At 45.6% G+C, this 144,179-nt stretch overlaps 1 protein-coding gene across 4 annotated transcripts; it reads right to left on the bottom strand.

Annotated features, from left to right (window-relative positions):
• Nucleotides 1-37,961: 37,961 nt before the first annotated feature.
• On the bottom strand, nucleotides 37,962-137,522 carry LOC144773555 (ecto-ADP-ribosyltransferase 5-like). 4 transcript variants are annotated; one of them, XR_013600006.1, is made up of 6 exons: nucleotides 137,316-137,520; nucleotides 77,749-77,840; nucleotides 52,923-53,649; nucleotides 51,351-51,383; nucleotides 39,806-39,970; nucleotides 37,962-39,750 (listed from the first exon to the last, which is right to left on the bottom strand). XR_013600006.1 is itself a non-coding variant. In XM_078658652.1 (6 exons), the coding sequence occupies exons 3-6, from the start codon at nucleotides 77,809-77,811 to the stop codon at nucleotides 39,859-39,861; spliced, it is 939 nt and encodes a 312-aa protein (XP_078514778.1). In that variant the 5' UTR covers nucleotides 77,812-77,840; nucleotides 80,987-81,084; nucleotides 81,180-81,199; the 3' UTR covers nucleotides 37,962-39,858. The 4 variants fall into 4 exon arrangements, 3 of the variants coding, with proteins under 3 accessions (XP_078514778.1, XP_078514777.1, XP_078514779.1); XM_078658652.1 differs by lacking the exon at nucleotides 137,316-137,520 and adding exons at nucleotides 80,987-81,084; nucleotides 81,180-81,199 and having other exon boundaries at nucleotides 37,962-39,970; nucleotides 52,919-53,649; XM_078658651.1 differs by having other exon boundaries at nucleotides 37,962-39,970; nucleotides 52,919-53,649; nucleotides 137,316-137,522.
• Nucleotides 137,523-144,179: the final 6,657 nt, after the last annotated feature.

Here is a 144,179-nt window from a genome sequence, read left to right as displayed (position 1 = left end):
TCCACGGAACACATACGGATTCTGATGTTGCTGTTTTGTATTCATAAAACACAAAAGTGTCAGAGGGTCTAAAGAGGTCTATGTGTGGTTCATTAAACTAACAAAAGGTGAGTGTTAATTCATCTGTTGAATGTAAAGACACATTGATGGGTACCTGTGATCATTAACAGAATACCCATCAGTCACCACTCGGAACCGCCCTTCATCATTTGGGATTCCTGTTCACAGCTAGGCACATCACTGGTTAAGAAAAAAAGGTCAGTTGGTTTAACCTTTGCGAAAACCTGAGTGGTGGCCTACGTGGTTCTGAGTGTCACAAACTACCCAACAAGATGGAATGAGGGCGACTGATTTGCAGTGCTCGTGAATGAAAACGTGATGAGTGAGTGAAATTTAAAAATGGGTGAGGGAGCATGAGTTGAGACTAGCTTTATTCTGTTCTATGCTCACTCCACCATTGTTAAAAAGAGCAGCATAAGTAGATTAGCAAATATCTACCTCGGTGTATACAAGGTCAACATGTTTCAGCAATTCACAAGAGACAAAAGAGTCTGTTGCTTTCATCAGGACCAAAAAATAAAGAAATGCTACTGCAAAAGGGTATGAGTGAAAATAAAATTAGTAAAAGATCTCCGTGACTACATACTAATGGTACTGCAACATGAAAAAAGATCACCTGATTCTCTAGGTGTGTTCCTTACTTGCAGTCGTAATGTATGTCACTGTAAAGAGAAAAAACACAAACAGACGCAAGTGAAATGACCACATACATATAGACTTGGCAATATATAATTAATCCACATTTGTCTATAAACCAGATTTGACTATCAATCAATGGTTTTAGTGAAATACCTCATTGGATATGTATTTTTGAAAACATGAAATGCTTAGTTGGACAATTTTCATGTAGAAGTAAGTGCTCCATTTTACCCTGATAATAGAAGCACATGGCCTCACCCCGCCTGGCAACGGCTCAGGACTCGAGGGAAGCTAGTAAGCATCATGAGAAACAATTGGCAGGAGAATAACGTTTATGAATAAATACCACATGGTATTGTCATGGAACTGTGGAAAGGTAATATACCATCCAGTTGAATTCTAGGATTTAAATTCATGTTGAGCCGTTGCCAGGCGGGGTGAGGCCATGTGAAACCATTGATTGATAGTCAAATCTGGTTTATAGACAAATGTGGATTAATTACACATTGCCAAGTCTATATGTATGTGGTCATTTCACTTGCGTCTGTTTGTGTTTTTTCTCTTTACAGTGACATACATTACGACTGCAAGTAAGGAACACACCTAGAGAATCAGGTGATCTTTTTTCATGTTGCAGTACCATTAGTATGTAGTCACGGAGATCTTTTACTAATTTTATTTTCACTCATACCCTTTTGCAGTAGCATTTCTTTATGGTCCTGATGAAAGCAACAGACTCTTTTGTCTCTTGTGAATTGCTGAAACATGTTGACCTTGTATACACGAGGTAGATATTTGCTAATCTACTTATGCTGCTCTTTTTAACAATGGTGGAGTGAGCATAGAACAGAATAAAGCTAGTCTCAACTCATGCTCCCTCACCCATTTTTAAATTTCACTCACTCATCACGTTTTCATACACGAGCACTGCAAATCAGTCACCCTCATTCCATCTTGTTGGGTAGTTTGTGACACTCAGAACCACGCAGGCCACCACTCAGGTTTTCGCAAAGGTTAAACCAACTGACCTTTTTTTCTTAACCAGTGATGGACCTAGCTGTGAACAGGAATCCTGTTAATGATCACAGGTACCCATCAATGTGTCTTTACATTCAACAGATGAATTAACACTCACCTTTTGTTAGTTTAATGGACCACACATAGACCTCTTTAGACCCTCTGACACTTTTGTGTTTTATGCATTCAGCTAGGGAATGTGTCTTTGATTGGTCTGTAAACTCCCTTAGGCCCTTTCTCACCGTATTGTTGTTTTTGCTGTTTTGTATTGCCTTTTTATTCTTAACTGTCTCCAAATGAGAATTAGCAGGTCTTCTCTGGTCCCAGGGAAAGAGCTCTAACATGAAGTCTGATGACAGCAAACAGCACTGAATGCACACACCACTCAACGCATTACCTTGCACTTGAGCAGCACTTGCAATCTGTAGATAAGCAGGCCTGTTTTACAATTTGGGTGTAGGATCCTTTTGGGGACCAGATATTTGTTGGCAGAGCAGTCTCTTAACTAATTGAACACAGTCCCTGAAGACTTTATCAGCAATTAACAACTGGATCCATGTAGGGCACAGCTAGGAAGGTGTTCTTTCCTTTTTTGATGAGCAGGAGATCAAAAAATGAAATAGCTCGCTTTGCTGATTGACCTTATTTGGCACTACCCCATAACTAGGAGATTGATCTTCTGAAACTGTTTCTTTCTCTATCACAGTTCAGAAATGGAAACTTTCTTTCTCCGCCTCCAACATGACCAATGACCTAATATCACCTGTGCTCCTGTGACCACTTACCATAAGCAAACTGTTGGAGGCTTATGGTCTTATTCCATTTTGAAGGCAGCACCCACCCTCCTTGAAAAAGATCCTAATCTATGGTTTTGCTATCTTTCAGAGTTTATGAAATCGGTGTACAGGGCCAAAAGTTGTTGAACCATGAATATCAAAAAGATGCAGTGAAAACTTGCCTTAAAGACCTGCCTTGTCAGAAGAGAACTGAAGAAGCCAGCAAATCTACAAGCAAACAACGAAGTGCAGTTTTTTGTTTTGAACAGTCCTGGTCTGCTTTTACTATTCTATGGTAGCCTGAGCCCTTTGGGATCAGTTATGTGTTTCAGCTCAATAAAATTGCATTTAGAAGTCATTTTGAATCATTGTTATTTCAACCTGTGTTTTGTGTAGTCTTTTCCCACAGATCACAATATTAGAAAAAAGTCAGGTAATGTCTTATACACAAATGAAGGCAATCTCTACTGAATGAGAGAGTACCACAAGTTAAAATCTTTCTTTTGAATGCAAAGTGTGTTGTATTTTTGCTAATTCCTACTTCAGATTTTTTATATTTTACCTTCTTATTAGTTACTTAGAAGTCGTTGGACTGTTTAAACAAGGTGCATTTATTACATTCTAGTACAATTCCCTATTGTACAGGATGTTGCGTAGGTCAGGCACCTTAAAGTACTTGTTTAGCAACAGATTAGTTGATCTAAAGTACTTGACGGGCACTGGATTTGAGAAGATATAGAATGTACTCATGTCACAGAATCTGCAATGAATATTACAGCTCTCACTCAAAAATAAATAGTTCATTAGTTGCACACACCCATCTAAATGTTTCCTGCAATCATCCAGGAGCAATTCACACTCCCCTTTGCAATTGACATGAAGTCGTCCTACAGTGAACCACACCCCTAAATTTTTCATGAAATCATCCTGGAGCAATCCACGCTCGCTCTAAAGTTGTCATGGAGCCATCCTAGAGTAATTCACAGTCATCCACAAGTTGTCCTGGAAGCATCCTAGAGTAGTCCTCAGTCCTTGTGAAGTTGGCATGGAATCATCCTTTAGTAATTAACACTCATCCGGAAGTTGTCAGGTGGTATTCCCCGAGTAGGAAAAGATCATCACGCATATTCAATTGAAGTAATCAGGACACCATCCCAGAGTAGTTTTAGTGATGACTGGTCATCACATTTAAATATTTTGCCCTGTGGGCATACTTCAGGATGGCCTGGGATGACTTCCCCAGATAACTACAGGAATAGCCCTGCTGAAGTCATCAGATGACACCAGACTCACTCCAGGATGATCTTTCTTTTTGACATGGGTAATGAGATGCCCGACATGATTAGTTCTTTCTTTGTTTTTAGCTCTCTTTGTGAGTGCCTGAGTAAGGCATTCTCTCCCTTTTACAAGTTGTAATTTGAGTGCATGATGTAACTAAAAAGCAGAGAACGTAGTACGTGCTGTATCAGACAACAATCAGACCTCAAAATAGAATAAGTACAATTTTCAGAAAAAAACATAAAACAATGGATACAAGCGAAATGAAACAAAATAACTGGCGCTAACTCCTTGACATTTCATATTTCTTGAGAAAGTATTTTTGTGTCTGTCAAAGAACCCGGTCAATAAGGAAATTGTTGTAAGTGAAGACAGCAAAAATAATAATATTCCAGAATGGGGGTAGGAGGGGACGTGATTGCTCTCTCCGCTCCTGCTAAAAAGGCACGAATATCAGTCTCTCAGGTGACCCTTCGATGTCGCTTGGTTTCTGAGTGCGCAGCACCTGTTGTAAACAGTAAACACTGCATGTAGAGTGACGTAAAACTTTACCTTTCTTTTCCAAGTTGACGCCTCGCTTCAGGTCAGTCCTCACAGGCTCCTTTCCTTGTCCTGCGCCCCGTCCCCGACCCAGCAGCTGAGCATTAATGAGCCAGCGCCTTTAAATAGCTCCTCCGAATTCCAGTCTGCGCTGGCATGTGTCCACTCTCCCTCGGCTGTGTATGAGCGTGCCCTGCACACACTCCATAGGAACACCATTCACGTTATTAACTTAATTTGTGTTTTTAGAGTTTGTTGCCTTTCCGTAGTGCTGTACATAAGGGCAAAGGGAAAGTACCGTTCAGTAACAGAGTCAGTCGTGAGGGCATCTACGTCGCCATCGGATGTACATTCACTAGAACTCTGGAACAGCAATGCTGTGTTTGATGGCGTTTGGTGCTGTAAACATTTGACAATGTGATGTTTGTGTTGTGATGGTTTGTGAAGACAGTTTTCGTGATTGATTTTTGCGAAGCATGATGATGTTTCGTGATGTGACGTTTAGGGATCTTTGATCATATTTGCTGAGGGGATGGTTAGAGGTGTGATGTTTGGTGACGTCATTTTGGCAATGTTATGTTATTATGAAGGTCTGATGTGTTATGGAATGACAGGGTATGGTAAGGTACCTTATGGTGAGTTATGGTATGTCGTCGTATGGAATGGTATGTCATGGCGTGATACATTGGGACATGTTATGTTTTGTTACTGTAGTCTGTAGTAAATGTGTCGGACACACCACAGTATAGAGAGGCCACATTCCATATCTCAGCTGTAGCTGAACTCCCACACGGTCAGAAGTGAAGGATTCATAAAGGTAACCAGGTGCAATATGGGTAACCTTGGGTCACCTTTGGCAGGAGGCAATAGAAGCTTGCAGGGAAGTGATAGACAGCAACGTCCTCCAATCAAGAGCAAGAGCTGACCAACAGCCCACTCAATGTATATGGGGCCGATTCACAGAACTAACTTAAAACAAAATCCTAAACTTACTACTTTTGGTATTCACAGAAAGCATTTAGTAGTAGTAAAGTTAGTATTTTGTCTTAAGTCTGTCTTAAGTCAAACTTAAGACAAACTCCCAACTTTACTACTACTAAATGCCTTCTGTGAATACCAAAAGTAGTAAATTTAGGATTTTGTCTTAAGTTAGTTCTGTGAATCAGGCCCCTTGTGTCTGCAGGTCCGGCTTCTGGCCTGGGTCAGCTGGGCCCAGCCCTGGGCCGCCAGTCTTCTGAGGGGGGTAAGCAACTTCTGCCGATTCCCTGCTCCAATGCTGCAAGCTCTGTTTTTACCACCCCATAAGCCTCCGTTCTTGCCCTTCCATCTCCCTCTCACCCCCTGCTGCCACACACTATTAACCCCCACCCCTCCAACAAACAACTAGGCACCAGCATGAGGAGCTAATTTGTGAGTGAGGCAGGTGAATGAGGGAAGTGCTGAGATGTTGGCATTCAGAGGCCGGTCACAACTCTGATGTAGACAGCCAGGGACTCACCGCTGAACACAAAAGGGCTAATTTTATTCACAAGCAGCAAAGGTGCCAACTTTCTTTCTCCCCGAGGGTCCCATCCTGACAAAGTCTGACTGTGTATGTATTCAAAGTAATAGGTCTGGCCAATAAACATCTATAGTTGTCTGTAGCCAGGACCTAAAAAATTCAGGTTATAAGGTAAGTAGCTGAAACGTTTCTCCACAGCGAGGTTGCGGGCTGCATTTGCTGCCAAACACGCAACTGCGCATGCCTAAATAACGCATGCCTTAACCACGAGGTCTTTACGATGACTGCGTCTTTACTGCGCATGTCTTTACCACGCATGCCTTTACAAAAAATTTCATTGTAAAGGCATGCCCAAAGCTAGTTGTTAAGAACTTGGGGGTGAAACTTGATCAGAATTTGAGTTTAAAGGAACATGCTAACTTCGTCACAGGAGCTTGTTTTAGAACAATTGGCCAGTTAAGGCGAGTCTTCCCTCTGCTGCCTGACATCCATAGGAAGACTCTTGTGCAAACCCTGGTGATAAGCCGTTTGGACTACTGCAACGGCCTCCTCATATCAGCAAATGAGGAGGCGCTTAATCGTTTGCAGGTAGTCCAAAATACGGCCGCCAGATTGATTCTAAATGCTCCTGCAAGAACCCCGTCCAAACCTCTGCTAAGACATCTCCACTGGTTGCCAATACGACAACGTGTTAAATTTAAAATCTGCTGCTTAGTGCACAAATGCCTTTATGGGCAAGGCCCCAGATATCTGGCACAAAAACTTCAGATATACAAACCTGAACGCCTTTTACGCTCCAGCAATCAATGTCTACTGGAAATCCCCACCATAAAAAAAGTCAGACAAGGTGGACGTGCTCTTTCCTTTATAGGCCCTACCATCTGGAACAAGCTTCCATCCAACCTGAGACACAATGATAATCATCTGTGTTTCAGGAAAACATTAAAAACTCTTCTGTTTCAGGAAGCATAACCCACCCTGTGGTACCACACGTAGTCAACATTTCCTCAGTACCGATGCGAGCAAAGCGCGGAGATACCTCATAGGTCGATTCTGGCGCGATATAAGCAATTAAATAAATAAATAAATAAATGTTTGGTAAAGGTATATGCGTGGTAAAGATGCCACCCCTGCCCTGAGCCCTAAAATCCGGCCCTCCTGCATTCTAATCTACCCACCCCAGCCCTACTAACTACCTCTAATAAGGAGAACAAGGGTACCCCAATATGTGAACCGGTGGTGGTAAGCTGTTTTGGGAAACAATGGTTCTGGTGTGGCCTAAAGGTCCAAGCTGAAGTGACCCTGTGGGGGGCACTATGAATGAGAGTAGGAAGCTAATTCTTAAAAGGGAGCGATAAGTAATATAAAGAGGGACATGTAGGTCAGTATATGACAAATGTTTATTCCAAAACAATAGTATTCAGGTGCTCACACAATAAGTGACAATAAGCGTGACGTGAAAAGTGAGGGTGATATTAAAATAAAGGCATTGCATTGACAACAGTAATCAAAGCCCTTTTAGATGATTTTTACAGAGTAAAAGGAGTTCATGTTGTAGGGGGTCGACGGCGTTTCAACCTCAATTATTTGAGTTCATCTTCAGGACATAAATAGGTGAGCAAGCTGAAATGGGCTGGAATGCTGTTAATTAACATCCGGGGTTGCAAACGCCTGTGCAAGGCTGTGCTCCTCTGTAGTTAAGCGTGGGAGACTATAGTACGGAATCAATACTGGAAGAGCAGCTGGCTGCTGAATGGCATCGTTCAGTGGCGAATATTTATTTTAGGAGAATCCAGGGCACTTAATGACAACCTGGAGAGTAAAAACAGAACTTGCCCTGCTTCTGCTGAAGTCTGCGCTGAGTGCAGACTACAGCAGAAGCAGGACATGCTAATAACTACCAGAACCTCCCGCCCTGAGCCCTAAAATCCGGCCCTCAGGCCAAAAAATCGACCTTGACCACAGCAATCCCGGCCTGAGCCCTAAAACCGGCCTCCACCCCTAAAACCTACCCCACTGGCCTCAGCCCAACTTACCACACTGCATCCAGGTCCTTCCTGCAGTGATCCTTCTAGTTCCTCTCCACGCCCACTCAGACAGCTAGAACACGACTGTCTTAACCACGCATACGTGTGGTTAAGGCATGTGCGTGGTTAAGGCAAGCGCTGTTCAGCTTGCGGGGAAACAGCACGCGTACTAAAGTCCTTGTTGCTAAGGCCATTTCCTGCTAAATACTCACCCCAGTCAGACTGCTTCCTGGCTGGGATCACAGTGGTTTAAAAGCCTCCTCCTCATGCCTCTATAACATGTTTACAAACCCTTCTGATTTGGAAGCTTGGTGGCACCTCCCTCTGGGTGCCTGAGGCAACTCTGTTTCTGGTTTGACTTCACTGGAGGGGAAAAGTGTGTGTTGCAGGGGGAATTGTATAAGGCAGTGAACATGTCTTTCTCACATCAGTGGTTCACATTGGCCTTGGCACTTGTGAACAGTAAATGTTTATGTCATGCTCCTCTCTCACAGACAATGATAAAATAATCTTAACATTTTAACTTGATTGTTCCAAGTAATATAGACACTGCACACATGATGCACTGGTTGGTTTACTGGTTTCAGGACTGTTTTACTTTATCATCATTGCTTGGGCTTTGCCCATCCCACAGGACAGAGAAACAGGACTGGGCTGTATGGCGAACATTGAAATGTACTTGCCTTAGACAAAACGGCTGGAACCTGCATACAAGATTAAAGGTGCCCTCAATGTGCACAGTGCATCAGTCAAGAGAGTATCATATATGCCAAACTGTGACAATTCCTATAAAAAAACAGCCCTTCTTAATTTACCCAGATTGTTACTGATTACCAACCCCATGAAATTAACCACATCCTATCTTCTTTTCTCCTTGTCACCTCTCGCAAACCCTTTGCACTCACAGTACATTTCCGCCATGACTGTAACGGAGACTTGTAACGGGACGACCATACCGGTGGTACGAAGGATTCGGGACGTGCACTAAGAACAGACGACTGCTACACAGGTCGGTCGTCCCGTTACTACTTATTGTGGTTATTTACGCCACATGCCTATTGAGGATGCACGGCCGCGATTTTGGGTTGATTGTCGTAATAATTTCTATCAAGGGGTATTTATATCGTATTAGCACATAGAACCGCGAGCGGAGTACTTGCAAATACCTGGATTAATGGGAATCCTTCTTGTAATGACCCTTTGCAACTCTAACTGAACTACTCTGGTTGATATTCAAAATAGATATATGTATGCCAAGATTCTGGCCCAATAAGGTACTACCAACGATTTTTGAAACTTTTATCCTGACAACTCTTCACAACAAGTTTGTCTATGAGAACGAGGCACTATTTGGATCATTTAGTTTAGGACCATCTTTGGACCCATAAGTAACTATTGAGCCCTGACGGAGATCCAATGGAACGAAACGCGTTGGCTGAGGTTTTAAAAGATTGAAAAGAATAAAGTATATTTTGGGACAAATTTGAAGCTCTCTTGAATTTTCCTATTTGGTGCACCGTCCTTCTCTACAAAAGCTTTGGCATCTATTTTGCAGTGGAGCATTTGTGTGGCGAGCTCCGGACGTGTCTTGCACAACCTATGGACTTATACTTTTACTTTGAAATTGAGGTGCTCAACCGTGGTCAGCCACACAGTCTGTCTAAAAAATAGATTAAACTGACCCAGTCTGGCTTCAATGATAGGTCTGAATCAATGTTTGACACTGTCAATGCAGTAGATGGCACTATAGGTACTGTACTCCTCTAGTGACATTTAACTTACTGGCCCTGGGACATTTTGTACCATATTGTAGGGGCTTATGGGTAGGTTATATATGCCAATTAAGAGTATACTTCAATTTCATCATGTAGAAAGGAGGAGCTCAGGCACTTTACCACTGGTTGGAAGAGGTGAAGTGCACAGAGTACTCAAGCCAGCAAAAATACTGGGCACAGTAAAAGGCGAAACATCTGGGATAATCACACACAAAAGGCAGACTTCCTACACTGCCCAAACATCTCAGAAGCAAACTTAAAGGGACCCAATAAAATCTGAATTGTGCTCAACTCCAAAATGCTCGCGGTCACTGCTTTCTCCATCATGCTATGGTAACCTCCAGCCTTTTGTTCATTCTGTTTACGTTTCAAGTCAGCCCCATGAAATATCAACATTAATCCTTGGCCCATGTGGTGGTTTATTACTTGGCCCTTTAAGTGCATGCAAGAGCTGCTCATGCTAGGAAAGTTGTGGTCTCCATGTTGGTCAGTTGTAGACTGGAGACTGGGGGTCTGGCAGCATCGTTGGTGGTGTGTCATATTATGCTAATAAAGACATCCTGCAATTACATTGGCTCAGTGTCTTAACACTGGTGACAAGTGGATCTGTATTGGGAACCAGCACAACCATTAATTCCACTGATAGGTTGGATGAGATGGAGGTGGGTGCCAGGGTCCGGTCTGATCGGCAAAATTACAAGCAAAGGTTTGATGAAAAATATTCGGTGAAGAGCAAGAAGTGGAATGTTGGGGCTCAGGTCTTGGTAAAGAAACCAAAGTTGCATAACAAGGGGGTGACGGAGTATATGGGCCCTTTCACCATTGTTGCCATGAAGAAAAATGTTGTAAGAGTGCACACAGGAAGCAAGCGGAGCATGCCCAGGCTTCCAAGGTTCCCAAGCAGCAAACCACCCCCCAGTGGTCTGGTTGACAACTCTAGGGGTAGAAGTACTTTGGGGAGGGGTCATGCCATAAGGCATAGGAGAATTCCTATGCGGTTCAGAGATTTTGTAATGAATTTACTGTAACTATTTTTATATTGCATTACTGTTTCCTGTTTAATGTTTTTTCTTCTTCTTTCTTTCCTCGTCCTTTTCCCAACCTATATTTCATAGCATTAGTATTTGCATTTTGGGGGTTTTATTTTATAGTTGACATTTCAGTGTGTTCTTAACTGTTTTTTCTTTGTTATGTAAGGGGGAATGTGTTATGTTTTTTTAATTAACTTGGCCCTTTAAATGCATTCAAGGGCAGCTCATGCCTGGAACGTTGTGGTCTCCATGTCAGAGGGTTCCATGTTGGTCAGTTGTAGACTGGAGACTGATTGTCTGGCAGCATCGTTGGTGATGTGTCATCTTAACCGCATGCGCGCTAGCGGAATTCTGCTCGAGTGCTGAGATTTTTAAAAACGCATGTTTCATGACGAGCTGGGCTCGTCATGAGCGTGCGAGGAGGCTACCTCATGACGAGCCCAGCTCGTCATGAGCGTCGAAGGGGTTAAGCTAAAAAAGACATCCTGCAATACCATCAGTCTCTCAACAGCCCTCCAAATTCTCAGGCACTAAAGGCACCGACAAGCCACTAATCAAAATCTGAAACCGTGCAAAGCTGTTTTGCAAGGATTCTCCTTCTGTTCAGACACAAAGATGTAAAACTGTATCCATCAGTGCTGCTGCTGTGAAAACCTACTGCAAACATATGTTAAACACCTCAGACAAAGAGCATTACATGGAGAAGAGCAATGCATGGGCGTAGGAAGCGTGGGGGGCGCGGGGGATATATCCCCCCCAGATTTTGGAGTGGGGGGGACACGGGGGACATGGGTGGGGGAACGAGGCGACAAAAGATTTTCCCCTCTGCCTTCTGTTATTCACAGGGCCATTAGCATGTGTAAGTGCTACCTAACGACCCTGTACTTGACCTGCCTGGAGTCAAAGTCTTCAAAGAGGCCACCCGCCCTCTGCCCTTTGTCATGCTGCATGAAGGCTCTGCGGTCTGGGAAGGGCATAGAAGGAAAAAAAACTCTGTCTCTTTTCCGTCATGCCCAGGGAAGGCAAGGACAGTGCCAACTCCTGATCTGCCTCTGGCAGCTTCCCTCCGCCCCCCTCCCTCTCTTTATTCCTCCATCTCTTTCTGTCTCGGTCTCCCTCCTCCTTCAGTTCTGATTTCTATAGACAGCTCTTAAGTACTCTCTTGCTTCACCTTTTCCTTATTTGTTTCCCTGTGAAATGGATCCAAAAATGAGCAGACTACTTTGGCTCAGACAGAGAGAAAAAAATTATTCAATATCTAACGAAAGCGTCACATAGTGGTCAGTAGACAGGCCAGATTGTTATTTACACCCACACACATTATCGCCACTTTACAGAGTTTGCCAGTGAAAACGCTACTTTTTTTTTTTTCTTCTTTCTTTGAACAACATTGTTTTCCCAGGGTGGGTAAGTGCACCATTCCTAAAGGGACTGCAACACCTGGTTGATGGGTGGAGTGGAAATGTTTAATATGATCGTTTTCAACTATTTTAATTATTTTAGCTTATAAAATGTGTACTGCGGCTCTGTGTCCGAGGATGTGGTCCTTTTTAAACCAAACTGCTTACATTTTGAAAGGATTTAAGCAACGGACATTGAAATGGGTCCCTTCCTAATCATGTAGACCTGTTCTGAATTTTTCAAGCAAAATCACTTACTGATTTCTGAATAATGAGTTTAAAACTGTTAAGGTAACCATGTTGTTCCTGAATATATTTCACATGCTTTGCCTCTTCTTGCATTCCTTATGAGTGTTTACTTTTTCCAGGGTGATTCATTTTTTTCAGGCAGCATTTTACTGTTGTCTAGTGCATAATTTTGGATTTAGTCGCAGCACAATTGAGTTGTAGCTGAAGGCAGTGCAATTGTCTCTCAGTGGGGCAATATGGTGTTCAGTGTGGGGGAGGATGTGGCACTCTGGCCAGAGCTGCTGAATTTGGAACTGGCGCACCATTTTCAGCCTTCATGACCAGTCCACCAGACCGCACTCCTGACAGAACTGATTCTGATGCTACACCTTAGAAGGCCCAATAGGCCTTAGAAGCCCTGGTGTCTTAGCACCCGCAGGTGGACCCTAACGGTGGCAAGTGTGAGTTAACCTTGAAGGCCTGTCTACCACATTCCATACTGAAGCACACCCTAGATCGACAGTGACACTGAGGTCACAAGATCCTTGAGGCCAGTCCACCGCACCCATTGGTACCTCCATTGGCCTTTTTCAGCAGTAGTAGTGCAACTCACCAGGAAACGGCAATGAAGGATTTGCATGCACACCAAACTTAGGGGGTGTTTATAATGGAGGTGGGACCGCCATGTCACCCCGTCAGTGGTGGCCCCACCGCCATCGGTGACTGCATCACCACCAGCCATTTTACAATGGTGGGTGGTTCCCTGGCGGTCGGAAAGACCAATCGCCACGCACCCGACTGGCTCCTTGGGCCTTCCAGTGCGGCGGAGGGGCTCGTGGTTCCTTCAATGCTAGTGGTGCCTACCAGGCACCGCACTAGGGATTACGATACCTCTTACCCGCAAGCCTATCCATGGCGGTTCACCCGCCATGGAAAAGTTGGCGGAAAGGGACGTTGGGGGCTCATAGCAGGCCCCTTCCCCCAGGCATAGGACCAGGTGGCATCTAAGATGCCCCCCTACATATCACTGAACCATGTGGCAGGCACCGCATTGTGCCTGTCACGTAGTGCAGTGATAGATGTAACATGTCCGTTTTTACATTGCAGCGGATGATGCAGCCAGCAGCACCTGCTGCAATGTAAAAGATAGGCACTGCAAACGTCATGATGGCGGTCGCATTGTAATTACTATCGTGGGGCCGCCACCTTGAAGGCCAGCGGTTCCATTCCCCGATTTGATGGCGGATGGATTGAAGTCCGCCTGCCATCGTAATCAGCCCCTAATTTTGCAAACTTCATGGCCTCTGCTTCATTCACAAACACTTTTAACATGTGCAGCCTGCTTTCGCGCCACTGGAGTTATGCAGTAATGGAGGCCAAAAATATGTCGCAGTGTTGACTAAATTATGCAACAATAAAAAGGCTGCAGCGTAATGTGGTGCATTTTATGATACTTTATTATTTTGATATATTTATACATACTAACAGCCTCTGCAAAGCTTTTGCATCATTAGTACCTGTGTAACATACAAATGCAGCAGTGGGAAAGGTGACCAGTCAACCTTTGCAAAGGGCCCTACACTTCACAGCAGCATAAGTCACATTTCTTTTAGTAGTTTTTGATCCGTTTGAGCTAAAAAATTGTTTTGGGTAAAATCGTTAGATTATGCAGCAGATTATGTATTGTGTGGCAAATATGATACAGCCATAGTTAAGTGGAAAACATTTTTCCACTTAACTGAATTTTGTTCCAGCATTGTAGTTGATCAATTTGTAAGTACGCCAAACCCAAAAGTCGAGTTTGGACACAATTTGCATTTTAAAAGCAGTCCTACAACACAGGGCTACTTTTAAACTGACCTCTAGCTTCAGCAGTGCACACATGCAAACACAGAAAGGGCTGCTGGCCTCTAAACTGCCATGCCCTATTATATTCTAGGGACTTAAAGGTAGTTCTAATCCCCCTGCCCTATTATGTACTAAGGCCATATAGGAGAGGTCATAGGGGTACCCTAACCCATAGTGCACCCTAGGGTATGTAGGTGTTTTCACAGTATCTTTAAGTGTCTCTTTCAGAATAGCACTGGCCCTGTGCCTTTTCAGGCAGAGGCCAGGGTCAGTCAGTCAGGTACCACCAGTACCAGTCAGCAAAACTTTGGGGAGTGTACAGGGCACAGGATGACTTTGCAACACTAAAGAAGCACAAACTCAGAATTTAAAACATAACACCATGGTTGGGGGGTTCTCTTTATTAACCAGAATTGATTTCTACCCTAATCAATCAATTTTCCAACATTAGGATGAGGAAAGACTGGGGAAAAATCAAAACGTTCTAATCTATACCTTGAAGTTTTCATGCAGTTCTTTGATGACGGTTAATAGCTCACTGTTCAATGTTAGGATTTTAACTTATAAACTGCAAATACCAAAAGAATCTCTATTATGTTATGTTACATAAATTTATAGCGCGCACAACTACTCATGAGTATCCCGGCGCGGAGCCTGGCGGGGGAGGAGATGGAGTACTAGCAGGAGAATAGATGAGTTTTCAGTTTCCTCCTGAAAACAGCAGGGTCCTGGATAGTGCGTAAAGCAAGAGGAAGGGCGTTCCAGGCAGCCGCCGCCTTCACCGTAAAAGAACTGCCCCCTATTCTCTGAAGCTTAAAGCGAGGGGTCAGAGCATAGCAAAGGGACGAGGACCACAAAGGACGTGCAGGAACATAAAAAGAAAAGCGGCTCTGTAAATAGAGAGGACCACGATCATGCAAGGCACGGTGGGCCAAAATCAAGGATTTAAATTTGACTCGCTCCAATATGGGGAGCTAGTGAAGAGAGCATAGCTGTTGTCGGATACTGTTTCTAGCCGGAATGCCCAACAAAAGTCTGACTGCTGTATTTTGAACCACCTGCAGTTTTTTCAGCAGGTACCCAGGAACACCAGCATAGAGGGCATTCGCATAGTCAAACCTAGACAGGATCAGAGCACAGGCAACAGCTTTCCTCGCTGCTAGAGGGAGGAGTGGGCAAAATCTTCTGAGGGTTTTAAGCAAGCCGAAAACAACATCCAGCCAGCTTGTTGATGTGTGTCGAGAAGGAAAGACATTCATTAAACCAAACCCCCAAGTTTTTTGCTGCATTCCCCGATGAGGTGGGCGAAGGAAACTCAGGAGGCCAGAGCTGCACTCCGTTTTTTTCTACATTACATTTAAGCTGCGCCTCAGCCAGCCATTTAAAAATCGAGGACAGACAGTGTTGAACCGGTAATACCGTGTCCGCCTCTTTGTCCCAGGTAAAAAGCAGCTGGATATCATCTGCATATGCCATCACCTTAGCCCCCAACTCCTCTGCCAAATAGACCAGCGGGATCACATAGATGTTAAAAAGAAGGGGGCTAAGTGAGGAACCCTGTGGAACACCGGTTGTTACCGGTTGAGGGGAGGAGGAGGATGGTGGGATCCAGATCTGCTCGGCACGCCCATCCAGAAATGACCTAAACCAGTCCCACACGACGCCTGACAGACCAATCTTAGCCAGACATGAGAGAAAAGATCGTGTGGGACCATGTCGAAAGCCGCCGAGAGGTCAAGCAAAATTAATACTGCTCTCCCGCCGACAACAAAGCACTCCCGGATGGCTTCAGCCACCTCCACCAGCACAGTTTCTGTGCTGTAGGATGCCCTGAACCCTGATTGATCAGGGTGCAGAAGCAACTCCCTTTCCACAAAGCCTGTCAACAGCTTATTGACCACCTTCTCACACACCTTCGCCACAGCAAGGAGGAGAGAGATAGGTCGGTAATTTCCTAGGCAGAGGGTGTCCAGCAACGGCTTTTTTTAGAAAAGGAAGGATCTTGGCCTCCTTCCAAGCCCGCAGGACCACCCTTTTCTGAAGAGACAGATTGATAATGGTATTAACCTCAGTGTTGATAACCTCAACAACTGCCGCCCACTTCCTGTGAACAGCGCCAGGAGGCGCACAAAAGGAGACGGCTCCCGGAGCTGAGCGGGGGCCTTACCTGGATCTTGACCGGCTGCAGGAGGGGTCACGCTGCCACCAGTGACCAGACGCCGAGCTCACCGCGCCCCGCTGGGTCCCTGACGTTGTGGTCGCCCTCGGAGTGGACCACAACTCCCAGCTTGCCCGGGCCACTGCACCGCCCACTTCCTGTGAACAGCGCCAGGAGGTGCACAAAAGGAGACGGCTACCTACGCCTCGCGGACGCGCGCGGGCGGCGCCGGGCGGAGCCCGGGCAGAGGGCGGGCCGTCTGTGGCCGTCAGTTGTCAGCAGCGGTCGGGCGGGCAACCCCTCTAATATTGCCTTATCGCCACCCTGCTACTGGTGAGTCTACTTCTTAGTTTCCCATTATGGAATCTGCTGATATAGCTAATACACAGGAAGACTTTCCGTTCCCCCCTCCCACTTTTGAGTCTCTACTTGAAAATGCTTTGTCTTTGGTATCAAACGAGATAGCTGATACGGAAAGAAGAATGTCCATGAGCTGCACTAGTAATATCACACAGCCTTTATCACTATCATTGCCAAACAGCCCTGGTCTTCCATTATCACCAGCTGTTGTCATTACAAAACCGGCATTGACACCAATACTGCCCGTACCCCAGATGACTGAGACTGAAACTGTTTCCATTATTACAATTACCTCCCAGGATGATGATATTATCATGGGAACTATGGAATCAAGTAATAAACAGGGAGGGGAAAAACGCAAAAGAGGCACCGCCAAACCGAGTGCCAATAAAAGGAAACAACCTCTACCTAATAAGAATCAGCCCACGCCTCAGAGCATGTGGAATAAACCAAAACCTACTGGGGCACAAACAGTTCATGAGGTGGATAAAGATTTAATGGATGCGAATGATATCCCGACCACTATCGCTATTGACACAAGTGGGACTACTAATACGATATGGACCCAAACATCAATTATGGGAGATAATTATAACCTTTCTAAACAAAATGGGAATCTCATAGAAACGATAGTGGATACTATTTTTAATCGTTTACAGAAGCAAATGATCAATCAATTTAATAATGTTTTTAAAAGACTTGATAGATTAGATAACCTGGTAAAAAATGAAGAGGCGAAAAGAAAGGGGTCTGCCATTTTAGACCAAATCAGAATCGATCGTCTTTTAAAGGAATTTGAATCTGTGAGCAACACTATGTCACAAAAGAAACAGGAGGCCTCCACCTCAACAGGTGAGGGCACAAGCAACACCAGAATATTATTACCACCTTCTACTGTATTACCCACAATCCAACCCCGATCCCTCAATGGTGGGAAGAACTTGGCAAAATCTACTCTACCTCTTAAACCCATACCAACGCCTGCACCCAGAAAGACTGCCCCCGCCGTTATTACTAATAAAAATGATACCAATCGTAATCACGGCTTGACCCAACCCACAATAGCAACAAAATCCACCGCTGCTATTAATAATAAAAATACTGGGCAAGCAGAATCAAGCAGGCCTTCTAAACATCAAGGGCCTCCTTTACATTTACCACCGGATGCTTGTCCTTTTGTCCTTGTCCTTGCAGGAGTACCATCGCTGAGGGCGGAACAGGGTGAATCATGGGTGCAACTGCGAAATAAAAGCATAGACTGGTTATCCAAGCATAAAGGTGTTGGATATGACATCTCAAGTGAGATCTTATCGACTCGTAGGGTGTCATGGGTAGGGCCCTTATCTAAAGACAAGGAAGGTGACTGTATAGTTCTCAATTTCAAAAACCCTGGTACTGTGAGACATCTACTCAGTAGAAATGGCAATTGCTCTGCTATTCCTACTGTTGTAACCATGTTACCTCTGAGTTACTTTTACAGACAACCTCCAATGCAATTTCGACCACCCTTAATGCAATTTCAACCACCACCAATGCATTTTCAGCCGCCCCCCATGCAATGCCAGCCAGCTTCATTCCCATTTAGGATGTTTAATAGATTTGCACCTTTGTCGGATCTTGATATGTTGGATTGACCGTCTTTGCCTGATTCGGGTGAATCAACATTACCATCAAACACTGAATTGCATGAAGTATCACAAACATCATCATGGATTGTTGTGAGCCAAAAATCCCCGAACCACAGACTGTTGCGCCAGGGTTCAGATCTATCTCTTGTAAGCTGGAACATTGCGGGTCTCAATTCTAAACTGAAAATCAAAGAATGGTCAGAGTGGGTTAATAAGAACTGTGACATTGATGCTACAAGAGACTTGGTGCACCACTACACCCACACTGGAGGGATTCTGCTGCTATAACTTAATGGCTTCCCCCTCACCTATGGGTCGCGCCAGTGGAGGTCTATCTATCTGGACTAAAATTAAACCCGGAGTACAAACTAAATTGATTCCTACACCGGGTAAATGTTTTATGGCTATGAAGTACATTAACAGAATGAAATTATGTTTTATTAACTTTTATAATAATGATTTTGTTACCCGACCGAATGGAAATTTTATGTCATTGTTTAATTTTATTGATGAAATTATGGAAGGGCTGAAGTACGGGCCCTTTGATGGCATCTGCATTGGAGGAGACTTTAATGCCCACATGTACCGCAATAGCCCACTATGTAGAAATGGAGAGGAGTTAAAAAACCATCTAGCCTCCCATGATTTAATAAATGCTATGGAAATTGCTGGTACCAGCGCAAACAATATTTTAACGCCTACATACATAGGTCAGGGCTGTGTTTCCACGATAGATTATATATTTATCTGCCCGACAATAAGTGACATAATTTCAAAAGCAGAAGTCATCTGTTCCGCTTATAGTGACCACTACCCGCTTAGAATATTTCTACATAATCTGCAGAACACAAAAGCTGCTTTGAGAGTAGAGAGTGGGGCTCAAAACTTGGAGTTATCTACTGATAGATTAAGATTAATATGGAAAGGGGTGGATAATAAAGATATTTTAGCTAGAGTAATTCGAAAACACCCCACGATAGTAGAGACCTGTTTGTCGCTTACTAGTCTCGGCGACGATGTGGTTGTGTCCTTTGGTAATCTTTGTGGGGTTATTAAGAGAGAATCCTCTAAACCAGTTAGGCCCAATATTGACCTTGGCCCCCGTTGGTTTGACTCTTCTTGCTCTAAGGCCAATAGGGACCTGAGGGCTGCCTTAAAAACCAATCCAAGGGACGCTTCACTCGTGAGAGAATTAAGATCAAAATACAAAATTACGCTACGCATTAGATCTGAGGCCCTAGTGATTAATCATTGGGAATCTCTCACGCGTACTGCCACATTAAAGGACACGGCAGGTTTCTGGAGAGAAGTCAAGTCCCTTAGATCCTTTGGTCCCAATATCAAACCAATCAATTGTAATATAACTGGCGAGGCATGGGTAGAGCATTTTTCAACAATTTATGCTATATCAGCCATTTCTCTAGATACTACCACCCCATCTAATACTGCTGAACCATTGAACATTCTATTATCTGAGGTCGAGGATGCAATAAACGAGAGTGCTAGCAATAAAGCCCCCGGCCCGGATGGTCTCTCTATTGACCAGATTAAATCTGAAATCAACTTTTGGGCCCCTTTACTTTGCAATTTATTTAATAATTTGACTGACAGCTCTATTCCCGAGTCCTGGTCAAACAGTGTCATCGTACCAATATTTAAAAAAGGTGACAGGATGGACCCTGCCTGTTACCGTCTGATTTCACTGATTGATAATACACTAAAAGTCATCGGAAGGGTAATTTTTAAAAGGATAAGGAATTGGGCTGAGGACAACAACGTTTTACATTGCAGTCAATTGGGATTCAGAAGCCATGTGGATACAGTCGAACAATGTCTTAATTTGAATTTGATTATGACCAAATACATTATTGTTAAAAAGTCCCCGCTTTATTTGGGTTTCATGGATCTGAGTTCCGCTTTTGCTTTTGTTAATCGTTCTAGGTTGTGGTCACTTTTGCTTGAATATGGTTTGGATGACTCACTGGTATATTTTCTTTCTTATCTGCACAGGGATTTAAAGGCAAGAGTACGTATAAATAACGATGGTGATCTATCCAATGATATTTTTATTAGCAGAGGAGTTAGACAGGGCTGCGTACTCGCCCCACTGCTTTTTATTTTATATATTAATGGGTTGAGCAGCACATTGAGTAAGATTACTAAGGATGTACCAATTATAAAAGGTTCCCCCATTACTACATTACTCTATGCGGATGACGCAGTATTAATGGGGCGCACTCCGAATGCTCTACGTATTTTAATTACTGGGTTTGTTGCTTTTATGTCTGATCTGGGTTTAAATACCAATTTTAAAAAATCTTTTATTATGAACTGCGGACCTAAAAAATACAACATTACCTCAATTAAATCAGGTGACAACATTTTAAAATGCACCAGCACTTTTCCCTATTTAGGTTTATTATTTTCAAATACAAGCTCATGGCAGCCACATGCTGCCTATGCGAGAAATAAAATTGGCAAATCAATCAATTAAATTTTATCTCTCCGACAACCTAAACTGGCTGATGTCATTACCCCCCTGCTCAATATTTATCGTACCCAATGTCAACCAACGGGGACATATGGAGCAGAAGTGTGGGGTTACTGTAACAGCATGTCTCTTCAGCTGGAGGAAAATAGGTTTTGTAGGAGGGTGCTGGGGGGTGTTCCCAGTGCCCCCACACTTATTTGTCATAATGAACTCAGGTTGCCTTATATTACTGATTTTATTAGGTCGTGGCCCGCGCTCTTTTGGATAAAAATATGGTTAAACCCAGCGGCATCTTTAACACGTAGCATAATATCTGATTGTTCATCATGCGATAGATCCCAATGCATACCCTGGTTACAAGCTGTTAAAAATAGCCTGGTGAGCGTGGGACATGACGTTTTGTTTAGTTCTCCTAACACTATTGTTCCTGCTCATAAGAATAGTGTGAAACGGGCATTGCTTGACTTATATAAGGAAGAAAGAATGAGAGCCGAATTCTCCAAACCAGTTGTAAATAAATACCGGCCCCTTATTGATTCAGGCAATGAGGAATCAAACAAACTTTGCAGATATTTGTCAATTCCCATAGGAAGATGGAACCGGAGTCTTCTGTTCAGGTTTCGGGATGGAAGCATTGTTAATTTATTAAGCTTCCCCCTGGGTTTTAACAAAAACTTAGGAGAGATGAATTGCCCCTGCTCTGAAGGTGGGAAACAAAGTTTGCTGCATTTTTTCTTTTTCTGTGGCTATTATAAACTGTATATTCGCCAATATTTAATGCCGATTCTCCGTAAATATAATCTAAGGGACTTTAATCTGGCAATGAGATTTCTTCAAACACTGTCAACAGACGAAGTTATATACACTGTAAGCTGCTTCATAAAAGTCTGTGTGAGATCAAGGGCTAGTATGGAACATGCATAATGAACAACAGTATTGTGCTAGTAAATGTTCACCGCACTTTACTTACCTGAACGCACATTGCACTTTATTGTTTTTGGCACAAATTGGCCCAAAGTCTTACCCATATGTGTGTCTGTATATGTACGATTATTTTGGGAGTGGACTAATTGAAACCCATTTATATTAATAGGTCAAATGTTCCCCCTTACTATGTATTATGTGTCTTATGTATATATGCTGCTAAAACCCAAATGTAACTTGTTTCTATTTTTATATGTCTTTTAAATACTTTTAAATGTTTCACTCTGTATGTACTTTTATGGATGTATTTAATTCCGAATAAAGATCATTTGAATTGAATTGAACTGCTGCCAGTGTGCTTGCTGGGCAGGGGTCGGAAGGTAAGCCTGATTTCAGAACCTTCAAAATTTTATGACACCAATGGGTCCACTGTGCTGAATACGGACTAGGTGGGGACTAGACCAGCAGATGACATTCTAAAGGTATCTCCATAGTGCTATTGCGAGGAATAAATGCTGCTTGGATAGCCTGAATCTTATACCTAAAACAGCAGGAAAGGGTGTTGCACCAAGAAGGTGAAGATAGCGACACACTTGCTTGAGCCATCGGGGACGTGAAGCTCTGAACAGCAGTAACTCACTGACCTATTTACGTGATATGCATTTTGTGATATGCGTGGTACACGTTCTTTGCGAAGGCATATTACCCCACTGTGGCTACCTTACCAAGAATCAAAACATCCACCAGACAAACCTCTGATCTCTCTCAATAAAGAACATTAATCACCGAAGTTATCTTCACATTTTTATTGTTGCTTGAAAATTGCTGAGACCAGGAATGCAGCAGCAGGTATTTTTCAAACCATAATGCGCTTGCAAACACGACGCCCCCACCCTAAGTCAGCGACCTTTGTTTGCTTGGTGCATGAAGATGCAAGATTCATATACATGTTTTTTTTAACATTTGGTCTGATTACTATATGACTGTAAATAACAATAAAGCATACATGCAAACTGTAACATGCCTGCTTTTCTCAATATTTCACTTTGAAAGTATGCAATTGTATTTGTTTAACGGGCGGTGATTTGTATAGGCCCACTGGGCAGTCCACAAGGTTGTCCCTGTCCCCCCCAGAATTTTAGTGTCTCCTACGCCCCTGGAGCAATGCCTAATCCACAAAAAAAATCTGGAAAATGATCAGGGTGCACAGACTGTAACTTAAATGGCAACTTGATATTACACTTGACCCTTTCTGCCCCTTTTACACACTGCCTTTTCACCATCTCATAATAGCATCATGTACCTTATCATATTAAGCTAAAATATCTTCTTCTGGAATAAAAAAAAAAAATGATTGTCGGGGGGCGTGGTCAACCAACATGGCCGAGCGGACGTGAATCCGATCGGCTCCTTCCCAGGCCCTGCCGCACGCATGATATAAGGCACCTTACAAGGCAATACTAGCACGACCCGGTACAGCTGAGGATGTGGTGAAGATCGGGGGCTTTCTTGACAAAACGAGGACCTCCGGCGCAGAGGTGGAGAGGCTCCGATGAGCGGTGAGACGTGCCTGCGGAGGGGGAAAATGGCAGCCACCCAGGCGCCGAGCACAGCACTGCTAAGAGGCTGAACCCTTGAGCCCCCTTCCTCTGAGTTGTCCTGGGGAATCTGGCGATTCTGCCTGCTGCAGGGTTTCCCTCAACTAAGCAGCTTCCTTTCTGCCCCCTGGGAGGATTCAGATGATGGCGCAGGGCTGTCCTGGTCTGGAATCGGTGACATACAAAATGGCAGACTGCCGACAAGGAGCAGCTGTGACCTTCCGGAGGGAGAGGCCTTGAGTCTCCATATAGAGAGCTGCCCCTCCTGCCTTGGGGGAGGGGGGGGGGGGAGGATGAGCGACTCTACCCCTCTACTGCGGAGCAACAATCTCCGGGAGGTTTGTTATGGTGAAAGCGGAGGAGGCACTGGGGCTAGGACCCTAAGTGGAATAATGCTGGCTGTTCAAAGCCTGACCGTAACATGGCCCGAGCGAACTGGACGTTCTAGGCACTTGGAGGGGAGAGTGGCCCCTGGGATGGCAGAGTGCAGCAGGTAGGTCCCCGCACCCTGGTACTGGGTGTGCACTGGTTCTACATGAGAGGGAGTGGCCGAGCGGTGACCAGGTAGTGAGTACCCCTATGCGACCCAAAAAGACCCCCAACAACAAGGTCTCCTACTATTTTGCGTCTGCTGGAGCAGGGCCCATAAAGGAAGAGGCGAGGTTGTGACCAGCAGCCATGGCGCTGACTAGGGAAGACCTCTTGTCTTCCCTCCGAAAGTTCAAACAGAAGCTACGAACAGACATTAAAGCAGACATGGAGGCCTCCTTTGAATCTTTCTGCACTGAGATGAGAGAGAAACTGGTATCGGCACAGGCGGATGTCGATTCAGTGGGTACCCGTACCCTAGATCTCGAAGCGAAGCAACAGGAGATGACCAATAAGATTAAGTCCCTGGTAGACGAAGCTGCTGAACTGCGTGGGCAGCTGCGGGCTACGCTACTCAAGTGCAAGGACTTGGAAAATCGCTCCCGCCGCGACAACATATGGGTCAGAGGTCTGGCAGAGAACTGTGACGGTCCGGATCTGGAGGCATTCATGGTGGGCCTCTTCTCCGCGGCTCTAGGGGAGGACAGTCCAGAGGTCCGGTTGGAGAGAGTTCAGAGTCGGACCGTGACTGCCGGGGGAGAACCGATGCCCACGAGACATCCTGGCGAAGTTCAGCTCATTTAAGATCAAAGTAATGATCCTACAGAAGGCAAGGGCTAACGACATGATCACTTTCCAAAATGTCACATGCACCCTTTATCAAGACATAGCTCAAGCCACCCTCCTGCGATGCCAGCAGTTCCGCCTGATCACCGAGCATTTACAGCCTCATCAGACCCGGACGGAGGGAATCACCCTGATCGGCCCAGTGGCAAAGAGTGGGCAGGAGAAATACGAAAACGCCGGACTGACTCCTTTGACCAGTCAGTCCGAGAGGATCTGTACTTCATCCCAGTGGGCGTGCAATTGATTGGCGGGCCCTGGGACCGGATTGGTCATGAAGCTGATGGGGCTCTGCCCCCCTTCTCCTCCCTAGGGGGCAACACACCGTAGTGATGGATGGATCGGAGGACTTGCACTTTCCGCCCCTGAGAAATGCCCAGTTGTCTAGGCGCTACGTGACGCTTTAAACTCAGTGCTTGGAACAAGCACCGTGTGAGAACACTACCTGCTGTGAGAGACCATGGGGACTGATTTATCTCCGCTGTGGTAAGGGGGTTCCAGTTGGAGGGTGGTAGTGGCGAAAGATTTGCATTGTCCGGGACGCCCAGGATGACACTGGAGCTATTTGATAAACATAGCTATTATAGGGGTTTCAATCCAAATGCGAATGGGTATTTAGTTGTAAATTTCACGCAACATATACCTTGATTTCTGCTAAAATAAGGGCTGAGGGAACGGAAATGATGAAGATCCTCAAGTGTATCTTGGTACTGGGATTTCCTTCTTGGAGGGGGATTTTACACACTTGTATTAAGTATTTGTTCTGGTTCATTAATTTAGTTCGATGTCATGGTGCCTTTTTCTCTATTGTTTATGGGCTGGGAGGGCTGAGGAGGAGGGGGGTGTCCACAGTGGTTTTTAGGCAGAGCCCCTCGCCGGGGCGGTCAACACTTCTTTCTAGATGACAACGGCGGTTAGAACTATCACTTGGAATGCTCGTGGTTTGAATTCCCCTAACAAGCACCAGCGCTTTTGGTAGCGCCTGCTACATCACAATGTCCAAGTGGCTGCTCTTCAAGAGACACACCTCAAAAAGTCTGAGGAACACCAGCTGCGCCATAAAGCCTATCCCCTCATATTTAGATCGTCACATTCCTCGAAACAAAATGAGTTTGCGCTGTTGTTCCATTTAGGGGTCCCCTTCCAAGCTCAGGACACAAAAAGACAAAAGCTGGAGGTTCCTCATGGTTCGGGGGACCTTAGAGGCCGCCAACGGACGTTCACAGTCCTTTATGCACCTAACACGGGCCAACAGGATTTCATTCTCTCCTTCTTTATGACTTTGGAGAATTTTACACGGGGGACATTCTGCTCTTGGGAGACTTTAACCTAGTCTGGGATCAGGGTATGGACACAACACACTCACAGAGAGCAACAGGAAGAACTTTTGGCAAGGCGCTTTGGTCACATCTTCCGCTCATGGGGTTGGTGGATGTATGGAGGGATGCTAATCCCACGGACGTGATTACTTGTTCTTCTCTCACTCCCACAGATCTTACTCCTGCATTGACCACATTTTTATGAGCCAATCCCTGCTCCCGTCGGTGCTGCAAACTCAGTTTCACCCAATTTGCCTATCGGATCACACCTCCCTAGAGATGACGCTCACTTGGCCGAACCCGCACCCAAAACATGCACAATGGTATTTCCCCAATTTCCTCTGTAGAGATAGACTCCCATGTGGTGACCTCAGGACAGCCATTAAGAAAGTCCTCGATGACCAGGATTGGTCCTCCCCACACTCAAAACTAGTAATGCACTGCTGTAATGTATGCCTTAAATGTCAATTTTTGTAATTAATTAATGATTGCCAACTGATCACTTACTCTGCTTTTGTTCAATAAAATATTTTAAAAAAGAAAGTCCTCGAGCACAATGACCCTGAGGCTACTTCCGATGCAATTACCTGAGACACCCTCAAAGCTGTGGTCCGGGGTAAGTGCATTGAGTTGGTCACTACATTAAGATCCCAGCAACGCGAGGAACGTCTCCAGTTAGAACAAAACTTAGTGTCTGCAGAGCAGACCCATAAAGACAGCACCTCTGTTCAGACATTGCGGAAAGTCATGGCCCTGGAGGGGAAACTACAAGCTATTTACACTAATAGAGTGGAAAAAACCATCTTGCGCCTCCAAACCAGGGGATATGAGGGCGGTAACAAAGTGGGGTCCTTGTTGGCCCATCAACCAAGGGGCAAACAGGAAAGGGAGTATATCAAACTCATTTTAGATGAGGAGGGCGTTTGCCACAAGACACAGGAGGGGAAGGTGCAGGCCTTTGAGACATTTTACAGAACTCTTTATACTTCAGAACTCCCAAGAGTGCTGGACCAAACGGGATATTTGGATTCCCTGGACATCCCTCAAGTTGGGACAAGATCCAACGAAGAATTGGTGAAACCCATGACTGCTGAGCAAGTACAGAAGGCGATTGACTCCCTTAAACTCCAGAAAGCGTCAGGGCCGGATGGCTTCACAGCCCATTTCTATCGTACCTTCGCACCGAAGCTCTTGCCCTTCTTAACTACTCGATTTAATGTCATAGCCTCTACGCAACGAGTCACTCCCTCCATGGGTGAAGCAATAGTAGCAGTGATCCCTAAACCTGGTAAGGACCCCACAGCTTGATCTTCTTACCGCCCGATAGCTCTCCTGAACCTCGACGCAAAATTTTACTCTAAAATCCTAACCACTCGTCTCAAATCAGTACTTCCCGGTCTTGTAGATCCATACCATTTATTAAGGGATGACAGACCCATGATAATATGAGACGCATCACCTATATCATTGAAAAAGCCCGCGAAGAAAAACATTCCAGCAGCGCTTCTCTCGCTAGAAACGGAGAAAGCATTTGATTGCGTGGAATGGCCTTTTTTATTCGGAGTGCTCCAGCACCTCTGCTTCAACGAGACCTTATAGGGATGATTCGCTCTAATTATCACTCTTCCAGCTCTCGGGTCCTTGTTAATGGAGTTGCTTCTTCCCCCTTTGGCCTGGCTCGCGGGACGAGACAGGGATGCCCTTTATCTCCCCTCCTATTCGCCTTGAGCATAGAACCCCTAGCCCATAGGATTAGAGGGAACACAGAGATTCTGGGGATACGTTTTGGCACGGACGACCGTAAGATTTTGCTATTTGCCTATGACGTGCTTCTGCCAGTCTCGGATCTTATTGTCTCTCTACCGGCTATCCACGACGAGCTGGTGAAGTTTGAACAGGTGGCGGGCTTTAAGATTCATTTGGCCAAATTCTTCTTACTGAATCTAACAGTATCACCTATTTAGGTGTTAAGCTCACCCCTCGTATACGAGATCTCTATAAGGCTATCCTCCACCCCCTTCTTCACCAAATGAAGATTGAACTGGGTAAAAGGAGTGTGGCGTACATCACCTGGCTGGGCATGATTAATGCCATCAAGATGAATGTTCTCCCTCGCTTGCTTTACCTCCCTCAAGGGTTGCCTAATCCAGTAGAGGGTGGTATTTTTAGGGAGCTACGACATATGCTTATCAAATGTATTTGACAGGGACAGAGGGCACGCCTGCCCTATAATTTGCTCACACGACCTCGCAAAGAGGGCTGCTTGGCGTTACCGGACTTTCAGTCCTATTATCGAGCGGCACAACTGCAGGTAATCACAGAATGGTCGATGCGGACTTCGGAGAAGCATTGGCTTCGTATAGACCGGCAGATAAGAGGGCGCACCATCTGGGATCTTTTATGGAAACCAACGCAGGACAGACCACCTAACGCTAACATTAGCACGCCTACATTCACCACCCTAAAGGTTTGGGATATCCTCACTAAGAGACTGCATCTTACGACCTTCCCCTCTCCCTACACGCCTATACATTTTAATGCTGTGTTCCCCCCTGCGCTACAAGAGGGTCCCTTTGAGGCCTGGAGGGAGGCGGTCACATGATCTCTCACCTGTTTGACAGAGGTGAATTCGTCACCTTTCACCAATGCAAGAAACAATTCGCATTGACTGTCAAGGAAGAATACCACTACTTGCAGTTGAAGCACTGGGTGCAGCAACCCCTGGTGTGGCTGGCCGCTACCAGGATGCTGCTTCCTATCGAGAAGTTTGCTCAATCTGAGTCCACCTCCAAAGGATGTATTTCCTTTTTATATGCCCTTATACAAGTGGTGAGCCCTAGATCGAATTCACGTTTTAAACGCTTTTGGGACAAGCTTTTGGTTACTCTCCCCCCCCCCCCCTTAGAAGATAAGCATTAGGAACATTTAGGAAGGGATATAGTGAAATTCAACCGCTCAATGTACCTCAGGCGAGGCTCACTATAAAATGATGTATGATTGGTACCTATACCTCAGAACTTTCATATGATTTTTCCCAATTCGTCGGACAGGTGCTGGAGGGGATGTGGTATGTTAGGCGACTTCCGACATATATGGTGGGACTGGCCCTCCATACAGACTTTCTGGAAGGGGATTTTGTCCCAAATTAAGCTTATCCTAGGCTATCCTATTCCAGCTCTTTGGAACATGTTTTGTTGGGGGTAAGAGACCCACACTTGAAACACCAAACACAGTGACAACTCTGTTATGTGGCTTTGTCTGAGGGCAGCCAAGATGGCAGTTGCCGCTGCATGGAAAAAACAAGAGGCTCCATCCTTAACCCAATGGCATGCGAGAGTGTGGTGAGCTTTGGCGTTGGAGCTTTGGCTGATATAGTAGATGACACCAGAAAAGTCTTCGACTTTATTTGGTCTCCGCTAGTGGGCTATTTATTGGAGGGGCTCCCGTTGATGGCCTACGCCCCAGGGCTTCGGGACCTCAACCTGTTCCATATCTAATCACTCTACAGCTACGTGGGCTCCGAGCAGAGTGATGGACACCTGAGCAGAGGCCCCAGTAACCAAATCCACACGATCACCTTATTTTAATTTGCACCATGGCATCACAGTTATGTTCGTTTTTAGGTATGTTTAAGTTTCCTTTCTATGTCACTCTCTTGGGAGGGTAGATTGATGCTCAGAAGCATTGGCCTGAAAGCAACATTGTATGTATTCGCCACAGACCTAGTGGAAAAGCTGTAACCTTCATTTGCAAACTGTAACTCTGGGCTGAATTTTCTTATGACTAACTTTGCCTATGGAATGCTTTGTGTCTCACTCTCAGAGAAAAATTTCAAGTAACAGATTTTGAAAAAAAATATATATAAATGATAGAGCAACTGAACTTCACCCGCCTTCTCATGTACTACTTCTAAAGGAGAAAAAAATCATCTCTTTCATCTTGTTTGCTTTCAATTTCTTCCTGACACTTTGCTACCTTGGATTTCAAATTCTTCACCCATCACCCCTCCCTAGAACTCCTGTATCCAAAAGTGACACCTCTTGAAATCTCTAGCCCAAAACCTCAGCTCCTCTCCCAGCCAGATAAAATGCTATTGACCGTTCAGTCTTTCACAGTAACAGGCCCATCAACCTTTTCCCAAGCCCATTGGAACCATCTGTAGTTTTAATATTGCTATTCTTGGCTGTTTTCTTCCCATTATCACCTACACCACATGCCACTTCTTCAGACCCTACTCCCTTATTCACTGACCCCTGATTTCTACTGAGCCTACTCCTTCATCTACACCCACAGGCCATTCCTACTTTACCTTACCCCCAAATACAGGGCCCCCTGTAAATCTTCAATGGGACCTGCGGGGCACCTATGGTGCCTCCTGCAACATCCCAGCACCGTGTGGCAGGCATCACATAGTGCCTGTCATTCGGTGCTGGGATGTTTGCAAACCTCCATTCCAAAATGGAAGCTTGTGCGGTGGGCCTATTCTGCCCGCCGCACAAGCTTGTATTGTAGAATAGATGTTTTGGACCGCCCTATGGGCTTTCGCATCCAAATCAGGCGGACGGAACCGCCGACCTAAGGTCAGGCAGTTCCAGCCCGATACGGTGCCACCTGTCATCATAATTAAGCCTTCAGTTGTGTTTTGCCACCTTCCATTTTTGCAACACACACCCACGTATATCAATTTCCTTCTTTGCTGGTTTCAGTCTCCTCCACACGACCTCCTACGTTTCGCCCACCTCCCCCTTCCTCCACATCCTCCTCTTCCTCCTCAGATACCCCAGCTCTACCAGGCATCAATCACCAGTAATGTGTTCTTGTACCCTTTGCTAGTTCTGAGCAACTCCCTATTGCCTACACCGACATCAGATAGAACCGTATGCCTAGTTACGATTGTAGTTGTCAGGAGGGTCACCAGAGCTTCTCTTCAGGCTGAAGGTATACACCCACTCTGGACTCCACCCAGTAGCAGCTGGCACGCAATAATGGTCTGGGGGTAGGGTGGGAGTGACGTGGGAGCGCGACATCGTATAAAATAGGAAGAAATAAAACTCTCCTCTTTCGCAGTCTGTGCTTTTCCTCTGCTTCTGTGGGAGTCCTGGATCCAGGAAGCACCCAGGCTTCCCAAAGCCAATCACAGCTCTGCATTGCAGAGCTGTTATTGTCTCACCTAAGCCAATCACAACGCTGCAATGCAGCGTTGATCGGTCTGAACCCCGCAGATCGGTGCTCCAATGGGAACTGGGGGCCTTTGCTGTTCCCCACCAGGCTGTGTAATGCAGCCTGGTGGGGAACATACAAAGTGCGCATGACTGTTTGGCCAGGCCAAGATGGCTGGCCAAACAGTCCTGCACACTTGGAGTGTGCAACCACTCCTCCCCCTGTGTCTCCAGTCCCGTACTGCCCTATCCCAGACCCAAACCTGAGGAAATGAAACAATAATAACAATGTTATTTTTCCTGCTCAAAGAGCAGTGGGGCAACGCTCCTCCGCCTTAGCGGAGGCGCCACCACAGACTCTACCAGAGCCTGGAATGTTTCACTGACCCCTTCGGCCAGCATTGTAGGCATCCTCACCTTCTGACCACCTGAACATGTAGGTATGTGAATTGCGATCTTTACTGGCTGTCATGATCTTCCTCCTGTACCCAAACCCCTTTTGCGCACTGATGACTCAGCAAGTGCACCTTCCTGCTTACCCTTGACCCCACACATCCAGCAGTTTGCACTGCCATGCTGTCCTTGGGGGGGAAAAAATGATGTCTTCCCCATTTATCTACCCTCTGCGACATAGCTCATCATGTGCTCTCCACATTTCCAGTACATTCAACGCCATCTCCATTTTCCCTTTGACAGCTGGTTCTCCTTCTCCTGCCCCCTCCCTCTGGAGCTGCCCTTCTGTGATCTTGCCTTAGATTGCTCTCTGGTGCCACCTACTGGACCTGACGAGTCACTGAGTCAGAAACTGCTCTGGCCCCCTGGGACCGGTCTACGGCCCATCCTCTGCCAGCGATGGCCATTGACCGCTCCCCATCCCCCATGCTGATCCTGTTCATGATCCTCAACTCTACCCTCTACCGGCTTGTGTTTCCACTACACAATCCTGCCTAAACTCCACTGCAGCCATGTTCATCACCCCAACCCTCTCATGGCTGTCAGATGTGGGGCATCTTCTCCACTGCGGTGCCATCTTTTGTCATTACCACTGCTCCCTGCTCCCTTGCACCAGTCACTAGTACTGAAACTGCCCCAATCCACCTGGTCCCAGCTGGCCTAAATCCCCCACATGTTTTTTGCATGACAGCAGCAGCCATTACTGCCATTAGCATACCCTTCACTTAACACCTGATAGGCTTAGCCCTATACTACACCAAGAGCACAAAGAGGTCCTCTCTCCTCACATCATGGAGCACCGAGCACTTTCAATGCTCCCCTAGCCTGCCTCTTAGCTATCGCAGCCACTAGTCACCGCTAAACCACACTCAGAGGCACTCTCATCTACAGACCCCCAGGACCCCGTGCACAATTCAGCGAAGACATCGCAGACTTCATCAGCCCACACGCCCTCCCCTCCGCCGACTACATCCTCCTAGGGAATCTCAACTTCCACCTGGAGAACAACAACGACAACAACACCACCACCCTACTGGACAACCTCGCTAACCTCGGACTCAAGCAACTGGTGAACACCCCCACCCACTACGCCGGACACACTCTGGACCCAATCTTCTCCTCCAGCAAGCACATCTCATTCAGCCACTCCACCGGACTCCACTGGACTGACCACAGCTGCGTCCACTTCAGCTTCAGAAAGAACACAACTCACCACCTCCCGCAACAGGTTCCCCGCAGGAACTGGAACAAGATCACCACTGACCAGCTCACCGCATCACTGAACCAGAACCCGCCCGCCAGATCAACAGACCCCAACCAAGCAGCCCACAACCTCGCACAATGGATCACCAACTGCGCCGACGACCTCGCACCCCTGAAAACCCATCCCAGCAGGCCCGAAAGCAAGAAAGCCCAGTGGTCAACGACAACCTCAAGAACTCCAAGAAGAACTGCCGCACCCTCGAGAAAGCCTGGTGAAAGAACCCGACCACAGACAACATGACCGCCCTCAAGCACGCCACCCGCAAACACCACCAGCTGATCCACACCACCAAGAAGACAGCATTCAAGGAACGATTAGACAACAACGCGCATGACAGCAAGGAACTCTTCAGCATGGTCAAAGAGCTCTCCAACCCCAGCGCCGGAAACAACGACATCACTCCCTCACAAGACCTCTGCGAATCACTCGCCGCGTTCTTCCACAACAAGATCGCAGACATACACAACAGCTTCGGCGAACAGACCACGCACCCAACCACAGAACCAACGCACCCCACCACCATCCTCCGCGACTGGACCCCAGTCAACACCGAAGACACCATCCGGACGATAAACACCATCCACTCCGGATCACCAACCGACCCATGCCCGCACCACGTCTTCAACAAGGCCGACTCCGTCATCGTACCCCAACTCCGGGACATCATCAACTGCTCCTTCGACACCGCCACCTTCCCGGAGAGCAATAAGCACGCCGAACTCAGCGCCCTACTGAAGAAACCATCGGCAGACCCCACCGACCTCAAGAACTACTGCCCCATCTCGCTGCTCCCGTTCCCTGCCAAAGTCATCGAGAAGACCGTCAGACAGCTGGCCGCCTTCCTCGAGACAAACGGATCCCTCGACCACTCACAGTCCGGCTTCTGAGCCAATCACAGCACCGAGACCACCCTCATCCCAGCCACTGACGATATCCGAACCCTGCTCGACAACGGGGAAACAGCGGCCCTCATCCTCCTGGACCTCTCTGCAGCGTTCGATACTGTCTGCCACCGCACCCTAGTACAACGCCTCAGCAACGTTGGAATCCAAGAGAAGGCACTGGAGTGGATCATCTCGTTCCTCGCCGGAAGAACCCAGAGAGTCCGCCTCCCCCCGTTCAGATCTGAGGCCACCGAAGTCATCTGCGGCGTACCACAAGGCTCATCACTCAGCCCCACCCTCTTCAACGTGTACATGAGCCCCTCGCAGCCATCGCATGGCAACACAGCCTCAACATCATCTCCTACGCCGACGACACCCAGCTGATCCTCTCCCTCACCAACGACCCCGCCACCGCCAGAACAAACCTACACGAAGGGATGAAAGAAGTAGCCGAGTGGATGAAGAACAGCCGCTTGAAACTGAACTCAGACAAGATGGAAGTCCTCATTCTTGGATCATCACCATCTGCCTGGGACGACTCCTGGTGGCCCCCGGCCTTAGGCAGCGCACCCAAACCAATGCACCACGCACGCAACCTGGGCTTCATCCTGGACTCCTCCCAGTCGATGACCAGACAAGTCAACGCCGTCTCATCTTCATGCTTCAACATCCTACGCATGCTCCGAAAGATCTTCCGATGGATCCCCACCGAAACCAGGAAGACGGTCACCCAGGCACTTGTCACCAGCAGACTAGACTACGGAAACACCCTCTACACCGGAACCACAGCCAAACTGCAGAAAAGACTCCAATGCATCCAGAACACCTCCGCACGACTCATCCAGGACATCCCCTGCCACAGCCACATCTCCGGACACCTGAAAGACCTGCACTGGCTCCCCGTCAGCAAAAGAATCACGTTCCGAATCCTCACCCACGCACACAAAGCCCTCCACGACCTGGGCCCCAGGTACCTCAACAGCCGCCTGACCTTCTACACTCCCACCCGCCAACTACGTTCGACCAACCACGCCCTCGCCGCCGTTCCACGCATCCAGAGAGCCACCATGGGAGGAAGATCTTCTCCTACCTGGCAGCCAAGACCTGGAATTCCCTCCCCACCCACCTCCGTCTTACCCAAGACCACCTCTCCTTCAGGAAGCAACTCAAGACCTGGCTGTTCGAGCAGTAGCGGACCCCCCCCCCTAGCGCCTTGAGACCCTCCGGGTGAGTAGCGCGCTATACAAATTTCTTGATTGATTGAACCTCCTGTCACTACTCCCTGCCACCAATCACTGACCCTCCTTCAGTAACACCATTGTCACTTTACCTGCTCCTGCAAGGTCTGAACAAGAACTACTGTACAACCTCAGGGGGCCCAGGAAGAAAACCCTAAGGTTCCACCTCTACCCTGAACCTAACCTATCCTTATCTCCTACTTCAGGATGGAGGTGCCAAGTCTTCCAAACCACCACAAGGCCCCACCTCAGAGACCTTGTCTCCCCCAACCTCGCACCCCTTTCACACAAGGCATCACCGCTGCCAGCCTGTGACATGCACACTTTAATATCTACCTGACCAAGATGGAAGACTGCAAAGCTTGATCAAATAGGCAAAGTTACTACAAAAAGTTTCCATCATGCAAAGAATTTCAGAAATTAATGCATGAAACACTTCCAGGTGCACCCGAATTCATATACATAATTACAACTAGCCTCCGACATGAAAGAAACACGGTTTTAATGTTCTATCTGGAACCAAATACAACACCGAAAACTGATTAAAACTAACTTGCGGCTCATCATTGGGATGTCAATAAATACATCAGTGTTTTTACCCGCAGAGAGGGAGTGATTTAGTTCTTATAATACACAGTGCCAGTAATCCCTCACCCTATTCAATGTTTGCCGTCATGCCCCTTTCGATGCAAAAAATGCCGCAAGAGCAGATATCAAATTGGAGTGCTTTATCTGCCCTGTTAAAATAAAAATAAATTCTACATCGTCTGAAAATTTTGACAGCAAATGTGTATAACCTGCAGGTCGCCTTTATACCGTGCTTTAACCCGTGTTGTAAAGAGACCGAAGGTTCCTACTGAAGAACGTATTCTGATTGGCTGATGACTATGACCTGTCAGAGCAATAAAGCTCACATGAAGGGTCATGTTGAAGTGGACCCTGATATTATGCTCAGATATTCTTTTGATATTCTCCGTGCTAAAGGAGTGGCACTATGAACAGTGCTGGAATAAATTATTACAAACACTGGTGGTGTAATTTTCTTCTGGCAGACGAGTAGTGATGATAACCCTACATTGTAATAAGAAAACTAGACATTGGTTTTAATTGGGTATTTCAGGTTTCCCCTCTCTTTTACTGTAACATTGCTCCTTCCTAGACTCCATCTCCTTTATAATACGTGGTACATGGGCTAAAAATGAACATCAGCAACAGCGAAGACTGGTGCAACACTATGTAAAACTTGCAAACATTGCTCATCTGCCAGCTTTCTGCAGAGTTCAGGCTGTGCGCCAAAGAGTCTTTCTTCAATGTCACCAGAATGGACATAGAGGTTTATTGGGGGACTGGGATACCCGCTTTGGCATCTCTTTCACTGTTGCATGGAATCCAATATCATTTCAGAATCTTTAGCTCACAATGCGTGAAGACACTCACGGACATGGCGAATAGATTGAGAGGCGTCTTTATTAATTTCCAAAAGGCAAGAAAGATCTGGGAGCAGGAGACATAACAATGCTCAATGGCAAAAAGTTACACGTAGAGCTAAAGCTGGTCTTAAAATGCTTCTATATAAAGCGAGGGAGCAGTGGCAAGTGGTCTGTGATGACAACGAACAATGAATGGTCAGATCAAGATTTGTGTATGTTTGACTGTCATAGTTGTGCAGCCCAAACCCCTTCAAAAGGTAGAGGGCAGGGTTGAAGGCGGAGATACAATGGGAGAGTAACTATGGGTGATGGGTTCTCATAGGAGAATTAGACTATGTGCTGTGTCTCAATGTAGTGCTCTTTTCCGCCCCGTTTGATATTCCTAGCTGCCTTCTCCTGCTCCGCACCTTGTCATTTGGACCTGCATCCAACCAAGTGCCGTTATGGTCTTCCTGACCCTATGATGTTTATGACTGATGTGATGTTTTAATTACGCCTGTACTATTTGATTACCTTGTAACCTGATGTGCACGATTTTCAATAAAGGTCTTTGAAAAATCAAATAAAAAAAAATGAAGTGCTCTTTAAAAAGGTGGGTGTTCAGTAATTGCAGTATTTTACAGGTCTGGACTCAGGAAGGCAGGAAGAGAAATTGTTATTTTATTTACTTTACTTTATTTACAAGTTGCAGGTTATATATATCTTACACTATACGGTACTCCATATACCCCCACCTCTGCCAACTCACACAAACCCCCAGATACGAGTGGGTATCACACGGTGGGAGACATGAAATAGAAGCCCCCGGAACAGAATGTGTTTCCAGCTCCTGTGTGGAGGGTGCACACAGCTGATGTCCATCAGAGGGTTTGCAGCCTCCCCAGGATATTAGCATCAACCTCAGAAGCTTATGTTTGTTTTTTTGTGGTGGAGAGGCGGAAGAGAGGATCACGTCTCCACCTAGTCACCATCAACCCACGCTTGAGAATCCCTCCGTTTGCTGGTGAGAGTAATGCATTCATGAGTCTGCTGCCTCCTCCGACCTCTCCCCTCATGTAATGATATTTTTTTCAAAGTTGGTAGGTGTGAGGCCCATGAGAAAAATATTTATGTAACAGTTTTCCAAATCACTTCTGCACCAATTGGGTATTAGCAAGTTTTACATAAAATAAAGTATAAACAGCAATCCAAAACCTAATTCAAGTCATAATGATAGATTAAGAAAAATCATAATTTGGAATCAATTGAAATGGATGTGAAAAAGATGGGTCTTCCAAGAGAGAGATCAAGTTCAATTTGTCATCAGACAATGTGTGATTTACCATTGTTGACTTTTTAAGTCTGTGTTTCCAGGTGTAGTGAATTCTTACTACTGAGTTCTTGTTATCTGCCTAAGGTGGTTAGCGAGTTGGCTAGATATAATGGTTTGCTTGAAATGATAGGTTTGTATGTGATGTAGCAGATTTTGTCTTTGATATTTGGCTGAATGGGAAGCCAATGTAGCGCTCACAGATTTGTTTGTGGAAAATAATGATTTTCAAATGAAGTGTATTACTGCTTTGAGTTATCACAGCTTTGAGGTTACCAATGGACATCAACTTCCGGAGGCTGGACCTCAGAGCAAACAAATAACACACAGTACACCTACACATAACATCAATCATCACATACTGAGAGGCCTCTCACTAGCCATAACTTTCACAAACTACATATCACACAAAGGAATCCTTCAATGTGTTTTATTGCATAGAAGTTTAAGTCATATTTTATTAGAAAACACACACCTATATATGTATCACAATCCTCAATATATACATTAAACAGTAACAAAATGTAAAAAAATGAACGTTGATTCAGATTTAAAAAACTTCTTATCAGCCTTTTTCTCAAAACTAAGAAATTATAAGTACAGCTCATGTGGTCCCTTTCTTGAGGGCTGCATCATTGCAAAGTTCCTAAGCATATGAGTCCATAAGTGCTTGTTTTTTTTTTTACATCAGGGAATTCCAAACAATGGGATTACCTTCCTCAAAGTAATAGTACGTGCCAACATGTTTCGACCTTTGCAGTATGGGATAGGACTTGTAATTGAGATCTTTCTCAGGGTGGTATCCAGCTTTCACACTTGGACACTAAATGAAAACAAAGCAGAAATCAATATTGATAATCCATTCCTTTGGTGTGATAAATAGGAATCAGGAGCCAGGGCATCACCAGATTAAAGTTGAAAAATGTAAGAAGGAAATAGTCTAAAGATGATGACAAATATTCCTTTAACATCACAATGACTAACCATCCTTCAATGGAAAACGGAATTGAAGACCCATCTCTTGGGAGGGTACTACCTCCCCACACAGTAGTAACTCAGATGTAACCTACTTTATGTAAGAAATCAGGAAATGTATGCTTGGGCTGCAATCCGATGTTCATTGATCCATTGCTTTCCAGCTAGTTCATGCTATATTAGTAGCAAAATATACACACATTGATACATATATAAACAATAACCATTCAGTGCATGTGCAGGCATCTGGGCAGTGGCTGACCACCCCTTCCTGTTCTTATGTATTACTGTACATGGATCTGTTCTGTATTCACAAGGGAATAAGTGCTTAGGGGCACCGTGAAGCACTTCACCTCCATACTGACTTTGGAGCTTCAGGATACTTTTGGCTTACTCTGGGTAATATCAGTGCTTGAGATCTCCAAGTTCGTAAAGTTCTACACCTCCTTGAGAGGTGAGGTTCCCAGATTACTAAACCCCAAAGCCATCCAACCATGCTTGGCTCTGACCCTAGGTGGGCATGGTACCTGGCTTGCCACTGCTGTGTAGCAAAAACCAGACCTTGACCTTCATTCAGACCAACTAGGTGAAGTCTCAAAGTACCACAGTCCCCTACATCAGTTTCTGGCAACAAACAGCATCTACACAACAAGTATGTGAGATGGGTTTACACTATGTGGCCACCCATTTCAGATCATCATCACATGCTGGAAAATGGCACCCAGAAATATCACAATTGTACCTCCGGGAGATGAGTAGCACAACCTGCACCTCATTAGTGGCACCTCCAAGCAACTCCATTCTATTTATGCCTCAGTTTTGGTGCATATTTGAAGTATTGTCGCTTATAGCAAATTCCTATGCAGTATTAGTAATTTCTTGTTTAACACCATGTTTGTTTCAATTGATAAAACACATGAAACATTAACTAAAGAAAGAATCCTAAGGGATTCAGCTGATTCTCTACTGCTGGGATCAGGTGCATTAGAGATGAAGTGCATGCTGTCTGATTAAAAAAGAATGCAGTAAAACCACCAGTACCAGTCTCCAGCTTTCTGAACTTTTACACTAGAGTGAATGCCTCCCTACCTGGAACAATCCTATGATGCTCTGACTATAAAATATGCATGATTTGTAGATCTGTTTATATCATTAACCCCATGCGCGCGGCGCGTTTTTCCGCTGTGCGCTGCGAATTGCGAAATCCCGCGGTTCATGACGAGCTCAGCTCGTCATGAGCGTACGAGCGGTGTACCTCATGACGAGCTGAGCTCGTCATCAGCGTGGAAGGGGTTAATGCCCAGCCAATAATCATGGTCCATGCTAAAGAGCCATACTATCTACAAGCAGTCACAGGTTGACAAAGAGCCACAGAACAGCAGCGCTGATCACAAATTCTCGAAAGAGGCGAACATGTCGGGTGCTGGAGATCGCTGCAATGCTTGAAGCTGTGGATACACAATGACAAACAAATGCTGTGAGTAGATGTACAACACAAAGTATGGAACATGCAGTCACATGCACAGGATATCTTTAAAACAGAGCTCTTATTAATTGGTGAAACATATGATAGAAGATTGGCAGCTGTCAACAAGGGGAGTTTGAAGCGTCACAATAGAGAATAGGGACAAAGACTGAGTTGAGTATGATGTTATTCAAAATACTCAGGTGCAATTGGAGCTCCAATGTGGACCGCTATCTATCAACAAATATATGATGTTGGTGATTCCCATGCACAGTTATTATCAACAACAGTTTGATAAATGTCAGGTGTCACATTTGTAATGGTGACAACTTGTATAGGAGAAGGCTAGAATCCCAGAGTTCGGTAACCAAAATAACTGTGAGATAATTTTGATGTGTGCCTCCTCAGGGTTCATTCTCCTCTCCCCAACATATACACAAACAGGCACATGCATCAAAGCCTTTTGCGATCGCAAACGGTGTGATTCGCAAAACTCGTCCGTTTACGATCGCAAAATTAGCTTTTACGATGCATCAAAGGTCAAGGCCCTCCCAATTTGAGAATTCGCAATTAATTGTGAGTTCTCAAATTGCAATTGCATTTAAGGAATCACATTTTGCGATTCCTTAAATGCAATGCATGAAAGTAAAAAAATCAGTGATTTCGCTATTTGGGGGAGCAAATTACCATGAAGTTGAACTTCATGGTAATTTGCAAAAACTTTGAAAAATGCACTTTTGTGCATTTTTCAGTTTCATGTTGCACACACACGTGCCCTTAGGGCATATGTGTGCGCAACATATGTGCACGGATCAATTTCAGGGGTGCAACAGAGTGTCCTTTTGACACCCTGGCACCCTTGAAATTGCATTCTCAATTTGCGATTCTCTAATTGAGATTCTCAAATTGAGAATGTTTTCCCATTCATTCCTATGGGGAGGTATTCCTTAATTGTGACTCGCAATTTGCGATTCGCAATTAAGGATTGTTTAGAAATCGCCATTTTTTAAGTGATTTCTACATGCATAGGCTTTTGCGATTCCTTAAAAATCGCAATTAAGGAATTGCAAAAGCCAACAATGATGCATGTGCCTGAAAGTGTCTTAACCGACTCCCTCAGCCTAAGAACATTACACTTTACAAATGATTGCATAAATGGTAACCAGGAAATAATCAGGCGCACAACTAGAGTCAGGGTAATCTAGAGCAAAATATAGTGTAGTGAGTGCTCCAAGGGAAATGGGTAGGTTACCACTCTATCCAAAATGACCCAAAAAAGGGGAATTATGGAGTCTACAAGTTATAATAACAAGTTATTCCCTGAGCTCTACAGCAATGTAAATTACAAGAACAAAGTTAAACTTTCAATTTGTACACATAGGTGCAGAAGTAAGTAAATAATCTCAGTATTCAACATAAAAGCTGATGCATACAAGGTAGTCGTTGTAGTACACAAGTTCATATGTCCAGTAAGTTGAGTCAATCCAAAATGTTTAAATGTAAATATTCCAAACTTGTCGTAGCCATTGCAGTACCAAGCTTCTGTCTATACCAAGTGTTCTCAAACAAAAAAATGTTGTTCTCCAGAACTATTTGTGTCATCTCCATGATCATGTTAGTGTGATCATAATATTCCACTGGTCTCTTATTCAGAAAAGTCTTCATTGCTTTCATCCCCATTTCATGGTCAATATTTGAATAAAGTGAAACCACATCTAAGGTTGCAAGTATCATATCAGGTTCCCAACTAACGTCATTCATCAAGTTAAGAACATGCTTAGTATCCTCAACTTGTTATTATAACTTGTAGACTCAATAATTCCCCTTTCTTGGGTCATTTTGGATAGAGTGGTAACCTACCCATTTCCCTTGGAGCACTCCCTACACTATATTTCGCTCTAGATTACCCTGACTCTAGTTGTGCGCCTGATTATTTTCTGGTTACCATTTATGCAATAATTAGTATTTCAGGAACTGGGCAGCCACTAAGGGGGTTTTAATTATGAACAGAGATCAAGAAGCGCAAGAGTTGTTCAAGAACTTGAGTTCAGGTTCTTCTATCAGTGCAGCAGTAACAACAACAACCAAAACTACAAATGAAGGATTACGAGCAAAATTTATTAGATTGGAGAGACTTAAAAGATTCGAAATGAACAAATGGTGGGATGCAGTTACATTAAAGCAGTACCTTACTTTGAACCGAATTCCCTGTGGTCTTAGATCACAAATTGTACCTACATACGAGGACTTGGAACCTGACCTTCTTGTATTATGGGAAAAGGAACTGACTAGTAGCTCCAATAATTTGATTAAGATTTTGATCGATAACGCAGAGAGGAAGATAGCTAAATTACTTGTCGAGATACAGAAATGTGAGGAAGAAATAAAAGAACTGAATTTACTTGCGGCAACAGTCAAAAATTACACGTTACTTGATGATATTTTAACTAACTTACAAGCAGATATTAAACGCAGAAAAGCGAGGAAACTTAAACGGGAGGAGTATGACTACAAGACAGGTCGTAAATTCACATTTGCTCGCAAATTTGACTATCTTTTCAATAAGGAGCAGACCTCCAAAAAGACCAGGACTCCGTCAAATGCAGAACAATCATCCTCTAATAAATGAGGAGTCATCTGACTCAACCAGTGGCACGGTGCCAGATAATTCTTTATTTCAGGATGTCAGAATCGGGAAACAGGTGGCAGATTCAGAGATACAGGAGGGGAAAGACTAGGAGAGGGACAAGAGGGAAAGGAAGAAGAAAAAACGAAATAAGGAATGAGACTTCGCTCATGGAAAAAGTAGCAAAGGAGTCTAATGAGATTGAGATCATCAACCTTTCAACTTTTGAATTGACGGAGAACATGATTACTGTATTAAAGAAAGGTTTGGGATTTTGCCCGTCTACAGGTACTGACTGGTATACTGCCAAAATAGATGTTTATACATTTTTCAAGATTATTGAAATTAAAAAAAATGTTCTCAACAAAATATTGTGAAAAAGAGTTCAGTTACTAGTAATTTACTAAGTAACCTGACTATACAAGACGTGCAAGATACCAAACTGCTCCTTTCTCTTACTGAAAGTGAGGAGGATCCTGTTACGATGAGTACATTACTAGAGAATCTAGAGATCAGACAGAGCTTTGATATTAGCAGTGGACTTAAAACCAAGTCCAAATGGACACCACAATTATCTTCTGGGAACATGGTTGATGCCTTTTTTAAGGCAGTTAACCTGGATATAGACAGACTTATTGAGAAGAATAGGAGGGGTTCCAATAGATCTTATCCGAGTAACTTAAGGAAGAATGAAAGGTTGGCTCTCAAATCCTTAACATCTAACCCTGATTTGATAATACATATGGCAGACAAGGGAGGCAACATCGTCCTAATGAATAGACAAGACTATAATGATGACATTTTATCCCAACTCAGAGATGCTAAATATTATACACAAGTAACATCGAGTCCATTACACCAAGTTACAGAGATGATTAACTCTAAACTTAAGAACTGGTATGATTGCTTCTAGTTGGACTATGATGAATATATGTATTTACGTGTGGATCATCCAAGAGCCCCATGTTTATATAGTTTGCCAAAAATACACAAAAATCGTCTTAGACCACCTGGTAGACCCATTATTTCGGGCATTGGTGGGCCTACAGAGAAAATGTCTCAATTTATAGATTTATTTATTAGGCCCTATGTTGAGAATCTCCCCTCACATATTGAGGATACCAAGCATGTTCTTAACTTGATGAATGACGTTAGTTGGGAACCTGATATGATACTTGCAACCTTAGATGTGGTTTCACTTTATTCAAATATTGACCATGAAATGGGGATGAAAGCAATGAAGACTTTTCTGAATAAGAGACCAGTGGAATATTATGATCACACTAACATGATTATGGAGATGACACAAATAGTTCTGGAGAACAACATTTTTTTGTTTGAGAACACTTGGTATAGACAGAAGCTTGGTACTGCAATGGCTACGACAAGTTTGGAATATTTACATTAAAACATTTTGGATTGACTCAACTTACTGGACATATGAACTTGTGTACTACAACGACTACCCTGTATGCATCAGCTTTTATTTTGAATACTGAGATTATCTACTTACTTCTGCACCTATGTGTACAAATTGAAAGTTTAACTTTGTTCTTGTAATTTACATTGTTGTAGAGCTCAGGGAATAACTTGTTATTATACTTTACAACTATGCAACAGGAAAGACTCTCAGAGAAATTCCCAGATAGAGAAGGGGAGACACTGGTTGTTCTGCTAGATACAACGAACTTAACATATTATAGAGCATGTATAGTATATATATTTCAAAGAAATTTGGACAAGGCTGTTCCTAGGGAAGGGAAAGGTAGTGTGCAGGTCACAGTGAGGAGGAAGTGTGGTGGTTAGCAGATATAAACATACCACTGGGTATCCATTTTGTTGGAATTAGTTGCCTCACACACCTTTGCAGGTGTCATGCTTCATCATCGGCAGTGCTCCTCGTTGGGTAGGCGGTGAAACACCCAACGGGCACACCTCAAAGAGGGGCTCTTTAACGGAGATCTTTTGGTCCAACTGCCTATGGGTGAAGTGCGGGTGTGGGGCCAGGAGGTTGTAGACAGTAATGTGAATTAAAATGGAGCTGAGGGTACCTGAGACTACTTTATTCTGGTGGTCCCTGGCTCCAACTAAAAACGAAGCTAGTCTGGGTTAACTGGAAATTAATGTTTCCTTGCTCTAGACTAGATTGGAAAGTGTTAGAAATCGGTAGACATGTTTCTCGCATTAGTGCATTGACAGGCGATTCTTCAGGACCTCTGTGGAAAAGTCTACAAACAGGAATTCTATGTCAGAATTAAAAATTCATTACCAAGTAGGGGGGGGCGTGGTGCCTCTGTTGTACTGTTCCTTGCCTGAGATGGGGAACAAAAAGGGGCTGATTAAGGGCAGCATTAGTAGCTTATCCTCAACACTCGTGACCAGGTGTACACACAGTGACATGCTAGATTGTTGATTTAAACTAGCCTGCGTGCAGCTCATGTTTGAACCGGGTGACATGCTTATGTGTGGTCCAATGCTTGTATTTAGAGCACGCAGTGAAGTAAAAAGTGAATATACAACGAGTAAAAACAGTGTAGCAACATTCTGGTAATTATCAATGGCTTGGGAGTCACACTCACCTAAAGGTCAAGAACTAATTACAACATCAATGCCCGGCGGGTCATACATCAAGGATGAGGCCTCTGTATATAATGCTAGGCATTTGGGATAAAAAACACAGACAAAACAGGGTATGCATGGTAAGACAAAGTCTTAAACAATCTGTTGGATGTCCTAGTCCTCACTAGGGTATGGTGGTTGCATAGGATAATAGGGGATCATGAGTCCCCTGAGGTTAGCCTACCACCTGCCTTACAAGTCTACGTCCTCATCGTGGGGGTATAATTATGACCACACAGAGTATGTACTTGAAGGGTAAACGTGTAGCGCATGGGCGGGTGTGTCGATGGAGGCCATCGCAGCAATGGTACACACGGACCCATGTGGTGTAAAAATCAAGTGTCCTGTTGGGTCTAACCCGATTACCAAAGGGCCACTTAACTTACTTAATGGCAGTGTTCAAAGACGTGCTAATGGTGACCGACTCGAGTTTATCTTATGAACTTAAATTAAAATCGTGAACCTTCCAACCACCCGCTGTTTAAGCCCCTCGCCCTATCTATGTTGCCGTGCAAGTAAAAAGCGTTAAATGCGAGGCAAGACGGGAGTGTGCTGGGGAGGAGGCGCGGGTAGTCTTACCCGTGGATATCGGGCACGAAGGGCGCCGTGTCAATCCGCGTCTGGTGGGGATTAACCTCACCTCATCTCTCCCGTGTAATGGCAGTTCTCCTACCCCTCTCTGCCAGGATTGGGTAGATGTGTGTGTTCGCCATACATAATGGTGTTGGCCACCATTATGTATGGCGTGATGCGCGGCTCAATCGGGGAGGAACAGTGCCATGGTTAGTCACGTGGGGTTAGGTTGGAAAACGTGGCGGCCATATTAGTGTGGTACGGATGTTCTATCGAGTGTAGGTTGTATGGATATGCGACATTAAGTAATGTTATATATCCAGATGATGGATGTGGAGGGCTTGTTTAAATTTAAGTTCAAAATGAATGGGAACCCTTATATATTAAATACCACGCAGTGTTGGACAGGCATCGCCAAAATACAGAGATGTTGGTATTGGTGTTGATATAAATGGCATGTGGAAACACCAGTAATATGACCCCGTCAGTATAGTATGATGATTATGTTCGAGGGGTATAGGATGTAAGGGTGTATAGTATAGCCATCAGGAGAGCCATTTCAGGGACCACAGAATTCACTTACATCAGGTGCATCACTCCAACCATGTTAAAGTTGTGTTTTACTCGATTTACCCTTGAAGAGAGCACCTTGACTCCCCTTCTAAATCCCAAAAGCCTCTCTTGTACTCCCAGGTGCAAGGCAAGTAAGTATATGAAGCATGATCAGCCTGTGGACCTAGCGACTAACTTTCAACCGTGCTTCAACTGTGATATTCTCACCTCCCAAGGTTTCCTGTTGCATACTAGGGACAATGGTTCGCCCATTTACAACTTCACCCACTTGCTGTATTATCAGGAGCCTACAGGGAGAAGACTTATTTGACCGGGTACTACCAACAGCTTGGGCTTACTGGGTGTAGAGAAAGGTTATATGTGATTTCACAGAAAAATGATTTCATGGAATACCTTTACTAAGGAACTATTTAATGGAAATTTTCAGAATGAAAGTCAATTACCTTTTGGTAGCAATTAGTTCACAGTATGTCTTTGTGGTCGAACTTTTTGAATGTATATTTTATAAGTGTAAATGCAAAGGTTGCAGGTCTTACTTTCACAGACAGCTTTGTAGGTGAAATTTATTTCATTGCTTTACTTTAGGGACATCAATCCATATTTATCTCTTTTATATAGTTAAACACTTTACCACCCCAGCCGCTACCCATAATTGAACCTTAAAAACCCTTACCAGCCCTAAACCCCGCACATCTTACTTACTTACTTATGCCTACTACACCTTCTGGGGTACAGGCTATTAACCAGAACTGTCCAGGCATCTCTGTTCAGGAGCTTTCTTTCAGTCTGATTCCAGGTGTAACCCATTTCCTTGAAGTCAGATTCGAGGCCGTGACTCCAGGTGTTTTGTGGCCTTCCTCTTTTCTTTTCCTTTCAGGGTTCAAGATGAGGACTTTCCTGGGGTAAACAGTGTTTACAACAAATCTTTTACCCCGCAGGGAATCACAACGCGGTTACAACGACCGCATTGTGATTCCGCATACCATTACTCCACAAGTGGGATCAACGACTTGCGGCAGGGAGGGGGGAGATGTTGGATTTAAAATCCAACACCTTCCCTAGTGTCCAATTTCCAGCGCCCCCCCTCGCAAGTCGTTGTTACGACTTGCGGAGTAATGGTATGCGGAATCACACAGCGGTCGTTGTAACAACCACGTTGTGATTCACTGCAGGGTAAAAGAAGGCGGGATTTAAAGGTATATTCCTTTCCTGGTTATGTTTGATACAGGTTTGCGGAGTGTGTGACCGCCCATCCATGTACCCTAAAAATTTTAAACATCCTTTACACTCCACCCCTCCCTTAAACCTAAACGCAACTCACACACCTAACACCACTCATCCTGAACCCTAAAAAGCCCTTACCGCCCCGACACTACCACATCTCTCAACCCTAAAAACACCTTTCTATGCCCAAACTCAAGGTATTCCTGGCCCTAGTGTTGTGTAGGAATCTAGGACCCTAGTGTAATTTTCCCGATTCACGCCCATATATAGGTATAACTTACCCGATCCTTATAGAGGCATAGAAATCATTACCATATTTAGACTAAGCCTATGCAGCCCAAATACGGCATGGCTACTTCCACTAAGCTCCGAGAATCAACAACGATTTCTTAGAAAAACCCGCCTTCAGCAGCTAGGGACTTCCCCTTGCCTGAATACTAATTTATCTAGGAAATCATGGAGTTTTCAAAGAACTGAGTCTTTTATGACGTTATTATGTCCAATCATACGTCAAACTCTGCACCTTCAAGGTATAAATATGCCTACATTTGCCCAGACAAACACAGGGTGGTTTGGAGCAGATTGACTAACTACTTGCCCAACGCCCTGCAGCAGCAAGTGCCGAAGGAAGCCGACCCTCCAGCTGGCGCACTGAGAGACGCTGTCTTTTCTCCTGCTGAGAAATCCAGCTCCAGTGTTTCCAGGCTACCCTTGCGGGTTGCTGGGAAATCGAGTCCTGAGAGAGAGATACAAGACCTCCTTCATTCTAAAACCAAGGTACGGAGCTGATTAGACCCTTAAGACCCTTAAGAGAATTCTTGGAATAGATTCTTGGCAAAGAATACTAAACTTAAGCTACACCTCACTTACTTCTTCCCTTGTACTAGACTTAGGTTAGGTACACCGGGGTAGGCGTATTTTAGAAGCACCAGTTGAGTACTTTTAGTCATTATTTTATCACTATACTAGCAGCCCGTCCCGACGTTGTCCGGGTATGAAATAGAATGTGTTTAATGTGTGTATTTGGCAAGGGCAATTTATTTTAAAATCTCGCGGTAGACAACATTTTTTGTTTCATTAGAATAGGGACGGAGAAGGCCCAGCTGCAGCCCTTGTTGATGTTAGCAGGCGCGTGTAATTGGTGTAGTGATCCGCCGCCTGAGCCCGGCTACAGCCCTGGTTGATGTTAGCAGGCGCATGTAATGTCGTTGAATGAGAGAGTTATCAGCCGCGGGTAAATCCATTTAATGAGAGAGTTGAGTGACAGCGAGTAGGAGAGGCTGCAGTAATTGTCCCTGCAGACACGCTCATTTGCTTGTTCCCCCGCTTGAGGCCCAGATGCAGGCCTGTTTGATGTTAGCAGGCGCGTGTTCCCCCGCTTGAGGCCCAGCTGCAGCCCTGGTTGATGTTATCAGGCGCGTGTAATTAGTGTACTGATCTGCCGCCTGAGCCCAGCTAGAGCCCTGGTTGATGGTAGCAGGCACGTGTAATTTCGCTGAATGAGAGAGTTCAGTAACAGCGCACAGGAGAGGCTGCAGTAACGTTACTTACCAGGCCTCCAGGTGAACGTGTTTGTCACGCCCCCAGCACACGGCCACAGCAGAAGATCTTCTGATTAATGTATGACCCACATGGCATGAAGGGCAGAACGTAGCACATGCCCCCAGCGTTTCTCACGCCCCCAGCGTGTCCCTTGATGCGGCGCAATTGCGTTCACATGGCATGAAGGCCGGACACACGCCGCCAGCATGTCATGCCCCCAGCGTGCCCCTTGATGCTGCGCAGCAACGTAATTGGCGCTTGTATGTACTACTCACATGGTATGAAGGGCGGACACACGCCCCCAGCTTTGCCACGCCCCCAGCGTTAGCCATGCCCCCAGCCCACGCCCACAGCACAACGCAGACACGCCCACAAGGGACTACTTTGTTGGCACGGTTCTTTTACCTTTCAAATGTATAGAGGAGTTGGCCTAACGGCTAAGGCGCTCGACCTCGGACCTGGGGATCTGGGTTCGAGTCTTGATAACGACGCCAAACATCCTGTGATTCTGGGCAAATCACTTAATCTCCCCGTGCCTAACAAAAATGAATGTGTGTCCTCATGTAACGTAACTGGTGCTATGTAAAGCGCTCTGATACCTGATTCAGTTCGGGTCAAGTTCGTGCTATATAAAACTCTGCAAAAACATTTTTTAAAAATAAATAAATATGGTGGCCGTCTGCATAGCCTATGTCCTTCTGCTGCAACTGCCCTTTCCAACGCTGTATTGGGTGTTGTGATTGGTGCTGTGGTTACTGAGATTACCCGCCTCAAAGGTTTGGGCTCTCTCTTCATAATATTAGTATGGATGTATTTTATGTATTTTATGTATTTTATGGCTTAGAAACCATATCATGCTTTTACAGTACTACTTCATAATACTTATCGTATTATATGCCTTGTACTTTATAACCAGTATTACAATTGTAGCAGTACATTTCTTATGCTCGAGAAAGAAGACTATTCAATAAATACATTTTATTGAAAACGCCCGTCTCTCTATTTTCTCAGCACTGCTGGTGAAACGAAGCATGCACGATTGACTGAGTAAAATAGCTATCTATTGTTTCCGCGATTGATTTCTTATTCTTGGGAAACAAAGTTGCCATGTTTATGCGGTTGTCAGAAACTAATCCCTTCTTGTGAATTCGAGAAAGATTCTTGTGACCTCTGAGCTAGCTGGCACTCACAATTAAGTCTAATAGATTCGGTAGAGACCTAGTCGACCTCAGTCCTACGTCTATACTACAGGATATATTATTACAATGCGCAGAACCTATTGGGAATATAGGAACTACACTACACCCCTCATCACCCTAAACATTACCCATCCCTGAACTCTCCCACAGTAGTCCTAAACCCCACCTAAGTTTGATGTCATTTTGGAATTTTCTTAAAATTATCTTCCCTTTAAAATGTTTCCTGTAATTCTCAATTTTTTTTGTATTTCCTTAAAATTACCTTTCCTTAAAATTGGGTTCCAATGTAGTTTCTCAGTTTTGTTTTCCATTAATTCACAAACCTTAGTCAAGAAAGCCAAAGTGCCAGGGTTGTCAGAATAATCAGCCTACCAGAGACTTGCACTACAGGATGTTTAACCAACAACTCTATCACTAGAATGTTCTAATTTCAGACATGCCAAGTCGGCACTCAAAATCTGGATCCGATTCTATCTTTGTGGGCAACCCATTCTAGCCCCACTGAAGGATTGCAAAAATACAGACACATACACACCACACACAGTCACACACATAGAGAGGTCCTTACATGCATCATGTTTATTTTGAGTGTTATGAATTATAGAGATTTATTTCACATTTCTTTTATTTTAAAAAACAAGCATGTTCCTTTAAGTGTGTACTCTTTTGGTTGTAAGTCACTTTTGTTTCTATGAAGCGCAGATTTCTGTAGGGGTTTTCATTGGGACTATTGTGACATCGCAACAGTGAGTAACTACATTTTAAAAGTGCATTGTTGAGAGTGACCATGAATAGGACAACCCACTTAACAGAATTAATCCAAAAATAGATTGAAAGTTTATGCATGACAACTCTGCCTTAATAAATGCAACCTTGTGACAAATAAGAAAATTTGCAAGTATATTTGTCACTGTCTTCTCCATTGCATGCAGTGTCAAGTGACACTGTATCTGCTTCAATATCTCATGTCATGAACTAGAAGTAAACAAAAGTAAAGTAATTCTTACCAGAGCTGTAGATGCAAGTTTGGGATTTTTCCCCTAGAAAGAGAAAGCAAGTATGTTTATTAGATAAATATGGTTCTTTTTTTATTTGATTGGCATTTGAATTTTTAATTCTGAAAGAGTGGTTTGGACGTATGTGGTCAAAATGTTATAAGAGCCGAAGCTCAAACTACCCCAAATAATTTGATTTCACCAAAGGGCGTAACACAGGCCCCCGCAGCCCACGCGGTGCGGGGGGGCCCTAGCTCCAAGGGGCCCCCTCGGCACTGAACTCTGGCCGGGAGAGCTCCTGATTGAGCCCGGAGGGGGCCCTCCTAAGTACCGTGCAGGGAGGACCCCTCACTTTTCGTTACGCCAGTGATTTCACCATAAGTTTGGATTTTAAATTGTGATTCCAGAGTCACCAGACCTGATGGGTTTATTTCTCCTCAATTGGAATTTACAGTAAAAAAAAGATAATGATAAGGTAATCACAATGTCATCCTATGGGAGAGAAAGGCTTTGCAGTAATTTGATAGTTTTTCACTACTAGGGCATGCAAAAATCAAAAGTATATGACTTGCTTTTTAAATACATTGCACGCTGCCTACCATAGGGGTGTCATATACATGAAAAAGTAAGATTTGGGCCTGGCCAAAGGTTTATATTGCCAGGTCAAAATGGTAGTTTTCATTGCACACACAGGCTCAAAAATGGCGGGCCTGTGACATGTTTAAAGTGTACTGAAGTCGGTGGCACAACCAGTGCTGCAGGCCCACTAGTAGCATTTCATTTACAGATCCTGGGCACAAGTAGGGCAATTTACTAGGGATTTAGAAGTACATTTAATAACTCTGTGCTTGATTTTCTTCCCACACAAGGAACAGAATCTTCTTTATTAATCTCTGAACAGGGGCGTACAATAGTTATATTATTAGTTAAATGTACCACAAATGACATCTGCTCTTGATTCTGTTGTTTGGGAGTCATTTCATTTAGGCCAAGCAAATGCCTTTGGGATCCTATACCCATTTCTTTAATAGTATGGCCTAAAAACCTCCAATTTCCTTTCAAATAGATTACTAGTCTCAAGGTTTAAAGTCGTCCTTTTGTCTTTTAACCATTTGCATGCTTAGTGCCATAGCCTTTTATATTAACTTATTTCTAGAGTGAATGCAAGAATACAATCTTAATACTTAACAAAATTTCCCAAATCCTCACAAAGACAAAACACGGCGTGGAGGAAAACCAAAGCAACTGAATATGATTCAAAAGACATCATACCGACTGGTACAATCCTTCTATTCTAATGAAAGTCGTGAGTACCCGTGACCCAAATCCATAGTTGAAAACATGGTGGCTCTACTCAAAATGCTCAACCAGAGCTTGTTGATATTAAGTAATTGATATGTAGCCACACGAATATTTGCATTAAGTTGAAAATCAGATCACAGATTTAGACATATGGATGTAGGCATGCATGGATGAAAAGACAGAAGTATTAACATGTACAGATGAACCCCACAAGCGCACCAAGGGCATCACACCACCACTAAGTCACTCAATTTCCAAAGGCAAATAGAGCCTAATACCTACTCCCAATGTATGCACAGTTGTGATAGTAACATCTCCTCTTTGTGCTTTCTAGGACAAACCGGTGTCCCTCTTTTGCAAAACTGGTCACGTTGAATACTTCATTGGTTGGGATCAATATTTCTTTCTCACTGGGATCATACGAGAATTCCTCAATGTTCACACCGTAGCAAGTCCTTATGTTGAGATAGGAATCTTGCCCGAAACGCTTTGCGGCTTCTGGGCTGACAGAGGAAGAGGTGAACTGCCCAAATCTCATGCCCTTATCAGATCCACTGGGAGGCACAAAGTATACACCCCTGATCCCCCTGTGCACCTCTCTGCAGCTTGTCTTTAAGAGCTGTAATCCTGTTGTCAGATAGAAATGCAGAGACTTGAAATGAAAGTTGCTCATGTAACTGTCTCGCGAGGTGACAGACTTTCTAACAGCCTCATTAAACCTGCTGGGAAGAGATTTATAACTGGATGGGTAGTTTTTGTCCGTATAGACTAGGATGGCAATTGCATGGTTATCTTGGAAGCCACGGGGCAGAGATGGGATATGTTTCTTTTTCTTCCTCTCTTTCCATTCTAGTGCAGCTTTATCCCATGCTCCTCCAAAGTCCTTATCCTTAGCTTTTTCTTCCTCTAGTAGTTTTGTAGAAATGATCTTTCTTTCCATTTCTTTAACACAGTTGATGTACTGATCATCGTAAGCCATTGGTGTCATGTCTAACATCTGTGATGCTCCCTGAAAAATAAGCATACAAGTCCTGTTAGTTTAAATAATGCTACAAATTAGATCAATAAGGCCTCTTTGTTCATCACACTGATGGGTCCTCATGAAGACAAATGCCTACAAGCATGTAAGGAGTTGTTGATAAATGAAGCTCCAAATAAGCTGATAAAGGTGCTAGGGTTTAATCAACTAAGGATGGATCTTGTTGACCATGATTTGTAAGGGCCTCAGATCATCCCAGTGTTTAAGGAAAGCCATGAAAACACTGTGCCTTTCATGGTAAAGGAAGTGGCTGCATTAATACCCTGAGGCACCATGGAGGGCAGGAATTAAAGTTCAAGTGAAAATTATTTTTTAAATTAGTCGGTCCCTTGATGGGTCAGAGGTGGTTTACATGTTAGTTAAACATACAGCAGGAGGCTACATCACTAGATAATCCAGCAGAACTTTGATGAATCAGATAGGTTTACAAGCATCAATGCCTACTAGAGTGCCGGGGTCTCCGTGTCAGGGGGAACAGCCATAACAACGCGGGGATTACCCCGCACTGCCATTACAACGCCGGGATTACAACGAAAGTCGTTACAACGACTTCCGCTGGAGGGCGCTGTTGGATAGGGAATAGTTTAATTTTCTATCCAACACCTTATCTACTGTCAACATGGGCTGGAGTTGGAATAGAAAATTAAATTATTCCACTATCCAGCGTCCTCCAGCAAAAGTCCTTGTAACGACTTTCGTTGTAATCCCCGCGTTGTAATGGCATGCGGGGTAAAAGCCCGCGTTGTATTACCATACAACCCCCTGTCAGATATATTGCATGGGTTAGCTGTAATGTTCGGGATACTGAGCACATTCATTCAAAAGGGAGTTGTAGTATTCCAACACAAATAAAAAACAAGACAGCTGCAAAGCAGAACATTAAAATCCGGTAAATATTGGTGCTCATCAAATAATAATTGGAGCACTCAATAAATCCATATTTGCATTGCTTTCACTTAAATCCAAAGGAAAGTGCAGGAAGAAGAGCAAGGGGGCAGGGCATGTAGGGAGGACACACCTTACCGTACGCAATTAAACAAAAACAATAGGTCAATAAACACTTGCAAATAAGACAAAGGTATAACAAAAGCTGGCAAAGATCATATCCTTCAAAAAACAATCATTCCATTACACATTTGTGGGATTTTTAATTTTCCATATAGCATAAATATAGCATCTGATTGTGCAGCATTATTGTGAGAGGTTCTTGTATTCATATTTTACATTACCTACTTAATTATCCCATCTTATCATTAATACCCAAGCAGAGGTAACAGTGATTTAGTGGCAGAAACCTGGTCAATGGAAAAAAGCCAATGACCATTCATGAGCCTTCTAAGGCATAAAAGTACAGCAAGTGATTTTGGTACAGAAATGAAACTGGGTTTGTGCTGCTGATTATAACCCAAAAGATCAGTACAATTCAAATGATTAAATATGTTCATTGTCTACTCACTTACTTACTGCATTGGGATTCCCTGCTTCAGAATCACAACATAAAACCTTAAGAATCCCATTTTATGGTTAAGGCAACAGTAACAGCCGCACATCCTACTCCTTTATGTTTTTCCTTGTCGACAGCTCTAAAATCCTTGGTAGAAACCTAATCATCAGACTCCAATCCCACTTGGTTGTCATTAGCATTATCTGTAACCTCCAAGTGGGCTTTTACAGGAGGCACCAGAACAACTAATTAATTGGTGAACTATGGTTACCAAACAGAATATAGTTAAAAGTATCAGTGTCTATATAACCTTCAAAGATATGTCAGATGCATCCGATACCATAAACATGGCAAACCCTGACAAGACTGGGTTTGGATTTACAGTTAGCTAAACTAAGTGTGGACATCTACTCAACCTGTTGTGAACAAAGCCGCCAGGTAAAGAAGAAGAGGAGCATTGGCGGATTCCTTTGATGCCATAAAGTGGGGAGGGGAATTAGAGATGCTCTACAGATGGGTTGTGCATACAAATATCCCCTAAAAATGTCAGGCATAAAGTGGAATATAGTGTTGTATAGTAGAGTGGTAAAGAGTTGAGTGGCGTCTTGTGGAGTAGAGTGGAGTGGCGTGTCATAGGATGGCATGTTGTACACTGTGTTAAAGTAGAGCGTTGTAGAGTTGAATGGAGTAATGTACTCTGTCATAAAGTACAGTGCAGTAAAGTAACATGTAGTGGCATAGAGGGAGTTGTGTAGTGTGTTGTACACTGGAGTAAAGTATCGTACAATGACACACAGTGGAGTAGAGTTTTGTAGTTGTAGAGTGTAGTAGAGTAGAGTGACAGAGTGGAGTGGGGTGCCATAAAGTGGAGTGTCATAGAGTTGGGGGTCATTCAGTAAAGGGTTGTAGAGTGGAGTACAGCTGAGTACAGTGTCGTAGAGTGGCATACAGTGTAGTAAAGTATTGTATACTGAAGTTGCATAGAGTGTAGTACACTTTTGTAGAGTGGAGAAGCACATAGGGAGTAAAGTGTCATAGAGTGGAGTGGCTTGTCGTACAGTAGAGTAGCTTGGCATGGAGTAGTGTGTACTGGCATACCATAGATTTGAGTAAAGTGTCAGAAATTGGAGTGGTGTGTCATACAGTGGAGTGGAGTGGCATGTCGTAGAGCGTTGGAAAGTGTACTAGAGTGGAGTGGCATAGAGTGGAGTAGAGTAGAGTGCTGTTGAGTGGAGAGGCATAGAGAACAGTGTCGTAGAGTACGGTATAGTGGAGTGGCAGAGAGTGTCAGAGTTGCACTGGATAGTGTGGCACGGAGTGGCATAGAGTGGAGTACTGCATGATAGAATCGAGTGGAGTAAAGTGGGGTAGAGTGGTGTGGAGGGAGTTACGTTGAGTGTTGCAGAGTGGAGTAGAGTGTCATAGAGGGGAGTGTAGGGGCATAGAGTGGAGTAGAGTGTCTTACAATGGCACTGAGGTTTGTAGAGTGGCGCAGAGTAGAGTTGGATAGAGTGAAGTGTCGTAGAGTGTTGTAGCATTGGGTAAGGTGTGGTACAGGTGAATTGAATGCAGTGGATTCAACTGGAGTGGCATAGCATAGAGTGGAGTAAAGAGTCATAGAGTGGAGTGGCATGTCGTAAAGTGGTGTGCAGTGGCGTGTCGTACTGTTGGAAAGTGGCGTAGAGTGAAATGTCAGAGTAGAGTAAAGTGTGGTAGAGGGGGTACAGTGGTGAGACAGAGAATGTTGTAGAGTCGATTGGCATAGAGTGGCATAGAGAGGAGTAGTAGAGTAGAGTGGAGCACAGTGAAGTAAATTGGGGTGGAGTGTTGTACAGTGGCACAGATTGGAGTAGAGTGTTGTACAGTGGAGTACCATAGAGTGGAGTAGAGTTTGGTATATTGGATGGGCGTAGAGTGTCTGACAGCAGAGTAGACTGGAATGGCACAGAGTGGAGTGGCATAGAGTGCAGTGTCGGACAGTGTTGTGTCGTAGAATGACTTATCAAAGACTATTGTGGTGTACAGTGTCATGGCGCAGAGTATTGTGGTATACAGTATAGGGATGTACGGTGTTGTGATACAGAGTTTCATGGTGTAGAGTGTTTTCCGCATGTAGTGTTCTGGCAAAGAGTGGAGTGGCATAGCATGGAGCAGCATAGAGTGGAATAGCCTACAGTGGAGTGGTATAGAGTGGAATGGCATAGAGTGGAGTGGCATAGAGTGGAGTGGTGTAGAGTGGAATAGCATAGAGTGGAATGGCGTAAAGGCTAGTGGCATAAAGTGGAGGCAAGATGGGTGTAGTAGCATTATGATGTTGGGCAGCTTCCCCCACCCCTCCCTCCCTCGTTTGTTCATTCGTTCCTTTTCTCTTCTTGGCTTCTTGCTTTCTTCCTTTTCTTTTTCTTGACTCTGATTTTCCTTGTTGTGTTAAACTTAGATGAGACTGCTGTGGCTGAATGGGTGTAATTGAGCGCCTGCTGAGGCTGGTGGTGGATGGGTGAATCCATAGCTCACCTTCTCCTGATAGCCCAGCTGCGACATCTTTAAACATAACAGACCCTTCTGCAGTAACGACCTATAATGTGAGCACACAGATAGGGAAAACACCCATCTCTAATCCTTTGGAAAAACTCCATCATAGGCTCAAACTGCTTTCATGGAACATTGCTAGGTTAAAAAGTAAACTGAACTGCCCCGAATGGGAAAAACTGATAGACTCTTGTGACATATGTATGTTCCAGGAAACCTGGGCTGTTGAGGATTTCAAACGACAAGGTTTTGCCTCCTTTTTTATTCCTGCTATCTCTAATGGCAAGGGAAGACCTTTGGGAGGACTTATAACATGGATTGGGAGTCACTTAGGGTGTGAAATGTCAATGGAGGGTCAGACAGGGCCTGATATTTTGAGTCTTTGTTTGACATTTAAAAAAGATTTTAAAACTAAACTACTTAATGTGTACTCGAGGCCTGTAAAGAGTGGTAAGGAGTCCTACACAATAGAACAGTTAGATGCTGTATTAGAGGGACAACCAGATGGCGGCTTGATTCTTGTATGTGGCGACCTAAATTGCCACTTTGAACTAATCAAAGACTTTGATGAATCATATGGACGGGAAGAGGAAGAGGTATGGGCAATTCCTGAGATTAGCACCACCCCGATCAAGGCATGGACCTCCTTGGCATTACAATTAAAAGCTCTGACCCTTAAACCCTCACTTCGAGCCTGTAACGGTCGATTTGGTTCAGATACTGCGGGGAATTGTACCTATAACAGGATAGGCCATGAGTCAATCCTGGACTATGTTCTGATTGAATGCCGGGGATGGTCCCTGGTTACAGATTTCAGCATACTCTCTTGGTATGATAGCGACCACAATGCTCTCTTAGTATCCCTAATGCTCCCGATAGATAGAGAACTTACCAATTTAGAGCCATCCACTAGGGAAGGTCTTTTTCTCTCAAATAATAAGAGAAAGGTAAAGTGGATACACATGGAGAAGTGTGAAAAAAATCTGATCTCACTTTATGAGAGTCTTATCCCTGAATTTGTGATGCTTTCTGAAGGTGCTGGTATAAGTTTTGAATCACTAAATAAAGTTGGGGCCGTAAATGATACCATCTATTGTAAGCTGAGGGAAGCATTTTGTAGACCTTGCACTAAAAGCGGTAAGAGTCAGAAAAAGGTGACTTGGTTTGATAAAAGCTGTAACAAGGCCAAGAAAGTTCTTATTGTGGCAATTAAAGATAGATGCCAAAATACCATTAAATTAGCAAGAGCTCAGTATAAAAAATGTATTGTTGACGCTAAGTTTACTTGGGGAATTGCACAATGGGACAAGATGAAAAGTGCCTTGGAAAGTAAGAATGTGAAGGCCTTTTGGAATTTAGTTGCAACGGGAAGTAGCGAAGGTCGGATACCCTTGGACTCAAATATTGCGGCAGAGAGTTGGGAGGCTCATTACCAGGCCCTTTATGCCCTGGAGCATCGTATTAGTACAAATGAGAGCACATTACCCACTAGTTCTTCCAGTATAGATACAGATTTTCCCTCGATCACTATGAATGAGGTTGAAAATTCAATTAATAGGATTATCCTAGGAAAAGCACCAGGTTTAGATCATGTCCCAGGAGAATTCTACAAGAAAGAGCCTAAAATGTGGGGTCCCGTTCTGTGGGTGATTTTTAATGCTAATTTACTTGGAATGGATCTACCAGCATATTGGCTAGGGGCAGAGGTCATCCCCATATATAAAAAAGTTCTCCATTACTCCCAGGTAACTACAGACCTGTTAGTCTGTTAGATGTGTCTCAAAAGGTCTTCGCTAGAATTATTCTAGATCGTGTTCAAACCTGGCTAGACGATAATGAAATCTTGTCCCATCTTCAGGCTGGGTTTAGAACCAAAACCTCTACAATAGACCAGGTATTTAGGCTCCAGCTCCTCTACTGGAAATCGGTGAAGTCAGAACGAGGGAGTCTAAATCTGGTCTTTGTTGACCTACGTAGTGCCTTTGACATGGTCCCCAGAGAAGCTCTATGGAGGGTGTTGTGGGAATTGGGGCTTCCCCGCTATCTTCTAGAAATAATAAAATGCCTCCATGAAGGAAACTATGCTAGAGTTAGATATGGGGAAAATGGGGACCTCACCACTCCGATTCCAGTAAATAGGGGAGTGAGACAGGGGTGCGTCTTAGCCCCTACACTCTTCTGCATATACATCAATGGATTGGTGCATGCCCTGGGCCAATGTAAGAACATCGATGCCCCAAGGTTGGCCCAGGGACATGTGCCGGCATTGATGTTTGCAGACGATATGCTACTTCTCTCCAAATCCCCTATGGGGCTACAAAGAATTTTGGATGGATTTTTAAATTTTTGCAAGGACCGGGGCTTGGAGATCAATGTCCAAAAAACTAAGTATATGGTCTTCAATCCCCATAGATGGGGACTACTCCTGAACTAGCCATATTTAAAAAAGAGTTAATCGAGATTCTTAGTTTACCTGGGAGTGTGAGTTATCCGTGGATAGCCTATATTAAACAGACTTTGTTCGCTTTAGGCTATGGTGATCTTTGGGAAAATCCGAGTACTACTTGTTTTAGAATCACACGTAAGAAACTGATTGGAAGATATTTGGATGTGCACCTGAGGAATTTGTACACAGGCCCCGGGGTTGGTACCAGAACATCTTCCTTTCTGGAGGTTAAATGCACATATGCCATTGAATCTGTGCTTGATGTGATACAACAAACTCTTGCTAGGAAACTCTTCCTGCAGTTTTGACATGGATGTCTCCCGCTCCATGCTGTGACAAATAAATGGACAAATGGTCTGGAAAAGGGTTGTCCTGCATGTACTGCCAAAGAAGAGACTGACATACATGTGCTGTTCTTCTGTGAGGGTTATCGTATAATAGGGCAGTATGAGCTAATTAATTTATGCAGGAATCTGGGCTCTCGTCGATGTATGGAAGTATACAGACTTTTAAAAACAAACACTGATTTTCCCATTGTTTATGCAATCTCTAGGTTTCTGTATCGCATGTGGTGTAGAAGGGAAAAACTTCTTAAATCGCAATGATCTCTTTTTTAACCTATGTAAATATTTTATTACTATTTTTATTCTGATTTACTGTGGATTTAAATGGAATTTGATATTATGTGGAATGCATTTTATCTTCAATTTGTCTCTTTTATGGCATTTCGCCGAAATAAAGATATTGTGACTGACTGATAGCTCACTGACGGTGTGGTGGGTGGGGCACCTCCTCATCCCGGCACAGAGATAACAGTGGAATAGTGCTGGTGTCGGTGAATGTGTGGATGAGTGAATGGTTTGTTAGGTGAATGTATACATGTTTATACTGTAAGTAGAAGTTTCTCTTGCGATTGGGTAGCGGGGTGACCGTTTGTTTTGATTCACTCCAGTACTTAGGGTGGGAGTTGTGGGTTGGGATATGATTGGGGAGGCACAGCTTGTTTTTTCTGTGTTTACCCGGTGGATGGGTGGGGATGTTTCTGATTATGATGTTTTGTTAAGATGGCAGCATTGGCAAGGTGTGTATGGTGGAATTTTGCAAGAACTTAGAAAAATAGATGATTTGTTTAAACTTTGTAACATGGAGTGTACAAGGGCTTAATTCATTTGTGAAGAGATATAGGGTACAAACTTATTTTCACAGGCATGGGACTCACATAGCCATGTTGCAGGAAATGTATTTGTCAGACTCAGAGACTTAAAGGCTGCATAAAAAGTGGGGTGGTCCGAAGTTCTCCACCATATATTCCACTTATGCTTGAGGGGTGGTAATCTGGATAGCCCCGCAGATTCCCTTTCAGGTCCTTTGTTGTATAGCAGATATAGTGGGACAATATGTCCTGGTGCACGGTGATAGATGGCACAGAAATATGCCTGCTGAATGTCTTCGTCCCAAATGTAGATGATAGTTATTTCTCCAGATCAAGATAAAAAGAACCATTGCCATATGTTGGGATTCCAATTTTGTGGGCAGGTGATTTTAATTGAGTGGTGGATGGCACCATTGGAAAGGCACTCCCCAAAAGCACACATGAAACTCAATATGTCGACTGCACTCCTGGAGGTCATGGATCGCCTAAGTTGTGTGGACCTGTGGCGCATGACACATCCAGATAAACAGGGCTACAGGTGTTATACACCAGCGCATTCAGTCTTTAGCCACTCGATTGTTTTTTGCTTACTGGCGATGCTGCTGCACTGGCCCTACAGATACACGTATTAGGGAGATACCTTTCAGACCACTCTCCTGTGTTTTTGGAATGGGTGACAAGGAGCGGCCTCTTTGGCACCTGCAAACTGAGGCCCTGAAAGATGACATCTTTTGAGAGGAACTCAGAGAGGTGACTTGCGGCTCTATTCGCACCAACTGGTTGTCCGCTGCTGGGGACAGAGTGGAACGCGTTGAAGGTGGTGATGTGTGGGGAATGCATGTCAAAGGTAGGCGGCATGCAGAAACGGTTAGAGAGGGACCTTACCGCGGTGGAGAGCACATTGGCCAAGCTACAAAATAAAGGTCCTGTTGTCGAGCCAGGCAGTGAGGCTTTGCTGTGTGCCCAGCGTAGAGAAGAATACATGTGTACTCACTTGGAAACACTGTATAGAGACATCAAGATGGTTGACAAATCGGAAATAGGGTGGTTCCTTGACAAAATAACACTACCATGCCTTGCAGATGACCTACGCGATGAGCTAGGGGGAGAGATTCGACTTGAAGACCTCTGGGAGAAAGTGCAGAGTATGGCGTGCTGTAGAGCCGTAGGTCCAGATGGCCTCCCAGTAGAGTACTTTCAGACGTTTGAAGATAGATTACTCCTTATGTTGTTAGAGACCCTGCATGAGGCCAAGCAAGTAGGGATTCTCTCTTCTTCCATGCGGAAGGCCCAGATAGTCATGCTCCCCAAACTCAGCAAGGATCCAACCCTGCCTGGCTCATAACGACCCGGTCCATGTTAGAGGTAGATGCTAAAATGCTGGCTAAAGGACTAGCAATGCGCCTAGGTAGGGTGGTTACGCAGCTCGTGCATGAAGATCAATGTGGGTTTATGCCTGGCCGGGGGACTCACCTTAATTTGTGCAGATTCTCTCATATATTGCACTCTATGGCCAACATGGATATGCAGGCAGCTGCAGTCACCTTGGATATCAAGAAAGCCTTTGATACCCTACGAGTGGGCGCTCTATGGGAGGTTTTGTCTAGAATTGGTCTCGGACCAGATTTGATCCCTTGGGTTCATCTACTGTATTGTCACTCAACTGCTAGAGTGTGCAGTGGCGGAGTGGTTTCTGCACTCATCACTATAGAGAGGGGTACGAGACAGGGATGCCCTTTGTCCCCGCTCCTTTTTGCACTGGCGATGGAGCCACTGGTGATCCAGCTGAGGCGGGACATGGGCCGTTGGGGCGTAGTTATAGGCCAGCGTACCTATGTCATATCATTGTATGTGGATGATGAACTGCTTTGTATTTGTCACCCAACAGTGGCAGTGCCTGCCCTCCTAGCTGTATTGTCAGAGTTTGGGATAGTGCCCGGCTTGGTTATCAATAGCCAGAAATCAGTTATGTTCCCCCTGTTGGCTCTTATTGGGAAAGAAATCACGGATCCCCCTGCCTCGGCATTTACATGGGAACATGATCATTTCTGTTATTTAGGTATCCAAGTTGTTCATACAGCTGAATCCCAATATGCCTTAAATGTGGGAGCAGTCCTCACAGGCCTAGAGGCATTAATATATTTCTAGAATCACCTCCCACCGTCTGTTATGGGGAACGTGGCCCTGGCGAAAATGGTCTTACTGTTGCGCTGCCTCTATGTGTTGCAGAACTCCTTCTGCCAAATCCCCAATGCCACATTTACCACCCTGAACAGCCTTTTGGTTTCCCTAGTGCAGGCTAGGAAATGCAGTAGTTTGGAGCTGGAAATATTAAAGCTGGATATGGACGAAGGGGGCCTAGGCCTTCCAGACCTTTGTCTTTAATCCTCTGCCGGACTACACCAATATGCGGAACAGTGGTGTGCTGAGGGGCCAAATACAGAGAAGAAACTATTGGCGGGCTGGAGCACAGAAGCAGACCTTGCAAGATACCTTATGATGGGCTCGCAGACCCCCAGGATTGTCCATGTGTGGTCCATCAGGTTGCCTTAGAATGCGAACGTGCGGTCACTCTTGTACTGCGAAGGGCCCCATATGCCCGGTCACTCCTCTCAAAATGGATTCACGGATTCGACCACATACAGACAGTGCTGGATCTGACTAGATGGTTTGATGGCGGCTGTGTAACAGCAGGTGACCTATATTTTAATGGAACTTTTCTCTCCTTTACAGACATGAGAGAATGTTATCATGTCCCGAGGGTCACTTTCTACAGTACGCTCAACTAACACACACCGTGTGAAATATGGACCACTTTCCCTGAGGAACTCGTGGAGTCCCACACCCTGATGATGATCATAGACCTGGGCTCCTTCATGGGATTGATCTCTTGGCTGTATAAAGCCCTGAAGGCGGACTGCAGGGTAGATGTATCGAGGATCCAGATTAGGTGGTTGGCGGACTTGCCAACACCTCTAACGGAAGAAGAGTGGAAAAGGGCGGTCAAGAAGATACAGGAAGTGGCCAGCAATGCTCGTTTTAAACTCACCCAGTTTTATTACCTGCACCGTACGCACCTGACCCTCGTCCGATTATCGCGAGCATCGACATGTCCTCAATGCTGAGCAGAGCCAGCTCATTTCACGCATTTGACTTAGGACTGTCCTCACCTCTGCCCTTACTGGATGCCGATCCTGGAATTGTTGCGAGACATGACAAGACTCCCAATCAAGATGTCGATCAAGCACTGCCTTTTAGGAGTTTTACCACCTTCCAAATCAAAGACCCATATGAAGTGCAAATTTGCTTCACTGGGATTGGTGAGGCGACATATCGCTATACACTGTAAACAGTCTGTAGCCCCACTTGTTTGGGAAAATGGAAGGTGGACATGTGTGAACTCCACCTGCGTTCTGTTTGCACAGATGAAAATGCTGATCGAGACTTGGAGACTTGGAGTGTTATGCTAGAGAGACTAGAGGTGACTGAACAGCCGAGTGGAGACACAGTAGACCTGCTTGAATCCTAGTTCAGAACCTGGCTATATGCAAATTAGTCTGTCCCTGGCCCAGTGCATCATGGGAACAGGGCAGACCAAACTACCAAGCCAATTCTTTACTGGAAAGGAAACAAGCTTCCGGGGACCGGTTTCTGGCACTACAGCCGTCTTCGGCCCGGCTTGCTTGAATCCTGATGGTGCAGTGAGCAAGGGACTCATGTCTGAGCATACCCTTCCACTCCTTTTCAAGCAAGCCGGGCCGAAGACGGCTGTAATGCCAGAAACTGGTCCCCGGAAGCTTGTTTCCTTTCCAGTAAAGAATTGGCTTGGTAGTTTGGTCTGCCCTGTTCCCATGATGCACTGGGCCAGGGTCAGACTAATTTGCATGTAGCCAGGTTCTGAACTGGGATGGTGCAGTGAGCTAAAAAACGGTGATGGATCAAGCCCTGATCCTTTGACTGGGTAGGAGTGTTCTGCTTAATTCAGATACTCTGTCCATCACCACCCCCTTTTGAATCGTTTTGGCCACCACAAGTGTGGAAGGGTATGCTCAGATGTGAGTCCCTTGCTCACTGAACCATCAGGATTCAAGCAAGCCGGGCCGAAGACGGCTGTAATGGCAGGAACCGGTCCCCGGAAGCTTGTTTCCTTTCCAGTAAAGAATTGGCTTGGTAGTTTGGTCTGCCCTGTTCCCATGATGCACTGGGCCAGGGGCAGACTAATTTGCATGTAGCCAGGTTCTGAACTGGGATGGTGCAGTGAGCTAAAAAACGGTGATGGATCAATCCCTGATCCTTTGACTGGGTAGGAGTGTTCTGCTTAATTCAGATACTCTGTCCATCACCACCCCCTTTTGAATCGTTTTGGCCACCACAAGTGTGGAAGGGTATGCTCAGATGTGAGTCCCTTGCTCACTGCACCATCAGGATTCAAGCAAGCTGGGCCGAAGACGGCTGTAATGCCAGAAACCGGTCCCCGGAAGCTTGTTTCCTTTCCAGTAAAGAATTGGCTTGGTAGTTTGGTCTGCCCTGTTCCCATGATGCACTGGGCCAGGGTCAGACTAATTTGCATGTATCCAGGTTCTGAACTGGGATGGTGCAGTGAGCTAAAAAACGGTGATGGATCAAGCCCTGATCCTTTGACTGGGTAGGAGTGTTCTGCTTAATTCAGATACTCTGTCCATCACCACCCCCTTTTGAATCGTTTTGGCCACCACAAGTGTGGAATGGTATGCTCAGATGTGAGTCCCTTGCTCACTGCACCATCAGGATTCAAGCAAGCCGGGCCGAAGACGGCTGTAATGCCAGAAACCGGTCCCCGGAAGCTTGTTTCCTTTCCAGTAAAGAATTGGCTTGGTAGTTTGGTCTGTCGTGTTCCCATGATGCACTGGGCCACGGTCAGACTAATTTGCATGTAGCCAGGTTCTGAACTGGAATGGTGCAGTGAGCTCAAAAACGGTGATGGATCAAGCCCTGATCCTTTGACTGGGTAGGAGTGCTCTGCTTAATTCAGATACTCTGTCCATCACCACCCCCTTTTGAACAGTAGACCTGCAGCGGATAGTGACCACTTCCCAGCAGGGGCAGTCATCGGAGACTCCCCCATTGTCTGATGATGGCCGTGGCTAATGGATGAGCAGATTGAATATCGGAGTGGGGGTGGGTACCCCAGGAGTAAAGCCTCATACTCTGGCTGCATTCCCATCTTGTGGGTTAGCAGTGGGATGAAGTTGGTGCACCCTTCGATTTCATGCCTAATCAATTGGGTTATGTAAGATCTATGTTGCCCGATAATGGATTTTGTAATAGAGACCCTTACGACATCCCCCCCTACTCAGAAACTAGTGGGGCCACACCTATCTGGAAGCGGACAGGGGGAACAGATGTTACTAATTGCACAAGTCCGTCTAAATGTTGAAATACTATTGTATCTTACCGCTACCACCAATGGCTTCCGAAGGTTCTGTATAATTCTGTTATTGTTTAAATAGTTAGTTGAGCCACGAGTCAACGCAATATGTCTGAGATACAGTAATGTCTACTTTGATAGTGACCAAGGACATATTCTGGGTTGTTATGGGCTAGATCATTCATGTCAATATGCGATCTGTAATATGTATTATAAATGATGTAGCGATCTGACACACTTTAAATGCAACACCTATGTAAATGCGCAGGAAGCCACGGCATGTACCACACATTTACTAACTTCCCCGGGCAAATGCCCAGGATACCTACTGTATATGTACTTGCGTAATTGTCCTTAAGATCAAATGCTAATAAAAAAATGGTAAAAAAAAACCAACAAAAAAAAACTGAGGGGGGCGTGGCCAGCAGCCGATGATGGTGGCTGCCTAGAGGGAGAGCTCCGCGGCTGAAGCGGCCTCCAACGAAATCCGACTAGCTATCCGAGACAATTATGTCCCAAGCGGGCAGGTACTGACGCCCAGGACCGGGCGGCAGAGGTACGGCCAAGCGGAAAGAAAATCCGTGAACGGGGAGCCGAGATATCACTGACCCCGAGCAGGCCCCGGAGGGGTTCCCGAGCCGGACACTGGCCTGGACGAAGAGCCGGCAGGAAGTGAGCCGGTCTGGGCGGAGGGCCACCGGAAGCGCCCGCCCGCGACACCTACGGAGAGGAAGAATCCCCGACATCTTGCAGAACTGTCCAGGCATCCAAAGCCCCGAGCGGGACCCCGGGGGCCCCCGCGCTGAGTGACGGAAGACGGATCAGGCGACCGGAGGAATCAGGCACGGACGTGCGGAGGGGAGGAACCTGAAACGGTGCCCGCCATCTTGAGGACCCGGCCGGGTCCCCATGCACAACAGATCTGGTGCTGACATCGCCGAGGGAAAGCAGGTACCGTCGCTACGCGACAACAAGCCACCCGAAACAGCGACCCACGGCTCCGGCATACTGCACGCACGAGAGGACACGAGGGCCATTATACACCTAAGCGTGACGCCCTCTCCCCGGCAGCTGCGACAGGGGGCAAAGACAAAGGCATACACACAGAACTGGCGCAGGCAGCGCTGAGGTCAAGTAGATACCGTCGTTACACAGCGGAGCACCGCCTGATACAGCGCTACACGGCTCACAGACCCCCCCCCCTGTGTAGGAGCGCAATACAATCACAAGCGGGCACAGGGGCCCTTTTGAGACACTAAGTGGAATACTACCCCCGGGCAGGGGCCGAGGTGACTGGGAGAGGGGTAAACACTGCAACAGCGGCAGGGGAAAAAGACTGTGGATTAACAAGACCGCTCTCGGCACAGCAGCTATTGAGGGGGCATCTCCGCGGCCCGCGACCAGTCGATACCACGAGATTGGGCAGAGTGCAGTCCAGCGGCCTCGCGTATAGCTGAACAGAGGGGCCCCACGCCGCCACGTAACAAGGCCGGAGGTGAGCCGGAGGTGCCATACCGGGGCCCTGAGGGTCACGACTGAGAGTGGACTGCGCGCTGTGTGAGTCCGGGAAACTGGTGTGACGAGGGGCTGCCCCGGAGGAGAGTTAGAGGCACGGATCCACGAACAAAATGGCTGGAAAGGGGCTGAAGAACAACACGACGCAGTCCCGCCTCGACCGATTCGCATACGAGAAGCCCACCACACCCCCGCCAGATGCCAGGACACAGGTGGGCAAGACAGTGGAGGCGACGGGGAGCAAGAAGGCTACCCTGGACGATGTCATGCGGGCCCTCACACAGGTGCAGGCCACAGTGGGGTCAATCTCAGCCGAAATCACGCTGATTCGGGCAGACTTCCACAAAATGACGGAGAAAGTGAACACGATGGAAATCGTGACAAAAGCCTTGATGGAAGATGTATCGGAGCTACAGACTAACATGGATCGTCTTTCGAAAGAGAATAGGGAGCTGAGAGAAAAGCTTGATGACCAGGAAGGACGCTCGAGACGGAACAACATCCGTATAATTGGTGTGCCAGAATCGGAAGACACGAGGTCAATGGACCTATATGTGGAGAACTTAATCAAACAGCACCTACAACCTAAGGGACTCTCAAATTTTTTCACAGTGGAGAGGGCGCACAGAGTTCCTGGAGGGCGCCGACAAACGGGTGCTAACCCCAGGCCGATTATAGCCCGACTCTTTAATTTTAGAGACCGAGATGCCATATTACAGGCGGCAAGAACCTCACCTCCCATTAAAATTCAAAACGCCACGCTAGCATTTTTTCCAGACTACACGGCGGAGGTCGCGAGGAGAAGGAGAACTTTTTTCGAGGTCAAAAAAGAACTAAGAGCCAGAGAGATCCCTTATTCAATGCTCTTCCCAGCAAAACTTCGGGTAGTAGCCGACAATAAGACTTGGTTTTTTGACACCCCGGAGGTGGCACAAGATTGGCTGGAGGGTTGGCGGACGACAGGCCTCCCCCGTCGCTCCAACAGACAAACCAAAAACCGTAATGGTGGATCACAGCAAGGCCTGCAATCAAATGGTGCCGAGGCGGAGCCACTCTCGCCACTGCAAGAAACTCAGGAGGAGGGCGATGACGAAGAACAGTGATCCCCGGATACTGTACATTTGAACTGTAATTGCCGCGGCCTGAGAATGCCGCCCTGGACACTGGGCTGAGGGCCTCCGCGGCCAAGGAGGGGGCCGCCGACCTCGGAGAATCCTTCACCCCAGCGAGCAAGTACTATGTTATGGGTTGGGTTCAAGCACTCTGCTGAGTTGGGGGGGCGGGCAGTTGTAAGTCCGTTGAGCAGGGGGGCAGGGAGGGGGGGAGTTGGGGGTAGGATGGGGTTATGGTTTTTAATTTCTATACGGGGTCAAAATTGCTACGAAGGGGCGCATGGGCACAGAATGCTAAGGTCTGGATGCTGCACGCAGAGTCACTACACGGACCTCCTGGTCCTCCTGGCGCATGATTTCTCAGTCCGCATACACGAACACGATGGGGGAGGGCACTGATGTAGGGCGGGAATCGCTGCTGAGCCTTATGTCCTGGAACGTGAGAGGTCTGGGAGACAAGATTAAGCGAGGGCTGGTTCTGCAAAGTATAAAAAGACTAAATCCCGACCTGGTCCTACTGCAAGAAACACACCTCACAGGCACGGCCACAAGGGCCCTGGACAGGAAGGGCTATAGCATGGTGGCCCACTCAGAGTTCACGAAGGGGTCCCGGGGCACCGGGATATTGATTCACCGCTCGTCCAGGTTTATACTCCAATCAGTTGCAATGGACACACAGGGCCGATTCGCAGCGGTACATGGACAATGGGAGGGAAAACCACTTAACATAGTATCAGTATACATCCCGCCGGCACTACACACTATAGCATTCACGGAACTAGGTAGATTCCTACTAGACCTTCCAGAGGGGGCCCTTGTGCTGGGCGGGGATTTTAATGCAGTGGCTCAAGACTCCCTAGATAGACACCCAACGCGTACACAAACACAGGCACACTCCAAATTGCAGGACTTCATGGAGGCACAGGGTTTAGTGGACATATGGAGGCGACTCCACCCAGTAGACCGGCAATACACATACTACTCGGCAGTTCACGACAGCCTGTCGTGGATTGATTATCTAATGACATTGGAAGGGAGTCCCCTCACATTCACTGACTCTCAGATTAGACCGAGAGGGGTCTCCGATCACTCCCCGCTAACACTGACTCTCTCCAGTCCGGAAAGAACCCGTAGGCGTATCTTCCCTATCTACCCGGGGTACCTCGGAGAGCCCGGCATCGCCAAGGCCTTAAAGAGAAGTACACGATCATATCTCGACGAAAATGTAGGTTCAGTGGAATCGCCTATGGTCCTCTGGGAGGCCTATAAGACGGTATTCCGCGGACAGGCGATCTCGGTGATAGCGCAGTACAAGCGCACACGGCGTCAGGAACTGATAGGTCTGGAGGGACAACTTGACAAGGCAACACGGGACCACGAAGGGAACCCGACTGGGGACACACAACACGCGCTCCGATTGGCCCAGCAGCGCCATACCGACTTTCTGCGCCACAGAGTAAGGGAACATATGTCAGCAACTGTGAGTAGGGTGTACGACATGGGCGACAAAGCAGGGAAGCTCCTGGCATGGTTGGAGAAAGCGCGGGGAGGTCAGAGGGCCATACTCCAGCTGAAAGACCCTAATGGGGAGTTGCATTCTAGCCCGGCAACAATAGTGGAACTCCTGGCAGACCACTTCCAACACGTGTACACCCCTGAGTATGAGGTCACGCGGGAGATGGCGGAGAGCTCGCTTATAGGAGTACCGATCCGCACTCTCACCCCCGACCAACGAGACGAGCTTGAATCCGACCTGACAGCGGAGGAAATACAGTTAGCCATAACAGCACTGCACCCGGGGAAAGCACTAGGCCCCAATGGTGTGCCGATAGAATGGTACAAACGTATGTCCGAAACGTTATCCATACCATTGCTTGATATGTTCCAGGAGTGTCGGGAAAAGGGTCGACTGCCCCCTGACCAACGCACGGCCACGATAGTCGCGATACCCAAGCCCGGCAAGCCCCCTGAGGACTGCGGATCGTACCGCCCGATCTCCCTCCTTAACGCCGAGAATAAAATCCTGGCGAAACTATTGGCCACCAGGCTCCTGCCTCACCTGACGCATTTGACACACCCGGACCAGTCGGGCTTCATGCCGCACCGGAGTACGGCGCTGAACCTGAGACGGCTGCACGGGGTACTGGCCAGAGCCCCGCGGTTAGAGGAACCAGCGGCGGTACTGTCACTAGATGCCAAAATGGCGTTTGACATGGTGGAGTGGCGCTATCTTTTTGCGGTCCTGGAACACATGGGTATTGGCCCGGTGTTCATATCATGGGTCAGACTACTGTATACCGAGCCCGTGGCGAGGGTAACCGCAAATGGACACGTATCTCGGGAGTTTTCGCTGGCGCGGGGCACGAGACAGGGGTGCCCACTCTCGCCGCTACTGTTCGCCCTCGTGCTAGAGCCCCTGGCCACAGTTATTAGAACCACCCACCTGCTGAAAGGCGTAAATTGGGGAGGCGGTTGGGAAGATAGAGTCTCACTATACGCCGACGACATGCTCGTCTACCTCATGGACCTCACGAACGGCATCCCGGTCCTACTGGCACTGTGCGAAACCCACGGTACAGCCTCAGGGTATAAACTTAACTGGTCCAAGTCCATAATCTTCATGGTGCAGGGCGACCTGCCAGCGTTGCCTGAAGATTGCCAATTGCTCATAGAACGCCTATCCTTTAAATACCTAGGGATATGGATCACGAAGGACCACTCAACCTTTGTTGACCTGAATCTCAAGCCCCAGCTGGACAGGCTAAAAGCGGATGTGCGTCACTGGAAAAATCTCCCCTTAACACTATTAGGTAGAGCAGCGCTCTTCAAGATGATGGCGCTGCCACGCTTCCTTTATATCCTGGAAAACACGCCGGCGATGGTCCCCGCATCGCTCTTCCGCCAAGTGGCGGCGCAATTATCCAGCCTCCTGTGGGGTGACAAACCGGCGAGGGTGGCGCAATTGAAATTAACCAGAGACTGGTACAGTGGGGGAATAGCCCTCCCTAACCTCGAATTGTACTACTGGGCAGCTCACCTCAAGGTGATCAACCAATGGGTCCACGCGGCACATGACGATCCGGCATATGAGGCGGATAGGCACCAGCTGGGCACATCCACCCTTCTGGCACCACTCTACGACAAAGGACTAGTGAGAAGGTTGGTGGGACCTACCAAACACACAGTAGCCATCTGGCACAAGGCGCAAAGACGGCTGGCGTGGGAGGGGGTGATCACTAACCGTACGCCACTGTGGGACGCCAAAGCCCTCGGCAGCCTGCGCAGCTCAAAAGGGTTTGACCAATGGGATACCATTGGGATCTCTACGGTGGGCGACCTATGGACAAGGGATGGAGTGCTCTCCTTTGCAACCCTGAGGGAGCAATATAACCTAGAAGTGACCGAAACATATAGGTACATACAGATTAGACACGCGCTCTTGTCGGTATTAGAGCCAGGGGTGACGCTTCCGGAATCGGCCCCGCTAGAGGACCGATTGCTTACGGACTACATGGAATCCAGTGCAACCTCCCTCACTTACCGCAAACTGATGAACAACTTACCGGATCCCCTTGAAAGGCTGAAGGGATACTGGGTGGATGAGGTAGGAGACCTGAGTGAGGAAGAATGGAACGCAGCCCTGGCGTCGCCCAGAGAGGCGGGCATCTCCACCCGATTCAGGCTGGTCCAACTCAAAGTACTGCATAGGGTCTACTACACACGCACTACACTATACAAAATACACAGAGCAGAACACCCGTATTGCCTGAGGGAATGTGGGGAGGAGGGTACACTGTTCCACACTATATGGACTTGCCCAATCATACAGGATTACTGGAGGCGTGTCACACGCACGATCGGTCAAGCCCTCCAGAACCCGTTCACGCCTGACCCCAGAATTTGTCTCCTGAATGTATGGGGCCCAACAGATTTAACAATGAATGCAAAGGGGTGGGTGGTCATTGGAGTAATGATGGCGAAGCGAGATATCGCGAAAAATTGGGGAGCACTAGAGGCACCGACACTAGCGCAGTGGTGCAGAAATATGGACATGCTCATGGTGACAGAGAGGGCAGTATATCAGCAGAGACATAATCCACGTAAATGGAATAGAATTTGGATACCATGGAACACATACAGGGGGGACATTTGTGAACCTTTGCCTGAAGAGGAGGAGGGGGATAGCTCAGGGGACGAGGAGGATCTGGTGCAATGAAGGGGGAGGAGGAGGACCCCGAGACACAGAATGACCCCGGGAACTGGGGGACAGGCCTAGAAGAGTGAATGGTGTTATTAGAGACTGGCTTTAGGGCTGATGAACGAATGTATACACACCAATGATGCAATAGCATACAATGCGAGCTCCATCAATGCAACCCGTGAAGTAGCAAGTTTTATGTTGGGGGGGGAAAAAATAAAAAGTTGCTCTGTTACTCGTAGACAGCTGAATGTTGACGCTGCTCTCCAGAATGATTGATGCCAAATGTATAACATGTGATAGCAACAACAAAAATAAAATGTTAAAAAAAAAAAAAAAAACTGAAAGTGGTACATTGCTGGGTAAATGTCTTGTGCATATTCTGCACTGCAGCTGTGTAAAGGACCACAGGGTAATGTCTCCAGTGACCTTGTGTTCATGTAATTTTGATAATGTGATTTTTCCTCAAGCGTCTTCATCCATAAATCTGTGATAACATGAATCCTCAACAAGATAAGACAAAGAGACTACAAAGAGGTGGATCTCCACCAAACAGGTGTACTTTCTCTTGACAAAATGAAGTAAGAGCTTCTTTATTTGGTGGAGATTTCCTCATATTCCTCTGCATCAATAACACTTCACCAAAATCAGCTGGAAACGCCCTCAGGGGCCTTTTGGTAAGCTGTCCATCAACGTGGGAAAAGTCGGGCAGACCTTTGCATACTACCAAAGAAAACGGGGAGGGGGGGGGGGGGCAAGGGGTGACCTATCCCCCGGGGCCCAGCCACTATTCAATGGGCCTATTTTGGCACCAGGAAGCCCATCCACGTCTCCCTGGGTGCCCTGGCCCAACCAGAGCATCCAATGTGCATGTGGCTTGAGACTCAAGGCCCCCATGGTCCCAGACAAGCCAGCTCCCTGCATTGCTCTTGCACACAGGGAAAAGCGGGAAATGCAGATAACTGTGTGTGAGAGCAATACTTTCATCTCCACTCAGCTTCCAGTGAGTGGGAGTGGTTTGACAGCTCCTGTTTGCTGGGAGTGGAGTGTTTGCTTTTGTTTGCTGGGAGCTGTCATTTTCTGCTTATAGCCTCGGTGAGGTCATTGTCCCCGGGGCCTGGAGGGATCTGAGCGGGCCCCTGCTTAAGATTGCAATAGCCCCGGGGAGGTGGTGTTCCCTGGGGTATTATTAAGTCCTTGCAGGGGTGCCCCATGCAACCCCGCATTTTTCACACAAACTCTGCGTCTCCTTCGGATCTGGCCCACCAAGGGCTACAATTATCTCGTGAGAGACCACCATTGCTTTTTAAAAAAAATCATGCCAATATTCACAAAGATTTGCAAATTTCACAGTGAAACAATGCTTTTTTGCCCAGTCAGGGTCACTGTGTGACCCCAGGACCAAAGCTAAGTGGTTATACCCTGTACCCTTTTCTTATTTGCATTTTGTTTTGGGACTTGGCAGAAAGCGAGTCCAAGAAGGCTGCCAACGAATATGCCTTGTTACCGCTAATGCTTTTTAACACATGCAATTATAATGCGGTCATTACAACGAACACGTTGTAACAACGCATGCCATTACTCCCCAAGTCGGAACAAAGACTTGCTCTAGGGGAGGCGCTGGATGTTGGAATAGTATAATTTACTATTCCAACTCCAGTCCATGCAAAAGTAGGAAAGGTGTTGGATTTTAAATCCAACACCTTCTGTCCCCTAGAGCAAGTCGTTGTTCCCACTTGCGAAGTAATGGCATGCGTTGTAACAATCCGTTCATTGTACAGACCACGTTGTAATGGCATGCGGTGTTCGGGATTCACGATAAATGATGCTTACGCTGCCAACACTTCCTGATTGAAGTGTTGGCAGCCAGTCAGAGCTCGGCAGATCTCTGCCTGAGCTTATCATTATCTGAGAAGGTTTCTCGATCGGAGACATGCAAATGTTATATGACTGAAACTTTCAGTATAAGTGTTTAACATTATAAAGATCCTATTACCATAGAAACAATTTTAATTTAAGGATTTTTAGAAATAGTGTACTTGTAGCTACTTTTTGAAATCGTGGTAGTGGGCCTTAATAGAAGATGAATTCTTTACAAATATGCTCATATATATTATATGTTTGATTTATTTCGTTACGCTTGAACTTAATTGGGAGTTTATTTTACATAAGAAATGCATTTGAATTACTTTTCCTTAGGCTTCATTATTTCATAGTCTGATGTAATGGACCTTTGATACGCTGCCTCGAATGTTGCTTTATTTGTTCCGTACATGCAACATTCTTTAAGCGACAAGAGACACTTTCAGTATTTCTCTGTGTATGTGAATTGATGGGAACCTGACCTTTGGATTATATCCATGAAGAGCAACAAAGTAAATAAGCTCTTTGTCAACAAACCTGTGAGAACAGAATGGACAATCGGTTCTCATGATGAGCAAGGCAAAGTATGCTGGAGTATCAATTTGTACCTGGAGAATGGAAGAATGGCACATGATGTTCAGACTATCGAATGATAACTACTGATGTCATAAAAAACACTATGGAGTATAAAAAGTGACTTTCGAAGGAGAAGGGAGGCTACTCCTTTACTTTCCATGCCTCCAGCTTGCCTGCCAGACTTTCTCTTCCATACCCCTTGATTTTTCCCCTTGCTGATGAACTTGCCTGCTGGATGATTTGTAGCTGTCTGGTGAGAGACCAGACTTGAAATTTCCTGATTTATGCTCCAATCCCTAGTTGACTTGAACTTGATCCCTTGTGAACCATCCTCCTGCCTTTGTTGGTGGCAGGAATTAATAATTCTAAACCATCCTCTTTATGTATTCTTTTATTTAGAAATAGACTTACTGTGACAAAATGTGTGGTTTTATACTACGTGCTGTTAGATTTATGACAGAGCTTCCTAAAATATTACTTATATGCATTGATTTTGTATCTTTAATACAATAACCAAATTATTTCAATTTGTCTGAGTCTTTTATTGTGACTTAATGTTCTCTCTACAGAAATTGTGCTTGCAATTATTTGATTTCTAAATACAAGATAGAGAAAGTCATAGATTATTTTCAGAAAATCAGATTCTTTTCCTCTTGTTTTGTGTAGCCACAGCAGAGCTACTGGTTTGTATGAGTCTTGTCAGAGTGAACTTCTTTTGGAGGTTGGGTCCGCCAGTTGCAATGCTCCATTTTTATAGCATGGTTTTGAGAGTAGTATATTTGAACCTGATCTCCAATTTGTGAGTTGGCTGCCAATTATTGGTGCTCACTGGGTGGCTGGCAGCGGGACATCCTGAATTCTCATCCCTCACTATGACGAAGAAAGATCCATTAGAGGGCCATCGCTTCTGTGGGTGAAGTATAGAATCTGACTACAGCTACTCATATGGGCTCACTGCTAGAAGAGAAAAACCCTGTTTATTGCTTCTGCTGCAACATATGTTCCAGTTGGAATTAAAGCCCCCTTAGTACATATTTTGGAAATATGACAAAGGTTCTGCTAGGTATTCAGTAAGCTATCTGATGAAGGTTTGTATGGGCTCTGTGACGATGGAATATGGTATTGAAATGAATCACACAGTCATAGGTGTGTTTCCGAGTAAGCAGCAGAGATTTAAAGAAAGTGTACTTGCGGTGGTTCACCTTTTAGCCAATTCATTTTTTTCTGGTGAATTAAGGCAATTCCATCCCCAGTGGTTTTTACCATGAGCTCTCTGATGATCTTGTTAACTGACGGGATTAGTAAATCAACACCAGCTTGGGAATGTGAACTAAGCCAGAAGTAAATAAAGCAAAGAATTTTAAGTAAAAGTCCATGATGGCATCTGCACTAAATGTGTTTGGCTGATCAACAATTAACAGGCCAGTACGTACTCAAGTGTGCCTGATGGATGTGGACTGCTGAGGACATATTGTGAGTTTTTGAGGAGGAGCTTCAAGCTTGAATGGTTCCTCTCTTCAAGAGGTAGGCATGAGTGACAGCAGGCCAATTTTGTGCTTAGTGGACATCTTCCCTATCCTAGAAGCCTGCTATGACACATTTATTCCCCTTGTTTTAATTAAAGATCATGCACTTAGCTTTTTTTTTGTAAGAATGAGGAAGGAGAGAGCAAGGAGGACCTGGGTTTGAGAATGGACACTTGGAAGCGAGAGAAGTTCACCAGGACTCCCTTGTGGACAATGTGGTGAATGATTGTGGCCAGATTTACATTTTGAATGATTAGTTTATTCACAAATAATCACTGTGTAAGAATAACAACACCTTACCACAGGATTTCTTAGATCGCTGAAAACATACAGGTAAGTGCAGGTGAGGATCAAATGTCTCATCTTCAGTGTAAATCCAGAACCAGCTTGCACTAAAAAGATAAACAAAACTTCTTTAGGAAGACAAAACATAATCCCCAGGTTTCGGTCTTATGCCTTTGATGGATAATTGTACACAAATGTGTATCTAATTATTTTGTTGTTGTGTATGGCGTCAGTCAGATGTTATTATCCAGAACACCTTACAAGAAACCTGACTTTTCACTGTACTGATTACGAAACAGTAAACCCCACTCTGATGGGGGTGGAGTGAAAGATGGTGCTGAGGCAAGAGATAGTGGTTGGAAGATAAGGGTGGTATTTGTACTGTGCAAATTAGGCACATTCTCTGGTCTGTGCTACTCTTACTTGGATGGACTTGGTCTCAAACTGAAGTTTACAATCATCAATTTCAACATTTCCATCACGGTGAAGCATGTCTTGCCCCAGAGCAAGGACAGAGAGGAGAATATTTGGGCACCATAAAGGTTTATTATAAATTAGTAAAGTTACAATCTCAAATCAGTAAATTCAATCAATAATCACCTGATTACAGAACAGTAGTAGATCAACAAGGCAAGTAGGCAAAACAATGTTCAGTATTTAAAATAGAAGTTAAATACATGAGGATTCAGCTACTCTTATGGACAATATTGTATGATAATTTACAGTTGCAACTATAGATGGGGGATTCATAAGCAATAGGCTTTAGAAGGCATAGAATTTGAAATAGAACCAAATGAGAGTTCCAGTCAAAAAAAGGAGAAATGCACTTGCTCTAGAAAGTAAGTCTCTGAGCAGAGATATAGGGAGCATTGGATCTCAAGAGAAGGAAAAGATACGTCTACCTGCAAAGGTGGATTGGGCAAGTGTTCTGACTAACTAACAAAGTTTGCATAGTTAAAACTTCAAATTAAGACAAACAGATACATTCTACAGGTTCCCACTGAGTATGAACTAATCAAAATCTGTGTTCTCTCTGTACTAAGCCTCCTTTCCATGGTTAACACAATGCCAGCTTTTAGGAAAATTATGGGGCCCCTGCCTAAAAGGATAAACCCTGGCAAGGAAAAAATCGTTTTTTGGAAAAAGGCAAAATTTGCACCGGGTTTTGTGCATATTTGTACACATCCTGTAGACGCATAATTATGTCTAATGTAATTTGACCGACACTATTATTTCTAATCAAATTTTGCTTTATTGAATACTTTTTTTCTTTGTTTTTTCTTTATATCTTATATTTTTTAGTGCAGATTATCAATTCTTATTTACATTTACAGAATACAAAATTCATTAGATACAACATTTTTGTCCATAGCTATATACAGAAAAATTTCCTTCAACGCGTTTCGGCATAGCCTTCCTCAGGAATTCTGTATATATTCAGTATCAATGATTGCTATAAAATAGAAAATAGTGTCACTTAATTAACTGCTGTTTCTGTACATCTTCAGCGTCAAATGGATTGTTTTTTGCTTTTACATCTCTACACACTGTACTTCATTATTGACCTCGACAATTAACAAACCAACAGGGTGCGGTTTGGTCATTAACTCTGAATGATATCGGTATGGGTATTTCTCATTACTTTTTCAAAATACATTCTATCTATATACAAATTTACACATTATATACACATTACATCGCCTATTTACAATCCAAAGTTACATTACATCACATATCCTACTATACTACTTAATTACAATTCATAAATAATCTATATACACATTATCAACAATAAAAAATATATAGAACTTTTAATGTTTGCAAAGAACCTTCTATTAGTACTAAGGCTTTTGTGAGTGACATCCTCACTAATTCATAATATATAGGCAGATCATTATTTTTAAGCCATCACTGTTTCAAAGATCCATAACATGAAGATAGCCTAGTACAGGACATGGAATAGAGACACAAGGCTTCCCAATTATAACCAATCCACAAACTACACAGTTGTATCTTTAATCTATGCATTTGGGTCCAAGTTTAGTTCAAAAATACTATGCATAGGATTATCTTTAATGGGTATGGGTTTATTAGACAAACAGATACATTCTACAGGTTCCCACTGAGTATGAACTAATCAAAATCTGTGTTCTCGCTGTACTAAGCCTCCTTTCCATGGTTAACACAATGCCAGCTACTTCCATCATTGTGGCCTTTGTGATATCTCACAAAGGAGTATCTACCTCCTTAGGACTTGGACCAAAGACAAAAAGTGGCAGCAGGAGACAGAGGGCTGCAGCAATAGTGGGACCCAGTACTAAAGCATCACCATCTGCAATGGATTATCTTTAATGGGTATGGGTTTATTAGTAATGGCCTCAAAGGGACTATTGACAAGTAGGTGTTCCTAATTATGTTTACGTGCATATGGTAGCACATTTACTCTAAAGTAGGTGAAGCAAAGGGCAGTTCAAAGCACTACCAAGCGTATGTTATTTCTTTAGAAGGCATAGAATTTGAAATAGAACCAAATGAGAGTTCAATCAAAAATGGAGAAATACACTTGCTCTAGAAAGTAAGTCTCTGAGCAGAGATATAGGGAGCATTGGATCTCAAGAGAAGGAAAATATATGTCTACCTGCAAAGGTGGATTGGGCAAGTGTTCTGACTAACTAACAAAGTTTGCATAGTTAAAACTTCAAATTAAGACAAACAGATACATTCTACAGGTTCCCACTGAGTATGAACTAATCAAAATCTGTGTTCTCGCTGTACTAAGCCTCCTTTCCATGGTTAACACAATGCCAGCTACTTCCATCATTGTGGCCTTTGTGATATCTCACAAAGGAGTATCTACCTCCTTAGGACTTGGACCAAAGACAAAAAGTGGCAGCAGGAGACAGAGGGCTGCAGCAATAGTGGGACCCAGTACTAAAGCATCACCATCTGCAATGGATTATCTTTAATGGGTATGGGTTTATTAGTAATGGCCTCAAAGGGACTATTGACAAGTAGGTGTTCCTAATTATGTTTACGTGCATATGGTAGCACAGAGACTGATTCCGAAGTAACCCACACCACCTACGTTGTACGGTTGTAACAGATAACTGTTCCTATTTCATGAGAGGATGTTTGTGTTAATGCCACCAACGCAAGATCTAATAGACCAGGTAGAGAGAGAGAGTCCCATTAGCAAATACAAATTCAACTAGCCATGGGTATAAATTTGTCCTATAAATCTCTCATTACATACCTATGATTTATGAATAAGAGGACAATTTCACAACGCAGGTGTCATCAAGCAAGGGCTGGACTATTAGTATTTCTGTTGGCCTTTAATCCTTGTTCAGGCTAAAAAACAGGATAAGTTACACTGTTACTTTTTACTAGTTACTCAGGGACTTAAATGTATTGATTTGTCTCTAAAATGGATTAGATGATAGTACCTGATAGTCTCTAAGATGAAAATAAGGTGTCCACGATTATTTCAATTTCAGAGCGTGTCACTGTTTTATTGTGAACTACACCTGTGAAAAATATAATAAACATCCGCTATAAGTTTAAAATTACCTATTTACCTACTAAATGTATATAGCATATAGAAAACTGTCTGACCTATAAATGGCTGAATACAAGCGATATAGGGCACTTCAGTGTATACAACACGCAAACTAGCTACCCACTGCATGTTTTTCACGCACTGCATACATTTACTCTAAAGTAGGTGAAGCAAAGGGCAGTTCAAAGCACTACCAAGCGTATGTTATTTCTTTAGAAGGCATAGAATTTGAAATAGAACCAAATGAGAGTTCAATCAAAAATGGAGAAATGCACTTACTCTAGAAAGTAAGTCTCTGAGCAGAGATATAGGGAGCATTGGATCTCAAGAGAAGGAAAATATATGTCTACCTGCAAAGGTGGATTGGGCAAGTGTTCTGACTAACTAACAAAGTTTGCATAGTTAAAACTTCAAATTAAGACAAACAGATACATTCTACAGGTTCCCACTGAGAAGGAACTAATCAAAATATGTGTTCTCGCTGTACTAAGCCTCCTTTCCATGGTTAACACAATGCCAGCTTCTTCAATCATTGTGGCCTTTGTGATATCTCACAAAGGAGTATCTACCTCCTTAGGACTTGGACCAAAGACAAAAAGTGGCAGCAGGAGACAGAGGGCTGCAGCAATAGTGGGACCCAGTACTAAAGCATCACCATCTGCAATGGAACCATTTTCATTTAAATCTACTCCACAGCCAGTGGCTCTGTCAGGGGTTTCAGCAATTGACACATCATATCCAAATCAAAACTTTTATTTTTTAGTATGCATAAATGAATCTTTTAATTTTTTTTAAACATTAATTATAATTATGATGATGATGTAAGCTAATAATTAGTTATTTTGCTATAAATTGAAATGACATTCCATGTACACTGCCAGATAAAGCACAACCAGTGTAATATGGGAAATGTAGTCCTTGTACATAGATTCTTATTTGCAAAATGACCAATGACTAATAAAGAAGACATCTATAGAGTTAGATTGAAAACTATCTTTGTTAGACCTGTGCAAAAGCACGATAGATTTAACCTATATCTTTTGACTGGGGGACAATGTTTGCATTGTCAGCATTCCGTCCATCATTTGTTTGTTGTAACACTTATCACCCTAAGTGGGATGGGTATGCCCAGCCATGGGTCCCTTGCTCACTGTGCCACTGGATTCAAGCTAGCCTGGCTAGAGAAGGGTGACATACCCTGAAACCGGTCCCAGGATGCTTGTTTCCGGTCCAGGGAGAACATGGCCTGGCAGTTCGGTCTGGACTATTCCCATGAGGCACAGGGTCATTTGCATATGGCTGGGTCCAAACTGCGGTGGCGTAGTGGGCAAAATAACTATGGATTTAACCCAGATCTTTTGACTGGGGGAGAATGTTTACATTGTCAGCATTCCGTCTATCATTTGGTTTCTGTAACACTTTTTGCCCTAAGTGGGATGGGTATGCCCAGATGTGGGTCCCTTGCTCACTGTCTGAGAATCTGTGATAAGTATATCACAAAGGACGCGTTAGTTTTACATGAAACACGAGGGTTTCTTCACCGTTAGTGAATCGTTTCAATGCCACAGGTATAGTTGCCATCAGAGATAGGCGTTTCAATATAGTCAAAAATTTCAATTCCAAATTTCAGCGATATATTTTTTATTTTGCATTCTTTGTCATTTGGTATGATCAATCCATTAGCATTTAATCCTTTTAAGCATTACATCATGCCCAATGCATTTCGGGTATAACCCTTCTTCGGGGGCCTGTATGAAATGAAAACATGCAGGACCTTAGCAGTCAGCGAAAACAAACCATGATATGTTCAAAACATAATATATTCAAAACATCATTCTGCTACACTAAGTCATTGCTGAGTTAAATTTGAAAGTATTGCAGTGGTTAAAATAAAATGAAACAAGCTCCGTTTAACCCTGTTCAGGCTATTGGTGTACACATCGTCGGATTCAAAGTCAAGCTTTCAACATAACGTTGATCAAGATCGCGGAGGTAATCTACATAAGCGGAATTACGTGAAACATTCGGCTTGCTAGATACAAATGCAAATAAAGTTCTCTACTGTGGCGTCTTGCGATATTTACTTACTGATGCAGTAGTGCGGGTGACTCGCGGTTAGCAACACGCCGGGTAGGAAAGGTTTTACAAATGGACCAATCAGCGGGGATATTATAACTAAGACTCGCGATCACGTGGTGTACGCGGTCGCGAGAGGTGTAGGTTTTACGCGCTTAAAAAACGTCCAAAGGACTGCAGGCGCTACGATATCAATAAACATTGCCGGAGAGGCAATGTGATGTTAAAATATTATCTATTGCATATGTGGATGAAAAGTTGGTCGTGAAGACCTGACGGTTATAAGTTACATGGATGGTGATTGGACAGTAGGTAGATCACGTGATCATAGTCTCGTAAACACGCCGGAATGACAACAAAACGATCAGGAATTTGTACAAATAAAACCTACTCAATGGGAGGTTCCTATACATAGTGTAAAAATATATACATGGTGTGAAAATATATGAATGGATAATATTCCATGTGGGTGAAAGTAAAAGAAATGTCTGCCAACAGCAGATGATGTTCAATTTTACCAATAAAACATGAATGAATATACAAAAACAATATATACATAGTATAAAGACTATTTGGTAGCAGTGCAAATATATCATGCTTATGTCATTACAATTAGTGGTGGGTTCATAGTGAATCGTTCTTGGACATTCTGGTAAAGAAATGGAGGACCGAATTTTCCTCAAAGATCAAGGTTGTGTCTGCAATTCATAGAAAACATGCTAGTTCAATTCTGTCATTGAGCCCCGATGGTTGAAGGGCATTGAGTTTTTTGATCCAACGGAATTCGGATTGTAGACGTTGTTTAACAGGGTCCATGTCGCAGCGTTGTGGTAATATCTCCAGTATGGTGAATTTAAGTTGCGCTATTTGGTGATTATTTTCCAGCCAATGTGTGGCTACCACTGATTTAGTGTTCTTTGTGCGAATGTTGCTTTTATGTTCTGATATTCTAACTTTTAGCTTCCTTTCTGTTTGTCCGATGTATATTTTTCCAATGGACATTTGATAGCATAGATGAGGTTTTTTGAATCGCAAGTGCCATTGTATTGGAGGTTGATGGGATAACCTTTCGTGGGATGTGTGAACTTATTGCCGGTCATGACGTTGTTGCAGTGTGTGCAGTTAAAACATTTCGACATACCTTTGAATGGAAGTTTTTCAGTTTTGCTGGATGTAAGTATTTCTTTCAGATTTCTTGATCTTTGATCTCTTGAACGCAAAGGTCAAACGTTCACTGTACATGTTGATTAGATCTGGTTCATCTTTTATAAGCTTCCAATGATGGTTAATTATTTTCTTGATTTTGTTGGCTGCCGTTGAATATTTTAATACACAAACAGTCTTGGTTTGATTTTCAGTTTGAACTGATGGTGTTAACAAGTTTTCTCTGGATAATTCTCTGGTTGTTGCCACTGAGTACAACAATTTTCAAACCTAAAAGCACCTTTTGTGCTCCATATACGCACAAGACCATCGAAATTTTTGAAAGATCAATCGTCTCTGACATACAGAAAATCAATTTCAATAAAAACACGAAAAATAACCTGTCTAAAGCAGAAATGAGCACAATCATGTCGGTATCTAGAGATCCAGAGTTAACCTTCCAGAGAGCTGACAAAGGAGGAGCATTGATAATTATGGACACTTCCTTTTACAAAGATAGTGTTAACCAACATGTAAATGACATCAACACATATATCTCTTTAGAAAAGGATCCAACAGAGGAATATCAAATGACACTCACACAAATCCTGGAGCGCGCCATTGAAATGAAATGGATTGATGAGAAAACAATGAAATTTTTGGAAACCAAACATCCACGTAGACCAAAACTTTACATGTTACCTAAAGTTCATAAGTGCATGGAAAAACCTCCCTTCAGACCCATCGTATCAGCCTGTGGGTCAATTTCAGACAGTATTGGAAAATACATTGATTGTTACTTACAGCCGATTGTACAAACAAGCAAGACATATATCAAGGACACTACAGCTTTCCTGAACATGCTCAGAATGATACAACTTCAAGCGAATGAAAAATATTGGCTATGTACTATTGACGTAGTGTCATTATACACTTCAATCCCTCATAATGAGGGCTTAGATGCATTTGAATGGAATCTTCTCCGTGATGAAGACTGTGAAGCTAACAAAGTGTTTCTCATTGAACTGATGCATTTTGCACTTTATCATAGCTACTTTGAATGGGACAACAAATACTACAACCAATGCAATGGAACCTCAATGGGTTTTGGGGGGGCCCCCTCATACGCCAATTTGTTTATGTCGAAATTTGAGCATGAGAACATCCTTGAGAATGAGAACTGGTCAAACAACCTAGTAATCTTCAAAAGATACATCGACGATTCATTCCTCATTTGGAAAGGTGAAAGAGAATTGTTACTTGATAATATCACCGCACTGAATCAGGTGAACCCAAGAATCAAGTTCACACACACTATAGACGGGGAGTCAATCTCATTTCTTGATGTACAAATCACTTTATGTAATCAACAAATACAAACTAAAGTCCATAAGAAAACCACTGATCGGAATTCCAGCTTATTGTTTCAAAGCTTCCATCCGGAAACATTAAAAAAACATTTGCCTACATCCCAATTTATTCGCCTGAAAAGAATAACCTCTGATGTGCAAGAGCTAGAACAAATTTGGAAAGAACAAGAAGAGCAGTATTTAACACGAGGATATCCAAAAGAGATTCTAGACATTTCGCAGAAAAAAGTGCAAAAATTATCCAGAGAAAACTTGTTAACACCATCAGTTCAAACTGAAAATCAAACCAAGACTGTTTGTGTATTAAAATATTCAACGGCAGCCAACAAAATCAAGAAAATAATTAACCATCATTGGAAGCTTATAAAAGATGAACCAGATCTAATCAACATGTACAGTGAACGTTTGACCTTTGCGTTCAAAAGATCAAGAAATCTGAAAGAAATACTTACATCCAGCAAAACTGAAAAACTTCCATTCAAAGGTATGTCGAAATGTTTTAACTGCACACACTGCAACAACGTCATGACCGGCAATAAGTTCACACATCCCACGAAAGGTTATCCCATCAACCTCCAATACAATGGCACGTGCGATTCAAAAAACCTCATCTATTCTATCAAATGTCCATGTGGAAAAATATACATCGGACAAACAGAAAGGAAGCTAAAAGTTAGAATATCAGAACATAAAAGCAACATTCGCACAAAGAACACTAAATCAGTGGTAGCCACACATTGGCTGGAAAATAATCACCAAATAGCGCAACTTAAATTCACCATACTGGAGATATTACCACAACGCTGCGACATGGACCCTGTTAAACAACGTCTACAATCCGAATTCCGTTGGATCAAAAAACTCAATGCCCTTCAACCATCGGGGCTCAATGACAGAATTGAACTAGCATGTTTTCTATGAATTGCAGACACAACCTTGATCTTTGAGGAAAATTCGGTCCTCCATTTCTTTACCAGAATGTCCAAGAACGATTCACTATGAACCCACCACTAATTGTAATGACATAAGCATGATATATTTGCACGGCTACCAAATAGTCTTTATACTATGTATATATTGTTTGTGTATATTCATTCATGTTTTATTGGTAAAATTGAACATCATTTGCTGTTGGCAGACATTTCTTTTACTTTCACCCACATGGAATATTATCCATTCATATATTTTCACACCATGTATATATTTTTACACTATGTATAGGAACCTCCCATTGAGTAGGTTTTATTTGTACAAATTCCTGATCGTTTTGTTGTCATTCCGGTGTGTTTACGAGACTATGATCACGTGATCTACCTACTGTCCAATCACCATCCATGTAACTTATAACCGTCAGGTCTTCACGACCAACTTTTCATCCACATATGCAATAGATAATATTTTAACATCACATTGCCTCTCCGGCAATGTTTATTGATATCGTAGCGCCTGCAGTCCTTTGGACGTTTTTTAAGCGCGTAAAACCTACACCTCTCGCGACCGCGTACACCACGTGATCGCGAGTCTTAGTTATAATATCCCCGCTGATTGGTCCATTTGTAAAACCTTTCCTACCCGGCGTGTTGCTAACCGCGAGTCACCCGCACTACTGCATCAGTAAGTAAATATCGCAAGACGCCACAGTAGAGAACTTTATTTGCATTTGTATCTAGCAAGCCGAATGTTTCACGTAATTCCGCTTATGTAGATTACCTCCGCGATCTTGATCAACGTTATGTTGAAAGCTTGACTTTGAATCCGACGATGTGTACACCAATAGCCTGAACAGGGTTAAACGGAGCTTGTTTCATTTTATTTTAACCACTGCAATACTTTCAAATTTAACTCAGCAATGACTTAGTGTAGCAGAATGATGTTTTGAATATATTATGTTTTGAACATATCATGGTTTGTTTTCGCTGACTGCTAAGGTCCTGCATGTTTTCATTTCATACAGGCCCCCGAAGAAGGGTTATACCCGAAATGCATTGGGCATGATGTAATGCTTAAAAGGATTAAATGCTAATGGATTGATCATACCAAATGACAAAGAATGCAAAATAAAAAATATATCGCTGAAATTTGGAATTGAAATTTTTGACTATATTGAAACGCCTATCTCTGATGGCAACTATACCTGTGGCATTGAAACGATTCACTAACGGTGAAGAAACCCTCGTGTTTCATGTAAAACTAACGCGTCCTTTGTGATATACTTATCACAGATTCTCAGATTACATAAGGCACTGACAGACACAGTGCGACAAGGATAGCGATACCTTGAACCTCAACAAAACAGTAAATTTGAAGTGACGCGCACGGAGATACATTCTTTAGTCCCTTGCTCACTGTGCCATTGGATTCAAGCTAGCTTGGCTGAAGAAGGGTGACATACCCTGAAACCGGTCCCAGGATGCTTGTTTCCAGTCCAGGGAGGACCTGGCCTGGCAGCTCGGTCTGGACTGCTCTCATGAGGCACAGGGTGAAGACTGATTTGCATATGGCTGGGTCCAAACTGGGGTGCTGTAGTGGGCAAAAGAACAATGGATTTAACCCAGATCTTTTGACTGGGGGAGAATGTTTGCATTGTCAGCATTCCGTCCATCATTTTTTTGCTGTTATCACTCAAATGGATAGTTGGCTGGCCTCCTGATTAGAGTCTCAGAGAAAGAATATGCTCCAACTATCTTGAACTCACACCTGAACCCAGCCTGACCCTCTAAGTGGTGCCTCTCCAGTCCTGGACTCTTGGAGGAGGTGCTAAAGGTACCCAGATAGCCCTAATCCAAAACTTGGGTGTTTGAAATGGAGGTCTCTAGTTGGAAGAGGTTTGCACCCTGTCCTAGTAGGGACCCTTATTCTAGTCAGGGTAAGAGAGTCACAAAGCTAAGATAACCCCTGCTCACCCCCTTGGTAGCTAGGCACAAGCAGTGAGGCTTATCTCAGAGGCAATGTGTAAAGCATTTGTAAATACACACACAGTGAGAACACTCCAAATGGAAACCACACCATTTAGAAACATAACCAATTTTTATCTGAATAAAATAAGACAAAAACAACAAAAATCCAACATGCACAAGTAAAGATATCACTTTTAAAAGTTAAAAGCTGTTCAGTTGATAGAAATGTATGGATGCATTACTTTTAGCACAAAGTACCTGGGATACATCAAAATCAAAGATAAAAACAGGCGCTGGGGAGGTGAGGCACCGAAAAAGCTAAGTGATGCGTCAGTTTCTAACTCCCAAGGGAGGTGATGCATCAGTTCCTTACTGTTAGGGGAGGTGATGCCTTGGTTCCTTACTGCAGTGCAGGGGAGGTGATGTGTCAGTGCCTTACTGTCAGGGGAGGTGATGCTTTGGTTCCTTACTGTGAGGGGAGTTGATGCATCGCTAACTGGACACGAGGCCTCGTTCCTTTCTATGAGACAATGTCGATGAAGAACTTGGCACCCAGGGACAATGCGTCAAAAAGCCAGGCACGCTGTGTTGATGTGGCAGAACAGGCGCTAAGTGAATTTCACAGCTGCAAAACGGGTGATGCGTCAATCTCTTCAGCCGCACATCAAGGCATGTGTCGGAGTCTGAACATGCGCCATGAACATCTGTGATGCAGTGCTCGGGACCCTCGTTGCAGTGATCTTTCAAATGCACTGCACTCGCTGCGTCGATTCTTTGGCCGCACAGCAGTGATGCGTTGATTTTTCAACCCCACCGCAGTGCTGCATTGAAAAATTGGATTATCTTGGTTCTTAGCAGCAAAGCCACCTCCAAGGGCAGAGGAAATGGAATTGGTACCACTTGGCAAGTCAGAAATCCCAACAGAGCAGTTCAGAGGTTGCAAATTAATTATTTGATGGCCCTGTGACTTCTTAACAGGATGCAAGTACACAAGCCCTTGGAGAACCTTGGAAGCAGGATAGAGAAAGCAAAGTCCAGTACTTTCACTGCCCAAGACAGAAGCAGCAAGCAGCAGGCCACCAAAACAAAGCAACCAGCAGAGTGTCAGTTCATCCTACAGCATCCATATATTCTTTTTGGCAGAATTTCTGGATGAGATTTAGTCCTGAAGTATTCTGAAGTTACGGTGTCACAGCTTCAGTATGTATACCAGTTTCTGCCTTTGAAGTAGGCAAACTTCAAAGGAAAGTCTCTAGTGCACAAGGCCCTGCTGTTCCCTGACCTGGCTCCAGATGCACTACAGGGGCTGGAGACAGCTTTGTGTGAGTGTCGAGAGTGAATGCACAAACAAATTAACTTTCAATCAACCCCAGAGATGGATTCCATAGGCAGGAAGAGTCACAGAATGGTAAAGCAAGAAAATGGCTACTTTCTAAAAGCTTGATAACAGTTGGGGTTGGGCCTATGTACCCGCCCAAACTAGACCACCAATTAAACTAGTAACAGAAGATTGTTTGGACATACTGTTCAATTAAATATATTTCAACAAAACCCCTTTCAACACATAAAGTGGGTTTGTTGTTTTTACTTCACCTTTGCTTTATACATTTCTTTGTAAAACATACATGAAAAACATCAAACTCGTGTCATAGAAAAGAGACATACATGTGACCATTCAACAAGACATCAATAATAAATACGATACAATTACCATTAGACAATTATGCAATAAAGAGACATTAACAACATAAATCACCAGTCCTAAATTTGGAAAGCCAAAAATAGAAGTACAGACTTGTTAGTACTTTACATTGCTGAAACCTGCTATAAACAGCTAGTCGACATTTACATTACAACAGGCTGAATGCCTTGTTTGCACACTGTATTATACAGTGAAATGATGATGGTTGCGGCTACTTGTGTGTGGTCGACGGATTTCGGAACCCTATTTTTCTTTGGGGGTTCTCCTCAGGACCAGTCAAAGTAAAAGTAGTCTCCACAGTGATTAACCCTAAAGTCCACCCGCATGTAATTGGGATAGGTCAAACACATTCTTGGCAGTAAGGATACTCCATCACCATTGCGACAGAATATTCTTACTGCCAAGAAATAATTCGGGTCCTAAGTGTTGATTATTTCCAATAATGATAACCCCAACATGATCTCTTAAGTGCAGCTCTGATGAGGGAGAAAAGGGCAGAGAAACATCCACCTTAATTTTCAGGTTTGATCATCACAGTGCGCTGAGCTGTCGGTGTCAAGATAATGTAACTCTTTCCAAAAACGTCTTCTGGCAGGACAAACAGCTGATCCAGGCTGTTATCAATGGAAAACTAAGACCCTTTATCATGCATGGAAAAAAGCAAGCCTTCACCTGAATTTTCACTCCCTAATGCTGCTGTCTTCCTTGTCCTTAATCTGACTGAGTAGATATTTTAAGTGGACAAGTCCATAGCCTACAGGGAAAGAGGACTCTTTTGTGAAAGTTTTTCTTTCTCACCAGAGGGGGAGAGCTTAAGTCGCTCTGATGTTTTGGAGGCCAGTGATAGACTGTATCGTGTATGAGGTGTTGGTTCACTGAAACCTCATGTTAGGTCTGAGGGTTTGGTGCTTATGCAGCACATGAAGAGTAAAATAACGTGTGGTCCTTCCACATAAGACACTTTTCTTCTAACTGTACAGATATAGCCTCAGATTCCTCTGCTTCAGCTTTTCCTACTTGCACAAGTCTCCAGATGCCTGTTGGTGTTTAGGTCCCACCTACGAAAAGGGCCTCACGCCTAGGGGTTGTCCCCCCTTCTTTAAAAATAACTAAAACACCCTGTGCACCTTCCACACTCTACTAATTCCTACCGCACTTCAAACAGTAAAGCAATTCACCCAACTCCTCCGCTAATGTGCCTTTTTTGCTGCACTATTTACTCAACCCAGTCACATCATTTTCTCCTTAATAGATTCATAATTAAAATGACATGTCAATTGTCAAGCACTAACCTCCTATTCTCCTATTCTAATCTATGGCAGTCTACAAAAGAAATTTACAAGGGCATTTGTTTTCGACCGACCACAGTCCTGGCAAGATGCAAACTGAATTTATATTTCCCTGAAGAAAATTACATGGCATCTGATATCACATTGGAGGTTCTGACTGTTGACCAAGGTATATCAGCTGTCAGAACTAAAACAGCGTGATGCAATAAAATCCAAGAGTAAATCTATTGTCATGTTATTTACATCAATACATGTATGCAGGCTAGATATTTGTCATGTTGATATTTGTTATGTTAGTTATGGTATTTTATTTGATATGTGTTATGTTGTTATATGTTAAGTTATGTTATGTTATTCATATTATTTGTTATGTTGTTATTTGTTACTTCTTATTCACAAGATGGTGCTTCTTCCAACTTTATGCCTGTAATTCAAGTCAGCAAGGAGCCATTGGTCAGAAGAAGGCCTTGCGATATTGGAAAATAACCTTTATAATGCACTGTCTGGCTGGCCAGGCAGTTCATTTTCCCCCCAGATTATGAAGACAGGCATGGCAGAAATGACAGAAAAAATCCCCGCTGCTTGCCCAAGGGGGGAAAGAGGCCAAATGGAAAGGTGAGTCTTGGAGCGACCAACCAATGAGCCCAGAATATATCATCACACTAAAATAAGGTCAGAAAAATGCTTTTCAAGTTCTCAGGATTTTTGCTATTTTCTTGTCCCAGCGCTGGTATCTCCAATATAATTGCAAGAAACACAGTTGATGGACAGAATGTAGAACAATGAAAAAAAAAAAAACCCGATGGATTTAGGCCCAGATCCTTGTACTGGGGTGAATGTTATGACATTGTTCTACATTCTGTCCATCAACTGTGTTTTTTGCAATTTTACCCCGAGTGGGCTGGGCATGCTCAGACGTGAGTCCCAGGCTCTCCACACCACTGGAGTCAAACTATCCAGGCTGATGAAGGCTGATAGCCAGAAACCGGTCCTTGGATGCTTGATTCCGGTCTGGGAAAGACATGGCTTGGTAGTTCGGACTGGACTGTTCCCATGAGGCACAGGGTCAGAGCTGATTTGCATATAGCCAGTGTCTAACCCAGGGTGGTGTGGAGTGCAAAAAAACGATGGATTTAGGCCCAGATCCTTGTACTGGGGTGAATGTATGACATTGATCTACATTCTGTCCATCAACTGTGTTTTTTGCAAACTCCAATACAATCACAGCTCCGGCAGAGAAAGAAAGGAGGCTGATTTGTATTGAATCAGTCCCCCATGCAAAAGATTCTCCCATCACTGCAGATCACTGACACGCTGTGTTTGCAGGTGGCAGGAAATTTCTGTCTGCTGCTTGAAACACCTACCAGTGGCCCCATTTTAGGTATAGCCTAGAGACAGCGTCAGCTATTCGTCAGTCTTATGTTTTCTAAACAAAACAAATACTGGCATAATATACATACGTAGAAGAACTTTTGGTCAGCGCTCCTTATCCATTAGTCTGTCCAGTTGCCATTCTCATTTTGTTTGCCTCTGCCAGAGTATGCAGCATAGGGCAACAGTTAATTCCACTTCATCCATTGTCTATCTTGTACTCTGAGTGTGGAATTTTGCCCGATCACTTGTGCAGAGCTGCCCGAGAAGAAGTGCAATTCAACTTCATTGTTTGTGTGCCCGGGATGTTGGGCTACTTCTTTTTTTCACATATTTCCTATATGTTTGACAAATTTCTCTTCACACTACATGAGTTTGCAAAACAACTGCACACTTATGAAGGCCTACACAATGAGCATACAATAATCTGCCTGTCAGGCCTACAAACTCAGCGTACAATAATCTGACTGTCAGGCCTACACAATGAGCGTACAATAATCTGACTGTCAGGCATACACACTGAGCAAAAAATAATCTCACTCTCTGCCTACATACTGTGTGTAAGTAAACTGACCCATTGGTTCTTAACTCTGGTTCCATAATGCCTACTCAGGGAGTGGAGACTAGTTAAACAAGCATTTGCAATGCAATAGGTCTCACATTCATGCGAGTTTGAGCTGTTGGCATTGTAAATGACAATGCCCTTTATTTGTGTTTTGGGTTTTAAAACATAAATAAAAGGCACTGTCATTTAAAATACTAATAGCTTAAACTCTCACAAATGTGAGACCTATTGCATTGCAATAAAGGGCCTTCTCGACAGATTGTTTTTTTTTTTTTTTTTTTTTTGGTTAAAAACTTTTATTGAGCAATCAAATAAAGGTTACAAGGATGGGCCTACAACCACACGGGCCGTCCGCTAAAATCAAGGCACAATGTAAAGATCATACGATCACTCCCGTGGTCAGGCACAAATCAGATACCAAATGTTACTCGAAGTATAGAACAGGACACAACAATTTTCTGTTATATACATACAAAAAACAATAAACCACAAAAAGGCGAATGCATACTAATCAAAGTCAGCCCAGAAGGCGGAGGGGAAACCCACTAATCAGGAACACGAAATCACAATCGATAGGACTCGGCAAGGTGGGGGGGGGCAGCGGGGAGGATAGGCAAATCATAGAACAGCATGAGAAATTTCGGGAACACCAGCCTAGGGAGATAGGGTAACATCGGGTACGTCAACCAAGGGAGGAGTACAAATATTCCCACGATATTCGTTCCACTGACCCCAAATCTTCGTCCACGCCCTGGGTCTGCCCCTAGCTATATAGACGGTCTTCTCGCGGAACATGGACCAGTCCATGTTGTCCTCCCACACCGAGACGTCGGGAGGTCTAGATGCGCCCCAGAGTTGCGCAATGTCCCGCTTTGCAACCATGTATCCCAAGGTCGCCCATCTGGTCTGGGCCACAGAATAGTCGGTGGGTTCCCACACATTCAACAGGCATCGTCGGGCCTCAGGCCGTAGGGCAATTCCAGTCACAACAGTCATCACCGCAAGCACATCAGTCCAGTAGGCCGCCACCCCCGGGCACTCCCAAATAATATGCAGAAACGTCGCACTCATTCCACATCCACGTTTGCATAGACCATCCGCGGAAAAACCCATCACAACCAGACGCGGACCAGTAACATACACCCGGTGGAGGATCTTAAGCTGAACCAAACCGAGACGGGCAGGGATGGCGATCTCTTTCGGAGAAGAGAGTGCCGATTGCCAATCTTCGTCATCTAATTCCAGCCCGTCGCCGACCCAAACCTCCCTAAGTCGGACAAGCAAGTCAGCGCGATTATTGATCAGCTTCTTGTAAATCAGGGAGATAGTGCTATCAGGAAGGTGGACATCCAGAATGCGATCCTCGAGGGGGGAGGACTCGGGGGGGCCACACCAGGAGTCAAAACAGAGGCCAGGGCATGTCGGACCTGCAGATATCGAAAAAATTCCCTATCACTCAAGTCATATTCGGTCCGAAGGGCCTCAAAGGACTTCACTCTACCATTCACACAGACATCACCCACTCTACATATTCCAATTATATCCCGGCGGTCAAAGCCCTTAGTAGACCAGAGACATCCCAAACGCTCGGAAGCATAAAGCGGCGTCGCCAGTGTCAGTCGATTCTCCCATCCCAGACTCACATTCGCGGCGCGCCACACACTGACTGCAATCCTGGACGGGCCCGTAAGATGGCGCCCAGCCGACCTGGAATAAAGCGCTCTATTAAAATCCCCTCCCGGCAGCTGGAGTCTGTCCATCTCAAAGGCCGGATCCCGACCCGGGGAATACATTGCGTGGTTAATGGCAGACAGCTGGGTAGCCCAATAATATCTCTTGATATCAGGGAGCGCCATGCCCCCGTCATACCAAGGGATGGTAAGTTTCGCAAGGGCGATACGTGGACGCCCGTCCCAAATCAGCTGCCTTTGGAGACTCTCAATCTCTCGGAAATAGGTAGCGGGAACGTCATCATAGGAATTCTGAAGTGCGTATAGGAATCGTGGCAAAGACATCATTTTGAAAAGGGCAGCCCTGCCCAGAGGGGACAAGGGTAACTTACGCCAGCGAGCCACATCCAGTCGCAGTCTAAGAAGCGGGGGGAGGAGATTACGTTCAAACCGGAGTGAGGCGTCCAGCGTAATAAAGATCCCCAGATATTTGAAGCCAGACTGGACAACCTGAATAGGAAATCTATCCGGCAACGGGGGCAGAACACCCGAAAGAACATACACACAGGACTTAGCCCAATTAGTAACCAGACCAGAGTTAGCGCCAAACGAAGTAAGAACGTCAAATAGGACATTTAAAGATTTGCGCGGGGAAGTAAGGTAAAGAAGAATGTCATACGCGTAAAGCGAGACGCGGTCTTCAAAATCTGGTGACCAACGGATCCCTTTGAGTGAAGGTTCCCATCGAAGCCACGCAGCTAATGGCTCCAAAGCAAGAGCAAAAAGTAGCGGAGACAAGGGGCACCCCTGTCTGGTCCCCCTACCAAGGCAAAAGGGAACAGAAACTCGACCGTTAACCACAACCTGCGCCAGGGGTTCGGCGTATAGCAACTTCACCCAACCAATGAATCCAGGGCCGAAACCAAATTTCTCAAGAGCCGCCCAAAGATAGGGCCACTCTATCGTATCACAGGCCATCGAGGCATCCAGCGAAGCCAAAATGGCCGGCTCCGCCAGAAGCCCCGCCCGCGCAATGGCTCCGTGGAGACGACGCAGATTAAGAGCCGTGTTACGATGCGGGATAAAACCGGATTGGTCCGGATGAATCAAGCCGCTAATAACCGTCAGGAGGCGGGTAGCCAGGAGCTTAGCCAGAACCTTGGGCTCAACATTCAACAGGGAAATGGGCCTATAAGACGAACAAAGGTCCCGGGGTTTACCTTCTTTAGGAATAACAACGATCGTAGCCAGACGCTGATCCTATGGGAGAATATCCCGCTCCCGGGACTCCAAAAACATGGTACGAAGATAGGGCGCTACCCTATCAGGACGTAGCTTGTACAACTCAATTGGCAAAATCCATTCGGGCCCAAAGCCTTGCCCGAACGGAGTGAGCGAATGGCAGTCGCTATCTCGTCCGTGGAGAAAGGAGACTCCAAAGAGACTCGGTCTAAATCGGAGACACAGGGCAGAGCTATATCACGCAACAAGAGGCGAGAGTCATCCACATCCCGTTCAGACACAGGGGAATAAACCACACGAAAATAGTCTGCAAAACATTCCACTATTTCAACCGGGTCAGTCACTCTCACACCATTCAAAGTCTGAATCACCGGTACCACACGATTCACCCTCTCCTTCTTGTCCAACCACGCCAGCAATTTACCTGCTTTGTCCCCCACATCATACAAACGACCCTGTTGTTCCCGAAACATCATTTTAGCCGCGTCCGTAACCAGAGACCTATAAGCAAATTGTTTCAGACCCATGGCGTGGAGTTTATCAGGAGTAACAGTCGATTCCAAGTCAGCCTCTATCCCAACAATTTCCCTCTCGAGTTCCACCACCTCCCGATTCCTCGCCTTTTTGGATTCAGCAATAAGGGAAAGGGCCTGCCCGCGGATCACTGTCTTAAAGGCCTCCCATAGGGACACCGCAGAGGAGACGGACCCCTCGTTGTCTAGAAAATAATTGTCCAACGACTTAATCAAGAGACCACGGGTCTCGGGGGAGGTTAGATACCACGGATTGATAGGAGCCACCCGGCCCGCCGCCTCCACCCCCACCTCAAAGCAAAGTCAAAGCGGAGAATGGTCAGAGATGCCCCGGGGGAGGTGTCTAATCTCCCGAACAGCCGACGACTGCGCCGCAGGCATCAGGAAATAATCCAGTCTAGACAGACTCCCATGGGCCCCGGAATGGAAAGTGTATTGAAGCTGAGTAGGGTGCATGAGTCTCCAACAATCCACCAAACCAAAAGTATCCAGAAACCCACCCAGCCATTGTTGGGCCGAAGGAGTGTCCCTAGGGGGTGACGATCATGTAGACCGGAGAACACAGAGTTAAAGTCACCTGCTATAAAAAGAGTACTATCTGGGAGGCTCAACAACACACGGCCCAAATCGGAAAAGGTAGAGGGTTGTAGACCGGGGGGCACATAAACGGCAAACAGGGAAAGGGTCCGACCCTCATAGCGCCCCACGAGGACGGCGTAACGCCCCCGATCATCAAGGATCAAATCATCAATCGCCAGGGGGAGGGAAGCCCGGACAAGGATGCCCAGCCCCCTGGAACCCATGGTAAACCCCGAATGTGCGACGAGGCGATAGCCCCACCTGTTCATTGCACGACAAGTATTGCCCACTAGATGAGTCTCCTGCAGAAAGACAATATCAGGAGACAAACGTCGTAGACATCGCAACACCACACCCCGCTTTATACGATCCCCCAGGCCATTGACATTCCACGAAATAAACCTCAACCCGCTACCCCCCATCCCACACAGTGATGCCGGACCCCTCCCCCAATGAGCATGACATCGAAAATACCATTAGCAATATAGAATCGCCTTGAAAAAACAAAACACAAACATCAAACTTCCCATCAACCCACCCCCCAACGACCAAGAAAACACCCCCCACCCTGCACCCCTGCAAGAAGCTAAAAAGCCACCCCAACATGCAGTGTGCCTGTCGCCCAAGAACCCCCATTCTACAAAAAGACCCCGGAGGAGGAAAGGCCCTGTCCCACCCGCCACCCTGATCAAGATAAAGAAAGAGGAGAACACACAGAAAATAGAGGCACTTAGGCATAAAATCTCGGAAGAAGTTACGTGGCACGGTGACCGGGGCATAGACAACAAGTTCAGCTCTCTACACCACCCTCGGCACCACCCAGGTGTTCGGCGGGCTCAGTCCCAGGAGGTCGGTCCGGCAGAGAGTCCAGCCAGTCATTCACGGAATCAGGCCGATCAAAGAAAAGGGTCCGGCCATTGTATTCAACTCGCAGCCTGGTTGGAAAAAGCATAGCGTAGCGCAGTCCCAAGTCCCGGAGACGCTTCTTGACACCATGGAAGCCCATATGCTGTTTCTGCACCAATTGAGAAAAGTCCGGGTAAAAGTTCACCGTGGCATTCTCAAAGGCCACCGGGCCCTTCACTTGCGATGCCTGCAGGATAGCGTCCCGGTCCCTATAGTGAAAGAGTTTCGCAACAATAGGCCTCGGCGGGACGCCCGGCTTGCCCTGGCCTCCCGGAACACGATGGGCACGTTCCACTGCGAAGAATTTACTCAACCCAGACGGAGAGAGGTAGTTCTGTATCAGGTCCTCGACCAGGAGATCAACAGAATGCGGGTCCGGATTTTCCGGAACGCCAACCACACGCACGTTACAACGACGTGCTCTGTTTTCAAAGTCCTCCAAGCGCCGGGTCATGAAATCGTTCACCCTTCGGAGATTGCCAATCTCCGCCTGTATCTCCGAGACGTCGGCCGTGAGGCTGGATGACTTGAGATCCAATGACTTCACCTTCTCGTTGGTTTTAGATAGGTCGGCCCGAATCAAGTTCACATCAATGGCCACGGTGTCGATTTTGTGGGCCAAAGCTTCATACTGTTGGCCTATTGTTTCCTTCATGCCAGAAATGGCGCCCATGATGTCCTGCAAGGAAGGCTCCGTCGACGCTTCCACAGTGTGGTCAACTGCACTCGGGCCAGGCAAGGCGGCTCCAGGGGACCCCTTCGAATGGGTGTACCGGTCCATGACGTTAGACTGGACCGGGCCCCCGCGAAGGGGCGTTTTGGTCTTCCGTGTCTCTCGGTCCCCTCTGCCCGCCATGTTGGAGACCGCGTCCCAGGGGACTCACTCGACCCGGTGAAAATGGCCACAGGAGAGTAGGGAGTTGTAGCCAAAAAGCAGCGGCGAGGGTACCTCTAGGTGTGAACCAGCCTGGAAGGATAATAAGCTAGCCAAAGGCACAACAGCAGTCTCGTGCCGCTGGACCCAGCAAGGGCCAGACTCCTCTGCCAGACGTCGCAGTCTGAGGCAGAATCGAAACCGAAACTTAAGAGGGGGACCCACCAGTCGAATCCCCCTGCCGTTGTTGTTCAACTCAGACACGGCCACAGTGCCTCACCCAGACCCGGGCGCACCTCCAGGGCGGACCCCGAAAGTTCGAGTTGTCGTATCTTCGGTGCCCCTGGTCCAAATCAAAATTCAAAAACCACAGGAAGATCAGCCCAGTGTCCTCTACACAAATCCTCGGGAAGAATCAGGATATGTTCAGGATATTATGCCGGGAGTGGCGGGGGTCCGGAGAGCGCTGTGCTCACGCGGCCATCACGGATGCCCGCCAAGCTCCTCCTCTCTCGACAGATTGTTGGATTGTGAATATCAGAGGAAGAAAACGGCCTGCGATGTCTTCAAAGTAGTGATAAATAGTGCAGTGAAGAAGATGAATAAGTGTTTCTAAATTGCGCAGACACAAAAAGCGAAGTGAAAGTTACATATGATCCAAGCTATAAACAGTAACAAAGTGCCCCAACACATTTTGCTCTGTGACTACACTGTTACAGCTCAGGAGGAAGAGCGGGGGGGGTCTATTTCCTGCCTTGTCTGCGATTTGAGTGTGCAGTATGGCATTGTGTAATGTCATTGCTATCTTTGGCCTAATAAAAAACCCTCCAGCTCTAGTAGGGCCCTGGTTTCAACTCCTGGTGCAGGGCAGACTGTGCTTTACGGCAGATATGGAGGGATGGAGGGATGGTCTCGGCTGCAGCTCCAGCCTCGAACACTGCCCCTGCTATTACTAGTGAACAAGAGGTGCTGAGGTGGTGGTATTGATATTGGTGGTGGTCGTATTGGTGGGACTGGTATTAGTGGTGCTGGTATTGGTGGTGCTGGTGGTAGGGGTATTGGTATTGGTGGTGGTAGAATTGGTATTGGTGGAGGTATTGGTGGTGGTGTTGGTAGTATTGGTAGTGGTGGTATTGGTATTGGTGGTGGTGGTATTGGTGGTGGTATTGATAGTAGTAATGGTGGTGATATTGGTGGTATTGGTGGTGGTGGTATAGGTGATATTGGTAGTGGTGGTGTTGCTATTGGTACTTGTGGTATTGGTATAGGTGGTATAGGTGGTAGTATTGGTGGTGGTGGTATTGGTGGTGGTGGTATTGCTAATGGTAGTATTGGTGGTGGTGGTATTGGTGGTGGTATTAGTGTTGGTGGAATTGGTGGTGATGGTATTGGTGGTGGTACTGGTGATGATGGTGGGGGTATAGGTGGTGGTAATGGTGGTGGTGGTGGTATTGGTGGTGGTATTGATGGTAGAGGTGGTGGTGGTATTGGTAGTGATGGTTGTGGTATTGGTGGTGGTAGTATTGGTGGTGGTAGAGGTGGTTGTGCTATTGGTGGAGCTGGTATTGTTGGTGGTATTGATATTGGTAGTGGTGGTATTGGTATTGATGGTTGTATTGGTAGTGGTGGTATTGCTATTGGTGGTGGTATTGGTGGTGGCATTGGTGGTTGTGGTGATATTGGTGGTGGTGGTATTGGTGGTGGTGGTATTGGTGCTAGTAGTAATGGTGGCGGTGGAATTGGTGGTGGTGGTGGTATTGGTGGTGGTGACATTGGTGATGGTATTGGTGGTGGCATTGGTGGTGAAGGTGGTATTGGTGGTGGTGGTATTGGCAGTGGTATTGGTACTCATGGTATTGGATTGGTGGTGGTGGTATTATTGGTGGTGGTATTGGTAGCGGTGGTATTGGTGATGGTTGTATTTACAGTGGTATTGGTGGTGATGGTAGTATTGGTGGTGGTGGTATTGGTGGTTGTATTGATGGTGGTGGTATTGGTGGTGGTATTGGTGGTGGTACTGGTGGTATTGGTGGTGGTGGTTCCTGGTGGTGGTACTGGTGGTATTGGTAGTGGTGGTATTTGTATTGGTGGTATTGGTGGAGGTGGTATTGGTGGCGGTAGTATTGGTGGTGGTGGTAATTATGATGGTATTGGTGGTAGTTTTGGTGGTGGTTTTATTGGTGGTTGTATTGATGGTGGTGCTATTGGTGGTGGTATTGGTGGTGGTGGTATTGGTGTTGGTGGTATTGGTGGTGGTGGTAGTGGTGGTATTGGTGGTGATGGTATTTGTATTGGTGATGGTAGTGGTATTGGTGGTGATGGTGGTATTGGTGGAGGTATTGGTGGTGGTGGTATTGGCGGTGGTATTGGTGGAGGTGGTTGTATTGGTGGTGATATTAGTGGTGGTATTGGTGGTAGTGGAGGTGGTATTGTGGTGGTGGTATTGGTTGTGGTGGTGGTATTTGTGGTGGTGTGGTAGTATTGGTGGTGGTATTGGTAGTGGTGGTCATATAAATGGTAGTATTGGTGGTTGTATTGGTGGTTTTGCTGGTGGTATTAGTAGTGGTATTGGTGGTGGTATTGGTTTTGGTGGTATTGGTGTTGATGGTAGTGGTATAGGTGGTGGGGGTATTGGTGGGGGTATTGGTGGTGATGGTATTGGTGGTGGTGGTAAAAGGGGAATTGGTGGTGTTGGTGGTTCTGGTATTAGTGGTGGTGGTACTGATGGTGGCGGTATTGGTGGTGTTGGTAGTATTGGTGGTGGTGCTGGTATTGGTGGTGGTAGTGGTATTGGTATTGATAGTGATGCTATTGGTGGTGTTGTTATTGGTGGTGGTATTGATAGTGGTGGTATTGGTGATGGTATTGGTGGTGGTGATATTGGTGGAGGTATTGGTGTTGGTGGTGGTAGTGGCATTGGTGGTGGTATTTGTTTTGATGGTGGTGGTATTGGTGTTATTGGTGGTGTTATTGGTGGTGGTGGTATTGGTATTGATGGTGGTGGTATTGGTGGTGGTGGTAGTATTGGTGGTATTGGTGATGGTACTGCTGGTGGTATTGGTGGTGGTATTGGTGGTAGTGGAGGCAGTGGTATTGATGGTGGTATTGGTGGAGGTGCTATTGGTGGTGGTGGTGGTATTTGGCAGTGGTGGTGGTATTGGTGGGGGTGGTGGTATTGGTGGTGGCGCTATTAGTGGTGGTATTGGTGGTGGTTGTGTAATTGGTATTGGTGGTGGTATCTGTGTTGACGGTTGTGGTGTTGGTGGTAGGGTTATTGGTGGTATTTGTGATGGTATTGGTGGTGGTATTGATGGTGGTTGTGGTATTCGTGGTGGTGTTAGTGGTGGTGGCATTGGTGGAGGTGGTGGTATTGATGGTGTTGGTGGTGATATGGGCAGTGGTGGAGGTGGCATTAGTGGTGGTGGTGGTATTGGTGGTGGTACTGGTATTGGTAGTGGTATTGGTGTTGATGGTGGTGTTGTTATTGGTGGTGGTATTGGTGGTGGTGGTATTTGTGGAGGTATTGGTGGTAGTGGTATTTATTGGTGGGCGTATTGGTGTTGGTGGTGGTATTGGCATTGTTGGTGGTATTGGTGTTGATAGTGGTGGTATTGGTATTATTGATGGTGGTATTGGTGGTGGTTGTGGTATTGGTGGAGGTATTGATGGTGGTGGTGTTGGTGGTGATGGTGTTGGTGGTATTGGCGGTGGTGGAGGTGGTATTGGTGGTGGTGGTATTGGTGCTGGTATTGGTGGTGGTGGTAGTATTAGAGGTATTGGTGGTGGTACTGCTGGTGGTATTGGTGGTGGTGGAGGTGGTGGTATTGGTGGTGGTATTTACGGTGGTGGTGGTATTGGTGGAGGTGGAGGTGCTGGTAGTGGTATTGGTGGCGGTATCTGTGTTGATGGTGGTGGCATTGGTGGTGGTGGTGGTATTGACGGTAGTTGTGGTATTGGTGGTGGTGGTATTGGTGGAGGTGGTGGTAGTGGTATTGGTGGTGGTATCTGTGTTGATGGTGGTGGTATTGGTGGTATTGGTGGTGGTGGTGGTATTGTGGTGGTGGTGTTGGTGGAGGTGGTGGTAGGGGTATTGGTGGTATTTGTGGTGGTATTGGTGTTGATGTTGGTGGTATTGGTGGTGTTGTTATTTGTGGTGGTATTGGTGGATGTATTGGTGGTAGTGGTATTGGTGGAGGTATTGGTGTTGGTGGTGTTATTGGCATTGTTGGTGGTATTGGTGTTGATAGTGGTGGTATTGGTATTATTGATGGTGGTATTGGTGGTGGTCGTGGTATTGGTGGTGTTGGTGGTATTGGTGGTGGTGTTGGTGGAGGTATTGATGGTGGTGGTGTTGGTGGTGATGGTGTTGGTGGTATTGGCGGTGGTGGAGGTGGTATTTGTATTGGTGGTGGTGGTATTGGTGCTGGTATTGGTGGTAGTGGTAGTATTAGAGGTATTGGTGGTGGTACTGCTGATGGTATTGGTGGTGGTGGAGGTGGTGGTATTTACGGTGGTGGTGGTATTGGAGATGGTGGTAGTGGTATTGGTGGCGGTATCTGTGTTGATGTAGTGGTATTGGTTGTGGAGTTGGTGGTATTGGTGGTGGTATTGATGGTGGTTGTGGTATTGGTGGTGGTGGTATTGGTGGAGGTGGAGGTGGTGGTAGTGGTATTGGTGGCGGTATCTGTGTTGATGGTGGTGGTATTGGTGGTGGTGGTGGTATTGACGGTGGTTGTGGTATTGGTGGTGGTATTAGTGGTGGTGGTATTGGTAGCATTGGTGGAGTTGGTGGTATTGATGGTGGTATTGGTGGTGGTATTGTTGGTGGTAATATTGGCAGTGGTTGAGGTGGCATTAGTGGTGGTGGTGGTATTGGGGTCGCTGGTGGTATTGGTGGTGGTGGCATTGATTTTGATGGGTATTGTTGTTGGTGATGGTATTGGCAGTGGTGTTGGTATTGGTGGTGGCGGTGGTATTGGTGGTGGTGGTATTGGTGTTGATGGTATTGGCGGTGGTAGTATTGGTGGTATTGGTGATGTTGGTATTGGTGGTGGTGGTGGTATTGGTGGTGATGGTGGTATTTGTGGTGGTATAGGTGGTAGTGGAATTGGTGGTGGTGTTATTGGTGGTGATGGTATTGGTGGAGGTGGTGGTACCGGTGGTCGTGGTATTGGTGGTGGTGGTGGTATTAGTGGTGGTGGTATTGGTGGTGTTAGTATTGGTGGTGGTATTGGTGGTGGTGGTATTGGTTGAGGTGGGGGTAGTGGTATTGGTGGGGGTATCAGTGTTGGTGGTGGTATTGGTGGTGGTATTGGTGGTGGTATTGGCAGTGGTTATGGTATTGGTGGTGGTATTAGTGGTGGTATTGGTGGCATTGGGGGAGGTGGTGGTATTGATGGTGGTGATGGTGGTATTGGTGGTGGTGGATGAGGCTTTACTGGTGGTGGTGGTATTGGTTGTGCTGGTGGTATTGGTGGTGGTATTGGGGGTGGTGGTGGTGGTTGCATTAATAGTGGTGGTGGCATTGGTTTTGATGGTAGTGGTATTGTTGGTGGTATTAGAAGTGGTGGTGGTATTGGTAGAGGTATTGATGGTGGTGGTATTGGTGATGGCGGTGGTATTGGTGATGGTGGTATTGGTGCTGATGGTATTGGTGGTGGTAGTATTGGCGGTATTGGTGATGTTGATATTGGTGGTGGTGGTATTGGTGGTGATGGTGGTATTGGTGGTGATGATGTTAGTGGTTGTGATATTATTGGTATTAGTGGTGGTATTGGTGGATGTTGGACTTGGGCCTTCTGGCAGGTTCACCCCTGAACTTTTTGCCTTGAAGTATAGTGATGTCTGGTCTTTGCTCACTTTGACACTGTGGCGCAGTGTAAAGTGAGTGCGCTCCCTGAGTGTGTTTGGAGATAGGTCTGCCCTCCCATAGGAATGCATGGGGAATGTATGTGTCCCTGGTAGTTCCTGATGCGTGGGGTGTACAGGCTCGAGTCTGGTATGTGTGGACTCGTGTGATTGAATGCTGCGAGATGATGTATGCGGCATGAATGTGTCTAGTGGGGAAGTGCCACTTCTAGACTTTTATGTACGTGTGCTGTGAGGGTGCTGGAGTGTGATTGGCTGGAGCTGGCTGGGATGCCAGGCTCCAGGATGTCTGGATGGGTCTGCCCAGTGGTGAGTGCTGAGATTAGCATGCTGATGTGAGGGAGGGGCTGCGCCTGTGTCCTGAATGGGGCTGGGCTTTTCCCACACAATGCTGGCTCCGCCCCCTGTGGTGCGACTAATGACCCAAACCCTGCCAGTGAATAGAGAGGGTGGTTGAGCCCATCAGCAGTGCTCACAGACCAGCTGCGACTGGTTCTGCCCCCACCCTGCCTAAAGACAAAGGATTTGTCTGTATAAAAAGAGGCTGTGACCTCTTGAAAAATGTTCTTGTTCTGGTTGCTAACTTGAATCCACCAGGGGCATGCTGCTGCTTGGGCCCAGGGGAAGGCTTGCCCCCCCTGGGCCCTGCCCAGCCCCTGGCTTGCTGATGGACCCCTGAAGGACTTGCTACTTGCTGTTGCCCTAGTGCCTGGGAGCGCTTTTCATTGACCCCTTGTGCATGAGAGCGGTATTCTGTGTGCCTAGCGCTGGGGGAGCGCTTTATTTGCCTTTTAGCGCTTGGGAGCACTTGATGTCCTGCTAGCGCTTGGGAGCGCTATTGATCTCAGCCGGTGCCCAACCGGCGTTATTTGACCCTTTTTATTACTTTAAGCGAGCGAGTGCCCACCTCGCTGTATATTTAATTCGAGGGTGCCCAAAGCTAGAATCACCGCCGCGGCCCTCTCGCACCGCAAACCGGAAGTCAGGCGGCCGGGCGCCTGGAGCGGGGCGGGACTTCCGCTTGCTTCAGGAAGTCCCGCCCGCCGCCGCGCCGCGATTGGCTGCCTGCCCGGATGAGGAGAGGAAGAGAAGCTGGCCGAGTCCTGCCTAAAGCAGCGACTCCGAGAGAAGTGGGCACACTTTGGGGTATGCCAGCTGTGACAGGCCACCATCCATGTGGGAATTGCGCTGCTTGCCCCCAGACTGCCAAATCTACCACTATTGACATTGGAGGCGGGCGTCTATGGGAACAAAGGCGCTTCACCAATTGTAACAGCCTCAATGTCATTTATTTGATAGTCTGCCCCTGCGAATACAAATACGTGGGTATGACGACCAGGAAGGTCAAGACGCGCATTTCCGAGCATAGGAGTACCATCCGCTGTCGCAAACAGTCCACCAAAATGATTAATCACTTTTTGGAGGTGGGACATGGCCCTGATGAATTTCGATGGACTATTCTAGAACAGCCCCTGATACCCAACCATGTGACAGACATCAGCAAGTATCTGTTCAAAAAAGAACAAAAATAGGTGTACACTCTCAACTCAGATAAGGACGGGTTGAATGATGACATCCCGTGGATGTCCCTGTGAGATGCACTCCTCTAGCGCATTGGTGTGCTCTCTAGTCATCTCAACATTTGTAGGGGGTTTGGCACTGATTCTGACCGGTCAACAGGTTACGGTTGCTTTTCTCCTGATCTCGGCCCTTACTGTGAGGTCCAATCTAGGATTCATTTTAATCTTCCACTTTTTCTGATGGTGGAGCCTCATGTGTTTTCGACGCCAATGTCGGGCAAAAATACCCCGGTGCCATCGTTAACTAATATCTAACAGATATTGGAGCACCTCGGCTTGACCAACAAGTACTCACTTGCCTAAAATATCTCAGTGGACCGTTATTTTTATTTTTACCGTTCCACTATTTGGTGCGGTATTGCTTGGCTTATTTCTAATAAATACAGACCTGTAATATTGGAAGCCATGATAACATGTAGATCTGCCAGTGCGCTTTACCTGAGCTTTGGCAAATAATAGGACTTCCAATAAAACCCTCCTATTTGATGCCCGTGCTTTAAACATATATATACATGTCTAGTTTTCCGTTGTTTGAGTAGCAATAAATAAATTAATAAATATGTGAGCTTTCATAACCTCTAATCTCCTTGGGAGCGTCCATCCTCTCAACCGGACTACATATCCCAGAATCCTTGGTGGTCATGTGATGACTTTTGACACGCCCAGTTGAGGAAGTAAAACTACAGTGTTTGACTCCGCGCGTTACCTCCCCTTACAGCCAGAGGGACGCTGGAAGTACCGACGGACAGGTGAGAGACACGCTCTGCTTGCCTGTCTGTCAGCAATCCTTGCTAGCAGGATGCCATTGTGCGCGCTCGCCACCAGTGTGCGCGCCGTCTATCCATTGAGCGCTGCTGCCTCTGTAGAGATTAAGTCCACAGCGCGGTAAGAGCTAATTGACTCACTGCGGACCAGAGCTCTGTAGTATCAGTTGAGCGCTGCTTCCCTTGTGTAATTCAAACCCACAGCGCGGCTATAGACATCTGATTTAAGGCGCACTAGAGCTTTACATCGTTTATGGGCATTATTTATCTGGTTGCTCTCTCGCGTTAGGCTGCTGTTTAAAACCCATACGCGAGCAGAGCTTGAAAAGCGCTGCTGCCTGTGTGTAATCCAAACCCACAGCGCGGCTATAGACATCTGATTTAAAGCGCACTAGAGCTTTACATCGTTTATGGGCATTATTTATCTGTTTGCTCTCTCGCGTTGGGCTGCTGTTCTAAACCCACACGCGAGCAGTGCCTGAAAAGCATTTATGGATTTATGTGCTTACACTTTGACTAGATAACGGAAAGTGCTTTAATACAATTGCTAGAGTGTTCAAGCTGAAATTAAAATACAGCCTCACAAGCAGGGATTCTGTCACGATGTCTACTAGTGGCAGTTCTCTAATGACTCAGCGATATATGCATGAGAAATCATAAAATGAGGCGCAGGCGAACCTCTTACCTCATCATTTTTTGGGAACTGATATGCTTGTTCTTTGCATTGTCCTAATCGCCATTAAACAAATTTCCAGGCCATTAAGGGTCTGTTCCTTGCCATTTGTTCAACTGCGGCCAAAGCCCAAGCCTGGGCTTTTTGGCTTTTTTGACCTACTACTACCACCAGTACAAGTTGTGATTAAGTGTGAAGTCAGCTGCTCGCTGACGTGTCTTTGTATGTCTCTCTCTTTCCACTAGAGCGGTGCTTCAATTACCTGAGCTGTTTGCCAGGTGAGGTGAGGCAGTACTCTCCTGCACAATATGGTAAGTGGGAGTTCTACTACATATCATATGTAGGTATTGTAGTTATATGTAGTAACTAAAACACTACCAAGAGGATTGCTTTATAAATTCTCTTTTCAGATATGGTATACCATGTAAATGTTTTGGATACCGTAGATATACTAACTATATGTTTTTCCCTTGTTTTCGACTATGTTTGTTCTCCTTCGGACTTCACAGCTGGGAGAATGATCCTTCACTAATACCCAGGTGATACCTTTTCCTTTTTTCATATTTTCTTTACACAATATTAGCAGTAGCGACACAGGTCCTGAAGAATGCAGTGGATACCAGTGTGATCCGTAATTCCTGCTGAAAAATGCGACCAACCTGTTGGTAGCTATTAGTTAAAACTACCAATTTCGCTCTTTTTAAGTCTTAGAGACTCTGTGGTCTCCAATAAATAAGTACTTTCCTCAGAGCCATCTAATTTTAAATATCACTACTTTGCACCTTTGCACTATTTCACTTTTCCTCGCACTGCTTTTCAGTAGCCCCCTGCGACCCAGATATAACATCACTGGTTCCCATGTTGTCATTTATGACTAAACTCTTTTCCTATCCTTCATGGTTAGAAGGAACCCACATGATGAAAAGGGCGCCCAGGAAGAGCTACTGATGGGTATTTTTCAATAACTATGAATGATGTACCCGGTCTAGTGAACTAGTATCACTACTTCCATCACATAGTCGTCTCTTGTGAATTCCATACCTCTTGACCCTCCACTATTTTTTGTATTGTGTGGAGCGCTTTATTTGCCTTTTAGCGCTCGGGAGCACTTGATGTCCTGCTAGCGCTTGGGAGCGCTATTGATCTCAGCCGGTGCCCACCCGGCGTTATTTGACCCTTTTTATTACTTTAAGCGAGCGAGTGCCCACCTCGCTGTATATTTAATTCGAGGGTGCCCAAAGCTAGAATCACCGCCGCGGCCCTCTCGCACCGCAAACCGGAAGTCAGGCGGCCGGGCGCCTGGAGCAGGGCGGGACTTCCGCTTGCTTCAGGAAGTCCCGCCCGCCGCCGCGCCGCGATTGGCTGCCTGCCCGGATGAGGAGAGGAAGAGAAGCTGGCCGAGTCCTGCCTCCCCCCCGCGGCTCCCATGAAGTAGGAAGAGCCCAGGGGCCGCCAGCGGAGAGGGTCCCGCCGATGCCCAGCAAGCGAGAAGAGCCCTGGCACCGAAAGGAGACCCGCGAGTCCCTCCGAGTACCGGTGAGTGAAGGAGGGGGGCGGGAGACCTGGTCGGTGCTTCCTTTCAAGGGCAGCCCCGCTCGACAGAGGGCTACCCCAACGGTTGTCCCCTGCAGAGCCCCAGTGAAGGGGGCTCTATGTTGTTGGTGCCTTCAAGGCACAGTGCCCCCCCTCCTCGTGCACTGAGCGGCCCCCGGTGGCAGCGGGCCGCTCCCACATTTTTGGGCATCAGTATTTAGAGCCTCGAGGGCCCCGTGGCTCCAACGATGGGGACATTGATTTCTTTAAGGAGCCAGAGGGCTCCCCGGCACGCAATTATGTCAGAGCCTAGAGGGCTCCACCATCCTGCGCATTCTTGTTTCTGTCAGAGCCTAGAGGGCTCCAACCTTTGCACAATTTTGCTCCTAGAGGCCAGTGAGGGCCCCTGTTGCAGTTTTCTCCAGCTGCCCAGCAATTAGTGGGCAGCTGCACCGTTTAGGTCTTTCTCTTCTAGGGACATGTTCTGGACCTAGGAGTGAGTCGCACTCCTTCATCCCTACCCTGGCCTTCCAGCTGCGCAGCACTTAGTGCCAGCTGCAGCATTTAGGCCCCCTGTTCTGTCCCTCAGCTTCCCAGCAAGTAGTGGGCAGCTGCTACGTTTAGGTGTTGGCGCAGTGGCGCAACCTGGACTTTAATGTGATTTCTGCGAAGTGTTCTTTGCTGCACCTCTGAATGTGTTGTAGATGCATCATGTGCTTTGTTCTTACACCGCTGAATGTATGTTTATGCATCATGTGTTTTGTCCCCAGGTCTAGGCTTATACTTGTATTGTGATACTTAGGTGGTTGTTCTTGCTAGTACAGGTGGTGCTAGTGAGGTCCTGGTTCCCTGCGTGACCTGTTCCTAAGGTGGTTAGGATTGCATAGGTGGTACTTACCTGATTACCAGTAGTTACTGGTTGTATGCTATTTTGTGCTACAGTGATTTTCTATGTTATGGTCTAAGTGATATTCCAAGGGCTTCGTACTGAGCTCGCCCCCTGACCAGAGTCCCAGGACCAGTGGACTATATTGTGCCTTCCCTCACAAATTTCTGGGACTTGTCTGATCTCCCTGGGCCACTGGAGCATCGCTGAAGTGTGCCTCGCTCACTCCCCTCGGCAGCTCGTGCCCGGCCGCCCGTCCAAGCCTCGAGCCGCGCCGCTCTCTCCTGAGCCGTGCCGCTTCGCTGGGCCGCCCGCATCCTGCCTCCTCCTCCTCCTCCTCCTCTGAGCCGCACACATTGGTCGCCCCAGACAGACGCTTGTAGCTAGCCGGTCGCCCGCTCAAGCCTACTAAGGAGATCACTTGCATTATCCCGCGCAACCAGGACGGAAGGTACTGTCCGATAGGCTCTATGTTATAAGTGCTAGGCCTACAAGTATTGTATTGCTAGTTCTAAAAGTGCTGATTCCTGACAGTGGTCCAGAGGGCCCTGTCTTGTACATATCCCCTGTAAATTCTGCCCGTGCCTGTTGGCACATTGTAAAGTGTATGTTTTTATCTAATGTGTTTTGGTGTAATACAAAGGCTATTTTTATATAACCTTGTGTGGAGTTTCCTTTGTGGTGGGCCTTGGGCGTTGTTGCTGGGGTGCGTGCGCAAATACTTAACTCACATCGCCTCCAAGTTTAGCCTTGCTGCTCGCGCCACGTTACCTAGAGGGTGAGCAGGGGTTATCTTGGCGTGTAACTCCCTTGCCCTGACTTAGGAGTGGTGGGCTCTGACTGACTTTGGCGAAAGCCCTGGCCAGCCAGGGATCCAATTTCTAACAGTGGAGGTGGTGGTATTGGTGGTCGTAGTATTGGTGGTGGTGGTGGTATTGATGGCCTTAGTATTGGTGGTGGTATTGGTGGTGGTATTGGTAGAGGTGGTGATGGTGGTATCGGTGCTGATGGTGGTGGTATTGGTGGTGGTATTGCTGGTTTTTGTAGTGGTGCTGGTATTGGTGGTGGTTGTGGTATTGGTGGTGGTATTAGTGGTGGTGGTATTGGTGGCATTGGTGGAGGTATTGGTGGCATTGGTGGAGGTGGTGGTATTGATGGTGGTGATGGTGGTATTGGTGGTGGTGTTGTTGGTGCTGATATTGGTGGTGGTGGAGGTGGCATTAGTGGTGGTGGTGGTATTGGTGGTAGTGGTGGTGGTGGTGGTATTGATGGTGGTAGTGTTGGTGATGGTGGTATTGGTGGTGATGGTGGTATTCGTGGTGGTGGTATTTGTGGTGGTATTGGTGGTGGTGGTATTGGTGGGGGTGGTGGTATTGGTGGTAGTATTAGTAGTGGTATTGGTGGTGCTATTGGTAGTGGTATTGGCTGTGGTGGTGGTATTGGTGGAGGTGGTGGTATTGATGGGGGTAGTGTTGGTGATGGTGGTATTGGTGGTGATGGTGGTATTGGTGGTGGTGGTATTTGTGGTGGTATTGGTGGTGGTGGTATTGGTGGGGGTGGTGGTATTGGTGGTAGTATTAGTAGTGGTATTGGTGGTGCTATTGGTGGTGGTATTGGTATTGGTGGTATTAGTGGTGGTGGTGGTGGTGGTACTGGTGATGGTATTGGGGTGGTGGTATTGGTGGTGGTGATATTGGTGGTGGCATTAGTATTTGTGGTGTTGGTATTTCTGGTGGTAATGGTAGTGGTATTGGTGGTGGCATTGGTTTTGATGGTGGTGGTATTGGTGGTGGTAGTGGTATTGGTGGTGATGTGGTGGTGGTTAAATTGGTGGTGGTATTGGAGGTATGGGTGAAGGTATTGGTGATGGTGGTGGTATTGGTGGTGGTATTGGTATTGCTGGTGGTATTGGCGGTGGCATTAGTAGTGGTGATGGCATTGGTTTTGATGGTAGTGGTATTGTTGGTGGTATCAGAAGTGGTGGTGGTATTGGTGGAGGTGGTGGTATTGATGGTGGTGATGGTGGTATTGGTGGTGGTGTTGTTGGTGCTGATATTGGCGGTGGTGGATGAGGCTTCACTGGTGGTGGTGGTATTGGTGGTGCTAGTGGGATTGGTGGTGGCATTGGGGTGGTGGTGGCATCAGTAGTGGTGGTGGTATTGGTTTTGATGGTAGTGGTATTGTTGGTGGTATTAGAAGTGGTGGTGGGATTGGTGGAGGTGGTGGTATTGATGGTGGTGGTATTGGTGCTGATGGTATCGGTGGTGGTAGTATTGGTGGTATTGGTGATGTTGATATTGGTGGTGGTGGAGGTGGTGGTATTGGGGGTGATGGTGGTATTGGTGGTGATGGTATTAGTAGTTATGATATTATTGGTATAAATGGTGGTATTGGTGGTGGTAGTTTTGGTGGTGGTGGTATTGGTGGAGGTGGTGGTATTGGTGGTTGTGGTATTGGTGATGGCGGTATTAGTGGTGGTGGTATTGATGGTGTTAGTATTGGTAGTGGTATTGGTAGAGGTGGTGGTATCGGTGTTGATGGTGGTGGTATTGGTGGTGGTATTGGTGGTATTTGTGGTGGTATTGGTGGTGGTATTGGTGGCTTTGGTGGTATTGATGGTGGTGATGGTGGTATTGGTGGTGGTGTTGTTGGTGATATTGGTGGTGGTGGCAATAGGGGTGGTGGTGGTATTGGTGGTGCTGGTGGTATTGGTGGTGGTGGTATTGGTGGTGGTGGTATTGGTGGTGGTGGTGGTGGGATTGGTGGTGGTGGCACTGGTTTTGATGGTAGTGGTATTGGTGATGGTATTGGCCGTGGTGGTGGTATTAGTGGAGGTACTGATGGTGGTGGTATTGGTGATGCTGGTGGTATTGGTGCTGGTGGTATTGGTGCTGATGGTATTGGTGGTGGTAGTATTGGTGATGTTGGTATTGGTGGGGATGGTGGTATTGGTGGTGGTGGTATTTGTGGTGGTATTGGTGGTGGTGGTGATATTGGTGGTGATGATATTGGTGGGGGGGTGGTATTGTGGTAGTATTAGTAGTGGTATTGGTGCTGGTATTGGTGGTATTAGTGGTGGTGGTGTTGATGGTGGTGGTATTGGTGGTGGAGGTGGTACCGGTGATGGTATTGGGGTGGTAGTATTGGTGGTGGTGATATTGGTGGTGGCATTAGTGGTGGTATTTGTGGTGGTGGTATTTCTGGTGGTAGTGGTAGTAGTATTGGTGGTGGCATTGGTGTTGATGGTGGTGGTATTGGTGGTGGTATTGGTAGTGCTATCGGTGCTGATGGTGGTGTATTGGTGGTGTTGGTATTGGTAGTTGAATTGGTGGTAGTATTGGTGACGGTATTGGTGATGGTGGTATTGGTGGTGCTATTGGAGGTGGTGGTTTTGGTGGAGGTGGTTCTATTAGTGGTGGTGGTGGTATTGGTGGTGTTAGTATTTGTGGTGGTGGAGGTATTGGTGCTGTGGTAGTGGTGCTGGTATTGGTGGTGGTATTGGTGCTGGTATTGATGGAGGTATTGGCAGTGGTGGTATTAGTGTTGATGGTGGTGGTATTGGTGGTATTGGTGGTGGTATTGGTGGTGGTAGGTATTGGTGGTGGTGGTGGTATTGGCGGTGGTAGTGGTATTGCTGGTGGTATTGGTGGTGGTACTGTTAGTAGTGTTGGTGGTGGTGCAGGTGGTGGTATTGATGGTGGTATTGGTGGTGGTGGTTTTGGTGGAGGTGGTTGTATTAGTGGTGGTGGTGGTATTGGTGATGTTAGTATTGGTGGTGGTGGAGGTATTGCTGCTGGTGGTAGTGGTACTGGTATTGGTGTTGGTGGTGGTATTGGTGCTGGCATTGATGGTGGTATTGGCAGTGGTGATATTGGTGGAGGTATTGGTGTTGGTGGTGGTGGTATTGGTGGTATTTGTGGTGGTATTGGTGGTGGTAGGTATTGGTGGTGGTGGTGGTATTGGCGGTGGTTGTGGTATTGGTGGTGGTATTAGTGGTGGTATTATTGGTGGAGGTGGTGGTATTTATGGTGGTGATGGTGGTATTAGTGATGGTGGTGTTGGTGGTGATATTGGTGGTGGTGGAGGTGGCATTAGTGGTGGTGGTGGTATTGGTGGTGCTGGTGGTATTGGTGGTATTGGTGGTGGTATTGGTGGTGGTGGCATTGGTTTTGATGGTAGTGGTATTGGTGGAGGTATTAGCCATAGTTGTGGTATTGATGGTGGTGGTATTGGTGGTGGTGGTGGTATTGGTGCTGATGTTATTGCTGGTGGTAGTATTGGTAATGTTAATACTGTTGGTGGTGGAGGTGGTGGTGGTATTGGTGGTGATGGTGGTATTGGTGGTAATGGTGGTATTGGTGGTGGTGGTACTTTTGGTGATGGTATTTGTGGTGGTATTGGTGGTGGTGGTGGTATTGGTGGTTTTAGTGGTGGTATTGGTGGTGGTAGTGGTGGTATTGGTAGTGCTATTGGTGGTATTGGTGGTAGTGGTACTGGTAATGGGGGTGGTGGTGATATTAGAGGTGGTGGTGTTAGTGGTGGTGGTATTGGTGGTGGTGGCACTGGTGATGGTATTGGGGTGGTGGTATGGGGTGGTGATATTGGTGGTGGCATTAGTGGTGGTGGTGGTATTTGTGGTGGTGGTATTTCTGGTGGTAGTGGTAGTGGTATTGGTGCTGGCATTGGTGTTGATGGTGGTGGTATTGGTGGTGGTATTGGTAGTGGTATTGGTGTTGATGGTGGTGGTATTTGTGGTGTTGGTGGTTGAATTGGTGGTGGTATTGGTGAAGGTATTGGTAATGGTGGTGGTATTGGTGGTGGTAGTGGTATTGGTGTTGGTATTGGTACTGTTGGTGATATTGGTGGTGGCGTTGGTGGTGGTGTTGGTGGTGGTGATATTGATGGTGGTACTTGTGGTGGTATTGGTGGTGGTGGTATTGGTGGTGGTTTTCGTGGAGGTGGTGGTTGTATTGGTGATGTTAGTATTGGTGGTGGTATTGGTGGTGGTGGTATTGGTGCTGGTGGTAGTGGTGCTGGTATTGGTGTTGATGGTGGTGGTACTGATGGTGGTATTGGCAGAGGTGGTGGTATTGGTAGTGGTATTAGCAGTGGTATTGGCAGTGGTGGTATTGGTGGTGGTATTGGTGTTGATGGTGGTGGTATTGGTGGTATTTGTGGTGGTATTGGTGGTGGTAGGTATTGGTGGTGGTGGTGGTATTGGTGGTGGTTGTGGTATTGGTGGTGGTATTAGTGGTGATAGTATTGGTGGGTGGTGGTGGCATTCGTAGTGGTGAATGCATTGGTTTTGATGGTAGTGGTATTGTTGGTGGTATCAGAAGTGGTGGTGGTATTGGTGGAGGTGGTGGTATTGATGGTGGTGATGTTGGTATTGGTGGTGGTGTTGTTGGTGCTGATATTGGCGGTGGTGGATGAGGCTTTACTGGTGGTGGTGGTATTGGTGGTGCTGGTGGTATTGTTGGTGGTATTGGGGTGGTGGTGGCATTAGTAGTGGTGGTGGCATTGGTTTTGATGGTAGTGGTATTGTTGGTGGTATTAGAAGTGGTGGTGGTATTGGTGGAGGTGGTGGTATTGTTGGTGGTGGTATTGGTGCTGATGGTGTGGAGAAGTGTGGCTCAATGGTTAGAGCGGCAGACCCTGATGCAGATGTCTAGCGCAGGACCAGGGTTCAATTCCCCACCTCGGCGGGTCTTGAGCTCAAAAAAATTCCACAGACCTGATAATTCTCGCCTCGGTGCCTATTCCAATCATGGAGTCCCACTCTGCAACTCTGGGCAATAGCTTGCCTAATCTCCACAACGGCCCCCACAACGCTAAGGATGCCTGGCCTCCACCTAGGGGTTGCCCAGGAGTGGACACCTCACAGGGAAAGCCAGGATGGGTTCCACAGCGGTATTCGTACAAGCGCCTTGAGACCCTTGCGGGTGAGTAGTGCGCTATACAAGTATCAATTTACATTTACATTTACATGGTATTGGTGGTGGTAGTATTGGTGGTGTTGGTGATGATATTGGTGGTGGTGGAGGTGGTGGTATTGGTGGTGATGGTGGTATTGGTGGTGATGGTATTAGTAGTTGTGATATTATTGGTATAAGTGGTGGTATTGGTGGTGGTTGTTTTGGTGGTGGTGGTATTGGTGGAGGTGGTGGTATTGGTGGTCATGGTATTGGTGATGGCGGTATTAGTGGTGGTGGTATTGATGGTGTTAGTATTGGTGGTGGTATTGGTAGAGGTGGTGGTGGTGGTATCGGTGTTGATGGTGGTGGTATTTGTGGTGGTATTGGTGGTGGTATTGGTGGTGGTGGTGGTATTGGTGGTGGTTGTGGTATTGGTGGCTTTGGTGGAGGTGGTGGTATTGATGGTGGTGATGGTGGTATTGGTGGTGGTGTTGTTGGTGAAATTTCGTGGTGCTGGTGGTATTGGTGGTGGTGGTATTGGTGGTGGTATTGTTGGTGGTGGTGGCACTGGTTTTGATGGTAGTGGTATTGGTGATGGTATTGGCCATGGTGGTGGTATTAGTGGAGGTATTGATGGTGTTGGTATTGGTGATGCTGGTGGTATTGGTGGTGGTGGTATTGGTGCTGATGGTATTGGTGGTGGTAGTATTGGTGATGGTGGTATTGGTGGGGATGGTGGTGTTGGTGGTGGTGGTATTTGTGGTGGTATTGGTGGTGATATTGGTGGTGATGATATTGGTGGGGTGGTGGTATTGTGGTAGTATTAGTAGTGGTATTGGTGGTGCTATTAGTGGTATTGGTGGTGGTATTGGTATTGATGGTGGTATTGGTGGTATTAGTGGTGGTGGTGGAGGTGGTACCGGTGATGGTATTGGGGTGGTAATATTGGTGGTGGTGATATTGGTGGTGGCATTAGTGGTAGTATTTGTGGTGGTGGTATTTCTGGTGGTAGTGGTAGTAGTATTGGTGGTGGCATTGATGTTGATGGTGGTGGTAGTATTGGTAGTGGTGTCGGTGCTGATGGTGGTGTATTGGTGGTATTGGTAGTTGAATTGGTGGTAGTATTGGTGAAGGTATTGGGGATGGTGGTATTGGTGGTGCTATTGTTGGTGGTGGTTTTGGTGGAGGAGGTTGTATTGGTGGTGGTATTGGTGGTGTTAGTATTGGTGGTGGTAGAGGTATTGGTGCTGGTGGTAGTGCTACTGGTATTGGTGTTGGTGGTGGTATTGGTGCTGGTATTGATGGTGGTATTGGCAGTGGTGATATTGGTGGTGGTATTGGTGTTGGTGGTGGTGGTATTGGTGGTATTTGTGGTGGTATTGGTGGTGGTAGGTATTGGTGGTGGTGGTGGTATTGGCGGTGGTTGTGGTATTGGTGGTGGTATTAGTGGTGGTAGTATTGGTGGAGGTGGTGGTATTTATGGTGGTGATGGTGGTATTAGTGGTGGCGTTGTTGGTGGTGATATTGGCGGTGGTGGAGGTGGCATTAGTGGTGGTGGTGGTATTGGTTGTGCTGGTGGTATTGGTGGTGGTGGTATTGGTGGTGGTATTGGTGGTGGTGGCATTGGTTTTGATGGTAGTGGTATTGGTGGAGGTATTAGCCATAGTTGTGGTATTGATGGTGCAGGTATTGGTGGTGGCGGTGGTATTGGTGGTAGTGGTATCGGTGCTGATGTTATTGCTGGTGGTAGTATTGGTGATGTTGATACTGTTGGTGGTGGAGGTGGTGGTGGTATTGGTGATGATGGTGGTATTGGTGGTGATGGTGGTATTGGTGGTGGTGGTACTATTTTTAGTGATGGTATTTGTGGTGGTATTGGTGGTGGTGGTGGTATTGGTGGTTTTAGTGGTGGTATTGGTGGTGGTATTAGTGGTGGTATTGGTAGTGGTATTGGTGGTAGTGGTACTGGTAATGGGGGAGGAGGTGGTATTAGTGGTGGTGGTGTTAGTGGTGGTGGTATTGGTGGTGGTGGCACTGGTGATGGTATTGGGGTGGTGGTATGGTGTGGTGATATTGATGGTGGCATTAGTGGTGGTGGTGGTATTTGTGGTGGTGGTATTTCTGGTGGTAGTGGTAGATTCCAGAGTATAAATATTGGATCTTTCCCCAACAAGGGGAGAAGGAGTGCTTAGTCAAAGAGCACAAAGGACAGGGGGTAGGCAGAGTAGCAGGCAAGGGGAGATATTCACGGGAAAGAGGATAGGAGCTAGGGAAGAGACAATAAGGAGAGATGAAAAGAAGTCTGCCTAAAGACCGACTGGGTAGGTGACGACCACGGGGGTAATCCATGGCCCATCTCCCCTATAGCTAAACCAGGTAACTCCATCGGGCATCAGACAAAATAGTTTGGTCTCAATACATTGAGAGAGGAGGGAAGGAGAGACATAAATAGAGGGAGGATGCGGGAGGAGATGACAGGAGAGACGAAAGGAAGTGCAACAATGTGGTTCAACAATATACTAGAAAAAGAACAACAAGTAAACATTAAATCAAACAATCAGCAATACAATTAGGGGAGGAGAGAAAAGAGAGAGAAAGCAGTGGGGGGTAGGGGAGGAGAGGAGAGAGTGAGTGGTGGCATTGGTTTTGATGGTAGTGGTATTGGTGAAGGTATTGGCCATGGTTGTGGTATTGATGTTGGTGGTATTGGTGGTGGCGGTATTGGTGCTGATGTCAATGCTGGTGGTAGTATTGGTGATGTTGATACTGTTGGTGGTGAAGGTGGTGGTGGTGTTGGTGGTGATGGTGGTATTGGTAGTGATGGTGGTATTGGTGGTGGTGGTACTTTTGGTGATGTATTTGTGGTGGTATTGGTGGTGGTGGTGGTATTGGTGGTTTTAGTGGTGGTATTGGTGGTGGTATTAGTGATGGTATTGGTAGTGCTATTGGTGGTATTGGTGGTAGTGGTATTGGTAATGGGGTGGTGGTGGTATAAGTGGTGGTGGTGTTAGTGGTGGTGGTGACACTGGTGATGGTATTGGGGTGGTGTTATGGGGTGGTGATATTGGTGGTGGCATTAGTGGTGGTGGTATTTGTGTGGTGGTTTTTCTGGTGGTAGTGGTAGTGGTATTGGTGGTGGCATTGGTGTTGATGGTGGTGGTATTGGTGGTGGTGGTATTGATGGTAGTATTGGTAGTGGTATTGGTGTTGATGGTGGTGGTATTGGTGGTGTTGGTGGTTGAATTGGTGGTGGTATTGGTGATGGTGGTGGTATTGGTGGTGGTAGTGGTATTGGTGTTGATATTGGTACTGTTGGTGGTATTGGTGGTGGTGTTGGTGGTGGTGCAGGTGGTGGTATTGATGGTGGTACTGGTGGTGGTATTGGTGGTGGTGGTGGTATTGGTGGTTTTGGTGGATGTGGTGGTTGTATTGGTGGTGTTAGTATTGGTGGTGGTATTGGTGGTGGTGGTGGTATTGGTGCTGGTGGTAGTGGTGCTGGTATTGGTGTTGATGGTGGTGGTATTGATGGTGGTATTGGCAGTGGTGGTGGTATTGGTAGTGGTATTAGCAGTGGTGGTATTGGTGGTAAGGGTGGTATTGGTGGAGGTGGTGGTATTGATGGTATGGGTGGTGGTGGTATTGGTGGTGGTATTGGTGGTGGTGGTACTGGTGGTGTTGGTATTGGTGGTGATGGTGGTGGTTTTGGTGGTGGCGATGTTGTTAATAAAACAGGCTTTTGAAAACAACCCGTCAGGTGGCTTTAGTACAGATGACATGTAACACAGATGTACTGTTGTTAGATTCAGCCCATTAGCACAGGATTATGTGCTACCTGGAATTCACAGGACTTAATTCACCAATCATTTCTAAATCTATTTTACTTGGGTGTTTGAAACAGACATGAGCTAATGCTAGGTTAAAGTGATTGAAAGCAGGCAGCCATGTTATGGGGGCGGCCATGCTGCTTAAAAAAACACAAGCGGTTTCTGATGAAGCAGCACATGTCCGGCCTGCAGTGAGAGAAACTCAATAAAGTAAATAGTGCTTACAGACTAATTATCAGGTCCCTTGTAACAACTAAAGTAAAAGGGCCAGTCGCCATGGGAGGGTACAAATGAAAACAAGGCCATACTAAGGAGGGACTAACAAGCCTATTACTGAATCCGAAGGCAGTATTAACGAAAGACAATGACGCAAGCCAATGAAAAATATTGGAGGAGAGTGGCCGCGGCTTCTCTTCCATACTCTACTACAGCAGTCTCGCAGAGCGAGTAGCGCATGCGCCCTGCCGCTAGGCTCAACCTAAAAACTAAATTTTATCAGATTAATAAAGTAAATATACTTGAAAAGGCAAAATGTGAAACTGAACATTTTTAAAATACTCTGTAACTATGAAGGAATTTCAATTTGGAGGCTAAACTTTATGGGGCAGATTTACTATTACTTCACACAATGCAGCACAGCAAGGGAACTTGCTGTGCCGCGTCTCGTGAATGTGAGAGAGCAGAAATCTTTTATATTTACAAAGATATGGAGCATTTCTTCCCTCGCCTTGCGCTGGTGCACCATGTGCAAGAACAACACAAAGGCCCAGATTCTCAAAGGTGTCATGGAACGCAACACAGCAGACAAACATGCTGCACTGCATTGCATAACAGGTAGATAGCAGGATAGAACCATATTCATAGAGATATGGCACTCTCCTCCCCTCTCCCTAGCGCTGGTGCTGATTTCAGTTGCCATGTCCCAGGCACATAACGTGATGCCATAGCGCTAGGGTGCAGTCCGGAATCCACCATAGGTTTTGTACAGGAAGAGTACGCTACCTGTATAAAATACTACGGCTAGAGAAGTGAAAACCTTTTCCTGCTTTGCATACATGCTGCACAGTGGAGGACACATGTACATTCGGAAAAGCAAGGAGATATGGAAACATTTCTCGTTTTAACGCCTGCTTTTCAGCTGTGTTGATTTTTTATGCCAAACCTGTCTACTATTGTTAGTAAATATGGTTTACCATGTAATGCCCCCTTGACGCAAAGTAATACAAAGCAGCGTTTCATGCTGTTTGGCATTACTTTCGAGAACTTTCCAGCACGAACCAAGTTTTTCACTGGAAAGTGAATCAGGAAAAAAACGTTTTGTGCTGGTTAGTATTACTTTTGTGGGGGCGTGGCTTGAGCACCTACGGAGATGGCGCCCAGCTAATGCTGCTCCGGTCCGGCTTTGAGGGAGGATTTTCTGTTTCATCCTTTTCTATTGTTTGGGACTCTTTTAAAGCTTCTGCCAGGGACTTTATTATTTGTTATGTTGCTAAAAAGAGACGTCAAAACTCTCATAAAGCGAATGGAATTCTTACATCTATTAAATTACTTGAATCCGTTTATACATTATCTAATTCTATAGCTGATCTTAATAATCTAATCAAAGAAAAATTTAAATATAATAAAATATCCACACAAAATGCTTCTGCCTATCTTTTTAGGGGTAGTGTGCATTACTATGGTGGTCAAAACAAGGCGGGCAAGCTTCTTGCCTCGTACCACAAAATTAAAAAGGACCTCTGCAATATTGACTATGTATTAAACTCTGCCTCTGCCCCAGTAACCAAACATCTTGAGATTTTAGATGAGTTAAAAAAATATAATACTTCTCTGTATACTCCTGAATCTCCTCCAGATCCCCTAGCTATACAAAACTATCTTGCTTCCATACAAAAACAATTTTCCACAGATATAAATTTTTCTTCACTGGAACAAGATATCTCCATAAAAGATATTTCTCAAGCCCTAAAACTTCTAAATACAGGAAAAGCACCCTGCCCAGATGGATTCCCTGTGGAATTCTATTCCCATGTTTCTAAGACCCTTCTTCCCTATCTCCTCTTTTTATTTTCATACTTTATCTCCTCTAATGACTCCTCCGGCACTTTTCAAGATGCTCTTATTTGCCTAATTCCTAAGTATGGGAAAGACCCTCATCTCTGTAAAAATGATAGACCAATATCTATAGTGAACTCTGATTATAAAATATTCGCAAAAATTCCTGCTCTCCGGTTAGAGCCTGGTTAGAGCCTGTCCTACAATCTATTATTTGTAAAGAACAATCTGGCTTTATTAAAAGACAGTATATCTCGGACAATAGCCGGACCTTTGTGGAAAAGTAAATTTTGCCATGTTCTGTGTCCCTACGCCTCATCCATCATATGTTATGTGTGCATGAACAATATGCATATGTTATTCCCCATGTCCGATTAATGACGCAATTACAGTTGTGTCCACCTTTAGTATGTTAGTTTCCAGTCCTCGTGAATACTACGAATATCAGGCCTATGTAAAGCTATGTTGCCACGTTTCTCAGTGTGCACGTTATTCCATTATAAAGTCCCCGTTTCCAGGCCTCAAAAGGGCCCGGACCACAGATTCAGCTCCTGTCTCCTGAAGTCTCGCTGAGGAGCGATACAGCCCCCACCTGTATCCTCGACCCTTCACTTACTTCCTGCCTCGCAGTGCCCGGTGCAGCCTGGCTCTGCCTCTGAGTCTGCCAAAAGTATGTTATAGTTCCAGTTATCAGTTCAGTCCTCCTTCTCTGCATTCCTAAGCTACTGAACTGCATCAATAGTTCCCGTCATTGTCTAGCCTATGCGGCTCCACGTTAGAGAAATACTGTATTTAATGGTCATTTAGTATTCTTCATCACACACTACATGTAGAATAATGCATGGTCCAGTCTTAGAATCAAGTTAGCCTTTCCCCTCATGACTTCTAGTTTATATCAACATGTTCCCTAAACATCAGATACTAGATAGGGTTTAGGTACAAGTCGCTCCGACCCTCCAGACTTTAGTCTCTGCTCCTAGCACAGAGTTCATAGCCCCCAGCTTCTCCTAGTAATACGTCATTGCCAGTTTGCGCGCACCACCAGGTTAGAGGTCCCGGCTCCTTAGGTAGCCCCCTCCTATGTTTCCGCCCCATTCATGACATATTCTGTTACGTTTGCACCACATGTCTATGTATACGCCCAGTTACACCTACTTTTACTGTTATCTTTCGCGACTGTTACGCGTCACGCCTTCTGCTCCACCCACTGCTACGCCTACTGCAATGTAATGCTATGTGTTTGCGCTATGTATATAAGTTCATGTATTGTTATTAAAAGTTAGCGCGCTCATCCCAGACCCAGCCCCAGCAGCTGCTGGGCCTCTTTTCCCCTGCTGGGTCATCCTATGCAGGTTGTCCTGATCCTGTCCTTATGCTGTAATAAACCTGCAGAAACTCCTACTACCTCGAATCTTGACTCTTATTTATTGAGCTATCTGTTATGCTATATGCCTAGTCAAAAATAGGGTATTATTTATTTATTTACCACATAATGGCGCCCGAATAGGGACTTGCCCTTTCCCCACGCGTCGGTGAAGCCACGCCGACCCCCTGACCCTCTACAGTCGTGACGGAACTCTTCTGCGCAGTGGCAGATATTTCTGCTCAAGTATCCCTCAGGCCCACGGAGGAGACGGAGGAGGCGGTCCAGCATCCGAACGAGACGGTGGAGGAACGCGGCGAGTCCCGACCAGAGCCCAAGCCGAGAGTCCAAGGTCCGAGGTATCCGGAGGCCCACCCGTAACTGAAGTCCGAAGTCCGTCGTCGTCAGCCCAGTCCCGTCCGAGGCCTTCCGTTCTTGCTGCCCGGTGAGTACCATTGCTGGGGTAGTATCTAGACAGGACCAATCTAAATTGACTCCTGGTCCGTGGGTTGGTGGTACCCAGACTCACAAACGAAGTGTTCACCTAGGTGGATACGGGTCTTGATGCGTTCCTTTATGGGACCGGTATGTTCCGTACTGTTACAGCAGTGCATCCAGTAATTCTAGTCTGTTCCGTTCTCGAGAAAATTCTTGTATTTCTGCTCTCAGTATTCCAGGTAATATTCTGTTCAAACTGTTATTTATAATGTTCTTCATGTATTTTAATGTTGTGGTATGAGTGTGACGTGATTTCGTGTTTATTGTGTATTGTATTGTGTCCAGATTACAGTTCAGTCATGCCTATATTTTCCAAGTTACGTCAGTTAAAAACTAGAAAGGGTTTATTAGAAGAAGCAGTTCCTGTCCCGCCTAGGGACAGTCCAGGTCACTTTATGTATCAGAAACATGGCATAAGCGCCATATTGTATCTAGATTTATGGGTAGAGTATACCAAACAGTTAGAAGAAAAGTATAGATGGCCCGTATCGGGTACATGGGATGCCGAATGTATCATGCGAGTAGAAGAAGCATTATGGAAAAAGAAAGCCAGACAGTCACAGAAAGATGCCATCGAGTTATGGCGTAAAGAAGCGCATAGAAGAACCGAAAAGGAAGTCAGAAAGTCAGAGTTAAGTAGAGAATCCCAAGAACGAGCCCAAGAAAGAGAATTAATCGAGATAGGTGAACGAGTCAAAGCCGAACAGTCAGACAGACAGAGGCATGCCCTCATTAAGGGTATGTATCCTCTTCTTGCCGAGGGCTTGCCAAAAGCGACCCCAGAGGCATCCAGTAATTTCCCGCCACCATTACTTCCGACCAAGCTACGTCACAAACCGACCGCAGCTGATATTTTTATTTCGTCCTACTTGGACGACACAGTCCCAGAATATGCAAATCCTGTTCGCGCTCCGCCAGTCCCTGTAAATCAGGCACTTCCCGCTCCTCCAGACACCGGAGTACCTGTTACGGTACCCCCGGGTCAGCCCGCCATACAAGTCCAGCCCACGTTACAATTACCGACCCTGCCAGGTCGGAAAGCATCAGTTGACGACTCCAGTTTAGGGGCTGCAGGAGGAGGTCCTCCTCAAACCCCGCCGCCACACAAGCGTTTAACGTTAGCCGAATTACATGCACAAGCATCACAGCGTACGCCTAGGTATCAGTCTGTTGCAGAAATAAGAAAATCCCTTGCCGAATGTTGCTATGATCCAGTCCCAGGCGAGGATAATATGGTTTTATATTCATTTCGCGTAAGAAAGGTGGCCGAGTATCTAGTCACCTTACCGAATATGAAAGAAGATCTAGACAGAATATATCGTTTCATCCGTACAGGGGATGATCCAGAAAGTATTAGCGAGACTATGTCTCAAAGGAAAGCCGAGATCCAGCTCATGATATTAAAGTTCCTGATCAATTGTCTAATAAGAGAACAAGATTACCCGTCTAAAGATTCCGCCGAAATGAGAATCCTGACAAGGTGGAGTGATAATATAGCCGAGGGTAAGCACAAGACCGTCGGTGCTATGGAGAGTATGTACAAGAAAATCCGTAAAGAGATAATAAAGATACACGAACAGCGTAAAGCAGCACAAGTAAGCGAGAAAGAAAGTATCTCTGATCCCGAAGAAGAAGAGGACGAGAATCCCGCCAGAATAGCGTATGTAGGAAAATCTAGATTTCCAGATCGCCATTTACGCCTAGAACCCAAGTCTATTTTTCATCATCCAGCACCAGAACAAGGTTCTCTAGAACAAGTATTTCAAGCTACCGATCACATTCTGAAATCACGAATCGGTTATAGTGAGTTAAGTACCATGCATGAACAAGAACTAGCCCGATCAGCAGTCCGATGGATTACTGATTCTACCACTTTTCCAGACGAAATAGTGGCACAAATGTTTCTGAAAATGCCCCCAGCCGAGCAACGACTGGTGGGTATGTATATGATTCAGCACCTCATTACTCTGTATGAGGGTCAACACTCTGATCCAGGTCCGTTACATGATATCCTGAACGAGTTACTCCAGTACAGATGGAGAGGTTTAGGTACCGATTTAATTAGTGTCATTCTAGAACAACGCCACAAATATAGAACGTTCTTGAACCCACATTTTGTTCATGTCTCACCCCCAGAAAGTAAATCATTCTACATAGACCGACAGAATCCGTTACGAGAAGTCCACCCAGTCAGAGGGACGGGTGGCGAAATGCAACGAGTGTTTGTATACACTCCAATAACAAAGATGGAACTTCTTGAAATGAAGAAATTAATTCCCTGTCATGACAAAGATCCAGCAGGGTTCCATAGAGAATTAAAAGACATGCTCCGTATGGGAGAATACACTTACCCAGATATCATTAAAATGTTAAAGGTCCTGTTACCCGCAGGGGTGTATGAAAAGCTAAAGGAAAAAGAATGGGAGGTGGGAGAGAAAAAGATCGATTGGACAGCTCTAGAAGCTGAAGACAAGGCTCGAGTACCAGGTACCGGTCTTGGAGATAAATGTAAAGAATTACCAGAATTATTGATTCAAGTTTTACCCAGATTATTGACAACTAGAAAAGAAGACTGGGATGCAATCTCAGCCTGTAAACAGAAACAAGACGAAGATATTAGTGATTTTTATTCTAGATTTGAAAAATGTTTTAGTATTAACAGTGGTCTCAAGACAAGTAGTGAGTCATACCCTCACCTTTTCGTTACTAAATTAGTCGAGAATTCAAGTCCACAAATTAAAAATCGAGTTTTGAAAGTCGAAAGCACCTGGCAAGCTAATACTCCGTCCCAGATGCTCCAGATGCTCCAATACCACCAGAATAGAATCAGAGAAGAGCAAGAACACGAAAGAAAACGTATGAAAGACACGAAAATGAAAGTGCTAGTTGCACAATCTGTTCCTCAAGACAGTCAGAAGAGGGGTCCGAATCAAGCCAGTCATCCTGCAGCTCCCGTTAAAGGGAACTGCAATTATTGTAAACAGCCAGGTCATTTTATAAACGAGTGTGCAGTTCTGAAACATAACATAGCTACTGGTAAGACTAAAGAAAGACCACGTCCGCCTAGACAAGAACAAGTTTCACAGACTCCTCAGTCACAGAATGCACAACAGACAGTTACAGTACCGCAGCCTATTGCTGCAACACAGCATGTCACATCACAGATGTACCAGTATGCACAGTCCGAGTATCCAGAGTATCAGCCATATTCATGAAACAGCCTAGAGAGGGAGGTAGGCTTGCCTCTCATCGAGATACCTGTAGATCAAGAAGGTCCCTATGTTCACAGTCAAGTATTAGGGAAAGACAGAAAGTTTTTGATCGATACAGGGGCAAGTAGGACCACAATTAGTCATGCCGAAGTTCCAGGGGCTCCGCTCTCAGGCTCAAGAAATGTTTCCCTTGGATTTTCAGGAAAACCCATTATAAATGAGATCTCAAAGCCAGTTACTCTAGAAGTAGGTCCATTGTCCCGCACTACTGATCTGTTACTTACTAAGTCATGTCCAGAAAATCTATTAGGCATTAAGACACTGAAAGAGTTAGGTGCAGTCATTTGCTGTTCCCCAGAGGGAATACGTCTGTTCCTACGTGACTTTAAGGGTCACTATGTATTACGAGATTTTGATTCCAGACTGTCTAATGTTCCACAGCATCTATGGGCACAAGGTCCAACAGATGTAGGTTATATGCAAATCACACCCTATCGTGTGACTCTCAAACCAGGTGTAGTGTTACCACGAATCAGACAGTACAGATTGCCACCTGAGGCTGTAGCAGCCTTATCCAAAATTATTGACGAGCTCATGGCTCAAGGAGTAGTTGTAGAAACTGACTCCAATGTATGTAATTCTCCGATCTTTCCAGTCATGAAACGTACTGATCCAAATGCACCCCCAGTATATCGATTAGTGATTGATTTACGAGAGCTTAATAAATGTATTATTCCTCAGTACCCAGTAGTCCCAGATATCTCTTCCCTATTAACAGCCATTGATTCTGAAGCCACGTTCTTCACTGTCATAGACCTCAAGAATGCATTTTTTAGTGTTCCTATTCATCCAGACAGCCAGTTTCTTTTCGGATTTTGTTTAAATGGAAGGAGCTATATGTTCACACGCGCTCCTCAAGGTTTCACAGAAAGTCCTAGTATTTACAGTCAGGCACTCAAGAGACAACTAGACAACATTCACATGCCAACTGACACTGCCCTGCTCCAGTATGTCGATGATCTACTGATCACAGCCCGTTCTGAACGTGACTGCGAGCGTGCATCACTTACAGTCTTGTATTTTCTAGCCGAGATGGGGCACAAGGTGTCCCCTTCGAAGCTTCAATTCTGTGTCCAGCAAGTGGTCTACTTAGGACACTTACTGTCCAAGAGGGGTAGGCAGTTGACACCCGACCGTATCCAGTTAATAGCGAGTCTTCCCCAGCCCAGAACCCAGAAGGAGGTACGTGCCTTTATCGGCCTTACTTCTTATTGTAGACAATGGATTCCCCAGTATGCATTTCTAGCCAAGCCACTGATACAGTTAACGACACAGGAGGCAGCCGTATCGACTGTCCTCCCTTGGACATCTGAACATACACTTAGTTTCAACGAGTTAAAGAAAGCCCTATGTCAAGCTCCAGTTCTAGCTACACCGAACTACAGTAAGCCTTTTACACTTTTCGTTACTGAACGTGAAGGTACAGCATTATCTGTTCTCACACAAGATCAAGCAGGACAATCCAAGCCCTGTGCTTACTTTTCTAGCACATTAGATCCAGTCGCCCAGGCGTTGCCTGCGTGCCTTAAGTCAGTTGCAGCCACCGCACTAGCTATCAGACAAAGTGATTCCATAGTTTTAGGACATTCCCTGACAGTACAAGTTCCACATTCCGTGGAAGTTCTTTTAAACCGAACCCAAACTCAGCACTTGACAATTGCACGTTTAACAGGTTATGAATTGACACTGTTCCAGCCACACATAGAAATTAGACGCTGCAACGTCCTGAATCCTGCTACACTGTTACCATCAGTCAGTTTGAACCCTGACCCACATGACTGTGTGGAAGTAGTTAACATTACGACAAAGCCAAGACAAGACCTGACAGACATTCCGTTACCAGATCCTGACCTGACACTTTATGTGGATGGTTCATGTATGAGAACTAGTACAGGAGAACTAGTCACCGCGTATGCAGTGACTACTGACACCGAAGTTATTGAAACACACTGTATTGATACCCTGTCCGCTCAAGCAGCAGAGCTAGTTGCTCTGACACAAGCCTGTATACACGCCAAGAACCTGAAAGTTAATGTTTATACAGATTCACGTTACGCATTCGGAGTTGTACACGACTTCGGAGTGCTCTGCCAGGAGAGAGGTTTCATGACTTCTCATGGAACCAAGATTCAGCATGGTCTCCTTATTCAAGCTCTGTTAGATGCCATACATTTACCGACATCCATTGCTATCATGAAATGCAAAGCACATACGAAAGTTACTGACATTATTTCCCAAGGTAACGATCTAGCAGACCGCACAGCCAAGCTTACAGCACAGACTCTAGACATTCCAGTTAATCAGACACATACTCCAGATCCGACTACATGCATGACAGTTAAGGACCCTACACAAGATGTCATAGATATCCAGTTACATGCTACTCCCGAGGAAATCAAGAAATGGTCCGAACAAGGAGGGGTCCAGACAGATCAAGGATGGTTAACAAAGGGTAGAGCCACATGGTTTCTCCCCGACTCTATGGTTCAAGTCATTATCAATACCGCACATAGTCCAGCACATTTAGGAGAAAAAGCTATGTTAGACAGTATCCAGAACATTTGGTTCAACAAGCATTTACGAGCTGCAGCCAAGCAGAAAGTCCGTACCTGTATGATATGTTGTCAGTTTAATCCAGGTAAAAGTGTCCCGGTGGAACAAGGTGGTTTCCAGCCCCCTGACCACCCTTTTGAGGTCCTCCAGATGGATTATATTCAAATGGAGCGATGTCGAGGTTTCAAGTATGTCCTTGTAGTAGTATGCGCTTTGTCCAGGTGGACAGAAGCATATCCAGTCCCAGATTACACAGCCGCGACCACTGCCAAGCAGTTGGTTCGTGAATTCTTCCCTAGATATGGACTCCCTAGAGTCGTATATTCTGATAACGGTCAGCCATTCTCCTCAGAGTTAATGAAGCATGTTTCCCTGTTGTTAGGGTACCAGTGGAAGTTCCATTGTGTACGCCATCCTGAAGCAGCCGGTCTAGTCGAGAGACATAATCAGACCCTGAAAATCCGTATTGCAAAAGTTTGTAAAGAAAAAGGTGTGGACTGGCTAGTAGCTCTGCCAGTTGCTCTATTTTATATGCGCATGGTCGCACATTCCAGATCAGGTCTGTCCCCGTATGAGGTCGTATTCGGCCGCCCCCCTAACATGTGGGGTACTCCTAGACCCCGAAGTATTACCGATGTTTCATGTAATATGTTGACAGATTACCTAGCTTCCTTGATGTCTGCCCTCAACTCATGTCGTTCACAGGTTGCCGCCGCCTTTCCAGACAATACCGAGGTGGCACCGCATGAAATCGTTCCAGGTTCCCTTGTGATGGTCCGGAATTTTGACAGATCAAGTCCGCTGGAACCTCGTTGGAAGGAGCCACGTCAGGTCCTCTTGACCACCCGTACTGCCGTCAAGCTGGAAGGCAGGAAGGGGTGGGTCCACCTTTCTCATGTAAAACTTTTCAATGGATTGAAACCCGTTTCTAAAAACATTTCCAAGGAGTCCCAGGATTTTAAAGACTGCCAAGACATTGTTTTAAAGGACTGTCCCGCAAAAGACATTGTTACAACCCCTTCCCTGTTAGAGAAAACTCCGCAACAGGAGTATAAGCAAAAACTACGGTCTAGTAAGTCAGTCAGTTTGATTGTATAAGTCCTCCCCTAGGTGAAACGGTTAGATTGTTTCTGACATGTATAAAATAGACCCCCATAGTGAGAGAGTCAGTAAAAACTCAATTCAATGTATCGTTTTTCTGAGTTTCATATTATTCATCAGCCTAATGATTTCCTGCACCAGTTATGCCTTTTTCCTATATTTTCCAGTTTCTCATGTAAATAAGTCTGCTAATGCTACAGTAGAGCACACGTTTAGTGATCTGCCTCCTCACGAATATTCTTACCGCCTCGCTATGCGTAATAATTCGTTTATCCGTATGTTACATTACTCACACCAGACCAGCAATGCCACTAATTGTTGGGTGTGTGGTCGACTCCCCCCTTTCCAGACACCGAAGGGAGTTCTGCCACTCTTTCCTTATCCTTTTTCACATAATGGTTCGTGTGGAGCATGGTCCACGTTAACGTCATCCGCAACAGATATGTCTTTTCTTAACAGTACATGTTTCCCAGACAAGCAAGGTCTCCCCCACAGAACCGGGTTAGATCTAGAAAATGAAGTGTATAATTTAGGTAATTATTCGTCGAATTTCATGGTCCTGAATGTTCAGTCTGATACTACTCCAGACTCACCTGCTATTTCAGTACTACCAGTCAAAGGCGAATTATGTGTCCGTAATTATGGTTCTGTACACGTAGGCCATAGTGAATGTACTACTGTTATTCAGTATAGTGACAGTGGGAAATCTATTTTTAAAGCCTCACGTCATTCTTATTTTGTTTGTGGTCCAACTGCATATGTTCGTCTGCCCCTCGATTGGGAGGGAACCTGTTACATTGCCTTCCTACTGCCGCCTGTTTTTCTAGCCCCACCTGACTACCATAGGAATTCCTTCCTAGTACATACTAGACACAAGAGAAATCTCCCGATTGTCGATTATACTGAAACTGCCGCAGAGCAATTCATTGATATAGATAAAGGTGTTTTCCCTTATTTAGGCACAGTTGTAAATAGTAAGCTAATTCGTAGGTTAACAAGAACCCTTGAAGCAGTAGTAGATGAGACTGCCTCCGCTCTAGGTAACTTAACTGAAGAGCAATCCTTTATGAGAATTGTCGTTTTACAGAATCGTCTCGTCCTTGACGTCATACTGGCCGATAGGGGCGGGGCCTGTAGAGTCCTCGGATCTAGTTGTTGCATTTTCATTCCAAATAACGCGCCGTCTGTTTATTCAGCTATAACCAGACTCCATAAAATTGCCCATCTGTTACATCAAGATCCAGGCACCTGGACATGGTCCGGTTGGTTCTGGAATATAATTTCCGCATGGGGATGGAAATTCCTGTCCTTTCTAAGTATTGCAGTAGCGATCATATTTAGCTGCTGCCTCTGTATACAATGTGGCCCTGCGATTTGCAGCATGTGTGCTACCTCTTGTATTCCTAGTCCCAAGCCCCGTTCTAAGTCCCGTTCCAAGATAATTCGAGACGAGCAAATGGTACTGTATGAAATGATAGATGGTATCATGAAAATTGATGTTTCCTGATGGAAACGTAGTGACAAGGAGGGAATGTGGAAAAGTAAATTTTGCCATGTTCTGTGTCCCTACGCCTCATCCATCATATGTTATGTGTGCATGAACAATATGCATATGTTATTCCCCATGTCCGATTAATGACGCAATTACAGTTGTGTCCACCTTTAGTATGTTAGTTTCCAGTCCTCGTGAATACTACGAATATCAGGCCTATGTAAAGCTATGTTGCCACGTTTCTCAGTGTGCACGTTATTCCATTATAAAGTCCCCGTTTCCAGGCCTCAAAAGGGCCCGGACCACAGATTCAGCTCCTGTCTCCTGAAGTCTCGCTGAGGAGCGATACAGCCCCCACCTGTATCCTCGACCCTTCACTTACTTCCTGCCTCGCAGTGCCCGGTGCAGCCTGGCTCTGCCTCTGAGTCTGCCAAAAGTATGTTATAGTTCCAGTTATCAGTTCAGTCCTCCTTCTCTGCATTCCTAAGCTACTGAACTGCATCAATAGTTCCCGTCATTGTCTAGCCTATGCGGCTCCACGTTAGAGAAATACTGTATTTAATGGTCATTTAGTATTCTTCATCACACACTACATGTAGAATAATGCATGGTCCAGTCTTAGAATCAAGTTAGCCTTTCCCCTCATGACTTCTAGTTTATATCAACATGTTCCCTAAACATCAGATACTAGATAGGGTTTAGGTACAAGTCGCTCCGACCCTCCAGACTTTAGTCTCTGCTCCTAGCACAGAGTTCATAGCCCCCAGCTTCTCCTAGTAATACGTCATTGCCAGTTTGCGCGCACCACCAGGTTAGAGGTCCCGGCTCCTTAGGTAGCCCCCTCCTATGTTTCCGCCCCATTCATGACATATTCTGTTACGTTTGCACCACATGTCTATGTATACGCCCAGTTACACCTACTTTTACTGTTATCTTTCGCGACTGTTACGCGTCACGCCTTCTGCTCCACCCACTGCTACGCCTACTGCAATGTAATGCTATGTGTTTGCGCTATGTATATAAGTTCATGTATTGTTATTAAAAGTTAGCGCGCTCATCCCAGACCCAGCCCCAGCAGCTGCTGGGCCTCTTTTCCCCTGCTGGGTCATCCTATGCAGGTTGTCCTGATCCTGTCCTTATGCTGTAATAAACCTGCAGAAACTCCTACTACCTCGAATCTTGACTCTTATTTATTGAGCTATCTGTTATGCTATATGCCTAGTCAAAAATAGGGTATTATTTATTTATTTACCACACCTTCTTTAATATATTACATAATGCTAACAAATATCCCCACTCTCTTGCAGCCATCTCTATGGATGCAGAGAAAGCCTTTGCCCGAATGGATTGGTCTTTTATTTTTCATACATTATCCTGGTTCGGTTTTGGCCCCAAATTAATTTCTTTTATTTCTGTATTATACACTTCACCCAAAGCTACCATTTTTACTAATGGTTCGTTCTCTGACTCCTTTGTGTTGCAAAGAGGTGTTCGCCAAGGCTGTCCCTTTTCCTCTCTCCTTTTCGTTTTAGCTTTAGAACCATTTCTAGCTAAAATCAAACAAAACTCTGAAATACATGGTTTCCAGCACGATAAACTACACGTTAAAATGAGTGTCTATGCAGATGACATTCTCTTGTTTTTATCTAACTCGCAACTCTCCGTTTCCAGCCTTTGTAGCGGAAGTTAAGACTTTCTCTTTACTTTGTGGTTACAAACTAAACCACGATAAATGTGAAATTCTACCCTTGAATATCTTTTGTTTTAAACAAGATTCTCTCTCTACAAATTTTTCATGGAATCCCAACATATTAAATATTTAGGTCTTATGTTTGCTCCCTCTATTAAGAAAACACTGTCCCTAAATATGACTTTTCTCTTCTCTACTCTTTCTACTTCTACTGCTAAATGGCATCCTTTATACTTATCCTGGTGGGGTAGACTTGATACCATTAAAATGATCCTGGCTCCCATTATTTTGTACATGATCTCAGCTATCCCTCTCCATCTTCCTGCATACTTTTTCAAAAATATTTATTCTACTCTGTCAATATTTTTATGGAACAAGAAAAAAACATGATGTCTTTCATTAAGCTAAAACGCCCTAAATCTCAAGGTGGGGTTAATTTTCCAGATTTTCAGCTTTACCATAATGCCTTCCTTCTTAAACAACTCTCTAAGTCATAAAAGGATTCTACTCCTAATCCCTCTCCTTTATGGGAGGACTTAGAACATTCCTTTCTATCCCTTTTTCCCTTGATGAATCCCTCACTTTTACTCATAAAGCTCAAATTCTATCTTCACCTATACATAATACTATCCACAAACTTTGTCATTCCTTTATGCTATCACACCTCTCAGCTAAGGACCAATTTCTTAATTCATCTATTTGGCATAATACATTCCTTAAAATTAACAATAAACTCTTTTTTGTAAGACTTGGCGAGACAGAGGTTTACTTTGGATCCATCAGTTATACTCAAACGACTCTTTCCTTACCTTTTCCGATGCACAATCACTTTATCAATTACCCAAATCCTCCTCTGTCAAATTTAATCTGTTAATCAAACATTTAACAGATTCTATGTCTCTTCTATCATCTATACCACACCCTTTATTACCACAACGCAACATTCTTTCCATTTTAAGTGGCCAAGCTACTGCATCATCCATTTACACATTCCTTACTGCACATATTGTACACAGATCTAAGACCCACACGGAGCTCCAATGGGAATCTGATTTTCAATTCTCATGGCCTACTGGAACAAATTATGGTTGAAACACCGCAAGATCAGCCAGCACTACACAAACGCTTTTTTCATATATAAATGTCTTCTGTTTACACCACTATCATTACATAAATTTCAACCCACACTCTCCTCAGATTGCTGGTCTTGTAATGCTTCTCACGTGGATTTATTTCATATGCTTTTTTCATGTCCCTATATACTCATTGGTTTTGGTTGAAAGTATGGTCTCAAATACCATTCGCGATACCAGTTTCCCTTTCTCCCCTGAAGCCGTATTTCTAGGCTCATTATCTGATACTTGACAAACCCTTTCTCATAACATGGACTTTGTGGATTTATTGATTGCTATTGCTTCCCAGCAAATTACAAAAAATTGGAAACAATCTACACAACTTTCATTTCAATCTTGGTGGTACAGTGTATGTTATAACGATCGACTAGATCATATCTATGTTTCTCCTTTGTCCTTACTGCTGAAAAGAGAACGCACGTGGTTTCCTGTGACTATTTACTTAGACGTTTCCGTACAAAGATCTACCCGTCATCACCCTTATTGGGAAGAAGTTCCCAAACCACCATGAATTGTTAATAATATTATACTAGTGTTTTATATCTGTAATTATATATTCTCTCTTTCTCTTTCACTTTAAATTGATATCATATTTCTGAGTTACAGAAATCTCCTGCTTTTCCTTTTTGATTCCTTTTTAAAGTGTATTAAGCTTTGTTACCATTGTTTCTCCTTTGCCTCCCTCCCCCACCTTTCCCTTTTCTCTTTCTCTCGTACATTTTATAACAATAGTTCTGTATGCAACTATTTTTGATTCATTACTTCTTGTTTCTGCATTGCGTAAGTTTTAATTCAGTAATTTTTTTTATTGTCACTTGATATCTATTTGATTGCTTATACTTGGTTGCATTTTTCCAAAAATAATATGTATGTTTAAAACTTAAAAAGCATTACTTTTGTGACGCTAACCCAGAGCAAAATGTTCGGGAATCTCCCCAAAGTCTTCCTAAATCTGGGCCAATATTTAGCATCCTTAGCATGTTTCAAAGGAGCACTTGAAGCACAGCAATCTGAATCTATTCACCGAAGCACTGGTATGCGCTGTCAAATTGAGAGCATGGTTTAGGCGCAAACATGACAAAGTAATATGCTATAATCTAATGTACTTCCTCTTTAAGAAATAAAAGTATATTCTGCGCCGTTTCAAACACCCCATTAATATTTCATTTTTGGGGGGGGGTTTACTTGTGAATTAAATACATAATTTAATAATCTGTATATCTGTTTGAGCATAAGTGGATCTGTGTTTTGAATATTGTTTTGAAGTTCAAATTGTAGAAACTGTTGAAGCCAGGATGCCCGGCTACTAGTTGTAATTCAGTGGGGGTCTGCTAAAATCAAAAAGTTAAGAACGATTTTTGTAATCTTTTCAGACTTAGGAGGGAGACAACAAAAACGTTTAGGGCAGGTGTTCACTGACCTCGCTGGCGGTAGAAACGATGCAGGCCAACTTCATTCAGGTTATTAATAAATCCGTGCTTGCTTTTATGAAAGAGACGGGGGATCACGGGACTGACCAGGGGTAGACGTGAGGTGAATGGGCGCGCTAAGATCAGGGAGTAAACATGAGGTGCATGCCCTGATCGAGGTGGGACATGGCACTTACCCTGCTCGTGTGACGCGTGGCGGCTGGGGGCCGTCTGCTGGCCCTCGGACAGCTCTCCTTTCGTGTGACGCCCCCGGGCTCGGATGCAGTCGGGTGTTTACAGCCCGCGTTGCTCTCCGTCGGCTGCTCGCGCTTGCAGTGTAAGCAGAAGCCTCGCTGTCCCTGGCTCACGTCCCCTCCCCGGGCAGCGCCGCGGGGCATGGCGGGCGGGCCGCGCCCTCTTCTGGATATCAAGGGCACGTTTTGGGGGGGTGGGGGGGGTCCTCTCTGGGAAGGGGACTGTTCCGCTATTTTGTTAATTAAGAAGCAATATTTAAAGCTGGGACATCCTGTTCTTGTGATATATTCGAAAATGTTTACATGCCACTGAAGTCAACTTACTTTACTCTGACCTTAGTACAGACAACCATCACTGCTATTATTAGAAACCTGACCTACTGCTGGTGTTGGGGTTTTAACTTGGCTTGTGCGGACAGACACCAAAAGTCAACAAGCAAAAACCTCACTCAAACTGACCTTGAAATGTCTGACCCCTTCACTCTTTTATTTTCAAACACATATTATGGATTTATCCCATTATAACTTGACAGCATCTTCTGCCAAGATCACTCATGGGCAGGTCCTTGGCTTGGCGTAGCCGTTGTCTGTCCACCGCTGTGCAGGTGCCTGGTACGAAGGTTGCTTCCTGGTGGCCAGTTCTGTTGGTTTGTAGTTGTAGATCGCTTCCACATTGCAGGATTCTGGCCATCGAGGAACCTAAGAAGTGGACTTTGTGAGGACGAAAGTCCTTGAAAGGCTTCGAAAGGTGAGCTTCATAAGCCAGTCTAACTTTTTCCAGCCACTCTTTCATTAGTTTCCTGGAGCGGGCAATCTGCCACTAGGCTTGAGGTACACTCGCAGTCTGCCCCAGCCACCTCACCAGATCGACCACATTAACCCCCGCACTCTCCCATACCGTGGGAAGTATCTACCCAAAGACCCCAACCAATGTTATCCCAATACATTTAGCCAACAAGGTCGTAATTGTTGTGGTGGTTGTTGGCCGCAGTTTTATTGGGATCATAAATCATATCTGGGTCATATACATGTCAACACAATATCCCATAAATTATATCTGGGTCATAAACGTGTCATACAACATGTCTGGGTCATAAATCATACATGCCATCGCCGTGGTCATAAATCATATCTGGGTCATAAATCATACATGTCATCATCATCATAAATCATCTCTGGCTCATAAATCATACATGTCATCATCATCATAAATCATCTCTGGGTCATAAATAATACATGTCGTCTTCATTGTCATAAATCATATCTGGGTCATAAACATGTCAATCATCATATTGTGCAGATCATATCGTGGTACATTCAGTTCGTAGATGGCACGCCTACCAAACCAGTTCTTTTGTTGGTCCGTTGGTATTCCTCATTGTCGTGTTACCTCAGGGACCGCCATTTTGGCCGGTCACCCACGCCCTTTGCGTGTATGGAGGGGTAGCTTCTCCAAGGAGTTAGGCCCCCAACTCGCTACCTTTATGTGCCCTGCCGTCCGGCCGGGTCTGGGCCGCGAGCGCCGTCTCCGTTCGCTACTCCCCTCCTTGGCCAGGCCACCTCACCCTGCCGTGCGGCATCCCAAAATGAGTGGCCTACTTCTACACACCGCCCTGTTGGTGTGTCTCCTTAGCCATCCGTTGTAACCATTCCCGTCAATGCTTGTGTTGCTGTCCAGCACTGCGACAACTACTGGTTCCTAGGTGTGGGTGGGTGGGTCCAAAAATTCAGGTGCGCCGCTTCCCCCGCTCCGCAAAATTAGGAGCTAACTGGGGGAGCGGTGGCTTATATCCCCCCACTTCTGCTCGTCCGTTCCTTGTAGCTGGCCCCCCATTGGTGGGTTTGTACCATGCTGTCCCCCCGATTGGCTGGGGGTTCCTTGGTGTCCACAGGATGTTCCCCTGCGAGGTGTTAAGTCCTCCTGCCGCTTCTGGGCGCCCAGAACCGGTTCTTCCACTGGGGCTCGGCGTGGATTAAGGCGCCGGCCCTTGAGCCTCCCCCCCCCCTTCGGGGGGGGTGCGGCGGCCTCTGCAATAACCCCCGCACTCTCCCATACCGTGGGAAGTATCTACCCAAAGACCCCAACCAATGTTATCCCAATACATTTAGCCAACAAGGTCGTAATTGTTGTGGTGGTTGTTGGCCGCAGTTTTATTGGGATCATAAATCATATCTGGGTCATATACATGTCAACACAATATCCCATAAATTATATCTGGGTCATAAACGTGTCATACAACATGTCTGGGTCATAAATCATACATGCCATCGCCGTGGTCATAAATCATATCTGGGTCATAAATCATACATGTCATCATCATCATCATAAATCATCTCTGGCTCATAAATCATACATGTCATCATCATCATAAATCATCTCTGGGTCATAAATAATACATGTCGTCTTCATTGTCATAAATCATATCTGGGTCATAAACATGTCAATCATCATATTGTGCAGATCATATCGTGGTACATTCAGTTCGTAGATGGCACGCCTACCAAACCAGTTCTTTTGTTGGTCCGTTGGTATTCCTCATTGTCGTGTTACCTCAGGGACCGCCATTTTGGCCGGTCACCCACGCCCTTTGCGTGTATGGAGGGGTAGCTTCTCCAAGGAGTTAGGCCCCCAACTCGCTACCTTTATGTGCCCTGCCGTCCGGCCGGGTCTGGGCCGCGAGCGCCGTCTCCGTTCGCTACTCCCCTCCTTGGCCAGGCCACCTCACCCTGCCGTGCGGCATCCCAAAATGAGTGGCCTACTTCTACACACCGCCCTGTTGGTGTGTCTCCTTAGCCATCCGTTGTAACCATTCCCGCCACGCCGCAGGGAGGCGCACGTCTTCCTGCGGCTCCCCCCAGCTCCCGTGATTCTTGTGGCTTACGTGCGCAATTGCGTCACCGGACGGCACCTCGCTGACTCTCCTCCCCCCTTTCCGCCAGCTACACTCGGTCGTGGCCGCGAGGGTCTGGGCGACCTTGGCATACCCCAATGTGCAAGCCGCCACACATATTCTGAGCCGGCCTTGTGTACTTGTGCGCAGCTGTGCTTTTCCCTTTATTTGTGAGGCCGGCCCCCCTTGTCCACGCCGAGGTGGGCGCAGGATCCGCGCTCGGGGCCACTCGCACCCGACGTGACAATCACCTCGTTTCCTTGCAGTAATCAATGGCAACACGTGCCCGGCAGCCCTCTGCCTTCCGCTCCCCGTTTTTTTTTTTTTTTTTGGGAAATCGCTGCTTGGCTCTGTCCGCCGCGTGAGAGCGGCCTGTGTGCGTGTTTATCATCACATTCCTCTACAAATCGATTAACCACTCTGGTGCATTAGTTGTACGCCTGTACACAGCCCTTGCCTGGCGGTTAGTCATTTCCTTTGGCCCGGGAGACTAAGTGATTTGCCCAAAATCACAGGATGTTTGAGCCTCCTTGTCGAGGCTGGACTGTGGTTTATGGTATGCTCAACCTGCCCACTGTCTGGATTCCTTCCCTCACGCTCGTGCAGCGCTCCCCTTTTTAACAATTGCCTACCTCAGACTTGTAGCGGACCCGGACTGCCGGAGCGGGCCAGGCCAGCCACTCTTTACCGGGCATGTTAATTAAAAGCATTGTTGATCAAACGATATCACACATCCGAATGCAATATGCATGTCACTGATAACATTTCTCTGAGGCGTGGGAGCGCTTTGCATGCGCACCTTGTTTTCATTACACATTAAGGCACAGGAGGGTTAACTTGTTAGTTGTAGGGAAATAAATAAGGACGTGTTGCTACTCTGTTTTCTTGAGGCTCAACCATTCCTCATGGTGGCCTAGGCCACTCGCTCTGGTTCACATATGTGGCCACGGCTTGCCGGCCGGGCTGTACCTGACTTGTTAGCTCCCTGGCCTTGCTAAGAGACTCGAGCAGGGAAGGCTGTATGACTGCATTTCTTGGTGGCATTGTGTATACCCAGTTGCTCCAGCTGCACTGGCTGGGACCTCGATGTGGCCTCTGCCTAGAGAAAACTGGGGCCTGGTGCTTATTCCATCTATCTCTCAGGCCCAGTGCCATCGCTCTAATTTAGTTCTTTATTTATTTATTTATTTATTTTTTTAATTTGGAAAGAATTCCTGACTGTATTCCTACCTACTGCTATGCAACGTGCATTAGCGAGGGCCCGGATATCGTTCTGTGTTGCTTTTTTTTTTTTTTTTTAACACTCCTTTGTCTTTATTATCAAGTAATAAAGCACTTTTTACTATGTGACTTCACAATACCAGTTGTATAAAACATATTGTGCTTGGTTAATAGACTGTGGTGGTGGTCTGTACTAATCTGGACAGGTTTTGCAAGATGTCTATCTCGCCTCTTAGCTCACTAATGCTTAATGTTTTAAACTATCACGTTTAATGGGTACCTTTCAGTGCAGCGCTATACCGTGACAAAGCGGTACCAGAGCCTCCGTGTGTTGACAAAATACCCTCTTTGGGACCTTGCAGAGGCTTTTACTTATACTTTTTCTTGATGCCTTTTGTATGGCTACATAAGCATTGGCTTGGGCTCTAAGATTTGAGCCAAAACCCCTAGCGCGGCTCTGGGTATCTATGTTAATTGCTGGCTGTCCCCCCTCTGTTCAGGCCCTTCATAAAACAGGCTTCGGGAGTGAAAGCACAGTACTTCCAGCAAGTCATTATTTAAGATTGAGCAACATCTTCAAAAACACTTTTTTTTTTTTTTTTTTTTTTTAACTGTACCCCAGTGCAGCGATGTCTATGTCCAGTGCGTGGTGAAGGGGGCTCTTATATCCCCATGGCCCTTACTCGTCAGGGGCTTATGTCGTGCTTGGTAAGCTGGCCTCGCGAGGTGGCTACCCTGGGTTGCGTGTCTGTAGAGAACATGTTCCCCACGGATATCTCGGCGCTATGTAAAAGGTGGTGTATATTGTTATGAATAAAACTTTTTGCCATCACGGAGCTAGCACGAGTTCCACATGAGTATCCCTGACTGACTTTCAGCTTCCGCATTATACCCGTCCCCACCCTGCTGGCCTTTTCATGAAAGTCGGGTGGCGATTATTTTTTTTATTTTTTTTTTTTAATTGCGGGCATGCCACTCCCCCCGGTCCTGCCTGCTTGGGTTCCAATCTGTGACACCTACTTACCTCCTTCAAGCACTCCCTCTGCCAAGCATGCTACTCACTCCCTTGGGGGCTCTACTTGCTTTAATCCATTTGCACAGAAACCTATTTACATAGTTTTCCGCGCCGGGTGCTCCGTTGTAAAAGGCCCTCATATTGCCATATCGTTACCCAGACGCGTCGGTGCTATATACCACCTCCTCTTTCTAAGAGACACCTCCTCTTTCTAAGAGAAGTCCTCGTGAAATTAAGTCCGCTGTACCCGGAACTCCTGTGGTACCGAGGGAAAAGCCCGTCTATAGCCTACATAAGCAGACAGCTGCTCCAGGTTATTCACTCTCATGCCATGTGATTTATGTATTCTTTAGAAAAAACGCTCTGCAACGCGCTGCAATTGGTCTCGCCTTAACACTCTGGTGTACAGCTGAGGAGGTAATTCCCCTTTGCCCGTGAGTCATCAAGGGCAACTCCTAAGTACCGCTTGACCGGCGCGGTTTCCTGTGTTTCTTTTTTTTTTTTTTTTTTTTTATTAAAATCCATAACAAGGAGCGCAGCTCTATTCACCCGAAGTTCCCGCCTTAAAATAAAGTGCCTTGAGGTTATTTCGCTTGCAGAGAGGCGCTGCGCCACCACATAACAAGGAGCGCAGCTCCATTCCCCGAAGTTCCCGCCTTAAAATAAAGCGCCTAGAGGCTATTTCGCTTGCCGCGAGGCGCTGCGCCAGAACATTCTGACAGTGAAACCCTCTTGGTTTGATCATCATCGTTCGAGTTTACTTTCTTTCCTGGGCCTAGCTTCCTCGTGTCGAATCAGACAGACAGGGAGAGGTGTGTTTTATGCTTTCCTCTTAGCTGCTGCAGGAAACCTTTCACTCTATTGTATATAAATTGCGGAAGCAGTAATTATTGGCCCTTTAACTGGCAGGCGCTGCTCTGTGTATTATCTTTAAAATGAAAACTCTTACTTCTTAACTAACTCTGACGTTCCCATTCTCACCCCCAAAAATTGATGAAAGTAGGAGTCGCATGGACGGGGTTTGAGCCTGCAGTTTACCCTCAGCTGTCTCTGTTTGGCCCGCGTGGCCGCAGGAGGCACACAACTCACTGAGCTATAGCGCCCTGGATTATAAACATTTAATTTTAATTTCTCCCCAGATTCTTCAGCCTATGTAACGGTGCCCCTGAAGGGGGGGGATCCTTACCGGGGACTCGTGCTCCATCTTGTAGGGTGTCGGCTCTGGTCCTTGTTCTCCCCATCGGCCCGTGGCCCCCGCCGCTGCTCCTTGGCACGCTCGCGCTCTGCTACCGGTGGGATGTCCCTTTTCTTCTCAGTCGCTCGCAGCCGAGCTGGTAACCCACCGAGCCGGTGAGGAGTAAAAGCTCTTTTCAAACTGAACCGAGGGGCCACCGCCGCTTAGTACGTTCGCAGGAGCCGATCGCGCCCTCTGACCTCCTGATGCAGCGCCTCCTGCTCACACGGTTCTTGTTAACGCAGGTGACTGTTTGTGCACACATCATAACATAACGTCTATTTTTAAAGCGACGTTCACCCGTGGACATCTTGGAGCTAGGTATCAGATGTTAATTGTTACCCAACCCCCTGGTACTCACTGTTTCGACCGACTAGCTGAAATGCTGAGTGATCTTCGGGGATTTGTACCTATGGCCACGAGGTCGGACACGGTACCCCGCAAGG

This window comes from Lissotriton helveticus, chromosome 8 (assembly GCF_964261635.1).
Source record: "Lissotriton helveticus chromosome 8, aLisHel1.1, whole genome shotgun sequence".
In the NCBI taxonomy this organism is placed as follows: Eukaryota; Metazoa; Chordata; class Amphibia; order Caudata; family Salamandridae; genus Lissotriton; species Lissotriton helveticus.
The sequence above is the reverse complement of the archived record's forward strand: the minus strand, read 5'-3'. Positions and strand labels throughout refer to the sequence as shown.

Coding starts and splice junctions, on each gene's coding strand:
- LOC144773555 (XM_078658651.1), bottom strand. CDS start 77,811: ATGAGACATTTGATCCTCACCTGCACTTACCTGTATGTTTTCAGCGAT. Junction 53,650..77,748: donor GCGATCTAAGAAATCCTGTG/GTAAGGTGTTGT, acceptor CTTATTTTTCAG/GGAGCATCACAGATGTTAGA. Junction 51,384..52,918: donor TGTGCATACATTGGGAGTAG/GTATTAGGCTCT, acceptor TTCTCTTTCTAG/GGGAAAAATCCCAAACTTGC.